The sequence below is a fragment of the Cyprinodon tularosa genome, unplaced genomic scaffold (genome assembly GCF_016077235.1).
Source record: "Cyprinodon tularosa strain WSP-4 unplaced genomic scaffold, ASM1607723v1 ctg784, whole genome shotgun sequence".
NCBI lineage: Eukaryota > Metazoa > Chordata > Actinopteri > Cyprinodontiformes > Cyprinodontidae > Cyprinodon > Cyprinodon tularosa.
In genome coordinates this window covers 37,261-175,943 of record NW_024039545.1, presented here as the reverse complement: position 1 = coordinate 175,943, position 138,683 = coordinate 37,261, and the positions used below count along the sequence as shown (strand labels likewise).

The 138,683-nt window shown below is 51.5% G+C and overlaps 9 protein-coding genes and 1 long non-coding RNA gene across 30 annotated transcripts in view; 4 read left to right on the top strand and 6 right to left on the bottom strand.

Annotated features, from left to right (window-relative positions):
• zdbf2 (zinc finger, DBF-type containing 2) overlaps window positions 1–16,234 on the bottom strand; it is a 23,753-nt gene extending 7,519 nt beyond the window's left edge. Inside the window, exons 1-13 of one of the 3 annotated variants that reach the window (XR_005279456.1) lie at window positions 15,594–16,234; window positions 14,347–14,437; window positions 14,243–14,277; window positions 14,141–14,171; window positions 13,976–14,072; window positions 13,748–13,896; window positions 11,119–11,617; window positions 10,932–11,054; window positions 10,502–10,848; window positions 2,728–2,875; window positions 2,357–2,653; window positions 406–629; window positions 203–296 (exon numbers count right to left, since the gene is read on the bottom strand). Coding sequence is in view for 2 of the 3 variants with exons in the window: in XM_038270932.1 (XP_038126860.1) it covers window positions 1,877–2,653; window positions 2,728–2,875; window positions 10,502–10,848; window positions 10,932–11,054; window positions 11,119–11,617; window positions 13,748–13,896; window positions 13,976–14,072; window positions 14,141–14,171; window positions 14,243–14,264 (2,193 nt within the window). In the remaining variant the exon portion in view is untranslated. Of the gene's footprint in view, window positions 297–405; window positions 630–1,520; window positions 2,654–2,727; window positions 2,876–10,501; window positions 10,849–10,931; window positions 11,055–11,118; window positions 11,618–13,747; window positions 13,897–13,975; window positions 14,073–14,140; window positions 14,172–14,242; window positions 14,278–14,346; window positions 14,438–15,593 lie in introns of those variants that run through there. The other 2 variants (XM_038270933.1, XM_038270932.1) reach the window with 2 other exon arrangements.
• Window positions 16,235–16,652: 418 nt separating this feature from the next.
• Window positions 16,653–19,983, bottom strand: eef1b2 (eukaryotic translation elongation factor 1 beta 2). The gene is made up of 7 exons (XM_038270935.1): window positions 19,658–19,983; window positions 17,971–18,093; window positions 17,779–17,902; window positions 17,633–17,699; window positions 17,325–17,450; window positions 16,841–16,908; window positions 16,653–16,768 (listed from the first exon to the last, which is right to left on the bottom strand). Exons 1-7 carry the CDS (start codon window positions 19,966–19,968, stop codon window positions 16,682–16,684), a joined length of 906 nt encoding a protein of 301 aa, XP_038126863.1. The 5' UTR covers window positions 19,969–19,983; the 3' UTR covers window positions 16,653–16,681.
• Window positions 19,984–20,638: 655 nt separating this feature from the next.
• arl11 (ADP-ribosylation factor-like 11) lies at window positions 20,639–29,798 on the top strand. Of its 2 annotated transcripts, none has more exons than XM_038270956.1 (5): window positions 20,639–20,840; window positions 26,610–26,675; window positions 26,765–26,880; window positions 26,958–27,135; window positions 29,575–29,798. In XM_038270956.1, exons 1-5 carry the CDS (start codon window positions 20,811–20,813, stop codon window positions 29,701–29,703), a joined length of 519 nt encoding a protein of 172 aa, XP_038126884.1. In that variant the 5' UTR covers window positions 20,639–20,810; the 3' UTR covers window positions 29,704–29,798. The 2 variants fall into 2 exon arrangements, with proteins under 2 accessions (XP_038126884.1, XP_038126883.1); XM_038270955.1 differs by having other exon boundaries at window positions 20,809–20,840; window positions 26,508–26,675.
• On the bottom strand, window positions 29,434–36,718 carry ebpl (EBP like). Of its 17 annotated transcripts, none has more exons than XM_038270945.1 (6): window positions 36,684–36,718; window positions 36,378–36,589; window positions 36,089–36,342; window positions 30,789–30,858; window positions 30,441–30,579; window positions 29,434–30,174 (listed from the first exon to the last, which is right to left on the bottom strand). In XM_038270945.1, exons 3-6 carry the CDS (start codon window positions 36,263–36,265, stop codon window positions 29,925–29,927), a joined length of 636 nt encoding a protein of 211 aa, XP_038126873.1. In that variant the 5' UTR covers window positions 36,266–36,342; window positions 36,378–36,589; window positions 36,684–36,718; the 3' UTR covers window positions 29,434–29,924. The 17 variants fall into 17 exon arrangements, with proteins under 17 accessions (XP_038126873.1, XP_038126867.1, XP_038126874.1 ...); XM_038270939.1 differs by having other exon boundaries at window positions 36,089–36,301; window positions 36,384–36,454; window positions 36,496–36,716; XM_038270946.1 differs by having other exon boundaries at window positions 36,089–36,454; window positions 36,496–36,589; window positions 36,684–36,715.
• Window positions 36,719–37,225: 507 nt separating this feature from the next.
• cavin2b (caveolae associated protein 2b) lies at window positions 37,226–50,624 on the bottom strand. The gene is made up of 6 exons (XM_038270934.1): window positions 50,056–50,624; window positions 49,006–49,146; window positions 48,488–48,589; window positions 39,075–39,335; window positions 38,843–38,995; window positions 37,226–38,747 (listed from the first exon to the last, which is right to left on the bottom strand). Exons 1-6 carry the CDS (start codon window positions 50,290–50,292, stop codon window positions 38,358–38,360), a joined length of 1,284 nt encoding a protein of 427 aa, XP_038126862.1. The 5' UTR covers window positions 50,293–50,624; the 3' UTR covers window positions 37,226–38,357.
• Window positions 50,625–52,218: 1,594 nt separating this feature from the next.
• On the top strand, window positions 52,219–64,320 carry vps16 (vacuolar protein sorting 16 homolog). 2 transcript variants are annotated; one of them, XM_038270923.1, is made up of 24 exons: window positions 52,219–52,424; window positions 52,886–52,974; window positions 53,393–53,484; window positions 53,562–53,690; window positions 55,244–55,388; window positions 55,461–55,576; window positions 55,651–55,773; window positions 55,840–55,895; window positions 55,972–56,061; window positions 57,478–57,649; window positions 57,722–57,853; window positions 57,919–58,046; window positions 58,154–58,189; window positions 59,033–59,141; window positions 59,218–59,352; window positions 59,483–59,591; window positions 59,663–59,760; window positions 61,468–61,661; window positions 61,700–61,838; window positions 61,951–62,037; window positions 62,109–62,191; window positions 63,592–63,688; window positions 63,765–63,868; window positions 63,936–64,320. In XM_038270923.1, exons 1-24 carry the CDS (start codon window positions 52,375–52,377, stop codon window positions 64,075–64,077), a joined length of 2,655 nt encoding a protein of 884 aa, XP_038126851.1. In that variant the 5' UTR covers window positions 52,219–52,374; the 3' UTR covers window positions 64,078–64,320. The 2 variants fall into 2 exon arrangements, with proteins under 2 accessions (XP_038126851.1, XP_038126852.1); XM_038270924.1 differs by having other exon boundaries at window positions 52,220–52,424; window positions 61,468–61,572; window positions 61,761–61,838.
• LOC119773791 lies at window positions 56,081–57,108 on the top strand. Its single transcript, XR_005279453.1, has 3 exons — window positions 56,081–56,458; window positions 56,640–56,704; window positions 57,091–57,108. It is a non-coding gene; the product is annotated as an uncharacterized LOC119773791 (long non-coding RNA).
• Window positions 64,321–65,472: 1,152 nt separating the features above from the next.
• Window positions 65,473–71,223, top strand: rgn (regucalcin). The gene is made up of 8 exons (XM_038270925.1): window positions 65,473–65,543; window positions 67,617–67,831; window positions 67,908–68,090; window positions 68,161–68,255; window positions 68,328–68,442; window positions 68,536–68,667; window positions 70,720–70,874; window positions 70,952–71,223. The coding sequence occupies exons 2-8, from the start codon at window positions 67,666–67,668 to the stop codon at window positions 71,000–71,002; spliced, it is 897 nt and encodes a 298-aa protein (XP_038126853.1). The 5' UTR covers window positions 65,473–65,543; window positions 67,617–67,665; the 3' UTR covers window positions 71,003–71,223.
• A 1,667-nt stretch (window positions 71,224–72,890) lies between these two features.
• On the bottom strand, window positions 72,891–89,857 carry fmnl2b (formin-like 2b). Its single transcript, XM_038270922.1, has 28 exons — window positions 89,394–89,857; window positions 87,270–87,353; window positions 85,343–85,423; window positions 85,150–85,226; window positions 84,982–85,065; window positions 84,722–84,865; window positions 84,518–84,644; window positions 84,371–84,447; window positions 84,200–84,293; window positions 84,051–84,125; window positions 83,866–83,976; window positions 83,637–83,786; window positions 83,316–83,417; window positions 83,016–83,236; window positions 82,838–82,941; window positions 82,084–82,269; window positions 81,976–81,996; window positions 80,172–80,296; window positions 79,900–80,102; window positions 79,570–79,804; window positions 79,432–79,500; window positions 79,280–79,360; window positions 78,650–78,779; window positions 78,416–78,576; window positions 78,233–78,334; window positions 78,053–78,145; window positions 73,937–74,060; window positions 72,891–73,854 (listed from the first exon to the last, which is right to left on the bottom strand). The coding sequence occupies exons 1-28, from the start codon at window positions 89,508–89,510 to the stop codon at window positions 73,766–73,768; spliced, it is 3,267 nt and encodes a 1,088-aa protein (XP_038126850.1). The 5' UTR covers window positions 89,511–89,857; the 3' UTR covers window positions 72,891–73,765.
• Window positions 89,858–97,412: 7,555 nt separating this feature from the next.
• Window positions 97,413–116,263, bottom strand: adgrg7.1 (adhesion G protein-coupled receptor G7, tandem duplicate 1). Its single transcript, XM_038270920.1, has 17 exons — window positions 116,001–116,263; window positions 108,676–110,949; window positions 107,435–107,539; window positions 107,246–107,355; window positions 107,030–107,170; window positions 106,847–106,929; window positions 106,395–106,537; window positions 104,914–105,027; window positions 104,647–104,837; window positions 104,396–104,548; window positions 102,662–102,781; window positions 102,412–102,524; window positions 101,197–101,540; window positions 101,017–101,098; window positions 100,777–100,935; window positions 99,993–100,149; window positions 97,413–97,806 (listed from the first exon to the last, which is right to left on the bottom strand). Exons 1-17 carry the CDS (start codon window positions 116,032–116,034, stop codon window positions 97,621–97,623), a joined length of 4,509 nt encoding a protein of 1,502 aa, XP_038126848.1. The 5' UTR covers window positions 116,035–116,263; the 3' UTR covers window positions 97,413–97,620.
• Window positions 116,264–138,683: the final 22,420 nt, after the last annotated feature.

Below are 138,683 nucleotides of genomic sequence, written 5' to 3'. Positions count from 1 at the left end.
TCTGGTGGAGCTCTGCACCCAGGTGAGACACTGACAGGTGAGGTCAGAGCAGGTGAGACACTGACAGGTGAGGTCAGAGCAGGTGAGACACAGGAAACAGACAGGTGAGACATGGAGGTGAGATAGAGCCAGAGATCAGTGACAGGTGAGGTCAGAACTCAGGCTTCCACCCTCTTGTACTCTTTCTGTTTAATCAGCCCACCTGGAGAGAGTCGTTGTCCTCCTTTGTGCAAAATGCTCGTTATGCCCTGTTACCACGGCGATCTACTCACCGAGGGAATAATGGGAGGAAGGTCCTAAAGGGGGAGGAGCCAGGACCGATCCAAAACAGGTGAGAGAGAGCAGAAGGTTTCCTTTAAGAATCTGTTAGAAGGTTTAAAGCTTTGTCCTCAGAGCTCCGCCCTCCTCTGATGCGTCGTCGCTATTGGCGGACTCGCCTCACCCCACCTCCTCCGATGTTCTCCATGATGCCTCAGTGCAGGCATCTCCTCCTCCTTCTTCATGCAAGTCTCTGCAGACCGATGAGGTGATGACCTGCCAGGTGAGCTCCTCTTCATCACGCGGTGTCCGATGGTGGACTGACGTGTCTCTTCCAGCAGGGGGACGCGCTGCAGGCTGAAATCAGGAACCTGCACAGAGATAAGTGGTGAGTCTGGAGACCGTCACTGCTCCGGTAAGAGGCGTCGGAGGTTCTCTGACTGGATCTGAATCTGTCCAATAGGCTGCTGGAGCAGCAGCTGGGGGCGTGGCGCCTCACCGTCCAATCAGAGCAGGCGGTTCTGGAGGACAGGTGCTCTGAGATGGAGGCTACCATGGAAACCGTGAGACAGCAAAACCACAGACTGCAGGACATGCTCACACAGGTAGGCTGCTGGCAGCTGGAGGTGAAGTGCATGATGGGAGTTGTAGTTAACAATCAGGTCTGGTGTGTCAGGCTTTGAGAAAGATGGAGGCTGAGCAACACGCTAACAACACGGAACATGCAGCTGGAGGAACCGCCACACCCTCCTCCGACTCTCTGAGCTCTGAGGAAGAGGAGAAGCTGATGAAGGAGAACTGGAGCCCAGATGAGCTTGAAACTCCATCTCCCACAATGCAACACCAACCGTCCCCGTCACCTGACGAAGCATCAGACCATCAGCCAATAGGACAACAGGGGGAGCCAGAGGGGGCGGGCCTACAAACAAACCCCTCCTGTCTGTCTGAAGGAGAGCATCATGGGATGTGTAGTCCTGAAGAGCAGCTGCAGCAGATCGTGGACAGATTGAAGATGGAGGAAAAGTGGACAGAAAAAACACCAGGTGAGACACAGGACAGGAAGAATGAGACACAGGTGGACAGACAGGTTAGAGCTGAGACAGAGGACAGAGGTCAGATGTACATCAATCTCTCAGGTCCAAACCCACCTGTTCTGTCTGTGTCCAGGTGTGGTGATGAAGGAGGAGCTAGTGGAGGCGGCGCTGCAGGTGGGCGCCTCGGTGTCTGACCTGGTGGACGCAGTGAAGACAGACTAACGGCAATCTGATTAAAAAAACTGTTTATTCAACAGGAACAAAGGTGCAAACCGTACAAACTGTGTCACCATGGCAACCACAGCCTCTGATCCAGAGGTAAAAACCGTACAAACTGTGTCACCATGGCAACCACAGCCTCTGATCCAGAGGTAAAAACCGTACAAACTGTGTCACCATGGCAACCACAGCCTCTGATCCAGAGGTAAAAACCAAACAAACTGTGTCACCATGGCAACCAGAGCCTCTGATCCAGAGGTAAAAACCGTACAAACTGTGTCACCATGGCAACCAGAGCCAAACTTGTCTCTGTTCTGCTTTAATGAGATTCTAATCCTCGCTAGATGACATCACAGTCCTTCCTGCTACCTGCCCCCCCTCTCACAGCCCCGCCCCCTCTGGCTCCTCCCCCTGCGGGGGGGAAGGAGGTCGCTGCCTGGAGAACGGAGAGGCTTCCTACTGGGAGCTGCTCGTCGGAGCCCCTCCCTCCTAGGTGGAGGGGGCGGGGTTTTAAGCTGTGTCCGTCTCTGGGACTGCGGGGGGCGTGGCCTGCCCCCCCTCTGTGACCTGCATGTAGCTGCAGACGGCGTCCTCCCCCTCCTCCTGGCAGTGTTCCTTCCACTGAGCGTCCCCAGCAGGGTAGCGTCGCTCTTAGGCCCCCCCTCTGGCCGTCTGTCCATGTTGAGGTCTGGACTCAGACTGCGGAACAGCTGGCGGACACACGGCGGCGGCGGCTGCCCTGAGGGGGCGGAGCCTCTGGGTCTGAGTGCTCTCTGGGGAGGGCTCCTTAGGATCTGGTTCGTTCCGGGCTCGTAGAACTTGACAGGAAGTCTTTTATACTTGACCTTGAAGCGCTGCAGGTCGACAGGACGGCGCCGCCTGCGGCAGCGTTTGGGGGCGGAGCCTTCAGGTGACGTGGGAACGGAGCAGGGAGGGCCGCAGAGCAGGTAGATCAGAGAGGTGCGTGGCTGAACAGGGCTGACAATGCTGGAGTAGCAAGGAGGAAGAGAATGCAACATCTGGGTCTCTGGGGTCCTCTCATTGGCTGCAGGGAGGTTTGGGGGCGGAGCCTCTGAGGACAGCTGATGGACAGTCGGGATGACCATTCGTACAGTCTGAGTGCTGTGACTAACTTTCACCACCTGAGAGAACAAACCATGGATGTTAGATAAATGCTTCTAGGAGAAGAACATAGACCCAACCTTCTTCTGCTGACCTGGCACCTGGACGCCAGCCGGAAGCCACGCCTCCTCTTCCTCACACAGGCAGAGTCATCCTCATCGCGAGCCGCCAAGGGCAGCAGGTCCACGTCTGGTTCTGCCGCCTCCGTCAGCTCCTTCTTCCTCCTGCTGCTTCGACCAAACCTGGGAGAAGGAAAACACCTGAGGTGGTTACAGGTCACCTGGTCCTAACCAATCCCCCCCGTAAGCCCGGTCCTAACGCTTCACCTGAGTTAGCCTGGTCCTAACGCTTCACCCGAGTTAGCCTGGTCCTAACGCTTCACCCGAGTTAGCCTGGTCCTAACGCTTCACCCGAGTTAGCCTGGTCCTAACGCTTCACCCGAGTTAGCCTGGTCCTAACGCATCACCCGAGTTAGCCTGGTCCTAACGCTTCACCCGAGTTAGCCTGGTCCAAACGCTTCACCCGAGTTAGCCTGGTCCTAACGCTTCACCTGAGTTAGCCTGGTCCTAACGCTTCACCCGAGTTAGCCTGGTCCTAACACTTCACCCGAGTTAGCCTGGTCCTAACGCATCACCCGAGTTAGCCTGGTCCTAACGCTTCACCCGAGTTAGCCTGGTCCAAACGCTTCACCCGAGTTAGCCTGGTCCTAACGCATCACCTGAGTTAGCCTGGTCCTAACGCTTCACCTGAGTTAGCCTGGTCCTAACGCTTCACCCGAGTTAGCCTGGTACTAACGCTTCACCCGAGTTAGCCTGGTCCTAACGCATCACCTGAGTTAGCCTGGTCCTAACGCTTCACCCGAGTTAGCATGGTCCTAACGCTTCACCCGAGTTAGCCTGGTCCTAACGCTTCACCCGAGTTAGCCTGGTCCTAACGCTTCACCTGAGTTAGCCTGGTTCTAAAGTATCACCTGAGTTAGCCTGGGCCTAACGCTTCACCCGAGTTAGCCTGGTTCTAAAGCATCACCTGAGTTAGCCTGGTTCTAAAGTATCACCTGAGTTAGCCTGGTTCTAAAGCATCACCTGAGTTAGCCTGGTTCTAAAGTATCACCTGAGTTAGCCTGGTTCTAAAGCATCACCCGAGTTAGCCTGGTTCTAAAGCATCACCTGAGTTAGCCTGGTTCTAAAGTATCACCTGAGTTAGCCTGGGCCTAAAGCATCACCTGAGTTAGCATAGTCCGAACGCATCACCCGAGTTAGCCTGGTTCTAAAGCATCACCTGAGTTAGCCTGGTTCTAAAGTATCACCTGAGTTAGCCTGGGCCTAAAGCATCACCCGAGATAGCCTGGTTCTAAAGCATCACCTGAGTTAGCCTGGTTCTAAAGTATCACCTGAGTTAGCCTGGGCCTAAAGCATCACCTGAGTTAGCATAGTCCGAACGCATCACCTGAGTTAGCCTGGTCCTAAAGCATCACCTGAGTTAGCCTGGGCCTAAAGCATCACCTGAGTTAGCATAGTCCGAACGCATCACCTGAGTTAGCCTGGTTCTAAAGCATCACCTGAGTTAGCATAGTCCGAACGCATCACCCGAGTAAGCCTGGTCCTAAAGCATCACCTGAGTTAGCCCGGTCCTAACGCATCACCTGAGTTAGCCTGGTTCTAAAGCATCACCTGAGTTAGCATAGTCCGAACGCATCACCCGAGTTAGCCTGGTCCTAAAGCATCACCTGAGTTAGCCCGGTCCTAAAGCATCACCTGAGTTAGCCTGGGCCTAAAGCATCACCTGAGTTAGCATAGTCCGAACGCATCACCCGAGTAAGCCTGGTCCTAAAGCATCACCTGAGTTAGCCTGGTCCTAACGCTTCACCTGAGTTAGCCTGGTCCTAACGCTTCACCCGAGTTAGCCTGGTCCTAACGCTTCACCCGAGTTAGCCTGGTCCTAACGCATCACCTGAGTTAGCCTGGTCCTAACGCTTCACCCAAGTTAGCCTGGTCCTAACGCTTCACCCGAGTTAGCCTGGTCCTAACGCTTCACCTGAGTTAGCATAGTCCGAACGCATCACCCGAGATAGCCTGGTTCTAAAGCATCACCTGAGTTAGCCTGGTTCTAAAGTATCACCTGAGTTAGCCTGGGCCTAAAGCATCACCCGAGTTAGCCTGGTTCTAAAGCATCACCTGAGTTAGCCTGGTTCTAAAGTATCACCTGAGTTAGCCTGGGCCTAAAGCATCACCTGAGTTAGCATAGTCCGAACGCATCACCTGAGTTAGCCTGGGCCTAAAGCATCACCTGAGTTAGCCTGGGCCTAAAGCATCACCTGAGTTAGCATAGTCCGAACGCATCACCTGAGTTAGCCTGGTTCTAAAGCATCACCTGAGTTAGCATAGTCCGAACGCATCACCCGAGTAAGCCTGGTCCTAAAGCATCACCTGAGTTAGCCCGGTCCTAACGCATCACCTGAGTTAGCCTGGTTCTAAAGCATCACCTGAGTTAGCATAGTCCGAACGCATCACCCGAGTTAGCCTGGTCCTAAAGCATCACCTGAGTTAGCCCGGTCCTAAAGCATCACCTGAGTTAGCCTGGGCCTAAAGCATCACCTGAGTTAGCATAGTCCGAACGCATCACCTGAGTTAGCCTGGTTCTAAAGCATCACCTGAGTTAGCATAGTCCGAACGCATCACGTGAGTTAGCCTGGTTCTAAAGCATCACCTGAGTTAGCATAGTCCGAACGCATCACCTGAGTTAGCCTGGTCCTAACGCTTCACCCGAGTTAGCAGGGCCCTAACGCTTCACCCGAGTTAGCCTGGTCCTAACGCATCACCTGAGTTAGCATAGTCCGAACGCTTCACCTGAGTTAGCCTGGTCCTAACGCATCACCTGAGTTAGCATAGTCCGAACGCATCACCCGAGTTAGCCTGGTCCTAAAGCATCACCTGAGTTAGCCCGGTCCTAAAGCATCACCTGAGTTAGCCTGGGCCTAAAGCATCACCTGAGTTAGCATAGTCCGAACGCATCACCCGAGTAAGCCTGGTCCTAAAGCATCACCTGAGTTAGCCCGGTCCTAACGCATCACCTGAGTTAGCCTGGTTCTAAAGCATCACCTGAGTTAGCATAGTCCGAACGCATCACCCGAGTTAGCCTGGTTCTAAAGCATCACCCGAGTTAGCATAGTCCGAACGCATCACCCGAGTTAGCCTGGTTCTAAAGCATCACCTGAGTTAGCATAGTCCGAACGCATCACCTGAGTTAGCCTGGTCCTAACGCTTCACCCGAGTTAGCCTGGTCCTAACGCTTCACCCGAGTTAGCCTGGTCCTAACGCTTCACCCGAGTTAGCCTGGTCCTAACGCTTCACCCGAGTTAGCCTGGTCCTAACGCTTCACCCGAGTTAGCCTGGTCCTAACGCATCACCCGAGTTAGCCTGGTCCTAACGCTTCACCCGAGTTAGCCTGGTCCTAACGCTTCACCCGAGTTAGCCTGGTCCTAACGCATCACCCGAGTTAGCCTGGTCCTAACGCTTCACCTGAGTTAGCCTGGTCCTAACGCTTCACCCGAGTTAGCCTGGTCCTAACGCTTCACCCGAGTTAGCCTGGTCCTAACGCTTCACCCGAGTTAGCCTGGTCCTAACGCATCACCTGAGTTAGCCTGGTCCTAACGCTTCACCCGAGTTAGCCTGGTCCTAACGCTTCACCCGAGTTAGCCTGGTCCTAACGCTTCACCCGAGTTAGCCCGGACCTAACGCTTCACCTGAGTTAGCCCGGACCTAACGCTTCACCTGAGTTAGCATAGTCCGAACGCATCACCCGAGTTAGCCTGGTTCTAAAGCATCACCTGAGTTAGCCTGGTTCTAAAGTATCACCTGAGTTAGCCTGGGCCTAAAGCATCACCCGAGTTAGCCTGGTTCTAAAGCATCACCTGAGTTAGCCTGGTTCTAAAGTATCACCTGAGTTAGCCTGGGCCTAAAGCATCACCTGAGTTAGCATAGTCCGAACGAATCACCTGAGTAAGCCTGGGCCTAAAGCATCACCTGAGTTAGCCTGGGCCTAAAGCATCACCTGAGTTAGCATAGTCCGAACGCATCACCTGAGTTAGCCTGGTTCTAAAGCATCACCTGAGTTAGCATAGTCCGAACGCATCACCCGAGTAAGCCTGGTCCTAAAGCATCACCTGAGTTAGCCCGGTCCTAACGCATCACCTGAGTTAGCCTGGTTCTAAAGCATCACCTGAGTTAGCATAGTCCGAACGCATCACCCGAGTTAGCCTGGTCCTAAAGCATCACCTGAGTTAGCCCGGTCCTAAAGCATCACCTGAGTTAGCCTGGGCCTAAAGCATCACCTGAGTTAGCATAGTCCGAACGCATCACCTGAGTTAGCCTGGTTCTAAAGCATCACCTGAGTTAGCATAGTCCGAACGCATCACCCGAGTTAGCCTGGTTCTAAAGCATCACCTGAGTTAGCATAGTCCGAACGCATCACCTGAGTTAGCCTGGTCCTAACGCTTCACCCGAGTTAGCAGGGTCCTAACGCTTCACCCGAGTTAGCCTGGTCCTAACGCATCACCTGAGTTAGCCCGGTCCTAACGCTTCACCTGAGTTAGCCTGGTCCTAATGCTTCACCCGAGTTAGCCCGGTCCTAACGCTTCACCCGAGTTAGCCTGGTCCTAACGCTTCACCCGAGTTAGCCCGGTCCTAACGCTTCACCTGAGTTAGCCTGGTCCTAATGCTTCACCCGAGTTAGCCCGGTCCTAACGCTTCACCTGAGTTAGCCCGGTCCTAACGCTTCACCCGAGTTAGCCTGGTCCTAACGCTTCACCCGAGTTAGACTGGTCCTAACGCATCACCTGAGTTAGCATAGTCCGAACGTATTACCCGAGTTAGCCTGGTTCTAAAGCATCACCCGAGTTAGCCTGGTCCTAACGCATCACCTGAGTTAGCCCGGTCCTAACGCATCACCTGAGTTAGCCCGGTCCTAACGCATCACCCGAGTTAGACTGGTCCTAACGCATCACCTGAGTTAGACTGGTCCTAACGCATCACCTGAGTTAGCATAGTCCGAACGTATTACCCGAGTTAGCCTGGTTCTAAAGCATCACCCGAGTTAGCCTGGTCCTAATGCATCACCCGAGTTAGCCCGGTCCTAACGCCTCACCCGTGTTAGCCTGGTCCTAACGCATCACCCGTGTTAGCCTGGTCCTAACGCATCACCCGGGTTAGCCTGGTCCTAACGCATCATCCGAGTTAGCCTGGTCCTAACGCATCACCCGAGTTAGCCTGGTCCTAAAGCATCACCCGAGTTAGCCTGGTCCTAAAGCATCACCCGAGTTAGCCTGGTTCTAAAGCATCACCTGAGTTAGCCCGATCCTAATGCATCACCCGAGTTAGCCTGGTCCTAAAGCATCACCTGAGTTAGCCTGGTTCTAAAGCATCACCTGAGTTAGCCCGATCCTAATGCATCACCCGAGTTAGCCTGGTCCTAAAGCATCACCTGAGTTAGCCTGGTTCTAAAGCATCACCTGAGTTAACCTAGGCCAAAAGCATCACCTGAGTTAGCCTTGGCCTAAAGCATCACCTGAGTTAGCCTTGGCCTAAAGCATCACCTGAGTTAGCCCGGTCCTAATGCATCACCCGAGTTAGCCTGGTCCTAACGCATCACCCGAGTTAGCCCGGTCCTAACACATCACCTGAGTTAGCCTAGTCCTAACCGATCATCCGAGTTTGCCTAGTCCTAACCAATCCCCCCCCCCCCCCTAGCCCGGTCCTTACGCATCACCTGAGTTAGCCTAGTCCTAACCGATCATCCGAGTTTGCCTGGTCCTAACCGATCATCCGAGTTTGCCTGGTCCTAACCGATCACCTGAGTTAGCCTAGTCCTAACCGATCACCCAAGTTAGCCTAGTCCTAACCAATCCCCCCCCTTAGCCCGGTCCTTACGCATCACCTGAGTTAGCCTAGTCCTAACCGATCATCCGAGTTTGCCTGGTCCTAACCGATCACCCAAGTTAGCCTAGTCCTAACCAATCCCCCCCCTTAGCCCGGTCCTTACGCATCACCTGAGTTAGCCTAGTCCTAACCGATCACCTGAGTTAGCCTAGTCCTAACCGATCACCCAAGTTAGCCTAGTCCTAACCAATCCCTCCCCTTAGCCCGGTCCTTACGCATCACCTGAGTTAGCCTAGTCCTAACCGATCATCCGAGTTTGCCTGGTCCTAACCGATCACCCAAGTTAGCCTAGTCCTAACCAATCCCTCCCCTTAGCCCGGTCCTTACGCATCACCTGAGTTAGCCCGGTCCTAACCGATCATCCGAGTTTGCCTGGTCCTAACTAATCCCGCCCCCTTAGCCCGGTCCTAACCAATCCCTCCCCTTAGCCCGGTCCTTACGCATCACCTGAGTTAGCCCGGTCCTAACCGATCACCCAAGTTAGCCTAGTCCTAACCAATCCCCCCCCTTAGCCCGGTCCTTACGCATCACCTGAGTTAGCCTAGTCCTAACCGATCACCTGAGTTAGCCTAGTCCTAACCGATCACCCAAGTTAGCCTAGTCCTAACCAATCCCTCCCCTTAGCCCGGTCCTTACGCATCACCTGAGTTAGCCCGGTCCTAACCGATCATCCGAGTTTGCCTGGTCCTAACTAATCCCGCCCCCTTAGCCCGGTCCTAACCAATCCCTCGCCTTAGCCCGGTCCTAACACATCACCCGAGTTAGCCTAGTCCTAACCGATAATCCGAGTTTGCCTAGTCCTAACCAATCCCTCCCCTTAGCCCGGTCCTTACGCATCACCTGAGTTAGCCCGGTCCTAACCGATCACCCAAGTTAGCCTAGTCCTAACCAATCCCCCCCCTTAGCCCGGTCCTTACGCATCACCTGAGTTAGCCTAGTCCTAACCGATCACCTGAGTTAGCCTAGTCCTAACCGATCACCCAAGTTAGCCTAGTCCTAACCAATCCCTCCCCTTAGCCCGGTCCTTACGCATCACCTGAGTTAGCCTAGTCCTAACCGATCATCCGAGTTTGCCTGGTCCTAACCGATCACCCAAGTTAGCCTAGTCCTAACCAATCCCTCCCCTTAGCCCGGTCCTTACGCATCACCTGAGTTAGCCCGGTCCTAACCGATCACCCAAGTTAGCCTAGTCCTAACCAATCCCCCCCCTTAGCCCGGTCCTTACGCATCACCTGAGTTAGCCTAGTCCTAACCGATCACCTGAGTTAGCCTAGTCCTAACCGATCACCCAAGTTAGCCTAGTCCTAACCAATCCCTCCCCTTAGCCCGGTCCTTACGCATCACCTGAGTTAGCCCGGTCCTAACCGATCATCCGAGTTTGCCTGGTCCTAACTAATCCCGCCCCCTTAGCCCGGTCCTAACCAATCCCTCGCCTTAGCCCGGTCCTAACACATCACCCGAGTTAGCCTAGTCCTAACCGATAATCCGAGTTTGCCTAGTCCTAACCAATCCCCCCCCTTAGCCCGGTCCTTACGCATCACCTGAGTTAGCCTAGTCCTAACCGATCATCCGAGTTTGCCTGGTCCTAACCGATCACCTGAGTTAGCCTAGTCCTAACCGATCACCCAAGTTACCCTAGTCCTAACCAATTCCCCCCCTTAGCCCGGTCCTTACGCATCACCTGAGTTAGCCTAGTCCTAACCGATCATCCGAGTTTGCCTGGTCCTAACCGATCACCCAAGTTAGCCTAGTCCTAACCAATCCTTCCCCTTAGCCCGGTCCTTACGCATCACCTGAGTTAGCCTAGTCCTAACCGATCACCCAAGTTAGCCTAGTCCTAACCAATCCCTCCCCTTAGCCCGGTCCTAATGCATCACCTAGTCCTGATCCAATCAATCACCTGGTCCTACATCCACAGGTGAGGGGCTGGGTTACCTGGCCAGGGACTCGCTGTCAAAGTAGCAGATGAATTTTCCACGTCTGAACTGTTGGACCAGTCTCTCCACCCTCTCCTCGTCCTCCTGTTCGATCTGGGTCCAGGTCTTTCCCCTGAAGGACTTGGGGATATGTTGTGGGACCGGGAGGACATCCTCTATAGGAATGTTCCAGAACCCCTGGTCCTGCTTGATCCCACCGCCAAGCAGAGCCGAGTCCAGCTGGCTGGAGTACAGCTGGTCCTCCAGGTCCACCTGGACGTCCATCAGACGGCCCAGGTGCCGTCCCTCAGTCCCAGCCACCTGGACGGCCGTGTCGCCGCGTTTCCCCGCCCTCTGGAAAACTCCCTGCAAAGGAATATTCAGAGTCAGGACCTGTTCAACCTGAAGCCCCGCCCCCTGATACATGAAGCTCCGCCCCCCATGCATACCTGCACCGGAGCGTCCCAGTCTTCACTCAGCGTTTCCATGGAGACAGGAAGGCTGAGAGGAAGACTGTGGTCCTCCTGCTGGTGGGGAGGAGCGCTGCAGCTGTAGCAGCACATCTGGATCACCTGAGGAGTTTCAGAGGATCAGGTGGAGATCCCAGAGCAGCGTCTCTCCATCAGCGTCACCCACCTGTTCGATGGTCTGCTCCACAGGGTCCCTGTGGACCCGCGCCTCCTCCATCTGGACCTTCTGCCAGCTCACAGCGGGGGGCCGGGCCCCTGTGGAGAACCTGGGCCCCAGAGATGGTCTGTGGAGGTCCGTGGAGGTCCCTGGCCTCTGGCTGGGCCTGGTAGAGGACGAGGACTCGCTGGGTTTCCTCCTGTTAGTCTTCCTGTGGGCCTTCCTATGGACAGGGGGTGGAGTCTGAGTCTGAGGGGGCGGGTTCTGAGCCTGAGGGGGCGGAGTCGGAGCCTGTGGGCCTCTGGGCCATGGAGGGCCAGGTTCCCTGGATGGAGAGGACAGCCTGTCCTGCTGAGCTCTGTCTCCTGATTGGCTGCCCTCCTCCCCCTCCCTGGGCGGCTGGTCAGAGGGGGGGGCGGAGCTGTCGCTGTCTGAGGAACAGACCTCATCCAGCTCCACCTTTGGCAGCAGAGGGGTGGAGACGGAGGGGAGGTCAGCGTGGGACGGCCTGATGGACACATGGAGTGAAGCAGCTTTAGCGTCTCAAATGGTTATTTTAAAGGATTCCTCAGGCTAATATATGGCGGCTAACACCATCGATGCTAGCAGCGGGGCACCGGGTCACGTTTCACTTCCCATCCAGGAAGATTTCTCAGTTCAAACGTCTGGATCCGCAGTGAGTCTTTATAGAGACGAGGCTGGTATTACATGCAGATGGAAACCGATGGGCGGGTCGTTTGGTTCCATTGTTAGCCTGTAATACCTGCAGCCTGTCTATGATTGTTAAAGGTCACATAAAGACTTAAACTCACTGCAGATCCAGACCTTTGAATTGAGAAATCTTCCTGGATGGGAAGCCAAACGTCTTCAAACCTGGGAAACCAAGTCCAGTGGATTGTTTTTAAACTTTTACGGAATGACTGAGAACCTTCATCAGCAAACCTTTAAAACAACAGAGAGCAGAAAACTTCACTGATTTAATCATTCAGACTGGCTTCTATTTAAAAACTTTTATTTAAACCAGATTAAAGGTTAAAATAAAAAAGATCCCAGCGACCAATCAGGAAAGAAAGCAAAAACACACAATAATAAATAAAATGAGAAATAAAAAATGACTCTTTGTGTATAATATAAAAAATGTGGAATGAGTGAAATTGACCTAAAATTCCAAAATCAGTGTAAATATTGTCTATAAATTAGATCAGAGGTCGTTTCCAGGCCCCCAACTGATGGCGATCGAGCGGGGCCCCTGATTATAGATATATGGTATTAAATAGTGTTCTATCAAACTGGTTCTATAGCTGCTCTATTACAGATGGAGTAATGTAACTAAAGTAATCCCTCCCTGGGATTATTAAAGTATTCCTGGTTGATGGGACAGGTGTTGTGAATGAAACGGTGCCCAGACTGAAAGAGCTCCTGTGTGTCTCTGAATGTTAATGTGGATTTAAAGACATTTAAATCCCCACCCCATGCAGTACCTCCATGGACCCACTAGGGGTCCCCCTGTTTTACATTTTAAAATGTTCTAGTTTTTATTGTAAAACATGGATGCATAAAAACCTCATTTTATTTCAGTGTTGAATTCAGTTTAAAGTAACGGATTAGAATTAAAATGTCTCCTTTACTGGTTGATTTTCTTTATTCTGGCCCTGCTGGTTTTTAACTGGTTAGCGCTGCAGTAGATCATCTAATCTCTTCCTGTTTTTCTCAGCTGGGATCAAACGGCGCCATCGGCTTCACGGCTGATTAACCTTTTAATTGGTTTCCATGGAGACGCCGACATGCAGAGTTTATAAACTCCTTCATTTTGCTGCTTTTAGGGTCTATTAATAAATGGATGCTGCTTCCTTTATAGTTTTTGTTCTTACAAATTAGCGCGTTTAGTTGGTCGTCCAAAGCGTTAGATCCACCCGCTGCCGTTTATCGCTCTGCTTTAACTGGAGGCTGTAGAGTGGGAGAAAATAATCCTGTTTGGAGGAGGAGTTTATGATGCATTCAAAGTGTGTGGGAAAGATGAAACCGATGCAGACGGTGGACATGAGGATGCGGCCCCGATGGTTCTGATGACAGAGTCGCTTTAACTAACGAACGTGGGAAACTGGAGATCCATAGAACATGTAGCATCGCCATGGCGACAAGGCGGTTAGCTCTACTGGTCATTCTGAGGGATTAAAGAGTTTAAACCACAGGTGTCAAACTGGTTCCAGAAAGGGCCGTGTGGCTGCAGGTTTTCTTTCCAACCAAACAATAGCACACCAGACTCATTCATCCCATCAAGTCATCATGTTCAGATTGGACTCCCTTGATGAGATGACTTGAGTCTGGTGTGCTATTGTTTGGTTGGAAAGAAAACCTGCAGCCACACGGCCCTTTCTGGAACCAGTTTGACGCCCCTGGTTTAAACCTTCTGAGGGTAAAAAGAGAAATAATGAAATGGAGGAAAAACCAGAGCGGACGCTGGAAATGAGTTTATTTGCCTTTGGAGGCTGAAAACGAAGCTGCATTTCAAACGGATTCTGTTTTTTAATCTTTATTATTAGACGGGTGAGTTAACTCTCTGCTCCTAGTTTATGCTGATTAAACTAGTTTCCTAGTTTAATCAGCTGATCTGAACACCTGAGCTTGCTGCGCTCACCTGCCGTCGCCGTAGCGATGGGGGTGGTGCTCCTGGACGTCCTGCAGGAAGCGCTCCAGCAGCGTCAGTCCGCTCCTGGACGAGGACCTGGGGGAGGAGCCTCTGGAGGACGTGCTGACTGCGTCCAGGTGTCTGAGGCTGGACAGGTGCTGTGAGGGACAGGTGATGATGTCATCAGTGACTGAGAGCGGCCGCTGGCTGGTAGGGGGGTGCGGCGGCGTGCTGTACCTGCTCCAGGTGGGTGTAGAGGACCCTGCAGTAACCGCAGTAACCCTGCCTGCCGGGCTCACACCTGGACGGACCGGCCTCTGGCTCCGCCCACCTCCTGCCAGACACACAGCAGCTTCACTCACCTGCAGACGGACCCCACTGACAGAGCGCAGAGACACTTACCTGTTGGGAGGCTCCGCCTTCTTCTGGTGACCTGCCATGAAGCAACCAATCACAGTCAGAGACAGAGAGCAGCTCAGAGAAAGAAAACGGTTCTGATCTCACCTTCATCAGAGGGGCGGGGCATCCTGACGGCACACCTGGAGAACACACAGCGGTTAACACGGCTCCACCCCCCACCCCCCCATCATTCAGAGGACATCACTCACCCGGAAGCAGGGCGGTCAGGGCGTCTGTCCAATCAGAGGGCTCCATGCTGTAACCAACGGTAATGAGGCGGGGCTTCCAGGGTCCATGAGCCTGGGGGGCAGAGGGCGGGTTAGCATGCTAGCAGCTCTGACCGTGATGTCAGGATCTGCTTCTCTGTTCTCCATTTTTCATTTGGATGAAATAAGAGGAGGCGGGGTTACCAATCTACTGGCTCTGGAGAGCAGAGTTCGCTGCTTTTAGATGTTGTCTCCAAAGTCTCCAGTAGCAGAAAAAAGTCTCTAGATTTGGCGCTAGGAGCTTTTTAGAAATCAAAGTGCTAGAGGGGTCTGAAAAGTGGCTAAATATAGCGACTAAAGCGCTAAGTTGGCAACACTGCTCTTTGCATGGTTTGTTTTCAAACGGTTTGCTGCTGTCTGTTTGGACCTTTCTGAACATTTTCCCTCCCTAAAACTAGTAACGATAGTAAACTATGTGTTCATTTCCTGAGAAAATAAATATATTTAAATCTTTTCTGTTTCATCATCTGTTCCTGATCTGCACAGGAAATGGGATGCTACGCTACGTCCAGGAGCTAACTTCATCAGCTTTGGATGTAAACATGAATCTATTATTTCGGAGTTTAATGTTTTCGTTTCAACTTTATAGAATGCAGATAAACAGGATTTAATCAGATTTACTGCGGTGATCGTGTCCCGTGATGACGTCACAGCAACTGTTTAATGGAGGAAATGGAATCATTTTTTACTGATGTGTATTAGTATTCTTTGGTGAGTTAAGGATAGAAATTAATAACTTTAGTATCATGATTACATTATTATTGCTGCCAGTGGCCCGTTTTTCTGACCAAATCATCACCACAGATCCTCCCTCCCAGCAGACCCACCAGTGCTCCCATCAACCCCACTAAGCTGTTCTATTCATGCTGGTTTTGCAGTTTCTACCTAAATCAGTTAAATTACAGGCTGCTGTCAAAATGTCCACAGCTGTTTGTTTATTCTCCAGTTTTATATTAAAACACTTTACAGGATTTTATTGATCTTTTAACTCTTCTATTTTTCTAAGGTCCACATCTGTGCCCAGTTTTCTATAATCCTGTTGCTGCTATAAACACCACACTATTGAGGGACAATAAAGAGATTTTCTATTCTATTGTATAGTGGAGGGGAGTGATGCTGATGGAAATCACAGCAGCAGGAGGTGAAAAGCTGCTTTTAGCAGATGAAGGCAGTATTCCTGCTGTACCCACCTGCTGACACGAAGCTTCTTAATCCGCTTTCACTGTTTACATTAGCTTCCGGTTTCAGTCGAAAGTATCTGAATTTATAGGATTTCTACATCTGGAATCAAAGTTCTGCTCTGATCTGACTGAAGAACCGGAACCCTGGATCTACCCGCTGACCAATCAGGAACCAGTTCAGTCACCCGCCTGGCTAACCAGTTAGCTTCCAGTCACTGACCGCATGAAGTTAACTAAAGCTTCCGTTCACTGATGTCCGAGAGGTTCGGTTCTGACCCGGTCCGTTTATCAACAGATGCACGAGCTGCTGACGTGTCCGATTGGTCAGTTTCCGGTTAGCCGCAGTGCTAGCCTGTTAGCCTCAGAGCTCCGCAGCAGGAAGCGGGGATCCTGGCAGCGCTCCGCTCCAACCTCCGCTGCTCCTTCGCTCCGGGTCCCTAAAGGGGGGGGTCGCTGCCTCAGACCGGCAGCAGGTTATTGATGTTCTCCCGCCGCGCGCCCCTCTGCTGCTGTTTAGTTTCCGGTCCCAGGCTTCTTCTGCTGGGGCATAGCGGAGCTCTGCTGCCACCTGCGTTCACAGCGAGAACTGCAGCCTGTATGAGAGGAGCTCCACCGCTAATGTTGCTAACTGCATGCTAACCTGCTGGGTACTAAACTGGTTCTAGAGCTGGAACCAGCTCCACAGCTAATGTTGCTAACTGCATGCTAACCTACTAGAGCTAAACTGGTTCTAAAGCTGGAACCAGCTCCACAGCTAATGTTGCTAACTGCATGCTAACCTACTAGAGCTAAACTGGTTCTAGAGCTGGAACCAGCTCCACAGCTAATGTTGCTAATTGCATGCTAACCTACTAGAGCTAAACTGGTTCTAAAGCTGGAACCAGCTCCACAGCTAATGTTGCTAACTGCATGCTAACCTACTGGTGCTCACATGGTTCTAGAACTGGAACCAGCTCCACAGCTAATGTTGCTAACTGCATGCTAACCTACAGGTGCTCACATGGCTCTAGAACTGGAACCAGCTCCACAGCTAATGTTGCTAATTCAATATGCATCAGGAATCAAGAGTCCATGTTTTTCTGTTTTCCTTTATTAAATCAGATCTTATTGAACGCCGCTACATCCATGGACTGGACGTGGTCCTCGAACGCCGTGATCTTCTCCTCCAGGATGTCTGTGCCCACCTGGAACAGAACAACAGGGTCAGACGCAGACACTAGGCCGACCAATCAGGGGACAGGATGGGGGAACGTTACCTTTTCATCTTCAACCACACAGCTGATCTGAAGCTTCTTGATGCCGTAGCCCACTGGGACCAGTTTGGCTGCAGGAGGAGAACATGGACCAATTAGAGAGGAGAACCCAGTCAGAGAGGAAGAGAGAAAACCCGGGACCCGGTCAGAGAGGAAACCCGGGACCCGGTCAGAGAGGAAACCCGGGACCCGGTCAGAGAGGAAACCCGGGACCCGGTCAGAGAGGAAACCCGGGACCCGGTCAGAGAGGAAACCCGGGACCCGGTCAGAGAGGAAACCCGGGACCCGGTCAGAGAGGAGAACCGGTTCTGTTCAGAGGAGAACCGGACCTGCAGCAGATCAGATCAAAGAGCTTCCATCAGGCTTCAGTCGAAAGATGGTGAGATACATGATCATCATTATCTGCAGGGCAGCAGCAGAGCGGTAGTAGTACCGCCGTGGTACCGTGAGGCGGTACCTCGCAGTAGTACGGCGTAGTAGTACTTACACTGTCCCCAGACCAGCCCGTCCATCTCAATGCTGCGGACGCACTCCTCTAGCTTGGCCATGTCCGTCTCGTCGTCCCAGGGCTTGACGTCCAATAGGAGCGAAGACTTGGCGATGAGGGCGGGCTCTAAGGAGACAGACAGCTCCGTTACCATGGAAACCACACCACCCAGTACCCCCCCCCCAATGGGAGGAGACTGGTCAGGTAAACAGGCGTCCATCAGGTGGTCAGCCGAAAGATGGTGATTGATGCTCATCACTCAGTCATGTGATCAGAGCGGGCGCCGTGATTGGCCGCCATGAACGTACTCTTGGCCTTCTTGGCGGCGTACTCGGCCAGGCGCTGCTCCTTCAGCTTGGCGGCCTCGGCGTCCTCCTGGGGGACACAGGAGAGTCAGACTCCACCCACCCACCCATTCAGCTGTGACCTCACTGTGACATCACAGCACCCTCACCTCCTCGTCGGAACCAAACAGGTCGATGTCGTCGTCATCGTCGTCCTTAGAGGCGGAGCCTGAGGTGGTGTCAGCCACGCCGGGGGGGCCGTACTGACCCAGAGGCTTCTTCACACCTGGGAGGCTGAGGGACAGGAAGTCAGCCGCCACACCTGAGGATGATGATGATGGTGAGGATGAAGGCTCACCCACCTGGTCTTCTGGTTCTGGTAGGACCGGATGTGGTTGTACCAGCGCAGGGCGTGGTTCAGGTCCGCAGGGGGCGCCGCCGACAGAACCTCAAAGACCGCCACATCTGCCTGGGAGGGGACGAACCTGGGGAGACGGTTACCATGGTTACTGATGGGGATCCAACTGGACCGGACCGGTGGAAGAGCGCTCAGACCCTGAGGAACCAGAACCTCCCAGATGAATCCAGACCGGCTGGTTCCGGTTCTGTTCTGGGTCCAGGACTGCTCAGACCCTGAGGAACCAGAACCACCCCCCATGGATCCAGACCAGCTGGTTCTGCAGCCTGGGTCCAGGATCGCTCAGACCCTGAGGAACCAGAACCACCCCCATGGATCCAGACCAGCTGGTTCTGCAGCCTGGGTCCAGGACCGCTCAGACCCTAAAGAACCAGAACCACCCCCATGGATCCAGACCAGCTGGTTCTGCAGTCTGGGTCCAGGATCGCTCTGACCCTAAAGAACCAGAACCACCCCCATGGATCCAGACCAGCTGGTTCTGCAGTCTGGGTCCAGGATCGCTCAGACCCTGAGGAACCAGAACCACCCCCATGGATCCAGACCAGCTGGTTCTGCAGCCTGGGTCCAGGACCGCTCAGACCCTAAAGAACCAGAACCACCCCCATGGATCCAGACCAGCTGGTTCTGCAGTCTGGGTCCAGGATCGCTCTGACCCTGAGGAACCAGAACCACCCCAATGGATCCACACCGGCTGGTTCTGGTTCTGCAGTCTGGGTCCAGGAACGCTCTGACCCTGAGGAACCAGAACCACCCCCATGGATCCAGACCAGCTGGTTCTGCAGTCTGGGTCCAGGACCGCTCAGACCCTAAAGAACCAGAACCACCCCCATGGATCCAGACCAGCTGGTTCTGCAGTCTGGGTCCAGGATCGCTCTGACCCTGAGGAACCAGAACCACCCCAATGGATCCACACCGACTGGTTCTGGGTCCAGGATCGCTCAGACCTTGAAGAACCAGAACCACCCCCCATGGATCCACACCGGCTGGTTCTGGGTCCAGGACCGCTCAGACCCTGAAGAACCAGAACCACCCCCCATGGATCCACACCGGCTGGTTCTGGGTCCAGGACCGCTCAGACCCTGAAGAACCAGAACCACCCCCCATGAATCCAGACCGGTTGTTTCTGGTTCTGCAGTCTGGGTCCAGGATCGCTCAGACCCTGAGGAACCAGAACCACCCCCCATGGATCCACACCGGCTGGTTCTGGGTCCAGGATCGCTCAGACCCTGAGGAACCAGAACCACCCCCCATGAATCCAGACCGGTTGGTTCTGGTTCTGCAGTCTGGGTCCAGCTAAAGACCCAGAAGCTCCCAGGGTTCGGACATCCGGTCCGGTCCAATAGAACCTGCTGTGAACCACAGACACGTCATCTGCGCAGCCGCAGACACGCTGCTGCCGCCATGTGACCGCGGCGCGCGCCACATTAAACTCACATTAATCCAATAAAACCTGATTTTTTTCTCATCTAAACTCTAAAGTCCAACAGAACCTGCAGGTTCCGACCGAACCGGAAGCTATTCCGGCTCCATGTTGGTCCAGTTTGTCTTCACTGACCGGGAAACCTGCAGCTAACCGTTAGCCTTTAGCTAAAGCAAGATGGCGGCGGCCTCGCGCCTTCTGATGGACTCACCCTTCGATGTAGCTGCGCTCCGACAGGAAGTCATTGAGGACCTTGAGGCCGGAGGCTGATTTCAGGTCACCGAAGCCCATGGCGGAGCCGAAGAACCGGAGAAGGAGACAGAAGGAGCCGCGGGAGAAAGAGGGAAGGAGGCGGAGGAGGGAGGAGGATTTATAGGCCTCACTGACTCCTCCTCTTCCTCCTCCTCCTGCTCTTCCTCCTCCTCCTCCTGCTCTTCCTTGAGGAGACCTGCAGGGTCTGCCTAGACTCTGGGCCCCAGACGTCATATTGGACAATGAACGACGTGCCCAGAGGGCGGCCATCTTGGATCAGACCAGCTGCAGTCAGAATCAGCAGGAGGCGCCTTAGATCTCAGAGTTAAAGATAATATTACAATATTTTTACATTTCATAACCCCTTAAAGACCAAAATAAATGTTATAATGACCTTTGACATTTATGGCATTTATTCATGTTAAAAACTATTTAAACTCTAACTGGATGAGATATATGCAAAGGTATACAGTTTGCAATTAAAAATAAAAAAGCTGTCCTGGAAATATCCCATCATGCACCTCTTCTTTCCTTTGGCTCCTTCTTCTCCTCCTTCAATAAAGTCAATCAATCAATTAAATATTAATTTCAATTAATTAAATATTAATTTCATAAACACAAAGTCTTATTTTATAAGATTATGTTTTACAAATATATATTTATTACTGATATTGTTATTCAGTAATTTAAATCATTGTTTTCTGACAAGGAGTATTATGATCTATAGAGGAAAGTTTGTTGTAATGTGATTTATAAAAGATAATAAATTCAAGATAATTCACACTTTTTTGTTAACTATGTAATTCCAGATGTGTCCAGTAGGAGTAGTTGGCTTCTACTGTATATATATGTGTGTGTGTGTGTGTGTGTGTGTGTGTGTGTGTGTGTGTGTGTGTGTGTGTGTGTGTGTGTGTGTGTGCCATTAGCTCCTGGTTTTCTTGTTCTGGGCCGGTTCCTCCAGTTGGTCTGGTGTGCCTGAGCTGCTCCTGCAGCAGGAATGCTGCCAGACCTGCTGCTGGTCACATGACCTGCTGGGAGGGCTGCTATTGGCCCAGACCAAAGGGCCTGCCACACCTGGAGGACAATCAGTCAGAACCAAACAGCAGACAGAGATGGGTCAGAGCAGCTGCAAGTCTTCTCAGGTGAGTTCCTCTGCTTCTGTTTGTTGATTGGATTCTGATGAAACTGGGTACTGATGCTGGGGAAAACCAAATTACTGGACCTGGAAGGACTGGAATCACTATATGACCTGAATCAGCTAGATGCTGTGGAACTTTAGGGGTTCTCCCTGGAAACTATGACCATGTTCCACAGTCTGCATTCAACCCGACATTAATCTGGATTCTCTGACCTCCTGACATTAATCTGGATCCACTGACCTCCTGACATTAATCTGGATCCGCTGACCTCCTGACATTAATCTGGATTCTCTGACCTCCTGACATTCATCTGGATCCGCTGACCTCCTGACATTAATCTGGATCCGCTGACCTCCTGACATTCATCTGGATCCACTGACCTCCTGACATTCATCTGGATCCGCTGACCTTCTGACATTAATCTGGATTCTCTGACCTCCTGACATTAATCTGGATTCTCTGACCTCCTGACATTCATCTGGATCCGCTGACCTCCTGACATTAATCTGGATCCGCTGACCTCCTGACATTCATCTGGATCCGCTGACCTTCTGACATTAATCTGGATTCTCTGACCTCCTGACATTCATCTGGATCCGCTGACCTCCTGACATTAATCTGGATCCGCTGACCTCCTGACATTAATCTGGATTCTCTGACCTCCTGACATTAATCTGGATCCGCTGACCTCCCGACATTAATCTGGATCCGCTGACCTCCCGACATTAATCTGGATCCGCTGACCTCCCGACATTAATCTGGATCCGCTGACCTCCCGATATTATTCTTGATCCACTGACCTCCTGACATTAATCTGGATCCGCTGACCTCCTGATATTATTCTTGATCCGCTGACCTCCTGACATTAATCTGGATCCGCTGACCTCCTGACATTAATCTGGATCCGCTGACCTCCTGACATTAATCTGGATTCTCTGACCTCCCGACATTAATCTGGATCCGCTGACCTCCTGACATTAATCTGGATCCGCTGACCTCCTGACATTAATCTGGATTCTCTGACCTCCCGACATTAATCTGGATTCTCTGACCTCCCGACATTAATCTGGATCTGCTGACCTCCTGACATTAATCTGGATCTGCTGACCTCCTGACATTAATCTGGATCCGCTGACCTCCTGATATTATTCTTGATCCACTGACCTCCCGACATTAATCTGGATCCGCTGACCTCCTGACATTAATCTGGATCTGCTGACCTCCTGACATTAATCTGGATCCGCTGACCTCCTGATATTATTCTTGATCCACTGACCTCCCGACATTAATCTGGATCCGCTGACCTCCTGACATTAATCTGGATCCACTGACCTCCTGATATTATTCTTGATCCACTGACCTCCCGACATTAATCTGGATCCGCTGACCTCCTGACATTAATCTTGATTCTCTGACCTCCTGACATTAATCTGGATCCGCTGACCTCCTGACATTAATCTGGATCCGCTGACCTCCTGATATTATTCTTGATCCACTGACCTCCCGACATTAATCTGGATCCGCTTACCTCCTGACATTAATCTGGATCCACTGACCTCCTGATATTATTCTTGATCCACTGACCTCCCGACATTAATCTGGATCCGCTGACCTCCTGACATTAATCTTGATTCTCTGACCTTCTGACATTAATCTGGATTCTCTGACCTCCTGACATTAATCTGGATCCGCTGACCTCCTGACATTAATCTTGATTCTCTGACCTCCTGACATTAATCTGGATCCGCTGACCTCCTGACATTAATCTTGATTCTCTGACCTCCCGACATTAATCTGGATCCGCTGACCTCCTGACATTAATCTTGATTCTCTGACCTCCTGACATTAATCTGCATCCGCTGACCTCCTGACATTAATCTGGATCCACTGACCTCCTGACATTAATCTGGATTCTCTGACCTCCTGACATTAATCTGGATCCGCTGACCTCCTGACATTAATCTGGATCCGCTGACCTCCTGACATTAATCTGGATCCGCTGACCTCCTGATATTATTCTTGATCCACTGACCTCCTGACATTAATCTGGATCCACTGACCTCCTGACATTAATCTGGATCCGCTGACCTCCTGACATTAATCTGGATTATCTGACCTCCCGACATTAATCTGGATCCGCTGACCTCCCGATATTATTCTTGATCCACTGACCTCCTGACATTAATCTGGATCCGCTGACCTCCTGATATTATTCTTGATCCGCTGACCTCCTGACATTAATCTGGATCCGCTGACCTCCTGACATTAATCTGGATCCGCTGACCTCCTGACATTAATCTGGATTCTCTGACCTCCCGACATTAATCTGGATCCGCTGACCTCCTGACATTAATCTGGATCCACTGACCTCCTGACATTAATCTGGATTCTCTGACCTCCCGACATTAATCTGGATTCTCTGACCTCCCGACATTAATCTGGATCCGCTGACCTCCTGACATTAATCTGGATCTGCTGACCTCCTGACATTAATCTGGATCCGCTGACCTCCTGATATTATTCTTGATCCACTGACCTCCCGACATTAATCTGGATCCGCTGACCTCCTGACATTAATCTGGATCCACTGACCTCCTGATATTATTCTTGATCCACTGACCTCCCGACATTAATCTGGATCCGCTGACCTCCTGACATTAATCTTGATTCTCTGACCTCCTGACATTAATCTGGATCCGCTGACCTCCTGACATTAATCTGGATCCGCTGACCTCCTGATATTATTCTTGATCCACTGACCTCCCGACATTAATCTGGATCCGCTTACCTCCTGACATTAATCTGGATCCACTGACCTCCTGATATTATTCTTGATCCACTGACCTCCCGACATTAATCTGGATCCGCTGACCTCCTGACATTAATCTTGATTCTCTGACCTTCTGACATTAATCTGGATTCTCTGACCTCCTGACATTAATCTGGATCCGCTGACCTCCTGACATTAATCTTGATTCTCTGACCTCCTGACATTAATCTGGATCCGCTGACCTCCTGACATTAATCTTGATTCTCTGACCTCCCGACATTAATCTGGATCCGCTGACCTCCTGACATTAATCTTGATTCTCTGACCTCCTGACATTAATCTGGATCCGCTGACCTCCTGACATTTATCTGGATCCGCTGACCCGCTGGACTGGAACCGAACCAGGTCAATCCCTTAAAATTCTGCTGAGGCTTAAGGTCAGATACACGGATGACCCAAACCAGGGCTCCTTGGTTCTATTCCAGGAGGTCTGGTCCTTGTAGACTGACCCAAACATCTGAAGGACCTCCTTAGTCTGCAGCCAGGCCTCTAGAATCCTACTGATCACCTGATTATTGGACCCAGGTGTGTTGGAGCATTGACATCTAGATCAGGGGTCTTCAATGTTTTTTTCAGGCTATGGACCCCAAACTGATGGTTAAATGGAGCGGGACCCGCTGATTATAGATATTCTATGAAATAGTGTTCTATCAAACTGGTCCTATAGTCACTCTATTACAGATGGAGTAATGTAACTAAAGTAATCCCTCCCTGGGATTATTAAAGTATTTCTGATTCCTGGTTGATGGGACAGGTGTTGTGAATGAAACGGTTCCCAGCTTGATGTGTGTCTCTGAATGTGAGCATTGATGACTGAAAGACATCTTCTGCCTCCATTTATCTGTTTACTGCAGTCTGTTGGATTCATGTTCATGTGGATTTAAAGACATTTAAATTAGTGCAGGGGGGGAATATAAAAAAAGGCTAATCAACCAAAACTTTCACCACCCCCATGCAGTACCTATGTGGATCCTCTAGGGGTCGTGGGCCCCCTGTTGAAGATCTGAACCCAATCAGAACCAGAACAGCTTCTAGCTGAGCTCAGTCCTTCATCAGCTACTAGGGTCACCTGATCACCCCTCCAGAGAAGATCCAATCAGACCGTCCTGATTGGATCAAAGGTTGCTAAGGAAACCGGCTGATTGCATCCAGATCACCTGAATGAGCACATGGTGACAGTGGAGAGGAAAAACCTTTCACCTTTGACCTAAAGCCAAGCTGGGGGTGTGGACCTCATCCCTGGTTGTAGTCTGGGGTCTGACGGTTCGAGTCGACATGACAGAACCAGAAACGTGTTCACAGAGTCACACGGTGAAGAGTAGAAGATCAGATCAGCAGCGCCTCTACAAGCCGTTCCATAGAGGGCGAACTTGGGCCGACGCCCCTTAGAACTGGTTCCACTGGAAATACTGGGAATACTGAAGGAACTTCTGCTCATGGGGGGGGGTTACTAGTCAATGTTCTCGATGCAGAAGTGAGCGATCAGAGGTTCCCACAGAGAACGAGGTCAAGAACATCACAGTCAGTTACTGCTGAGTTACAAACATCTGATGGAGAGGGAACCGCAGAACCCATGGGGGTCCAGAACAGCTGGGGCCCTCAGAGGCTATGGGCCCCAGACTGGGGCCCTCAGAGGCTTCCCTGAGACATCTACCACCAAGATGGACTCCCACGTTCTCTGTGGGATGGTACAGGGTCAGTCCTCAGGAGCAGACTATGGCTCTGTTGGAATTTATGGGCTGCATCTGAAGGCCAGATTCGAAGGTCCGCTGTATCCTCTGTAGCCTCGGTTTACCCAGGATTCATTGCCAGACCAAGCAAGCTTATATCTTTCTACCCCTTTTATAGAATAGAATAGAAAATCTCTTTATTGTCCCACAATGGGGTAATTCTGGTGTTTATAGCAGAAAAAATATATAGAAAATAGTAAAACAAATGTATCAGAATAACAAAATAGGGAAGAGTTAAAATATAAACAATAAAATACTGTAAAGTATTTTAACAATATAAAACTGGAGAATAAATAACCAATATGCAGCTATGGACATTTTTACAGTAATTTAAAAATAGCAGCAACATCAGAGATGTGCAGAATGACAGCAGCAGGTTATTTAACTGACTAAGGTTTCTATCATTACATTTGATTTGATTAGTTCCTGCTCCCGGCTGTTGGAACCTTTATTCCACTCTGGATTCTTGTTAATGTAGTCTTTGTTCACTTTATAATAAAGAAGAAATAACTAAACAAACAGTTTATTGGACCTGTTTGAATCCACGGCAAAAACTCTTCAGGTCTCCTTATTTTCCCAGACCTGAAAGGATCCAGTCCAGGTAGACCGCGTCCTTGAAAGACGCAGCCCATGAATTGGAGCCTTTGTGTGCAGGAACCTGCAGAGAACCTACAGGAGAAGCTTCTGGAAGTTTGGGGTTATTGTCTTTATCAGTGAAGGAACTAAATAAACAAACCTGGGTTCTAACTGTTCCTTCATATGTCGGACCAGCAGCTAAGTTCAGTTTTCAGCTCTGGATTAAAGAACCAACTCTTTCTTTTCTACCGCTGAGGAGAACAGGAACTAAACGGCCAAGAACCATTAAGAGCCAAGAACCATTAAGAGCTTCATGGTTTAGAACCTCAGATTCTGCCCTACCCTGTGTTCTCTCGTTGCTGCTAAATGTTTTCTACTGTAACCCAGACCAGTTGGTACTGGTTACAGCTTCAGAATCAGCACTGGTCACGGTACCAGTAATAGTCCTTTCCATGTGACTGGCCTGTTTCTGATAGGTCTCTGGCTACACCTGGTCTGGATCCCTTAGAACTGAGGTTCAGTGTCTCGGTCCAGACCCAGCTGGTAGATCACGGTTCTGACCAGGGTGAAGAACTTCAGCATCAGAACCAGAACCAACAGGCTGCTGTGTATATTAACCTGTCCTGATGTGTCCAGGTGATCGTCATGGGTCTGGACTCTGCAGGAAAGTCCACTTTGTGTGCCAAGCAGCTTACAGGACAGGTGAGTGTCCTGTTAGAACCTTCTGACCTCATCAGATCAGCTGGACCCACAGCTTCCAGGCGTTTTGATGAGACTGTTTGTCCACTCAGATAGTGAACACATCTCCCACTGTTGGCTTCAACGTGGGAAATCTTGATCTAGATAAGAAGACGTCTCTGACGGTGTGGGATGTTGGAGGACAGAAGAGCATGAGACCCAACTGGAAGTAAGTAAAGAAAACTGCCCCGAACACCTGATCTACAGACCAACTAACTGCAGAGATAACATGTGAGGCTTTTGCAGGTACTACCTGGATGATTGCAAGGCTCTGGTGTTCGTGGTGGATAGCAGTGATGCAGCGCGGATGCCAGAAGCCCACAAGGCTCTGAAGAGCATCCTCAGTGACGAGAGGCTGCGAGGTGTTCCTCTAATGGTTCTAGCTAACAAGAAGGACCTGCCCAATGCCATGAACATACGTGAGGTACGAAAAACTCAGACCACTGTTTGGGTCTTCACAGATCGAACCGAATCAATGTGTCTAGAAAAACGTCAGTCAGATGGTCATACAGAACCAACCAGATTTAACCAGATTTAACCAACCAAATGATTAACTGATCCAGCTTATGATGGAAATCAATAAAGTCTGAGAAAACCTGCGATACCTCCTACTGACGGCAGATGGAATCATTGAGCTGGAGCGATACCTCCTACCGACGGCAGAAGGAATCACTGAGCTTGAGCGATACCTCCTACTGATGGCAGGAGCGATACCTCCTACAGATGGCAGGAGGAATCACCGAGCTTGAGCGATACCTCCTACTGACGGCAGGAGGAATCACCGAGCTGGAGCGATACCTCCTACCGACGGCAGGAGGAATCACCGATCTGGAGCGATACCTCCTACCGACGGCAGAAGGAATCACTGAGCTTGAGCGATACCTCCTACTGATGGCAGGAGGAATCATCAAGCTGGAGCGATACCTCCTACCGACGGCAGAAGGAATCACCGAACTTGAGCGATACCTCCTACCGACGGCAGGAGGAATCAGCGAGCTGGAGCGATACCTCCTACTGATGGCAGGAGGAATCACCGAGTTGGAGCGATACCTCCTACTGATGGCAGGAGGAATCACCGAGCCGGAGCGATACCTCCTACCAATGGCAGGAGGAATCAGCGAGCTGGAGCGATACCTCCTACTGATGGCAGGAGGAATCACCGAGTTGGAGCGATACCTCCTACTGATGGCAGGAGGAATCACCGAGCCGGAGCGAGCCTCCTACCGATGGCAGGAGGAATCAGCGAGCTGGAGCGATACCTCCTACCGATGGCAGGAGGAATCAGCGAGCTGGAGCGATACCTCCTACTGATGGCAGGAGGAATCACCGAGCTGGAGCTATACCTCCTACCGATGGCAGGAGGAATCAGCGAGCTGGAGCGATACCTCCTACCGATGGCAGGAGGAATCAGCGAGCTGGAGCGATACCTCCTACTGATGGCAGGAGGAATCACCGAGCCGGAGCGATACCTCCTACCGATGGCAGGAGGAATCAGCGAGCTGGAGCTATACCTCCTACCGATGGCAGGAGGAATCAGCGAGCTGGAGCGATACCTCCTACTGATGGCAGGAGGAATCACCGAGTTGGAGCGATACCTCCTACTGATGGCAGGAGGAATCACCGAGCTGGAGCGATACCTCCTACCGACCGCAGGTGAAATCACCGAGCTGGAGCGATACCTCCTACCGATGGCAGGTGGAATCACCAAGCTGGAGCGATACCTCCTACTGATGGCAGGAGGAATCACCGAGCTGGAGCGATACCTCCTACCGACCGCAGGTGAAATCACCGAGCTGGAGCGATACCTCCTACCGACCGCAGGTGAAATCACCGAGCTGGAGCGATACCTCCTACTGATGGCAGGAGGAATCACCGAGCTGGAGCGATACCTCCTACCGATGGCAGGAGGAATCAGCGAGCTGGAGCGATACCTCCTACTGATGGCAGGAGGAATCACCGAGCTGGAGCTATACCTCCTACCGATGGCAGGAGGAATCAGCGAGCTGGAGCGATACCTCCTACCGATGGCAGGAGGAATCAGCGAGCTGGAGCGATACCTCCTACTGATGGCAGGAGGAATCACCGAGCCGGAGCGATACCTCCTACCGATGGCAGGAGGAATCAGCGAGCTGGAGCTATACCTCCTACCGATGGCAGGAGGAATCAGCGAGCTGGAGCGATACCTCCTACTGATGGCAGGAGGAATCACCGAGTTGGAGCGATACCTCCTACTGATGGCAGGAGGAATCACCGAGCTGGAGCGATACCTCCTACCGACCGCAGGTGAAATCACCGAGCTTGAGCGATACCTCCTACCGATGGCAGGTGGAATCACCAAGCTGGAGCGATACCTCCTACTGATGGCAGGAGGAATCACCGAGCTGGAGCGATACCTCCTACCGACCGCAGGTGAAATCACCGAGCTGGAGCGATACCTCCTACCGACCGCAGGTGAAATCACCGAGCTGGAGCGATACCTCCTACTGATGGCAGGAGGAATCACCGAGCTGGAGCGATACCTCCTACCGACCGCAGGTGAAATCACCGAGCTGGAGTGATACCTCCTACTGAATGCAGGTTAGGCTGTGGAACCACAGGAGAACCTGCTGGGGTCCAAAGCTAATCTGGTCTTTGTGGTTCTTCCCAGTTTTTAATAGAAAAATAGTAACCAGATCCGGGATGCCGGAAGAAGTCAGATAAACAGAAATGTAGACGTCACTGATTGCTTTTTGTCCTCAAAGACTGATTTTATTAATCAGATTCTGCTTTCCAAGGTTCTGTCGGACAGAGTGGAGCAGTATAACCAGTTGGACCAACGTGTTTCCTCTGCAGAACATTAACAGATGCTCCATCTTCTCCTCAGGTCTCCACCAAGTTGGACCTGCCCAACATCAAAGACAGGCTGTGGGAGATCCAGGCCTGCAGCGCCACCCAGGGACTGGGTCTGGGCCAAGCCTTCAAGGCGGTCGCCAAGATGATCAAGAGGGCCTGAGAGGAGGAGGAAGAGTTCTGGTTCTGCAGGACAGGATCCCTTGAGCCATTGGTTTTATTTATAGAGATGATGTTTAATAAAGGTTTTAGTGATGATCCAAGCGTCTGATTAGTCCATCCTGATACCGAACTACATCAGTCCGACCCGATCAGAGCCAGAAATCTCTGATCAGCTCAAACATTGGGAGCCTGAAGGTTCTGATGCGGATCACCTGCTGGTCTCTACAGTTTCTTCCTGTGGGAGGAGGTGCTGTCTCCTCTGACTCCATGCAGACCCTTTAGAACAAACCAGGATTGGACCAGCAGCAGGATCGGAACCAGCACCCAGAGTCCATTAAAAAACACCAGGTAGATCCAGAGGTAGAGCGGGTTGGAGGTGTTTAGGTGAGGACTTCCCAACAGCCAATCAGGACAGAACGTCATCCAGCCGCCGTACAGCTCGCACACGCACAGAGTGATCTGCAGGAAGTGTCTGAGAAACATTGCATTGGTCAGAACGGTTCAGAATGGGTCAATAAGGGTCAACATTCTTCAGTAGGGGTCAGTGTGGGTACAAGGGTAATTTTCGGTCAGAATGACTTAAAAAAGGGTCAATTTGACTCTGCATGGTTTGAGACTCAAGGAAGGAAAGTCTGTTCATTGACCTGCCTTCTCTCAGTAGGGTGAGAGACGGTACTATTCACCTTTAGTAGTTGGACCTGTGTTACTACAGTAGGATGCGATATTCTATAGTACTACCTGTAGTACTTGTCCTTGAGTACTGCATGTATCAGAAGTAGAGCCAGCAGGGAGCCCAGGACGACCGTCAGGATCTCCAAGGAGACGATGGTGGGGTCAGAAACTAACCAGCGACGGTCTGCTTTACCGTACTCCTTCCCTACAGGTGAGACACGTGAGACACGTAGGTTCCTAGAGCAGAGCTGAGATGATAAAGCACTGAAGTAGTATGATAGTACCACAGGGCAGCGGTACTCTGGTGTAGGGAGATAAAGTGAAGGCGTCTCTGTAATACTGAGTACAGCTCTCTGATTGGCTGTTTGCTGAATGACTGAATAAAAGCAGCACAAACATGGGTAGAAGACTCACAGAGTTCAGCCAGAGGACCTTCAGACGTCTCCACCGTCCCAACCAGAGACATGTAGACAAATGGACCCTCCTGGGGACAGAAGGCAGTCAGTCAAAATTTCCTGACCTTGGTGTCTCATGTCTGGGTCTCATTAGCAGATGTCCTCCAGATATGAAGGTCTAAACAGTTTAACTAGATCTAGTCACCGTAGAGCAGGTCAGATGTCCTTCCTCTGAACACAGTTCACCTGAAGAAAAGACTCTACCTGGGATATGGAGGTGCTGCTCCGTAACATCATTGTTGCTAAGGATGGTTCAGGCTCATGAAGACTAACAGACAGACCTTCAAAGCAGCACAGAAACTCCAAGGGAAGTTCAGCACAGCAGTCTAAAAAACATCCAAAACACGCGCCATGGACATGACTGATAGGAACAGGAGCTAGGAACAGGGGCTAGGAACAGGAGCTAGGAACAGGAGGTAGGAACAGGAGCTAGGAACAGGAACTAGGAACAGGGGCTAGGACCAGGAGCTAGGAACAGGGGCTAGGAACAGGAGCTAGGAACAGGGGCTAGGAACAGGAGCTAGGAACAGGGGCTAGGAACAGGAGCTAGGAACAGGAGCTAGGAACAGGGGCTAGGAACAGGGGCTAGGAACAGGAGCTAGTAACAGGAGCTAGGAACAGGGGCTAGGAACAGGGGCTAGGACCAGGGGCTAGGAACAGGAGCTAGGAACAGGAGCTAGGAACAGGGGCTATGAACAGGAGTTAGGAACAGGAGCTCAGAACAGGGGCTATGAACAGGAGCTAGGAACAGGAGCTAGGAACAGGAGCTAGGAACAGGGGCTAGGAACAGGAGCTAGGAACAGGGGCTAGGAACAGGAGCTAGGAACAGGAGCTAGGAACAGGAGCTAGGAACAGGAGCTAGGAACAGGAGCTAGGAACAGGAGCTAGGAACAGGGGCTAGGAACAGGGGCTAGGAACAGGAGCTAGGAACAGGGGCTAGGAACAGGGGCTAGGAACAGGGGCTAGGAACAGGAGCTAGGAACAGGAGCTAGGAACAGGAGTTAGGAACAGGAGCTAGGAACAGGGGCTATGAACAGGAGCTAGGAACAGGAGCTCAGAACAGGGGCTAGGAACAGGAGTTAGGAACAGGAGCTCGGAACAGGAGTTAGGAACAGGAGCTAGGGACATGAACTAGGAACAGGAGCTAGGAACAGGAGTTAGGAACTGGAGCTAGGGACATGAACTGGGAACAGGAGTTAGGAACAGGAGCTAGGAACAGGAGCTAGGAACAGGGGCTAGGAACAGGAGCTAGGAACAGGGGCTAGGAACAGGAGCTAGGAACAGGAGCTAGGAACAGGAGCTAGGAACAGGAGCTAGGAACAGGAGCTAGGAACAGGAGCTAGGAACAGGGGCTAGGAACAGGAGTTAGGAACAGGGGCTAGGAACAGGAGCTAGGTGCTCAGAATAGGAGCTAGGAACAGGAACTAGGAACAGGAGCTAGGAACAGGAGCTAGGAACAGGAGCTAGGAACAGGAGCTAGGAACAGGAGTTAGGAACAGGAGGTAGGAACAGGAGCTAGGAACAGGAGCTAGGAACAGGAGCTAGGACCAGGGGCTAGGAACAGGAGCTAGGAACAGGAGCTAGGAACAGGAGCTAGGAACAGGAGCTAGGAACAGGAGCTAGGAACAGGAGTTAGGAACAGGAGCTAGGAACAGGGGCTAGGAACAGGAGCTAGGAACAGGAGCTAGGAACAGGGGCTAGGAACAGGGGCTAGGAACAGGAGCTAGGAACAGGAGCTAGGAACAGGAGCTAGGAACAGGGGCTAGGAACAGGGGCTAGGAACAGGAGCTAGGAACAGGAGCTAGGAACAGGAGCTAGGAACAGGGGCTAGGAACAGGAGCTAGGAACAGGAGCTAGGAACAGGAGCTAGGAACAGGAGCTAGGAACAGGAGCTAGGAACAGGAGCTAGGAACAGGGGCTAGGAACAGGAGCTAGGAACAGGAGCTAGGAACAGGGGCTAGGAACAGGAGCTAGGAACAGGAGCTAGGAACAGGAGCTAGGAACAGGAGCTAGGAACAGGGGCTAGGAACAGGAACTAGGAACAGGAGCTAGGAACAGGAGCTAGGAACAGGAACTAGGAACAGGAGCTAGGAACAGGAGCTAGGAACAGGAGCTAGGAACAGGAGCTAGGAACAGGAGCTAGGAACAGGAGCTAGGAACAGGAGCTAGGAACAGGAGCTAGGAACAGGAACTAGGAACAGGAGCTAGGAACAGGAGCTAGGAACAGGAGCTAGGAACAGGAGCTAGGAACAGGAGCTAGGAACAGGAGCTAGGAACAGGGGCTAGGAACAGGAGCTAGGAACAGGGGCTAGGAACAGGAGTTAGGAACAGGAGCTAGGAACAGGAACTAGGAACAGGAGCTAGGAACAGGAGCTAGGAACAGGAGCTAGGAACAGGAGCTAGGAACAGGAGCTAGGAACAGGAGCTAGGAACAGGAGCTAGGAACAGGAGCTAGGAACAGGAGCTAGGAACAGGAGTTAGGAACAGGAGCTAGGAACAGGGGCTAGGAACAGGAGCTAGGAACAGGAGCTAGGAACAGGAGCTAGGAACAGGAGGTAGGAACAGGAGCTAGGAACAGGAGCTAGGAACAGGGGCTAGGAACAGGAGCTAGGAACAGGGGCTAGGAACAGGGGCTAGGAACAGGAGCTAGGAACAGGAGCTAGGAACAGGAGCTAGGAAAAGGGGCTAGGAACAGGAGCTAGGAACAGGGGCTAGGAACAGGAACTAGGAACAGGAGCTAGGAACAGGAGGTAGGAACAGAAGCTAGGAACAGGAGCTAGGAACAGGGGCTAGGAACAGGAGCTAGGAACAGGAGCTAGGAACAGGAGCTAGGAACAGGAACTAGGAACAGGAGCTAGGAACAGGAGCTAGGAACAGGGGCTAGGAACAGGAGCTAGGAACAGGAGCTAGGAACAGGAGCTAGGAACAGGAGCTAGGAACAGGAGCTAGGAACAGGGGCTAGGAACAGGAGCTAGGAACAGGGGCTAGGAACAGGGGCTAGGAACAGGAGCTAGGAACAGGGGCTAGGAACAGGAGATAGGAACAGGAGCTAGGAACAGGAGTAAGGAACAGGAGCTAGGAACAGGAACTAGGAACAGGAGCTAGGAACAGGAGCTAGGAACAGAAGCTAGGAACAGGTGGTAGGAACAGGAGCTAGGAACAGGAGCTAGGACCAGGGGCTAGGAACAGGAGCTAGGAACAGGAGCTAGGAACAGGAGCTAGGAACAGGGGCTAGGAACAGGAGCTAGGAACAGGAGCTAGGAACAGGGGCTAGGAACAGGAGCTAGGAGTAGGAGCTAGGAACAGGAGCTAAGAACAGGAGCTAGGAACAGGAGCTAGGAACAGGAGGTAGGAACAGGAGCTAGGAACAGGAGCTAGGAACAGGAGCTAGGAACAGGAGTTAGGAACAGGGGCTAGGGACAGGAACTAGGAACAGGAGTTAGGAACAGGAGTTAGGGACATGAACTCAGAACAGGAGCTAGTAACAGGAGCTAGGAACAGGAGCTAGGAACAGGAAGTACAAACAGGAGCTAGGAACAGGAGCTAGGAACAGGAGCTAGGAACAGGAGCTAGGAACAGGAGCTAGGAACAGGAGCTAGGAACAGGAGGTAGGAACAGGGGCTAGGAACAGGAGCTAGGAACAGGGGCTAGGAACAGGAGCTAGGAACAGGAGCTAGGAACAGGGGCTAGGAACAGGAGCTAGGAGTAGGAGCTAGGAACAGGAGCTAGGAACAGGAGCTAGGAACAGGAGCTAGGAACAGGAAGGTAGGAGCAGGAGCTAGGAACAGGAGCTAGGAACAGGAGCTAGGAACAGGAGCTAGGAACAGGAGCTAGGAACAGGGGCTAGGAACAGGGGCTAGGAACAGGAGCTAGGAACAGGAGCTAGGAACAGGAGCTAGGAACAGGAGCTAGGAACAGGAGCTAGGAACAGGAGCTAGGAACAGGGGCTAGGAACAGGAGCTAGGAACAGGAGCTAGGAACAGGAGCTAGGAACAGGGGCTAGGAACAGGAGCTAGGAACAGGGGCTAGGAACAGGAGCTAGGAACAGGAGCTAGGAACAGGAGGTAGGAACAGGTGCTAGGAACAGGAGCTAGGAACAGGAGCTAGGAACAGGAGCTAGGAACAGGAGCTAGGAACAGGAGCTAGGAACAGGAACTAGGAACAGGAGCTAGGAACAGGAGCTAGGAACAGGAGCTAGGAACAGGAGCTAGGAACAGGAGCTAGGAACAGGAGCTAGGAACAGGAGCTAGGAACAGGAGCTAGGAACAGGAGCTAGGAACAGGGGCTAGGAACAGGAGTAAGGAACAGGAGCTAGGAACAGGAACTAGGAACAGGAGGTAGGAACAGGAGCTAGGAACAGGGGCTAGGAACAGGAGCTAGGAACAGGAGCTAGGAACAGGAGGTAGGAACAGGAGCTAGGAACAGGAACTAGGAACAGTAGCTAGGAACAGGTGCTAGGAACAGGAGCTAGGAACAGGAGGTAGGAACAGGAGCTAGGAACCAGGAACAGGAACTAGGAACAGGAGCTAGGAACAGGAGCTAGGAACAGGAGCTAGGACCAGGGGCTAGGAGCTAGGAACAGGAGCTAGGAACAGGGGCTAGGAACAGGAGCTAGGAACAGGAATGGTAGGAACAGGAGTTAGGAACAGGAGCTAGGGACAGGAACTAGGAACAGGAGCTAGGAACAGGAGCTAGGAACAGGAACTAGGAACAGGAGCTAGGAACAGGAGCTAGGAACAGGAACTAGGAAAGGGAGCTAGGAACAGGAGCTAGGAACAGGAACTAGGAAAGGGGGCTAGGAACAGGAGCTAGGAACAGGAACTAGGAACAGGAGCTAGGAACAGGAGCTAGGAACAGGAACTAGGAACAGGAGCTAGGAACAGGAGCTAGGAACAGGGGCTAGGAACAGGAGCTAGGAACAGGAGCTAGGAACAGGAACTAGGAACAGGAGCTAGGAACAGGAGCTAGGAACAGGAGCTAGGAACAGGAGCTAGGAACAGGAGCTAGTAACAGGAACTAGGAAAGGGAGCTAGGAACAGGGGGTATGAACAGGAATTACAGGGACAGGAAGTAGAAACTACAGTTTTAAGGTATTCCAACTTAGCCAGGGATCTAAAAGAGAACCCAGGTGCAGCACAAGGGGTTAAAAGGAAGGAGTAGAAGGAGGACCCTGGCCACGGGTCAAAGGTCAGTGAGTGAAGAGGTGGAGGAAGGCCAAGTGAAAACACCACGACAGAGGGGAGAAGAACATCCTCCTACCAGCGTCAGGTGGACGATGACATCATAGAACAGCCACAGCAAGATCCATCTGTCGATGCGGGAACTCTGACCCCCGTACCTGTGAGTGAGGAGCCCAGCAGCCACCAGCTGGAGGCCACAAGCCACCAGAGACAAGATGGAGACCATGGAGAGCATGGGCGGAGCTTCAGAGTCCATTCTACCACAGACTGGGACCAGAAACAGAACCAGAACCTGACTGGACCCAGGCACCTCCGTTTGACTGGAACCAGAACCTGACTGGACACAGCCACCTCCGTCTGACTGGAACCAGAACCAGAACCTGACTGGACCCAGGCACCTCTGTCTGACTGGAAACAGAACCAGAACCTGACTGGACCCAGGCACCTCCGTTTGACTGGAACCAGAACCTGACTGGACACAGGCACCTCCGTCTGACTGGAACCAGAACCAGAACCTGACTGGACACAGGCACCTCCGTCTGACTGTAACCAGAACCAGAACCTGACTGGACCCAGGCACCTCTGTCTGACTGGAACCTGAACCAGAACCTGACTTGACCCAGGCACCTCCGTCTGACTGGAACCAGAACCAGAACCTGACTGGACCCAGGCACCTCCGTCTGTAGCAGGTTGGCCCCACTGTGCTCAGACTCTCAGTGTGGGGAGACGTTTGAGAACCCGCCTCACCTGCTCTGATTGGTTCCTCTGTCTGATGAGACCACCCCTGCTCTCCTATTGGTTGATGTGAAGACCCTCCCCCTTCCTGCCTCTCCCACGACAAAGCTGAAGGCCACAGTGAGGGAGGGATGGACCAAAGTACAAGGCCTTTAGGAACCAGTTACCTACTAGAAGGAGGATCTACAGACTGAAGACTGAGAAGCTCCTCAGAAAATCAGAACCTAGTTCTGGTTTCATGGGGTTCCTTCTGAGAAGCTCCTCAGAAAATCAGAACCTAGTTCTGGTTTCATGGGGTTCCTTCTGAGAAGCTCCTCAGAAAACCAGAACCTAGTTCTGGTTTCATGGGGTTCCTTCTGAGAAGCTCCTCAGAAAACCAGAACCTAGTTCTGGTTTCATGGGGTTCCTTCTGTGACGTTTTCTCTGACCCATTTGGTTCCAGGTGACGGAACATCTGGAGAACTGAAGACAGGAAACAATCAGCTGTAGGTGAGCTTTTATTGGTCAGGAGGTGATTGAGTAACACAGGAAACGATGCAGAGAAAGAAACAGTCTTTGGCCAGAGAAATGAACCATCTTCAGTTGGTTCCACACCAACGTTCTCCACACTGTGTGGAGAACCTCCAGGCCTTCCGTCTACATGACTGGTGCAGAGCAGAACCTCTAGGAAGGAGGTTCAGAGGCTATGGCAGAACGTTCAGGGAGAGATGGAGCTCCCTCTGGGTTCCTGATGGACATGAGGAGAACATGAGGAGAACATGAGGAGAACATGAGGAGAACATGAGGAGAACATGAGGAGAACGGTGGCGGCACCGAGGTAGGAGCAGACAGAAACCTTTGGAGTAACCTCAGCAGGAGAAGCTTTTGGAAAACTCCTGAATGGGAATGTGGAGGAACTCCTTTGGAATGTAGGAGCACCCTGGGTGGACTGCAGAGGAACTTTGGAGACCACGCAGGGTATTCCCTTCTTAGTATGCGTGAACCTGAGGATCATCAGAAGAACCCTGGAGGGAAGCTCTACAACATTATCAGGACCAATGGAACGGTCCTGGACGGGAACTTTATGGAACGAGGAGATCTGAGGAAGGAGCATCACCCTGAAGGAACCTAACCGGACTGCGGTGAAGGTGGACGAACCTGAGGAAGACCTTCAGGAAAGACATTAGAAGAAGAGACCTTCAGAGGACGTCCAACCATCAAGAAGGAGGTGGAGATCCATGGTCTGCTGGTAGAGAGGAACCTGGATGATGGTTCTCTGGTGGGAATGAAGCTGGATGATGGAAAGAAGAAGGTTTGAAGGAACCTGGGGGCTGGTTTGGTTCCCATAAGGTTCCAGATGATCCTCCAGACCTGAGACTCAACAGAAAACAAAGGAAGGTTCTGGTTTCAAAGATATGAAGTGGTGGAGGTCCTATGGACCTAAAGGAACACCTCAAGAAGTTCTTCCTGTTTGGTCTGTGGTCCAGATCTCTGAGAGGCTGGAGGTTTTATCTGAGGAGACGTTAGGAGAACTCTAGTTTAAGGAGAAAAGCAGAAGAATCTTTAGTTGTCTTCATGGTTCCTAGAAGAACCTCTGAAGGTTGGATTTGGTTTCTCCTCACCCCCCCTTTCCTTTAGGCATCCTCCTTCTTCTCCTCATCTTCTCCTCTCCCATGAGGGAGGGTGGAGGACAGAGCGTACTCCTCACTGAGTCCCTCAGAGACCACCGACACGTCTGCCTCCACCACCACTAAACCTTCCTTCACCTCCTCCCTGACCTCCTCCTCCTTCTCCACCTTCAGCTCCTCCATGTTCTCCACCACAGCCTCCTCCTGCTCCTCCCTCTTTGCCTCCTCCTCGGGGAGTCCTCCCTGATGGTCAGCAGGAGCCAGCTGGGCGTGGACCTCAGTGAAGGGGACCTCCTGCTGGGCGGAGGATGGAGGGGAGAGCTGGAGGTCCACCTCAGCAGAGAGGGACTCCCTGGTTGCTCCATCAGGAGGCTGAGAGTCTGAGCTGCTGCGAGCCTGAGGAGACACAGAAGAACATCATGTCTGGAGACCAGAGGAAGCCCTCAGAGACCAGATGGTGACCAGATGGTGACCAGAGGAGACCGCTGTACCTTCCTCATCCCAAAGGTCAGAGGAGACACCTTCAGGCTGGCCGTTCTCTGCTTGATCTTCTCACGTTGCTCAGCAGAAACTATCTTTGTCCCGATCTTGGTCATCTTCTTCTCAATGTTCTGCCTGGAGAAGGCTTTCTTCAGAGAGTCCACCTGCACAGAAGGGGAGGAGCTTACTGCCGTCTGGCCAATCAAACACCTGGACATCTGCTGGCCTCTCTGGGGCCCTGACCTTCTTCAGGCTGGACCTCTTCAGTTTATCCGCTGTGGACGTGTCCATGCTGTCCAGATCCTGAGGCCACGGCTCGTCTTCATCCATGTCGGCCTCCAGACCAACGTCCTCGTCAGAAGACAGGTCGATGGTGTGGAAGCCGCCCTCCGGTTTCACGTCGCTGACCCCAGGAGCCGACGGCTCTCCTTCCTCTGGGATCTCATCCCGAGGGAACGGAGGAGGTTCCTTCACGAAAACGGAGGTAGGGATCTCCTTCTCCTCCTGCAGCAGGAACAGGGACAGCATCAGGAGAAAGTTCTCACACGTTCTGATGCATCTACCTGCTCACTGTACGTCTGATAGGGAGGAGTTAGAGTCTGATGACCCCTGATTACCCCCTGAACACCACACCGCGCCCTGAACACCACACCGCGCCCCTGAACACCACACCATGCCCCTGAACACCACACCGCGCCCCTGAACACCACACCATGCCCAGAACACCACACCGCGCCCTGAACACCACACCGTGCCCAGAACACCACACCGCGCCCAGAACACCACACCATGCCCAGAACACCACACCACGCCCCTGAACACCACACCATGCCCCTGAACACCACACCGCGCCCCTGAACACCACACCATGCCCAGAACACCACACCGCGCCCTGAACACCACACCGTGCCCAGAACACCACACCGCGCCCAGAACACCACACCATGCCCAGAACACCACACCATGCCCAGAACACCACACCGTGCCCCTGAACACCACACCGCGCCCCTGAACACCACACCATGCCCCTGAACACCACACCGCGCCCCTGAACACCACACCATGCCCAGAACACCACACCGCGCCCAGAACACCACACCATGCCCAGAACACCACACCACGCCCCTGAACACCACACCATGCCCCTGAACACCACACCGCGCCCCTGAACACCACACCATGCCCAGAACACCACACCGCGCCCTGAACACCACACCGTGCCCAGAACACCACACCGCGCCCAGAACACCACACCATGCCCAGAACACCACACCATGCCCAGAACACCACACCGTGCCCCTGAACACCACACCGCGCCCCTGAACACCACGCCGCGCCCCTGAACACCACACCGTGCCCCTGAACACCACACCGCGCCCCTGAACACCACACCATGCCCAGAACACCACACCGTGCCCCTGAACACCACACCGTGCCCCTGAACACCACACCGCGCCCCTGAACACCACGCCGCGCCCCTGAACACCACACCGTGCCCCTGAACACCACACCGTGCCCCTGAACACCACACCGTGCCCCTGAACACCACACCGCGCCCCTGAACACCACACCATGCCCAGAACACCACACCATGCCCAGAACACCACACCACGCCCCTGAACACCACACCACGCCCAGAACACCACACCGCGCCCAGGACACCACACCACGCCCCTGAACACCACACCGTGCCCCTGAACACCACACCGCGCCCCTGAACACCACACCATGCCCAGAACACCACACCATGCCCAGAACACCACACCACGCCCCTGAACAACCACACCACGCCCAGAACACCACACCGCGCCCAGAACACCACACCACGCCCCTGAACACCACACCGCGCCCCTGAACACCACACCGCGCCCAGAACACCACACCACGCCCAGAACACCACACCGCGCCCCTGAACACCACACCGCGCCCAGAACACCACACCACGCCCAGAACACCACACCGCGCCCTGAACACCACACCACGCCCAGAACACCACACCGCGCCCAGAACACCACACCGCGCCCAGAACACCACACCACGCCCCTGAACACCACACCACGCCCAGAACACCACACCACGCCCAGAACACCACACCGCGCCCTGAACACCACACCACGCCCAGAACACCACACCGCGCCCTGAACACCACACCACGCCCAGAACACCACACCGTGCCCAGAACACCACACCGCGCCCAGAACACCACACCGCGCCCAGAACACCACACCGCGCCCAGAACACCACACCGCGCCCAGAACACCACACCACGCCCCTGAACACCACACCACGCCCAGAACACCACACCGCGCCCAGAACACCACACCGCGCCCTGAACACCACACCGTGCCCCTGAACACCACACCATGCCCAGAACACCACACCGCGCCCCTGAACACCACACCGTGCCCTGAACACCACACCGTGCCCAGAACACCACACCGTGCCCCTGAACACCACACCGCGCCCAGAACACCACACCGCGCCCAGAACACCACACCGCGCCCAGAACACCACACCACGCCCCTGAACACCACACCACGCCCTGAACACCACACCGCGCCCAGAACACCACACCGCGCCCTGAACACCACACCGTGCCCCTGAACACCACACCATGCCCAGAACACCACACCGCGCCCCTGAACACCACACCGTGCCCTGAACACCACACCGTGCCCAGAACACCACACCATGCCCCTGAACACCACACCGCGCCCAGAACACCACACCGCGCCCAGAACACCACACCGCGCCCAGAACACCACACCACGCCCCTGAACACCACACCACGCCCAGAACACCACACCGCGCCCAGAACACCACACCGCGCCCTGAACACCACACCGTGCCCCTGAACACCACACCATGCCCAGAACACCACACCGCGCCCCTGAACACCACACCGTGCCCAGAACACCACACCGCGCCCCTGAACACCACACCGCGCCCCTGAACACCACGCCGCGCCCCTGAACACCACACCGTGCCCAGAACACCACACCGCGCCCCTGAACACCACACCGCGCCCCTGAACACCACGCCGCGCCCCTGAACACCACACCGCGCCCCTGAACACCACGTCCCTGAACACCACACCGCGCCCCTGAACACCACACCGCGCCCCTGAACACCGCGCCCCTGAACACCACACCACGCCCTGAACACCACGTCCCTGAACACCACACCGCGCCCCTGAACACCACACCGCGCCCCTGAACACCACGCCCCTGAACACCACACCGCGCCCCTGAACACCACGCCCCGCCCCTGAACACCGCGCCCCTGAACACCACACCACGCCCTGAACACCACGTCCCTGAACACCACACCGCGCCCCTGAACACCACACCGCGCCCCTGAACACCACGTCCCTGAACACCACACCGCGCCCCTGAACACCACACCGCGCCCCTGAACACCGCGCCCCTGAACACCACACCACGCCCTGAACACCACGTCCCTGAACACCACACCGCGCCCCTGAACACCACGCCACGCCCCTGAACACCACACCGCGCCCCTGAACACCACGTCCCTGAACACCACACCGCGCCCCTGAACACCACACCACGCCCTGAACACCACGTCCCTGAACACCACACCGCGCCCCTGAACACCACGCCACGCCCCTGAACACCACACCGCGCCCCTGAACACCACACCGCGCCCCTGAACACCACACCGCGCCCAGAACACCACGCCCCGCCCCTGAACACCACACCGCGCCCCTGAACACCACACCGCGCCCCTGAACACCACGTCCCTGAACACCACACCGCGCCCCTGAACACCACACCACGCCCCTGAACACCACGTCCCTGAACACCACACAGCGCCCCTGAACACCACACCACGCCCCTGAACACCACGTCCCTGAACACCACACAGAGCCCCTGAACACCACACAGCGCCCCTGAACACCACACCGCGCCCCTGAACACCACGTCCCTGAACACCACACCGCGCCCCTGAACACCACACCGCGCCACTGAACACCACACCGCGCCCAGAACACCACGCCGCGCCCCTGAACACCACACTGCGCCCCTGAACACCACACCGCGCCCCTGAACACCACACAGAGCCCCTGAACACCACACCGTGCCCCTGAACACCACACCGCGCCCCAGAACACCACACCGCGCCCCTGAACACCACGTCCCTGAACACCACACCGCGCCCCTGAACACCACACCGCGCCACTGAACACCACACCGCGCCCAGAACACCACGCCGCGCCCCTGAACACCACACTGCGCCCCTGAACACCACACCGCGCCCCTGAACACCACACCGCGCCCCTGAACACCACACAGCGCCCCAGAACACCACACCGTGCCCAGAACACCACACCGTGCCCAGAACACCACACCATGCCCAGAACACCACACCACGCCCAGAACACCACACCGCGCCCAGAACACCACACCGCGCCCAGAACACCACACCACGCCCCTGAACACCACACCACGCCCAGAACACCACACCGCGCCCAGAACACCACACCGCGCCCTGAACACCACACCGTGCCCAGAACACCACACCGTGCCCAGAACACCACACCATGCCCAGAACACCACACCACGCCCAGAACACCACACCGCGCCCAGAACACCACACCGCGCCCAGAACACCACACCACGCCCCTGAACACCACACCACGCCCAGAACACCACACCGCGCCCAGAACACCACACCGCGCCCTGAACACCACACCATGCCCAGAACACCACACCGCGCCCCTGAACACCACACCGTGCCCAGAACACCACACCGCGCCCCTGAACACCACACCGCGCCCCTGAACACCACGCCGCGCCCCTGAACACCACACCGTGCCCAGAACACCACACCGCGCCCCTGAACACCACACCGCGCCCCTGAACACCACGCCGCGCCCCTGAACACCACGTCCCTGAACACCACACCGCGCCCCTGAACACCGCGCCCCTGAACACCGCGCCCCTGAACACCACACCACGCCCTGAACACCACGTCCCTGAACACCACACCGCGCCCCTGAACACCACACCGCGCCCCTGAACACCACGCCCCTGAACACCACACCGCGCCCCTGAACACCACGCCCCGCCCCTGAACACCGCGCCCCTGAACACCACACCACGCCCTGAACACCACGTCCCTGAAAACCACACCGCGCCCCTGAACACCACACCGCGCCCCTGAACACCACGTCCCTGAACACCACACCGCGCCCCTGAACACCACACCGCGCCCCTGAACACCGCGCCCCTGAACACCACACCACGCCCCTGAACACCACACCGCGCCCCTGAACACCACACCGCGCCCCTGAACACCACACCACGTCCCTGAACACCACACCGCGCCCCTGAACACCACGCCACGCCCCTGAACACCACACCGCGCCCCTGAACACCACGTCCCTGAACACCACACCGCGCCCCTGAACACCACACCACGCCCTGAACACCACGTCCCTGAACACCACACCGCGCCCCTGAACACCACACCGCGCCCCTGAACACCACGTCCCTGAACACCACACCGCGCCCCTGAACACCACACCACGCCCTGAACACCACGTCCCTGAACACCACACCGCGCCCCTGAACACCACGCCACGCCCCTGAACACCACACCGCGCCCCTGAACACCACACCGCGCCCCTGAACACCACACCGCGCCCAGAACACCACGCCCCGCCCCTGAACACCACACAGCGCCCCTGAACACCACACCACGCCCCTGAACACCACACCGCGCCCCTGAACACCACACCGCGCCCCTGAACACCACGTCCCTGAACACCACACCGCGCCCCTGAACACCACACCACGCCCCTGAACACCACGTCCCTGAACACCACACAGCGCCCCTGAACACCACACCACGCCCCTGAACACCACGTCCCTGAACACCACACAGAGCCCCTGAACACCACACAGCGCCCCTGAACACCACACCACGCCCCTGAACACCACACCGCGCCCCTGAACACCACGTCCCTGAACACCACACCGCGCCCCTGAACACCACACCGCGCCACTGAACACCACGCCGCGCCCCTGAACACCACACCGCGCCCAGAACACCACGCCGCGCCCCTGAACACCACACCGCGCCCCAGAACACCACACCGCGCCCCTGAACACCACGTCCCTGAACACCACACTGCGCCCCTGAACACCACACCGCGCCCCTGAACACCACACCGCGCCCCTGAACACCACACAGCGCCCCAGAACACCACACCACGCCCAGAACACCGCGCCCCTGAACACCACACCGCGCCCCAGAACACCACACAGCGCCCAGAACACCACACCGCGCCCCTGAACACCACACCGCGCCCCTGAACACCACACCACGCCCCTGAACACCACGTTGCGCCCCTGAACACCACGTTGCGCCCCTGAACACCACGTTGCGCCCCTGAACACCACGTTGCGCCCCTGAACACCACGTTGCGCCCCTGAACACCACGCCGCGCCCCTGAACACCACGCCACGCCCCTGAACACCACGTTGCGCCCCTGACACCACACCACGCCCCTGAACACCACATTGTGCCCCTGAACACCACACTGCGCCCCTGAACACCACATTGTGCCCCTGAACACCACACTGCGCCCCTGAACACCACATTGTGCCCCTGAACACCACACTGCGCCCCTGAACACCACACTGCGCCCCTGAACACCACACCGCGCCCCTGAACACCACACCGCGCCCCTGAACACCACACCGCGCCCCTGAACACCACATTGTGCCCCTGAACACCACACTGCGCCCCTGAACACCACACTGCGCCCCTGAACACCACATTGTGCCCCTGAACACCACACTGCGCCCCTGAACACCACACTGCGCCCCTGAACACCACACCGCGCCCCTGAACACCACACTGCGCCCCTGAACACCACACCGCGCCCCTGAACACCACACCGCGCCCCTGAACACCACACCGCGCCCCTGAACACCACACCGCGCCCCTGAACACCACACCGCGCCCCTGAACACCACACCGCGCCCCTGAACACCACACCGCGCCCCTGAACACCACACCGCGCCCCTGAACACCACACCGCGCCCCTGAACACCACACCGCGCCCCTGAACACCACACCGCGCCCCTGAACACCACACCGCGCCCCTGAACACCACACCGCGCCCCTGAACACCACACCGCGCCCCTGAACACCACACCGCGCCCCTGAACACCACACCGCGCCCCTGAACACCACACCGCGCCCCTGAACACCACACCGCGCCCCTGAACACCACACCGCGCCCCTGAACACCACACCGCGCCGCGCCCCTGAACACCACACCGCGCCCCTGAACACCACACCGCGCCCCTGAACACCACACCGCGCCCCTGAACACCACACCGCGCCCCTGAACACCACACCGCGCCCCTGAACACCACACTGTGCCCCTGAACACCACACTGCGCCCCTGAGCACCACACCGCGCCCCTGAACACCACATTGTGCCCCTGAACACCACACTGCGCCCCTGAACACCACACCGCGCCCCTGAACACCACACCGCGCCCCTGAACACCACACCGCGCCCCTGAACACCACACCGCGCCCCTGAACACCACACCGCGCCCCTGAACACCACACCGCGCCCCTGAACACCACACCGCGCCCCTGAACACCACACCGCGCCCCTGAACACCACACCGCGCCCCTGAACACCACACTGTGCCCCTGAACACCACACTGCGCCCCTGAACACCACACCGCGCCCCTGAGCACCACATTGTGCCCCTGAACACCACACTGCGCCCCTGAACACCACACTGCGCCCCTGAACACCACACTGCGCCCCTGAACACCACACCGCGCCCCTGAACACCACACCGTGCCCCTGAACACCACATTGTGCCCCTGAACACCACACTGCGCCCCTGAACACCACACCGCGCCCCTGAACACCACACTGCGCCCCTGAACACCACACTGTGCCCCTGAACACCACACTGCGCCCCTGAACACCACACTGCGCCCCTGAACACCACACTGCGCCCCTGAACACCACACTGCGCCCCTGAACACCACACTGTGCCCCTGAACACCACACCGCGCCCCTGAACACCACACTGCGCCCCTGAACACCACACCGCGCCCCTGAACACCACACTTTACCTGGATAGTTTGGAATCTATCATACCTGCAGCGTTTTGTTCATATTTCCCGCAGCCGTGAAATAATGTGGTTTTTTTTCTACCTGTTTTATACACCAGTTACCTGCAGGGATCCATCCCAGTGCAGGACAGTAAAACATGTGGAACAAACCCAGAGCTGGAAATGGTTTGGATTACTGCTCTGAGTACTCTGATGACTACAGTACTACAGCTGCCCTCACCTGTATAGATACACTTATATATATCCATCTGTATCTAGAAATATTTCTCTGCTCCTCATCAGCTCCTCTTGTTAAAACACCAGAAAAACAGGAAATGTGAATCATGAGGATAATCTGTCATGAAATACTAATGATGATGTCATCCCATGATACTTTAGACCAGGTGTAACCAATTAAAGACCAGCTAAAGAAAATCATCAACCAGTAAAGGTCCGGAGACATTTTCAATTATAATATGTTACTTTAAACACTGAAATAAAAGAGGTCTTTATGCATCCATGTTATACATTAATCTTTTTAATTAAAAAAAATAATAATAATAAAGAATTTTTCTATTTTAAAATCTAAATTGTTTTTCAAGTAGAGAACAACAATCGTTCAGTTTGGTTTATAGATAATTTCCTGATTCCCATATTTTCTCAAACCCCTGAACTGATGGGTTGTTATTTTCTTTCTTTTTTCTGTCTTAATGTTGGCAGTGGGCTTTAGGCTGCCCTGCAAGGCTTTAAACCTGGGTTTAACCGGAGACTAAGCCATTCTCAAGCACATATCAAGGAGCTCACTTTGAGCCTGGATCCAGATTTATTGTTGATTCTGTTCATGGTGGAGAATCCTGCTTCACAGCAGCAGGTTGAGCCAAACATCCTCTAAATGTTCAGGGTCATCTTTGAGCACGCCATTTCACTTTTCTTTCACCAGTTCACCGCAGTTCTTCCAGCAGTCCACACTTTCTCTGCTCTCTTTTTCTCATGGTCTTCTCCTTCTTTCCCATCGCCCGGCTTGCCACAGGTTTGCCTGCTGTGTCTAAAAGTAGCAGCAGCAGCAACCCAGACTGACAGCTCATTGGCTCATTTGGATCACGTGCAGCCTGGAGCCGGACGCTCCCCAGGGCTTTACCGTATTACCAGGAGAAGAGGAGCAAGGGAAGTTAGACACTGTCATCGTACAACATGCAGTAATTTATGTTTTAAAGCAGGTTGGGTCCGGATTAGCCAGCAGGTGAGGTCTGAGCCAAGATGGCCGCTCTGTCTGCATGTCTCTCGATGATCTATGGAAGCCTATGGAGGAACCGGTCAGCGCATGGAATATTCTGGGAGGATTCTGGGAATGTCTCTGTGCAGGACAGTCTGTCCACAGAGCTGCAGTCCATGGCTACCATGACAACCACTGTCCTTTCTGGAGATTTTCCACTTCGCTTCCTGCAGCAGCTCACATCCAAATAAGGATAAGTGGCTGAAAGCTAGCAGCCGAGCCCAGTGGGACTACAGGTGAACTACATTTCCCAGCTCAGACCTACCTGGAAGATGAGCACTTTGAAGTTGTTCCTGCTGACCAGGTGGGCGTGGTTTGCCTCCAGCCTCTTCACCTGGGCACCTTGACGCTCCATCCTCTCGCGGACCTGAGGAGAAAGGACATGAGGTCCCTGAGCACAGTCTGACAGGCGTCTAGCAGACGAGCTCAGAGGCAGGAAGGTCCCTCAGAGGCAGGTTAAAGGTTAAAGGTCATGATGGGATAAGTGGGTGGGGGAGAAAGAGAAGAGCAGTGTGTCCGGGAAAACCAAATACGCCACATGTCAAGCTAGCATGCTAGTGTCAAAGGTCAGAGGGCGCCTGTCCCTCAGCTGAAGTTTGGTCCAATGCAGCTCAGTAACAGAACCATGATCCCAAACCCCACAGCTGGTCTGAGACAGACGGCCTAGTCAAAGTTCAGACCTGCTGCTGGACCTTCAACTAGCTGAGGGGAACTATACAGAACCCCGGCTGAAAGCTCTGAACATCTGGCAGGGCTTCCAGGTGTGGTGATGCCTTCACTGACCTCCTTCATGGTCACGGACAGCTTTCGGCTCTTGTCCAGCAGCTTGCTGACCGTGTTGGAGGTGTGGCTGTGACTCTTGGACAGTCTGGTCATGTCTGCCTGGATTCCTCGGACCACGTCCTCCATCTGGACCTGGTGAACCTGAAACACAACCAGTCACCTGTCAGTAGCAGAAACAGATCAATAAAAGCTGTTTGACCCGGTTAGAGGCCTCTCTGGGTCAGTCAGAACCACTGATAGCTGATGAAGATCCAGTCTGACAGAAGGTCCACCACTTAGATCCGGTTCTAGTTGGAACCGGTTCCAGTTGGATCCGGTTCCAGTTGGATGTGGTTCCAGTTGGACCTGTTTCCAGTTGGATTGGGTTCGAGTTGGATCCGGTTCCAGTCGGATCCGGTTTCAGTTGGATCCAGTTCCAGTCGGATCCGGTTTCAGTTGGATCTGGTTTTAGTTGGATCGGGTTTAATTTGGATCTGGTTCCAGTTGGATCCGGTTTCAGTTGGATCTGGTTCCAGTTGGACCCGTTTCCTGTTGGATCCGGTTCCAGTTGGATCTGGTTCCAGTTGGACCCGTTTCCTGTTGGATGCGGTTCCAGTTGGATCTGGTTCCAGTTGGACCCGTTTCCATTTGGATGCGGTTCCTGTTGGATCTGGTTCCAGTGGGATCTGGTTCCAGTGGGATCTGGTTCCAGTTTTATTGGGTTCCAGTTGAACTCGGTACCAGTTGGACCAGGTTGCTGTGGTCTAACCCTCCTGGCGAGGGACGCCTGATTCTGCAGCACAAACAGGAAACAGTTTCCACATTCCTGAACTCGCAGCGCACCGAGGGCGTGTCAGAACCTGGAGGAACCCAGCTCCACATCTGGATCCCGTACCAGCTGATGTCATCATGTGACAGCGAAGCGAGGACAGAACTCTCTACTAAAGGACCAATGATATCTGCCACAGTTGAATAAGACCCGATTCTGGGCCCAGAGGACTGGTTCTGGGCCCAGAGGACAGATTCTACTTACAGACTCTGTTTGGACCTGGAACCGTCCCACCTGCTCACCTCCATTTTGTGCTGATTGTCCTGCACGGCGTCCAGCATGTTGACCAGCTTGTCCAGGAGGGTCAGAACCGTGATGGCGTTGACGGGACCCTGGCTCAGCTTCTCCGGGTCCAGAGCGGCTGAAGGGGAGGAGGGCGAGGCCTGGTCCTGGACCTGGATCTCCAGGTTCAGGTTCAGGTCCTGGTTCTCTGCGGGGGCCATCAGGTCCTGGTTCTGGTGGGACTCGGTGGTCACCATGTCGACGGTGTTAAAATCAGAGTTTCCTGCAGTGGAGAAAACAGCCAGACTCTGCTTCGCCTGCAGTCTGAGAGCTGCGCTCTGATTGGCTGCTCTCAGGGAAACTTTCCAGATAACTTCCCACTGTGGAAAAAGTCCACACCTTTAACCCCTTCACTGCTGTTGACTGAGGGCTCACTGTCTGACAGAGGGCAGCTCTGTTTGCCCTGCCTCACCCACAGGGAGGAACAGAACCAGAACCCTGGACCAGAACCAGAACCAGAACCAGAGCCTTCTGACAGCAACAAGCTTCACATCCAGGGTAGCTTGAAGGGTTAACCTCTCTCTCTGTCTTCAGCCTGAAGTGTCAGTGTCTCTCCACCACACCCAGGGGGAGGGGACAGTTGCCGTGGAGATGCAGCAGGAGAGAGAGCCAGTGTGAGCAGGCGTCTCTCGCTCACTGGTGTTTTTCAGATGAAGTCATCTGGAAGGAAGCCTGCAGCTCCGGCTTCCTCTCATTGTTCAGCACCAGAGTCCAGAGGAAAAACCTTCGATTTAAGGTTCCTCTGCTGCTCCCCTCACAGACCGACCCGCCAGCTGAACCAGAACCGCCCCTGGTTCTGTTAGACTGAGAGCATTGGTTCTGGGTTCTGGATTTGGTTCTGGTTCTGGGTTCTGGTTCTGGTTCTGGTTCTAGGTTCTGATTCTGGATTTGGTACTGTTTCTGGGTCTAGTTCTGGGTTCTGGTTCTGGAACGGGGTTCTGGTTCTGGGTTCTGAGTTTGGTTCTGGGTTTTGGTTCTACATTTGGTTCTGGGTTCTGGTTCTAGGTTCTGATTCTGGATTTGGTACTGGTTCTGGGTCTAGTTCTGGGTTCTGGGACGGGGTTCTGGTTCTGGGTTCTGAAACGGGGTTCTGGTTCTGGGTTTGTTTCTACATTTGGTTCTGGGTTTAGTTCTGGGTTCTGGTTCTGCTTTCTCTGGTTCTGGTTTCTAGTTTTGGGTCCTGGTTTTGGGTTGAGGTTCTGGGTTCTGAACCCAACACTGGGACACCACTATACTGAGAACACTGGGACAGCAGTATACTGGGAACACTGGGACAGCAGTATACTGGGAGTATCTGTGAATGTTTGCAGAACCAGTTATAGATCTAGAATTATTGGTAAAGGGAAGCTTTGATATAGTTATTGATATTTTAGTAAATATTGTAGATATGTTAAAATAGACACAGATGCATCAGAGAACACAGTGGATCAGGTCAGGTCAGAGAATAAGTCATTCTACTGTAGAAATAAAAGCAATAGACCTGCTGTAGCTCTTCAGCAGATAGAATATAATCACTGATCTATACTTTAATGAGATTCCAGCTCAGATTCAATCAGCAACAAAGGGCAGACATCTAAAGACCATCAGGGCCGTTAATCATAGACTCTAATACAGACGTGCCTAGGGGGCGGCCATCTTGGATCATTGTTTTTATAAGTTTATGTGAATTTTTATTTATCTTTTGTCATTAAGACTTTTTGTCAAATCGTAGTGAATGGAATATCTTTTTCATTGACTTCTTTTTAATCATTATCTATGCATATAACATTTGCTCTTTAATCCGTTAATGTGTGTGTATATATATATATATATATATATATATATATATATATATATATATATCTATATATATATATATCTATATATATATAGATATATATATCTATATATATATCTATATATATCTATATATATATATATCTATATATATATAGATATATATATCTATATATATATCTATATATATATCTATATATATATCTATATATATAGATATATATATAGATATATATATAGATATATATATATCTATATATATATCTATATATATATCTATATATATACATGTATGAGGCGCCTTCGCATTAGAGTCTGTGGCGCTAATGAGCACCGACTGCTGTTTACCAACCGAAGAAGAAGAAGAAACAGGAAGAGGAGGCGCGGCCCTCGCAGCATCAGCTGACTCCTCGGCTGTTATTATTCTAAGCTCCTGCGGTTCGGTTCGGTTCGGTTCGGGCATCCGAACCAGCAGACCCAATCCCTCCCTCCTCTTCCTCAGCATGGCCTTCATCACCGCTAACTGGAACCCGCTGGGAGACGCCTTCTACCGGTCAGTACCCGGAACCTGACACCGAACCTGGTCCTACTGAGTCATAACCAGCTGCTGGATCAGAACCAGCGGCTGGGTCAGAACCAGGTTCTACTGAGTCAGAACCAGCCGCTGGATCAGAACCAGCGGCTGGGTCAGAACCAGGTTCTACTGAGTCAGAACCAGCCGCTGGATCAGAACCAGCGGCTGGGTCAGAACCAGGTTCTACTGGGTCAGAACCAGCGGCTGGGTCAGGACCTGGTTCTACTGAGTCAGAACCAGCTGCTGGATCAGAACCAGCGGCTGGGTCAGAACCAGGTTCTACTGGGTCAGAACCAGCGGCTGGGTCAGGACCTGGTTCTATTGGGTCAGAACCAGGTTTTACTGGGTCAGAACCAGCGGCTGGTTCAGTACCAGCCGGTTCTGTTGATCAGAGTTCTGTTCTGGTAGCTGAAATGTTTGGGTCTCTGTTCTCTTTCCAGGAAGACAGAACTTTATGAGATGTTCTGGAGCCTTCGGGACGGACTGGGAGACAGCCTGGTGGCTGCAGCGCCCTATGGAGGTCCAATCGGTGGGTTCTGCTCCGGGCTCTGGTTCTGCTCCGGGTTCTGGTTCTGCTCTGCGTTCAGGTTCTGCTCTGGGTTCTGGTTCTGCTGCGGGTTCAGGTTCTGCTCCGGGTTCTGGTTCTGCTCCGGGTTCTGGTTCTGCTCCGGGTTCCTGGTCCAGGAAACATTCAGTCACCATGGCAACAGGCGGTTCCCTCCTTTGTCTGGTCCTCAGAACCTCTGGATGATTTGGACCCGTGAGACATGTCCCAGTCTGAAGGGACAGGTACCGTCCATCAGAGACGGGAGCTTTGAACCAATCAGAACCATTAGAACCAATCAGAACCTGCTGTGGATCTCAGAACTAAATAGAAGCAGAAGCCGTTACCATGGCGATGCAGCCTAACCTCTGTGTTCTGCTTCCTGGTTCTGTTGGTGTCTCAGCTCTCCTCAGAGCACCTCTCAGACGTTCCACCAGTTCCCGTCCCCAGTTGGACATCTACTCGGCCTCAGGAGTGTCCATCACCAGCTTCCCTGTGAGTAACCTTGTCCTTCTGCCAGCAGCCAATCACAGCCCTGTCCTCTGATGACATCATCTGTTTCTCTCTCGCAGTGGAAGAGCGGTCCGGTGGTCCACCTGGGTTGGTCCGTCAATGACGAGCTCCTATGTGTTCAGGAGGACGGGACAGTCCTGATATACGACCTGTTTGGGACATTCAAGAGACACTTCAGCATGGGACAGGTTGGTCCATTTAGGACGGGACAGGTGGGTCCATTTAGGACGGGACAGGTGGGTCCATTTAGGACAGGTGGGTCCATTTAGGACGGGACAGGTGGGTCCATTTAGGACAGGTGGGTCCATTTAGGACAGGTGGGTCCATTTAGGAGGGGACAGGTGGGTCCATTTAGGACGGGATGGGTGGGACCATTTAGGACAGGTGGGTCCATTTAGGACAGGTGGGTCCATTTAGGAGGGGACAGGTGGGTCCATTTAGGACGGGATGGGTGGGACCATTTAGGACAGGTGGGTCCATTTAGGACGGGACAGGTGGGTCCATTTAGGACAGCTGGGTCCATTTAGGACGGGACAGGTGGGTCCATTTAGGACAGGTGGGTCCATTTAGGACGGGACAGGTGGGTCCATTTAGGACAGGTGGGTCCATTTAGGACAGGTGGGTCCATTTAGGACAGGTGGTTCCATTTAGGACGGGATGGGTGGGTCCATTTAGGACGGGTGGGTCCATTTAGGACGGGATGGGTGGGTCCATTTAGGACGGGATGGGTGGGTCCATTTAGGACAGGTGGGTCCATTTAGGACAGGTGGGTCCATTTAGGAGGGGACGGGTGAGTCCATTTAGGACGGGTGGGTCCATTTAGGACGGGACAGGTGGGTCCATTTAGGACGGGTGGGTCCATTTAGGACGGGACAGGTGGGTCCATTTGGGAGGGGACAGGTGGGTCCATTTAGGACGGGACAGGTGGGTCCATTTAGGACGGGACAGGTGGGTACATTTAGGACGGGACAGGTGGGTCCATTTAGGATGGGATGGGTGGGTCCATTTAGGACGGGACAGGTGGGTCCATTTAGGAGGGGACAGGTGGGTCCATTTAGGACAGGTGGGTCCATTTAGGACGGGACGGGTGGGTCCATTTGGGAGGGGACAGGTGGGTCCATTTGGGAGGGGACAGGTGGGTCCATTTAGGACAGGTGGGTCCATTTAGGACAGGACAGGTGGTACCATTTAGGACAGGACAGGTGGGTCCATTTAGGACGGGACGGGTGGGTCCATTTGGGAGGGGACAGGTGGGTCCATTTGGGAGGGGACAGGTGGGTCCATTTAGGACAGGTGGGTCCATTTAGGACAGGACAGGTGGGTCCATTTAGGACAGGACAGGTAGGTCCATTTAGGACAGGTGGGTCCATTTGGGAGGGGACAGGTGGGTCCATTTAGGACAGGTGGGTCCATTTAGGACAGGTGGGTCCATTTAGGACGGGACAGGTGGGTCCATTTAGGACGGGACAGGTGGGTCCATTTGGGAGGGGACAGGTGGGTCCATTTGGGAGGGGACAGGTGGGTCCATTTAGGACAGGTGGGTCCATTTAGGACAGGACAGGTGGGTCCATTTAGGACGTCACAGGTAAGTCCATTTAGGACAGGTGGGTCCATTTAGGACGGGACAGGTGGGTCCATTTAGGACGGGACAGGTGGGTCCATTTAGGACGGGACAGGGGGGTCCAATCTGTGGGACGGGAGTGTTGCTGAACCGGTTGACGGGTGTCCTCGTGTCAAACAGGAAGTGGTCCAGAGCCAGGTCCTGGAGGCCAAGGTCTTTCACTCTCCTTATGGAACTGGCGTTGCCATAGTAACAGGCTCCTCCCGCTTCACCCTGGCGACCAACATCGAGGACCTGAAGCTCCGCAGGTTACCTGAGGTCCCAGGTGAGGACAGCTTAACATTCAGGTAGGCCTGTGTGTCCTCCAGGTGTCCTCCAGCTGTCTCTGTCCCCTCAGGTCTCCAGGGGAAGCCGTCCTGCTGGGTGGTCCTGACCCAGGACAGACAGACCAAAGTCCTGGTGTCCAGTGGAGCTGAACTCTATGTCCTGGACAACACCTCCTGCACTGCTGTGGTAGGACGGACGGACGGACGGACAGGTGAGCTACTGTCCCCCACCTGTCTGACGTCCTCCCTGTGTGTCTCCAGTACCCCCCAGGTCTCAGTCCTCAGGCTGGCAGCATCGTCCACATGGCCGTCTCCTTCAGCTATAAGTACCTGGCTCTGTTCACGGAGGCGGGACACCTGTGGACAGGCCTGTCCAACCTGCAGGTGAGCAGCAGCTCTTAGTGGGCGTGGCCTCAGCTGTGGGGGTCTGACAGGTGCTTCTGTCTGCAGGAAAGACTGAGCGAAGTGGACATCAAAAGGACAGCTCCGCCCACACAGATGGTCTGGTAGGTCCACTAGCCGACCCGTCTGGGTCCCCCTGACTGAGCTGGACCGTGTCTCAGCAGCTTCTGTCCCCTCCAGGTGCCGCAGGCCCAGGTCCCAGCAGCCCTCCGTGGTCCTGATGTGGGACAGACTCCTCCTGGTGGTGGGAGCGTGTAACGACACCATCCAGTATCCATTCCTGTGGCTCAGAGCGGATCTAGGAGCGGTTCTAGGAGCGGTTCTAGGGTAGCCTGCCGGCTCAGAGCGGTTCTAGGAGCGGTTCTAGGGTAGCCTGCCGGCTCAGAGCGGTTCTAGGAGCGGTTCTAGGGTAGCCTGCCGGCTCAGAGCGGTTCTAGGAGCGGTTCTAGGGTAGCCTGCCGTCTCAGAGCGGTTCTATGAGCGGTTCTAGGGTAGCCTGTCGGCTCAGAGCGGTTCTATGAGCGGTTCTAGGGTAGCCTGTCGGCTCAGAGCGGTTCTAGGAGCGGTTCTAGGAGCGGTCTTAGGGTAGCCTGTCGGCTCAGAGCGGTTCTAGGAGCGGTTCTAGCGTAGCCTGCCGGCTCAGAGCGGTTCTAGGAGCGGTTCTAGGGTAGCCTGCCGGCTCAGAGCGGTTCTAGGAGCGGTTCTAGGGTAGCCTGCCAGCTCAGAGCGGTTCTAGGAGCCGTTCTAGGGTAGCCTGCCGGCTCAGAGCGGTTCTAGGAGCGGTTCTAGGGTAGCCTGTCGGCTCAGAGCGGATCTAGGAGCGGTTCTAGGGTAGCCTGTTGGCTCAGAGCGGATCTAGGAGTGGTTCTAGGGTAGCCTGCCGGCTCAGAGCGGTTCTAGGAGCGGTTCTAGGGTAGCCTGCCGGCTCAGAGCGGTTCTAGGAGCGGTTCTAGGGTTGCCTGCCGGCTCAGAGCGGTTCTAGGAGCGGTTCTAGGGTAGCCTGCCGGCTCAGAGCGGTTCTAGGAGCGGTTCTAGGGTAGCCTGCCGGCTCAGAGCGGTTCTATGAGCGGTTCTAGGGTAGCCTGTCGGCTCAGAGCGGTTCTATGAGCGGTTCTAGGGTAGCCTGTCGGCTCAGAGCGGTTCTAGGAGCGGTTCTAGGGTAGCCTGCCGGCTCAGAGCGGTTCTAGGAGCGGTTCTAGGGTAGCCTGCCGGCTCAGAGCGGTTCTAGGAGCCGTTCTAGGGTAGCCTGCCGGCTCAGAGCGGTTCTAGGAGCGGTTCTAGGGTAGCCTGTCGGCTCAGAGCGGATCTAGGAGCGGTTCTAGGGTAGCCTGCCGGCTCAGAGCGGTTCTAGGAGCGGTTCTAGGGTTGCCTGGCGGCTCAGAGCGGTTCTAGGAGCCGTTCTAGGGTAGCCTGCCGGCTCAGAGCGGTTCTAGGAGCCGTTCTAGGGTTGCCTGGCGGCTCAGAGCGGTTCTAGGAGCCGTTCTAGGGTAGCCTGCCAGCTCAGAGCGGTTCTAGGAGCCGTTCTAGGGTAGCCTGCCAGCTCAGAGCGGTTCTAGGAGCCGTTCTAGGGTAGCCTGCTGGCTCAGAGCGGTTCTAGGAGCGGTTCTAGGGTAGCCTGTCGGCTCAGACCGGTTCTAGGAGCAGGTCTAGGGTCGCCTGCTGTAGTCCTCCTTAACTGTGAGCCAGGTTCCCCATGGAGGAGCGCTCGGTGTTGGTGGGGGAGCTGGACGGCGTCCGGATCATCGCTCCCTGCAGCCAGGAGCTGCTGCAGGAGGTTCCTCTGGTCTGCCAGGACATCTTCAAGATCGCCTCCATGGCTCCTGGAGCGCTGCTGCTGGAGGCCCACCGCGAGTACGAGGTAGGTAGGCCGCCTAAGGGACCGCCGGAGGGGGTCTGGACCCTCGGTTCTGATTCCCGTCTGCCTGAGCAGAAGTCCAGTCAGAAGGCGGATGAGTACCTGAGGGAGATCAAGGAGCAGGACGTCCTGGGAGACGCCGTGCGGCAGTGTGTGGAGGCAGCGGCACACGAGTACGACCCTGACACCCAGAAGGCTCTGATGAGGGTGAGAACACCAGTACCAGAACCATGGCGGCTCAGTCTGTGTGTGACGTGGCGTCTTTTCATTAGGCGGCGTCCTTCGGCAAGTGTTTTCTGACGGACTTCAGTCCGGAGCAGTTCGTGGTGACCTGCAGGGAGCTGCGGGTGCTGAACGCCGTCAGGGACAGCAGCGTGGGGATGCCGCTCACTCACACTCAGTATCCTGCAGTGGTGCATCATGGGAGCTGGGGCTCCGCCTCCCTGGGTCGGTTCATTCATGTTTCTGCTGGACTTTAGCCTGATGCTCCTTAACCTCTGACCTCAGATTCAAACAGATGACCCTACAGGTGCTGATAGACAGGTATGCCACCTGATGTCCTCCTTTACCCGTAGCGCAGCGTCCCCTAACTTAGCACCTCCTAGCTTAGCTCAGTGCCTCCTAGCTTAGCACCTCCTAGCTTAGCTCAGCACGTCCTAGCTTAGCTCAGTGCCTCCTAGCTTAGCTCAGCACCTCCTAGCTAAGCTCAGTGTCTCCTGGTTTAGTTCAGCCCCTCATACCTGAGCGTCTCCTAGCTTAGCTCAGCGCCTCCTAGCTTAGCTCAGCATCTCCTAGCTTAGCTCAGCGCCTCCTAGCTAAGCTCAGTGTCTCTTGGCTTAGTTCAGCCCCTCATACCTGAGCGCCTCCTAGCTTAGCTCAGCGTCTCCTAGCTTAGCTCAGCGCCTCCTAGCTTAGCTCAGCATCTCCTAGCTTAGCTCAGCGCCTCCTAGCTTAGCTCAGCATCTCCTAGCTAAGCTCAGTGTCTCCTGGCTTAGTTCAGCTCCTCATACCTGAGCGCCTCCTAGCTTAGCTCAGCGCCTCCTAGCTTAGCTTAGCATCTCCTAGCTTAGCTCAGCGTCTCCTAGCTTAGCTCAGCGTCTCCTAGCTTAGCTCAGCGTCTCCTAGCTTAGCTCAGCGCCTCCTAGCTTAGCTCAGCATCTCCTAGCTAAGCTCAGTGTCTCCTGGCTTAGTTCAGCTCCTCATACCTGAGCGCCTCCTAGCTTAGCTCAGCGCCTCCTAGCTTAGCTCGGCGTCCCCTAGCTTAGCTCAGCGTCTCCTAGCTTAGCTCGGCGTCCCCTAGCTTAGCTCAGCGTCCACTAGCTTAGCTCAGCGTCTCCTAGCGTCTTCTGTCCCGTGTCTCCTGTCTAAGCGTCCTCTGCTGCCCAGGTTGGTCTACCGGCAGTTCTACCCGTTGACCATGGAGGTCTGTCGCTACCTGAAGATTCCAGACTACCAGGGAGTCAGCCGAGTCCTGAAGCACTGGGCCTCCTGCAAGGTCACCTCCAGCTTCCCTCCATCTTCTCTTGATCCATGTCCTCCAGACTTTCTCACATGTCCTCCTCCTGGTCCAGGTCCAGCAAAAGGACCTGACGGACGAGGCCATCGCTCGAGCCGTCTGCTCCAAGGTGGGAGACTGTCCTGGGGTGTCCTACTCTGACATCGCAGCCAAGGCGTACGAGTGTGGCCGTCCTGAGCTGGCCATCAAGGTGGGAGTCCTGTAGGCATCTCTGCTGTGGTTCTGCTCACCTGGTGGCGCTGTAGCTCTAAAGTTCCCGGTGGTTCCTTGCCACCATCTATAGTATTTGTCTCAGCAACCCCCCCTGTGGCCCGTTTCAGCTCTTGGACTATGAGGCCCGTTCTGGAGAACAGGTTCCTCTGCTGCTGAAGATGAAGCGGAGCCAGCTGGCCCTCAGCAAGGCGGTGGAGAGCGGCGACACCGACCTGGGTGAGTTATGAGGCTCCGCCCACCTGTCCTCCAGCTAAGCTGCTGGTCTCTGACGTCTCTCTGTTGGACAGTCTACACCGTGGTGACCTACCTGAAGAACGAGATGAACCGAGGAGATTTCTTCATGACCCTGAGGAACCAGCCGGTGGCCCTCAGCCTCTACAGACAGGTGGGCTCAGCAGAACCAGAAGGTGTAGGGGGTCCTGGCTGCTAGCGGATCCCAGGGTCCTGACTGGGTCCCTTTAAGTTTAGCTGATTGGTTGTTGGACGCCATAACCCAAACAGGAAGATGGACCAGATCCCAGGTCGATCCAACAGAACGGAGCCCTGGGTCAGGCAGTCCTGGTTCTGGAGACTCCCTGCCTGTTCTGCTACATTAGCGTTACAGAGTTACAGCGCTACAGTGCTACGTTAAAGCTACAGTGTTACAGCCCTACAGTGCTACGTTAGTGTTACAGAGTTGCAACAATACAATGCTACTATTAGCATTACAGTGTTGCAGCGATACAACACTACAATAGCGTTACAGAGTTGCAGCGATACAATGCTACGTTAGCGTTACAGTGGTACAGCGATACAATGCTACATTACCGTTACAGTGTTGCAGCAATACAATGCTGCGTTCCAGTGTTACAGCTCTACAATGCTACTATTAGCATTACAGTGTTACAGAGATACAATGCTACGTTAGCGTTACAGTGTTACAGTGCTACAATGCTATGTTAGCGCTCTAGTGTTAAAGTGCTACAATGCTACATTAGCGTTACAGAGTTGCAGCGATACAATCCTACTATTAGCATTAAAGTGTTACAGCTCTACAATGCTACTATTAGCATTACAGTGTTGCAGCGATACAATGCTACGTTAGCATTACAGTGTTACAGCTCTACAATGCTACTATTAGCATTACAGTGTTGCAGAGATACAATGCTACGTTAGCGTTACAGTGATACAATGCCACGTTAGCGTTACAGTGTTACAGCGCTACAATGCTATGTTAGCGCTCTAGTGTTAAAGTGCTACAATCCTACGTTAGCATTACAGTGATACAATGCCATGTTAGCGTTACAGTGTTACAGCGCTACAATGCTATGGTAGCGCTCTAGTGTTAAAGTGCTACAGTGCTACATTAGCGTTACAGAGTTGCAGCGATACAATCCTACTATTAGCATTAAAGTGTTACAGCTTTACAATGCTACTATTAGCGTTACAGTGTTGCAGCGATACATTGCTATGTTAGCGTTACAGTGTTACAACGCAGCATTGCTATGTTAGCTTTACAGTGTTACAACGCTACATTGCTATGTTAGCTTTACAGTGTTTACAATGCTACATTGCTATGTTAGCGTTACAGAGTTGCAGCGATACAAGCTATGTTAGCGTTACAGTGTTGCAGTGATACAATGCTACGTTAGTGTTACAGTGGTACAACGCTGCATTGTTACGTTAGCATTACAGTGTTGCAGTGATACAATGCTATGTTGGCCAGTGCCATGTTAGGATTACAGTGTTACAACGCAACATTGCTATGTTTGCGTTAGAGTTGCAGTGATACATTGCTACGTTAGCATTACAGTGTTGCAGTGATACAAGCTATGTTAGCGTTACAGTGTTGCAGCGATACAATCCTACGTTAGCGTTACAGTGTTAAAACGCTACATTGCTACGTTAGCATTACAGTGTTGCAGTGATACAAGCTATGTTAGCGTTACAGTGTTGCAGCGATACAATCCTACGTTAGCGTTACAGTGTTACAACGCTACATTGCTACGTTAGCATTACAGTGTTGCAGTGATACAATGATAATGATGGTTCTGACTGGACTTTTGGAACTCCTGGTTGGTCCGGTACCAGCTGACCCACCTGTGTTGTCCAGTTCTGTAAGCTGCAGGAGCCTCAGACCCTGAAGGACCTCTACAACCAGGATGACGACCACCAGGAGCTGGGGAACTTCCATGTCTCTGCCAGCTACAGGGAGAAGGTGAGCTGCACTCGGACCCGAACTACCCAGTCCGTCCTCAAGTCCAAATACAGGAACCCTTCTGGACCTTCTAGTCCTGGAGGTCTGGTCTGGACCCAAAAAGAGACCGTCTAAAGGTTCCGGAACACTGGACCTCCAGAACCAGAAGAGTCTTCCTGACCCCTCCTGTCCCCCTGTGCCCTGAGCAGAGGCTGGAGGGCCGCTTGGCTCAGCTGCAGAGCGCCGTAGATGAGTTCAACAAGGCCAAGAATGACTTTGCTGCCAAGGTGAGGCTCTCTGCTGGATCCGGCACTTCACAGGGTTCTGTAGAACCTGCCGACCCGTCCTCAGGAGGTCCATCAGAACACGGTTCTGACCCGCTCTGCTCTGGGCTTCTAGGCCACGGAGGACGAGATGCGGCTGCTGCGTTACCAAAGGAAGCTGGATGATGAGAAGGGGGCGGGGCTTCTTGGGCTGTCCCTGCAGGTGAGTGTCGGTAACGGTGTGACCATTCAGGGAGGGGCGGGTGTTAAGGAGTGATGTCACTTCCTGTGCAGGCCACCATGGAGGCACTGATGGCGCTGGGACTGCACAAGCAGGCGGAGCAGATCTACAGAGACTTCAGGGTCCCAGACAAGAGGTCAGTCCTGTGATGTCACCAGAACCGCTTCTGGTGCTGGACGCTGAGGTCCAGTCCGTCTCTGACTGACGGGTCGGACCCAACAGAGGGCCGAGGGGGTTGGGCGATGGCGTCCTCTTCAGACAGGAAGCTGAGCTCCCGTCTGGACGTCCTCAGCAGTGACCAATCAGAGAGCTCCAATCCAGAGACGATGAAATGATCGTGGATAGATTCAATGAGATGAAAACAGAAACCATTCAGTCCTTTTTCATTTCAGCTCTTTTATTTCAAATAATGTTTTCATCTGAACAGCTGGCAGCCAATCAGAGCCAGCGGCTTCGAGCGGAGAACAAATGGCTGCTTATTTATTTTGCAGCACTTATTAGCAGCTAACAACAGCTAATAGCAGCTATTAGCAGCTAGCAGCAGCTTGCAGCAGCTATTAGTGGCTAGCAGCATCTATTAGTGGCTAGCAGCAGCTATTAGTGGCTAGCAGCAGTTATTAGGGGCTAGCAGCAGATTAGCAGCGAACAGCACTTATTAGCAGCTAACAGCAGCTAATAGCAGCTAGCAGCAGCTTGCAGCAGCTATTAGTGGCTAGCAGCAGCTATTAGTGGCTAGCAGCAGTTATTAGGGGCTAGCAGCAGATTAGCAGCGAACAGCAATTAATAGCAGCTAACAGCAGCTTGTAGCAGCTAACAGCAGCTATTAGCAGCTAGCAGCAGCTATTAGAGGCTACCCACAGCTATTAGGGGCTAACAGCAGTTATTAGCGGCTAGCAGCTGAGTAGCAGCTAACAGCAGTTAATAGCAGCTAGCAGCAGATTAGCAGCTAGCAGCAGATTAGCAGCTAGCAGCAGTTAATAGCAGTAGCAGCAGCAGTTAAAAGCAGGAACAGCAGCTATTAGCAGCTAGCAGCAGTTAATAGCAACTAGCAGCAGTTATTAGTGGCTAGCAGCAGTTATTAGTGGCTAGCAGCAGTTATTAGCAGCTAGCAGCACTTATTAGCAGCTAGCAGCAGTTATTAGTGGCTAGCAGCAGTTATTAGCAGCTAGCAGCACTTATTAGCAGCTAGCAGCACTTATTAGCAGCTAGCAGCACTTATTAGCGGCTAGCAGCACTTATTAGCGGCTAGCAGCAGTTATTAGCAGCTAGCAGCACTTATTAGCAGCTAGCAGCACTTATTAGCAGCTAGCAGCACTTATTAGCAGCTAGCAGCAGTTATTAGCGGCTAGCAGCAGTTATTAGCAGCTAGCAGCACTTATTAGCAGCTAGCAGCACTTATTAGCAGCTAGCAGCAATTATTAGCAGCCAGAAACAGTTATAAGCAAATAGCAGCAGTTATTAGCGGCTAGCAGCAATCACTAGCTGCTAGCAGATGGTAACGTTCTACTGAGCTCATCCATGGTTCCTCCCCTTCAGGTTCTGGTGGCTGAAGCTAAAGTCTCTGGCTGAGAAGGAGCAGTGGGAGGAGCTGGAGAAGTTCTCCAGGAGCAAGAAGTCTCCTATTGGTTACCTGGTAGGAACAGGCCCCACCCCCTGCCCTGTCAGGTAGAACTGCATTTCCCATGATTCCTTGATGCCTGTTTCCTCAGGCCTTTGTGGAGGTGTGCATGAAGAACAACAACAGACATGAGGCCAAGAAGTACGTCAGTAAGGTCACACCTGAGCAGAAGGTCAAAGCTCACCTGGCTGTTGGGTAAGACCACGCCCCCTGAACAATGACACGAAGCCCCGCCCACTGCTCACTCTTCTTCGTCCGTCAGGGACCTGGAGGGGGCCGCAGACGCAGCCATCGAGCGCCGCAACGACTCGGAGATGGGGGCGGTCCTGTCCAGATGCTCCGCCTCCGACCGCCTGCTGATGGACAGGTTGACCCGCGCCCGGGCCGGCGCTGCCAGGAAGTGATGTCACTGAGGAAGCTGCCTGTGGTTGGCTGAGGACTCTTCCTGTCTGAATAAAGTGGATCAGAACACGGGCTCCTGGAGCTGGCAGAGCGCCGGCCCGGTTCCCGATGTTTGGGTTTAAAGACTGGATGTTCTATAATAAAAGTTCTGTTTGTGACCCAGATTGGTTACAGCTGCGGTTCTGGTGGATTTGGGTCTATGAAAGCATGTCGGTATGAATAAATGAGCTTTTAAAGAAGGGGAAGGTTGGTGCTGATCTGGTCACTAAGCAACCAGGACGCTGGTTACCATGGTAACCATGGGTTTTAGGGAGATAAGGTCTGGACCGGCTTCCAGTCTAAACGGGTCCGTTAGTCCTGGATTGTTGTGACTCCATCAGAGCAGCTGGATACGATGTTCATCCAGGTAAACAGGAAGCCACCAGGTGAGATCCTCCCACCAACCGATGGCTGCAGGATCCCTGACCGGCGGCGGGACAGACCGCCGGCGGGACAGACTGCCGCCGTGACGCTGAATTTAGACGATACGTCCGATACGAGCCGGGGACCCTCAGCATCTGGCGTTTCTATGGTAACGTCTGAAGACTGGCGGGACCTGAGGTCAGAGGTTCTGGAGTTTCAGGCCGTCTCAGAAAGGTCTAAGTCCAGTTCTGGTCATCAGCGTCGGGGTTCTGGACCGGTTCTGGTTCCTGGGTTTCCCTCAGCTGGACTGAGGAACCCCTGGACTTGGACTAATCCATTCTGACCCAGTCCTCTGGTCGCCTGTCCTTCTGTCTCACGCTCCGTCATCCGGTCTGGTGTCACGGTCCAGTTCCCCACCGGTACCAGCAGATCAACCAGTGCTGTTGCCCCTAGCAACAGGCTCTGCCCCCTCCTCTGGTTCCGGTTCCATCCAGGCTGAGGTGAGACCGCCCTCTGCTGGTGGATGACTGACATTACAGCTGAACCAGAACCAAGAACTGTAGGTCAGGACCAGGACCCGTCTATGGACCCATGAAGCTCTACCGGAGCCGGTTCTGGTTCTGGTTCTGGTTCTGAGCTGATTTTAAACCCAGAGGACAGGAATGAACCGCCTTCAGATGCAATGAGGTTCTGTTGATGGTTCTGATCCAGTTGATCAGCACTGATACCTTCTGGACACCCAGCCCACCTGTAGTTCACTCTGGTTCCAGAACCGGTTCCTTCAGAACCAGCACGCCCTGCTGGACCACAACCAGCTTATTGGACAGAACCAGAACCTCAGCAGTACTGGAAGCTACAACCAGGTGATTTAGAAAGTTCTGATAGGTTCGGTTCTGCTGGAGGAGGAACCGAACGTGGAGGAGCAGAGACTGGATTTGGACCGGGTCCATCTGTTTACTGTCTGAGGGGCGGGGCCAAAGGGGTGGGATCGGAGGGGGCGGGGCTTCGATCAGCAGGTTCTGGAACCGAGGCGGTTCTGTCAGAAAGTCTGCAGAGACTCCAGCAGGTAGGTGGTTCCGTTTGCTTTCAGCGCTGCAGAACCGAACCGAACCCAGAGAGCTGATCAGAACCGAGCTCAGCAGGTTTAATCCGACAGGTTCTGCTCAGGTTCTGGTGGTCTGGTTCCGCTTCCAGCTGATTTCCACGCGTTCCGTCCAGATCTACCGCTCCGTGGTGCGTTCAGGTACCGCTGGGTCAGAACCCAGAATGAGCTGCTGGACACGCTGCAGGCAGAACCACAGCAGAAACTTACCAGAACCTCAGCAGAACCTCTGCTGAAACTTAGCAGAACCTCAGCAGAACATCTACTGAAACGTAGCAGAACCTCTGCTGAAACTTAGCAGAACCTCTGCTGAAACTTAGCAGAACCTCTGCTGAAACTTAGCAGAACCTCTGCTGAAACTTAGCAGAACCTCAGCAGAACATCTACTGAAACGTAGCAGAACCTCTGCTGAAACTTAGCAGAACCTCAGCAGAACATCTACTGAAACGTAGCAGAACCTCTGCTGAAACTTAGCAGAACCTCTGCAGAACATCTGCTGGACCTTAGCAGAACCTCACCAGAAGTGTTCTCTGAGTTTCTCTTAAATGGGTCCAAATGAAGGCCAACATCCGTCAGCCTTTTGCAGATCAGTTTGGCCCAGTCAGCCGGGTCAGAACCTCTTCAATCTGAGCAGAACCTCCTCCAAAGCTCAGAGGACCCGGAACACATGGAGTCAGAGATGCTTCAGCACAAGATCAGTGGAACCAGGACTGGATCAGAACCAGGACCCTGAGGAGGAGGAAGTGCTGAGTCACCGTCTGGTTAACCTTTGACCAATCAGAGCAGATAAAACTGGACCACCTATGGGCTCCGGTCCAGGACCAGATAGGAGACGCCTTCATAGAACCCAGAGGGTCCGATTGGACCACAGATCCCTCTGATCCTCATCAAGAACCCTGCTGGACATCCCTGGAAGTTCACGCAGAAACCAGCAAGATCCTGGTGACCAGAACCCAATAGAGAAATGGACGGAACCAAAGAACAGAAGAACAAGAACCAAAGGAAATCAGACTGGATCCAGAGAGGAACCCGAGAAGAACCAGAGAGGAACCCGAGAAGAATCACATAGGAACCCAAGGGGATCCAGAGAGGAACCAAGAAGAACCAGAAAGGAACCGGAGGGGAACATCAATTTTTTGTGAACATTCAGTCCAAAGTTCTGTGGTTCTGTTTCATCAGCATCTTCTGATGATAATGACTGATCATTGTCTCCCCCACTAACCTTCTCCCCCACTAACCTTCTCCCCCACTAACCTTCTCCCCCACTAACCTTCTCCCCCACTAACCTTCTCCCCCACTAACCTTCTCCCCCCACTAACTTTCTCCCCCACTAACCTTCTCCCCCACTAACCTTCTCCCCCCACTAACTTTCTCCCCCACTAACCTTCTCCCCCACTAACCTTCTCCCCCCACTAACCTTCTCCCCCACTAACCTTCTCCCCCACTAACCTTCTCCCCCACTAACCTTCTCCCCCACTAACCTTCTCCCCCACTAACCTTCTCCCCCACTAACCTTCTCCCCCACTAACCTTCTCCCCCACTAACCTTCTCCCCCACTAACCTTCTCCCCCACTAACCTTCTCCCCCACTAACCTTCTCCCCCACTAACCTTCTCCCCCCACTAACTTTCTCCCCCACTAACCTTCTCCCCCACTAACCTTCTCCCCCCACTAACTTTCTCCCCCACTAACCTTCTCCCCCACTAACCTTCTCCCCCACTAACCTTCTCCCCCACTAACCTTCTCCCCCCACTAACCTTCTCCCCCACTAACCTTCTCCCCCACTAACCTTCTCCCCCACTAACCTTCTCCCCCACTAACCTTCTCCCCCACTAACCTTCTCCCCCCACTAACCTTCTCCCCCACTAACCTTCTCCCCCCACTAACCTTCTCCCCCACTAACCTTCTCCCCCACTAACCTTCTCCCCCACTAACCTTCTCCCCCCACTAACCTTCTCCCCCCACTAACTTTCTCCCCCACTAACCTTCTCCCCCACTAACCTTCTCCTCCCTCCCTCCCCCCTGCCCCCCTCCCCAGCGTTCTCCTCTCTTCCTCCTGTTCTGTGATTGGTTCCGGCCGACAGGTGATGATGTCGTCGGTGAAGGTGGAGTCTGTGGTGAAGGAGCACGCTCTGATTGGTGAAGGGCCTGTGTGGGAGGAGTCAGATCAGACCCTGCTCTTTGTGGACATCGCCGGGCAGAAGATCCACCGCTGGAATCCGGCGACCAATCAGATCGCTTCTCTGGGGACAGGTAGACGTCTCCTGTCTCACCTGTAGGACGGTTTCTCACCTACCTGCTTCTCATCAGCCCAACTCTTGGTCCCCAGGTGACACTGTGGGATTCGCCGTCCCCCGCAGGTCGGGCGGTTATGTGGCCGGCGTTGGCCGCAGCATCGCAGCCGTTGATTGGACGTCCCAGAAGGTGACATCACTGGTGAGCGTAGAGGAGGACAAACCGGAGAACCGCCTGAACGACGGAAAGGTGGATCCATTGGGCCGCCTGCTAGCAGGTTAGCGTCTCTGTTCTCGTCTGTTTAGCCGTTTCCCATGGTTACCCGCTCACCTGGCGGTTGCTCTCAGGGACGATGAGGAAGGACGCTCAGACGGCGCAGGTGAAACCAGGAGCCTTGTACCTGGTGAACTCGGACCTGTCTGTGACCAAAGTCCTGAGCCAGGTAGGCTCACCTGTTGGTGCCTAGTCCTGATCCACCTGAACGAGTCGGGCCTCACCTGTCTCTCCCCAACAGGTGGACATCTCCAACGGGATGGACTGGAGCGACGACTTGAAGACTATGTTTTACATCGACAGCTTGGCGCTGAGCGTCGACGCCTTCGACTACGACTCCTCCACTGGACAGCTAGGTAACCATGGCAACACCTGGAGGTCCACCTGCTTGGGTACCTCCTCATTTTGCTCATGTCGTTCTTCCTACTGGTTCTGTTTGTGTTGCCTAGGTAACCGTCGGGTGGTATACCGCATGGCAGACGGGGAGGGGCTTCCTGATGGGATGACTCTTGATGCTGCCGGTCGCCTCTGGGTGGCGTGTTACGATGGAGGACGAGTCATCCACATCGACCCCGCCACCGGTCAGTGTCACTGCTTCTAAATCAGTTGGTTTGGTCAAAGGTTTGAGGATTATTAAGGACCTGTAGGACATGAAGGACCTGTAGGACATGAAGGACCTGTAGGACATGAAGGACCTGTAGGACCTGAAGGACCTGTAGGACATGAAGGACCTGTAGGACATGAAGGACCTGTAGGACATGAAGGACCTGTAGGACCTGAAGGACCTGTAGGACATGAAGGACCTGTAGGACCTGAAGGACCTGTAGGACATGAAGAATATGACGGACCTGTGGTGCATTAAGGACATGTAGGATATGAAGGAACCTAGGACATAAAGGACCTGTAGTACACAGTGGACCTCTAGGACACTAGGGACATAATGGACCTGTAGGACATGAAGGAACCGCAGGACATGAAGGAACCATAGGACATGAAGGACCTGTATAAATGAAGGACCTGCAGGCCATGAAGGACCTGCAGACCATGAAGGACCTGTATGACATGAAGGACCTGTAAGACATGAAGGACCTGTAGGACACAGTGGACCTCTAGGAAACTAGGGACATAAAGGACCTGTAGGACATGAAGGAACCATAGGAAATGAAAGACCTGTAGGACACGAAGGAACTGTAAGACATGAAGGACCTGTAGGACATGAAGGAACCATAGGAAATGAAGGACCTGTAGGACATGAAGGAACCATAGGAAATGAAGGACCTGTAGGACATGAAGGAACCATAGGAAATGAAGGACCTGTAGGACATGAAGGACCTGTAGGACTCACTAGTCACTGACGAGGTTTAAAGGAAGCATTCCTGCTGGTTTTGAGGTTTGTTTCAAAACTACTACAGATCTCTCCTGAGTCACATGTTATAGAGACAAATGTCTCCGAGTCCAGGAGAATCAGACATTGACTCGGCAGCAATCCCTCACACTCGTACGTGACTCGGGTCTGCTGAGCAGAACTGCCTGCTCCTAACCGGATGGTCTACGTTGGGATGACCAGGAGGCTGATGGAACCAGTCCACAAACTGGTTCCAGATGAACAGTGATGGGAGTAACGCCGTTACCTTGTTTTAGTAACGAGTAATCTAATTACTTTGACTGTAACTATAACGCAGTTACCATTGCAGACACCCCGTTACTGCGCATTACTCAGGTCGCACAATTAACCTTTTTTCATGATAGGACTCGTGCGCGCCTTGTCATGAGAGAGGGGAGGATGAGATTGGCTGATGTATGGTGAGATTCCGTCTGTCAGTTGGGTAGGTGGGTGTTTCTGCTGGTGGGTGTTAACGTACAGCACACACAGAGAGATGGAGAGTCAGGAGGACTCCCGCAGCAAAACAGCGTTTTCCACATGGAAATACCGGTGTTACGTAGAGCTGAGTTTCCCCATCAGATACGGTTTCCCCTGCATCGATTCACCGCGCAAGCGACAGGAAACGCACATGCTAGCTAAAGGCGCGCAACAGCCGACCTGTGCTCGCGCCACAGGGGAACGACGGAGGGCGTGAAGGATCAAATGATAGCCTGGATGGAGAAAGGGAGAAATCTGGATGGATGGATGGATGGATGGATGGATGGATGGATGGATGGGTGGATGATGGATGGATGGATGGATGGATGATGGATGGATGATGGATGGATGGATACTCTGCCTTTTCAACCTACTGTATTTTTTATTTTAAACATAATTTGATCTGATGGGTATAACCTGGAACAAAGAGCAGACCTGTGTAGGACCTGCTGCTCTAGTCCTTCAGCCTCAGGTTCTTCTCAGTCTGAACCAGAGCGGTCCTAAAGGAACATCTGAGCTTAAAGAACTTGGACTTTATGTTGAACCAGAAGCTGATGCCTCCAGCTCCTGTTTTCGAAGCGAAGCGGCTGAACTTTCACTGCTTCAAACGTCTAATCAGCAGTTTTATGGTGAGCTTTAATCCTTCAGATTAGCGTGGTGATGTCATCAGTTATCCAGTTATCATAGTGACTCAGCAGGATGGCCCCAGCTCACCCTGCCTGGTTATCTGCTCTGGTATCCAAAGTGATGATTGGCTGACCCTCCTCCCTAGGTAAACGACTGCAGACGGTCTCTCTGCCCGCCATGAAGACCACCTCCTGCTGCTTTGGGGGCCCAGACTACTCTGAGCTGTATGTGACCTCGGCCAGCCTGGGTCTGGACCAATCAGAGCTGCAGCAGCAGCCGCAGGCGGGAAACACCTTCAGGGTGAGGGCTCCGCCCACTTCCTCTATTCCTCACCTGTGGGCCGTTTGGTTACGCTAACCCTCACTGTCTGTCTGCAGGTGACTGGACTCGGGGTCAAAGGTCGAGCGTCACATTCATTCTCTGGATGATCTGCTGGAGGCGGGGCTTCTGATCTTCAAAGGGCTAATTAATGATTGATCGCCGTTAGCAGCCGATTATAACTGGACCAATCACAGGCTGCAGAGTGAAGAGCCAATCAGAGAGAGAGTGGCCTTTCATTGGTTGATCGGCTGCAGGCATTTATTACTGATTAAACTGGATGAGAAATGAGCTTCTCTGATGATGGAAATAAAGGCAAACTGAAGCATTATGGGTATTGTAGTTTCTGACTAAACAAGAACACGACACGTTTCAGAAGGGTTGGTTTTATTTTCACACCGAGTGCAAAAGAACAGCAACAGGCAACACAGACACACACAGAGCTATAGAACCTAGAAAATGTCTGTACACGTACAAAACGTTGTGCTCTGAATTTCTTTAAGAAATGGATCTAAATGATTTAAGGAAACGCTGCGGTGAAGGTAGCTGATGGATGGTGCTGCTGAAGACCTCAGGTATCCAGGCGCCGCCTGCCATCATCTGACCTGACCGACCCAGCATCACCATTAAATACTGGCTGTCATGGTAACCACAGGATTGTCTGCGTATCGCTGGACTGTAGTGGTCTGGGTACCGGTACGTTCTAATGGGGGTCTGGGTACCAGTATGTTCTGAGGGGGGTATCTGGGTACCAGTGCATTCTAACAGGGGGTCTGGATACCAGTATGTTTTAATGGGGGGGTCTGAGTAACAGTACGTTCTAATGGGAGGGTCTGGTTAATGGTACGTTCTAATTTGGGGGTCTGGGTACCAGTATGTTCTGAAGGGGGGTATCTGGTTACCAGTACGTTCAAATGGGGAGTCTGAGTACCAGTACATTCTAATGGGGGGTCTGGGTACCAGTATGTTTTAAAGGGGGGGTCTGAGTACCAGTATGTTCAAATGGGGAGTCTGAGTACCAGTACGTTCTAATGGGGGGTCTGGGTAATGGTACGTTCTAATGGGGGGTCTGGATAATGGTACGTTCTAAAGGGGGGTCCTGGTAAAGGTACGTTCTAATGGGGGGTCTGGGTAACGGTACATTCCAATGGGGGGTCTGGGTAACGGTACATTTCAATGGGGGGTCTGGGTAACGGTACGTTCTAAAGGGGGTCCTGGTAACGGTACGTTCTAATGGGGGTCCTGGTAACGGTACGTTCTAATGGGGGGTCTGGGTAAAGGTACGTTCTAATGGGGGGTCTGGGTAACGGTATGTTCTAAAGGGGGGTCCTGATAACGGTATGTTCTAATGGGGGTTCCTGGTAAAGGTACCTTCTAATGAGGGTCTGGGTAACGGTACATTCCAATGGGGGGGTCTGGGTAACGGTACATTCTAAAGGGGGTCCTGGTAACGGTACGTTCTAAAGGGGGGTCCTGATAACGGTACGTTCTAATGGGGGGTCTGGGTAACGGTACATTCTAAAGGGGGTCCTGGTAACGGTACGTTCTAAAGGGGGGTCCTGATAACGGTACGTTCTAAAGGGGGTCCTGGTAACGGTACGTTCTAATGGGGGTCCTGGTAACGGTACGTTCTAATGGGGGGTCTGGGTAAAGGTACGTTCTAATGGGGGGTCTGGGTAACGGTATGTTCTAAAGGGGGGTCCTGATAACGGTATGTTCTAAAGGGGGTTCCTGGTAAAGGTACCTTCTAATGAGGGTCTGGGTAACGGTACATTCCAATGGGGGGGTCTGGGTAACGGTACATTCTAAAGGGGGTCCTGGTAACGGTACGTTCTAAAGGGGGGTCCTGATAACGGTACGTTCTAATGGGGGGTCTGGGTACAGCACTCCCAGCGTTTCTGCTGCAGTTTGTAGCCTTTTGTGCTTCACATCTGGATAAGGATTTAACATCTGTGCTGTTAAGGGTCCAGATTAAAGGGTTTCATATTTGTGGTGGTCTGCAGCACCACCTTCAGTCTCACACCAGGAACCTTCACCACAGGGAACCTTTGGACCTTCAGACTCAGAACAACTGATCTCTGCCGAGATGTTCTGACTCTGCTGGTGTCTCAGCATTGGACTGCAGTCCATAGTTAATCTGAGGGATTAAAGTGTTTCTTCAAGGTCAGGTGCCCAGATGAGCAGAGTTGTCCTGCGGTTGGGTCACAAGGCCTGGTGACTGGACTTTGGAGGGCAGGTATCTGTTTCTAACCCTTGGAGAGTGACTGTGTGGATCCAGGGTAGTAAGGCCAGTAAATCAGGCAGAATGTAGAAGAGGACAATGAATGAATAGATGGAAACCCTGTACAAGAGGACCAAAGGAACCCAGATCAACCAGCAGGATAGTGGCGGACCTGCCGAGTCCAGAGATGATGGCTGGTTCTGGTCAGTCTGCATTGGCGAGCCTTTGTAGAACTGCGTTTTTTCCTAGTTCTGCTCAAAGATGAGACACTAACCCAGTGTCTTTGATTAGCACCATGGTTAAAGTTTCATTATGCAATGAGGCCGAAGGCAGAGGTCCACTCTGGAGATTCAGGAATGTTTGGATGGTGCCTGATGTGGTGCCAACGATGAACCAGACTCATGTCCACCTACAGGTGTCTGGCCCCCTTAGCAACCACAGCAGGTCAGACCAAGGACCAGATGCATGGCCTCAGACCTCTGGAACCCCTCAGCACTGATGATCCTGGTCTAAGCCTTGGGAACCAGAGAGCAGCAGGAGGTCTGGGTTCTCAGTCTGTGGCCGGTAAACAAAGCATGACGTGGTGGATCAGAAATGTTCAAAGTGCTAATTGGTCCCATTGCTTCAGAGTCGGCCCGGTCCGCTCTGGCTCTCAGTAGTGCTCCTCAGAGTGGGTGGGGTCACAGAAGAAGCGGGAGCTGCGTTTGGCCGACCGGGCCGTAAAAGGAACTGTCTTCAGTGCTGAAAGCCAGAAAAACAAGAGCAGCTGTGGTTACAGCCTACGGACACCTAGCGACGTGCGTCACCCCTCAGTGACTCTTACCTGTGATGATGTCCTCGATGGCGCCATCTTTGCCCTCGTACACATGGCGGCTGTCTTTGCCTTGTTTCCGTCTGAGTTCAGTGAGCAGCTCCTGCTGCTGCCGTTTGCCTTTGTGAGATGGAGACTAGAGCAGGCAGAGGGGGGGGGGGTCAGGTCATCCTCTAACCAATGAACACCAATGATCTCTGAACCTATCTGCTACAGAACGTCCGAAACCATAAACCTCAGGAAGGAAGCTCTCACTCTGGGCGAGACGCTGCTACACAGCAAGGGTCTGAACCCGTCCATCAAGGCCGGACTGGGAGCTTGACCTTAAACATGCTGATTGGCTGGTGGTACGATGGGCTGCCGCGCCAATGATTGGACGCCGTTTATCGACGCACATGAAGAGTTAAAATCGTTGGCCCAGTGGAACCAGCAGCTGAGAGATCAGGGACATTGCCTCCATCTGTCCACTGGTTCTGCTGGGAAACGGTGAGTTCTAGTTCTAGCTCGGTGAGGTTCAGGTTTGACCCGTTTACTGGAGCAGAGATAAGCTTATTCTGGAACCAGTGGAACCAGCGGTGCTTCCCTTTGAACCAGACCTGGACCTCGGGCAGCTCCATCCTCACCGAGCTGTAAACTGCTGGTTAAGTTGATGGAAGTATGATCTGACCAATCAGAGGCTAATGAACCGACCGACCAATCAGAGGCTAATGAACCGACCGACCAATCAGAGGCTAATGAACCGACCGACCAATCAGAGGCTATTAAACGACCGACCAATCAGAGGCTATGAACCGACCAATCAGAGGCTGTGAACCGACCGACCAATCAGAGGCTATGAACCGACCGACCGATCAGAGGCTATGAACCGACCAATCAGAGGCTAATGAACCAACCGACCAATCAGAGGCTATGAACCGACCAATCAGAGGCTAATGAACCAACCGACCAATCAGAGGCTATTAAACGACCGACCAATCAGAGGCTATTAAACGACCGACCAATCAGAGGCTATTAAACGACCGACCAATCAGAGGCTATGAACCGACCAATCAGAGGCTAATGAACCGACCGACCAATCAGAGGCTATTAAACGACCGACCAATCAGAGGCTATTAACCGACCAATCAGAGGCTAATGAACCAACCGACCAATCAGAGGCTATTAAATGACCGACCAATCAGAGGCTATGAACCGACCAATCAGAGGCTAATGAACCAACCGACCAATCAGAGGCTATAAACCAACCGACCAATCAGAGGCTAATGAACCGACCGACCAATCAGAGGCTAATGAACCGACCGACCAATCAGAGGCTATGAACCGACCGACCGATCAGAGGCTAATAAACCGACCGACCAATCAGAGGCTATGAACCGACCGACCAATCAGAGGCTAATGAACCGACCGACCAATCAGAGGCTAATGAACCGACCGACCAATCAGAGGCTAATTAACCGACCGACCAATCAGAGGCTAATTAACCGACCGACCAATCAGAGACTAATGAACCGACCGACCAATTAGAGGCTATGAACCGACCGACCAATCAGACGTTGTGAACCGACCAATCAGAGGCTAATTAACCGACCGACCAATCAGAGGCTAATTAACCGACCGACCAATCAGAGACTAATGAACCGACCGACCAATCAGAGGCTATGAACCGACCGACCAATCAGACGTTGTGAACCGACCAATCAGAGGCTAATGAACCGACCGACCAATCAGAGGCTAATTAACCGACCGACCAATCAGAGGCTAATTAACCGACCGACCAATCAGACGTTGTGAACCGACCAATCAGAGGCTATGAACCGACCGACCAATCAGAGGTTAATTAACCGACCGACCAATCAGAGGCTAATGAACCGACCGACCAATCAGAGGCTAATTAACCGACCGACCAATCAGAGGCTAATTAACCGACCGACCAATCAGAGGCTAATGAACCGACCGACCAATCAGAGGCTAATGAACCGACCGACCAATCAGAGGCTAATTAACCGACCGACCAATCAGAGGCTAATTAACCGACCGACCAATCAGAGGCTAATGAACCGACCGACCAATCAGAGGCTAATTAACCGACCGACCAATCAGAGGTTGTGAACCGACCAATCAGAGGCTAATGAACCGACCGACCAATCAGAGGCTAATTAACCGACCGACCAATCAGACGTTGTGAACCGACCGACCAATCAGAGGCTAATGAACCGACCGACCAATCAGAGGCTAATGAACCGACCGACCAATCAGAGGCTAATGAACCGACCGACCAATCAGAGGCTAATGAACCGACCGACCAATCAGAGGCTAATGAACCGACCGACCAATCAGAGGCTAATTAACCGACCGACCAATCAGAGGCTAATTAACCGACCGACCAATTACAGGCTAATGAACCGACCGACCAATCAGAGGCTAATGAACCGACCGACCAATCAGAGGCTAATTAACCGACCGACCAATCAGAGGCTAATTAACCGACCGACCAATCAGAGGCTAATGAACCGACCGACCAATCAGAGGCTAATTAACCGACCGACCAATCAGAGGCTAATTAACCGACCGACCAATCAGAGGCTAATTAACCGACCGACCAATCAGAGGTTGTGAACCGACCAATCAGAGGCTAATGAACCGACCGACCAATCAGAGGCTAATGAACCGACCGACCAATCAGACGTTGTGAACCGACCAATCAGAGGCTAATTAACCGACCGACCAATCAGAGGCTAATGAACCGACCGACCAATCAGACGTTGTGAACCGACCAATCAGAGGCTATGAACCGACCGACCAATCAGAGGTTAATTAACCGACCGACCAATCAGAGGCTAATGAACCGACCGACCAATCAGAGGCTAATTAACCGACCGACCAATCAGAGGCTAATTAACCGACCGACCAATCAGAGACTAATGAACCGACCGACCAATCAGAGGCTATGAACCGACCGACCAATCAGACGTTGTGAACCGACCAATCAGAGGCTAATTAACCGACCGACCAATCAGAGGCTAATGAACCGACCGACCAATCAGAGACTAATGAACCGACCGACCAATCAGACGTTGTGAACCGACCAATCAGAGGCTAATTAACCGACCGACCAATCAGAGGCTATGAACCGACCGACCAATCAGAGGCTAATTAACCGACCGACCAATCAGAGGCTAATGAACCGACCGACCAATCAGAGGCTAATTAACCGACCGACCAATCAGAGGCTAATGAACCGACCGACCAATCAGACGTTGTGAACCGACCAATCAGAGGCTAATTAACCGACCGACCAATCAGAGGCTATGAACCGACCGACCAATCAGAGGCTAATTAACCGACCGACCAATCAGAGGCTAATGAACCGACCGACCAATCAGAGGCTAATTAACCGACCGACCAATCAGAGGCTATGAACCGACCGACCAATCAGAGGTTAATTAACCGACCGACCAATCAGAGGCTAATTAACCGACCGACCAATCAAAGGCTAATGAACCAACTGACCAATCAGAGGCTAATTAACCGACCGACCAATCAGAGGCTAATTAACCGACCGACCAATCAAAGGCTAATGAACCAACTGACCAATCAGAGGCTAATTAACCGACCGACCAATCAAAGGCTAATTAACCGACCGACCAATCAGAGGCTAATGAACCAACTGACCAATCAGAGGCTAATTAACCGACCGACCAATCAGAGGCTAATGAACCAACTGACCAATCAGAGGCTAATGAACCAACTGACCAATCAGAGGCTAATGAACCAACTGACCAATCAGAGGCTAATGAACCAACTGACCAATCAGAGGCTAATGAACCAACTGACCAATCAGAGGCTAATGAACCGACCGACCAATCAGAGGCTAATGAACCGACCGACCAATCAGAGGCTGTGAACCGACCGACCAATCAGAGGTTGTGAAGCGATTAATCAGAGGCTAATGAACCGACCGACCAATCAGAGGCTAATGAACCGACCGACCAATCAGAGGCTAATGAGCCGACCGACCAATCAGAGGCTAATGAACCGACCGACCAATCAGAGGCTAATGAACCGACCGACCAATCAGAGGCTGTGAAGCGATTAATCAGAGGCTAATGAACAGATGGACCTCCTCACCTTGGTCTCCTCCTCCTGCTGCTCCTCCTGCTCCAGCTTCTCCAGGAGGATCTGCTCCTGCCGCCTTCTCTGCTCATTCTCCTCCTCCGCTGCCTGAACACAGTCCTTCTGTCAGCCTTTACCACTGGTGTAGAAATGTGGGAGGGGCTTCCGGTAAACGAGCTACATTGCACCACCTACCCTGTAGGCTTTGATGAAGCGGACGAAGATGGGGAAGAAGACGGACGGCGGCATCGTCTTGGAGCTTTCTCCGAAGAACTTAACTGCGTCTTCGAAGGCGTCCTGAAGGAAGGCGGAGCAGAAAGAAGCTTTAATTGAGCAGGCAGAGGTCCCTCCCACTGACCCCTCTGAACACCGTCCCACCTGCGCGATGCGTGCGTCCTCCTGCAGCTTGTTGAGGCGGGACTCGTTCCTGCTGATGAAGTCTTTGAGCGTGGCGTTGTGCGACACACTGAACTCCCGCCAGGTGAGCTCCATGCCGCGCTGCAGCTCCTTCACGTCGCACAGAACGTTCTCCAGACTCACTGAGACAGACCGACAGGTGAGTCAGCCGCGGCCTTTGCTCTGTGCAGAGCTCCGATTGGCTGACGGACTCACCTGCTGCTGCTTTGTCCACGTAGTGCAGCTCGTTGTAGAACAGCGTCACCACGGGGTATTTCTCTCTCGCCACGTTGGCGATGTAATGAAGCAGCGTTTGCTTCCGATCTGTTGACTTCGTGTCCAGCAGCTGGAACCAAACAGAACTCTGTCACCTTGGTGACCTCTGCACCAAACGTGAAACGGTAGCACCACCATCATGGTCACGGGCTATCCAGGGAAAATGTTTTCACTCCGCTTGTTTCACCTGCAAAGCTGAGAAAATGTCTGAGGGGGATTTTAGATGAAACATACTTATTCCCACAACAAGCAAAGTTCCTTCTCAAGGTTTGTTAAAGTGGGATTTGTTTTGACTCAAAATAAAACTGTGCCCAGATCAGAACAGTTCTGATTACCATGATGAACTGTTAAAAAAATGGCGACTGAGGGAAATCCATCGATCTCCGTTTATTTAACCACCTATTGTCTGATCCCGTTTATCTGCTGTCTGTAAACAAAGGGAACCGGTTGGATCTGGCTTTGACCCGCAGCAGCAGAACCCTCCCACCGGGTCTCCCTCTGTCCTAATGACCCTTCCTAAAGGAGGCCTGGATGTTGGCGCCGAGAACATCTTCAGAACGTCTGCGTTACCAGATCTAAACTCTGCAGCTTGAATCCGTACACGGCTCCCCTCTTACTGCTGTTCATGTAGTTCCCCAGGGCCAGGATGATCTAAGGCAGAGAAGAACAAACATCAACAACTGATCTGACGCTCCGCTGTTGGACAGCAGGACCAGACTGACCTCCAGGATCTTCTTCAGTTTCTGAGATGATTTAATTGAGACTGACGCAGCGATGATGGCATGAAGTTGCTGGAAGGAAACAGGCCGTCAGTTTGAACCCTGACCTTCGCCGTTCTGGGGTTTGGAAGCTTTCCTTACCGGAGTCAACATCTGGATGTTGTCTGAGAAGTTCCCCATGAAGGTCATGATGATCATTCGCTGACTGAGCCTCTCGATGCGGCTGAACTGCATCATGAACCGATCCTCGTCGCTCAGAGCCTCTACGGGTTTTCTGTCCCTCTCGTATTGCCGTAGGAGCTTCACCTCAGCCTCCGTTGGAATGAAGCGGGTCAGACACTCAACAAAGTCCACGGGAACCGTCCGCAGGTCAAACCTGCAGAAAGAGGTCCTTCATCAAGAGCCCTGGATCATCTGGTCGCCTCACTGGGCTGTACTGGGACCAGTAGAGGCTTTCTCTGGGTGACCTACGTGTGAATGGCGCGGCAGATGACCTCCGGGGCCTGGCCGGCCTTCCTCAGGGTGATGGCCAGGTTCTTGGCTCTGTTGGCCTCCAGCAGAGATACTTTGGATGGAGCCTTCTGCGGAAGCTTCTGTCTGGACAGGGTGAGGTCCACGGCCGGACCCTGGGCCTTGGTCTTGAACAGCTCCTCAAAGCCTTCCATGTCCAGGTCCTGGCAGACACACAGCATTTAGGAGGAAGAAGAAGACGTTCTGGTCTCAGCCGGTTTCTGCCGCCTCACCTGCAGGATGGACTCATCGTCGATGTCATTGAAGACGGTCCCGTTGATCTGACTGGGTTTCAGAGCGACCCAGTTCAGAACTGGCATCCTGAACTTGGTCTGGATCGGTTTCTTGATCTTTACGGCTGCAGACGACACAATGCAGGTGGTTAGGAAGGAAGGGAGGACCATGAATCCGCAGCTACAGGCTGCAGCTAAAAGCGTTTCTGAGAACGTCTCACGGAGGAAAGACGAGGTCTTTCAAGAAGACCAAGACTTCCTGGTTTAATCTAGATTTGTTTTAATCAAAGCTGCTCTAGTTCTGGTTCTATCAGGGCAACTGGAAAGTTGCACAGCTGTTCTACCGAATGGCAACATTCAGATGATTTGCTGGCCGTTAAAACGGGACCTTCTACATCACTTCCTGTCTGAACTCATCTAACAGGACGTCTCTTAACGCTCTGAGCTGCAGCCTGACGTCTGCCTACGGATGAATGATGGGAAGCACTGGTTCCACTGGTTCCCCTGGATCCAGGGGAAGCAGCGCTGTTCCACTGGAAGCAGTGCTGGTTCCACTGGTTCCACTGGTTCCAGGGAACAAGCGCTGCTTCCCCTGGATCCAGGGGAAACAGCGCTGGTTCCATTGGTTCCAGGGGAAACAGCACTGGTTCTACTGGTTCCAGGTGAAACACCACTGGTTCCACTGGTTCCAGGGGAAGCAGCGCTGATTCTACTGGTTCCAGGGGAACAAGCACTGGTTCCACTGGTTCCAGGTGAAACACCACTGGTTCTACTGGTTCCAGGGGAACAAGCACTGGTTCTACTGGTTCCAGGGGAAACAGCGCTGGTTCTACTGGTTCCAGGGGAAGCAGCGCTGGTTCTACTGGTTCCAGGGGAAACAGCGCTGGTTCTACTGGTTCCAGGTGAAACACCACTGGTTCCACTGGTTCCAGGGGAAGCAGCGCTGATTCTACTGGTTCCAGGGGAACAAGCACTGGTTCCACTGGTTCCAGGTGAAACACCACTGGTTCTACTGGTTCCAGGGGAACAAGCACTGGTTCCACTGGTTCCAGGTGAAACACCACTGGTTCTACTGGATCCAGGGGAAACAGCGCTGGTTCCATTGGTTCCAGGGGAACAAGCACTGGTTCCACTGGTTCCAGGTGAAACACCACTGGTTCTACTGGTTCCAGGGGAACAAGCACTGGTTCTACTGGTTCCAGGGGAAACAGCGCTGGTTCTACTGGTTCCAGGGGAACAAGCACTGGTTCTACTGGTTCCAGGGGAAACAGCGCTGGTTCTACTGGTTCCAGGGGAAGCAGCGCTGGTTCTACTGGTTCCAGGGGAAACAGCGCTGGTTCTACTGGTTCCAGGGGAAGCAGCGCTGGTTCTACTGGTTCCAGGGGAAACACCACTGGTTCCACTGGTTCCAGGGGAAGCAGCGCTGATTCTACTGGTTCCAGGGGAACAAGCACTGGTTCCACTGGTTCCAGGTGAAACACCACTGGTTCTACTGGTTCCAGGGGAACAAGCACTGGTTCTACTGATTCCAGGGGAAACAGCGCTGGTTCTACTGGTTCCAGGGGAAGCAGCGCTGATTCTACTGGTTCCAGGGGAACAAGCACTGGTTCCACTGGTTCCAGGTGAAACACCACTGGTTCTACTGGTTCCAGGGGAACAAGCACTGGTTCTACTGATTCCAGGGGAACAAGCACTGGTTCTACTGGTTCCAGGGGAAGCAGCGCTGGTTCTACTGGTTCCAGTGGTTCCAGTGGCCTGCTGATGGAGCAGACGGGATGGAGTGATAGAAAAAGAAGCGACGTACAGAACAGCTTGAGTGGACCCTCTGTCAGCAGAATGAAGAGAGAACAGTCATTAGTGTGATACATGGTTACCATGGAGACAGACCCACCCAAAAGGGGAGGAGTCATACCTGCGAGCCCCGAGTTAAAGATGACGGTGGGTGACCCCCCCGACCCTGGGAGAGGAGGGGCCACAGGTGGAGGGGGAGGAGGCAGGGGGGCAGTCGAGAGCTCACTGCTCCTACAAGGTGGAGGAGGCGGAGGGGGAGGTGGAGGAGGAGCAGGAGGAGGAGGCGCAGGATACGGCCCGTTGGACGCTGAGGACAGAGACAGAGACAATGTTTTAGAAGTTGTTCCATTTAGTTTCTCATCTAGTTCTGAAGTTAAAGTAGAAATCTTGTTTACAGACGGAACCGTTTCCTGTTTCTCCCTACGGAACCTGCTGGTCTGGTCTAGATGTTCCTCACAGCGTTCCATCTTTCTTCTTCTCCTTTGGTCCAATTCATCCCGGTTCTGTTAGTTCAGGTTCAGATCTGGTTCAGTCTGGACTCACGTTTTGGGACCTCACTCTAGGATGAACCTCGGACCAAGCGGGACCAGCCAGGCCGGACCAGAGCGTGCTGAGGTAGCCAACCATGGACCCAGCTTCTCCGTGTCCCTCCGCCTTCTGGATGACCTTCATCAGTCCATAGTCTTCCTCCCAGCAACAGCGCTTCGTGGCTCAAACGGGCCTGTCTTCATCTGGCGTCTAACCTTCCTATCTAACCTAGAGCTGTCCTGGAAAGCCGCCCTCTGTAGGTTCAGATCTCTCGGTCCCATCAGGCTGTTATTGGACCTCCGTTCCAATAAGGACAAGAGGCTCTGATTGGTGGAGGTGAAACTAACCTGTACTTGGCATCGGTGGTGGAGGAGGTGGAGGGGGGGGGACTGGCATACCTGGAGCCCCGCCCATTCCCGGCCCCATGCTGTGATAGGCCACGGTCTCAGGGCTGCAACATTAAGGAGGCCATCAGGACCATGTTGGAGTGAAAGTCTTCAGGGATTCACAGTCCGTGTCTCTTACCTGGGAGACAAGGTAGGGCAAGGCGGAGGGGAGGGGGAGGCAGAGTCTGCCACCCCCCCGTCTCCCTCTCCTCTCTGAGGCTGAGGTGCTCCAGGTCCTCCAGCCTGCTGGGCCTCCTGAGCCTGACGCTCCAGACGACTCTGCCGACGGATGGTCTGGTCCTTCTCCCGGACGATGCGCCTTAAGGTGTGAACCTGAGTGTTAGCGCTGGCGCACACTTCCTGCAAGACAGACAGGAAGCTTAAAGCTGAAGGTCACGGCGAGGATCAGTGGAAATAGAGTGGATGCAGCGGCACTGACCCGCAGCTGGTCCAGCTCTTTGTTGGTCTGCATCAGCTGCTTCTCCAGTTCTACAATCTTCACCATTGCTTCATTCTCCACGTCCAGTAGACGCTCGGACATCTGCAGACAGAAACCCAACTGAGATCCACACATGCCTTGGTTCTGGAAACCAGTGAGTGTTCCTGCTGCCCACCCAGCCCCTATTAGCATCTGCTAACTGGGGGCTGGGTGAATAAGGACCTAGAAGGTCTCCAGGCTTCTCCGGTCCCCTACATGTCAGACGGCGTTCACAAACTGAAGGGTAGAGACCCAACGGGTCCCAAACCATTGGCTCCTTACAGTAGCAAGGTTCTCCTCCAGCTCCTCGACTCTCTCCAGAGCAGCCGTCTTCGTCTCGGCGTCCTCCAGCAGTGTCCCGACATCAAACACGTTGTCCAGGTAGGCCTGGATCTGGACCTGCAGCCTGTCGCTCTCCGTATGCTTCAATCGCTGAGGAGAAGGCGACGGTTAAACCTTCAGCTGATTGGCTAAGAGCAGCTGTGAGTGGCCTGATTGGCCGGTTGATTACCTCCAAGTGTTCTTCCAGGTTGAGTTTGGTGAAGTCGTACTGCAGATGGACCCTAAAGTTCATGTCCTCCACCGAATGCACCACGATGTTGATAAACTGCATGCAGGCCACCTGCAACAGAGAGCAGAGACTTCATTTACCGGGACATGGAGAGAAGGTCACAGCAGGAAGAAGAACCCTGTTACCAGGAAGTCGATGTTGTCGTCTTCATTCTTGAAATGCTCCATCAGCTTCTCGAAGCGCATGGACTCAGTGCACACCTGCAAAGACCAGCGGTTTATTAACCGGAGGCGGTCCGGCTGAGCGTCAGGTTCTGCTCTGTTCTGGTTTCTACCGTCTTAAAGTTGTCGAAGGCAGACAGGATGATCTCATGTCCTCCTCTGACCAGACACACGGCGGCCAGCAGCTCCAGAACCAGAGCCTTGGTCCTGAGGAAGGTCAGACAATCACAGTCCGTCACGTCTTCCCCCACCTGCTGCGGGGCAGCCATGTTTGTTTCAGGTACCTGGGGTTCCTGTTGTTCAGGCTGAGGGCGATTTCATTGACGGCGTGCGGGTGTGACATCACCATGTTGAAGCCGTACTGAGGAAAAGGACGATGGTTCAGCTTTTCCTCACTGCATGAACATCTGACAATGAAGGTTGTTCTCTACCTGGTAGTTCATGATGGCCCTCAGACACATGATGCAAACATGGACATCGTCCTTCTTGCAGACCAGACGCGAGTTCTTCAGAGTTCGACGACTTGGCAGCGTGTTGGACCGAGTCACCAGAGCAGAGCTGTGGAAACAAAGCGGTCACCTGAGCTGTGGATTCACTTCCTGGAGACGCCAGTGATGGGCTTGGCTGCCTTGTACCTGATGGAGTGCCGGGCGGAGCGGGAAACCGACGAGGAGGGAGACGGCAGGCTGCAGTCACCATGGAGATCCTCTATGGAGCGGCTCCAGGGGGAGTCGATGGAACCCACCTCGCTGCCAGCGTCCGACAGCTCGCCATCAAACCTGATCAGACGAGGCGGTTTGCTAAAGTTATTCCCGTTTCAACCTTCATTCAAAATAACGACACATCTGATTACTTCAGCAGGACTCTGTAACCAAGGAAACAGGGTCCAACTCACGTGACTGCGTACTGAGCGAAGGACAGATACTCCACCAAAACATCCAGACCCCGATTCTCCTCATTCAGAAACTCTCGGACCCACCTGAGGACAGAGACAGACGACATTAAACGGCCGCAGGGATACGCTAGGTGGTCTCCATGGAGACGCAAGGTGGAGGACGGGTACCCGATGTGGTTGGTACGCAGAGAGATCTCCAGCTCTCTGAGAGTCTGCGTCGACTCCTGAACTCGTCTTCTGAACTTCTGCAGACAGAGAGAGACAGGTGAGCTTCTCAGAGGTCATTTAGGGTCACGGCAGAAGGACGGACATTTTAAAACCTCCAGTTTACAGGAATCATGCAGGAAGTGCTTCCACTCACCTTCCGTGTCACCGCCGGGTCAAGAAATCCTCTCAGCTTCTGGATGTAGGTATGAGGCGGGTTCTTCACCTGGAACCTCTCCTGCGGACGCAGAAAAGCACGGTGGGGGATGCATGCTAAGTCTGCCTTCAGCTCTTTGGAGGATTGAGGAGGCGGCAACATTAGGATCTAACAGCCAGCTAGCTAACCGCTAACAAAGCAGCAAACTGACGATGACTTGGCTGAGGCGTGATGAAGGCTTCTCCTGGAGCCCGACGCTGAGAGGTTTAGGGTTAGTCCATGCGCTTGTTTTTATCATCACAGCGGGACTGTTTCATTGGTCGACTGAAGGTTCATCACATCAGATCAACAGCTGAGGATGCTGGCGTCATGGCAACCATCAGAGGTAGTAGCCTCTCATGGAAGAGGCGGTTCCGCAAACTTTCCTGCTTACTCTAGTTTCAATGGATCTACCCTAACCCTAGCTCAAGTTACAGATGGTGGGTAGAGTAAAACTTACAGTAACTGTAACTAGTTACTACCTCTGATCAGCTAACAGCCCTGATTGACCTTCCTCTAAAGTTAATAAACATCAGCGAATAAAAAAAGGCTCCAGAGCGGCACAGAAAGGACATTTAAAGACCAACTGCCCCTCAGATGGTGGTGTGCTTAAGAAGATGACCAGGATAAGGCCTTAAAATGCTGCTTTCACTGGAAGATTACAGAAAATAACTAAATAAATGATTTAATGCTCCTCTATTCCTCAGTGCTGGATGAAGGGTTCATAAAATTCAGAATGGATCGAGCTTCATAAGGAAGGGAATCGTTTCTTCCTCATTCATTCAGCTCAGAGTAGCAGCCATTCAAAAAAATAACCACTTTCCTTGATGACCCCCAAGCTAGTCCTTGTCTGGTCCTTGGTTGGTCCTTGTCTGGACATTGTCTGGTCATTGGCTGGCCCTTGGCTTGTCCTTGGCTAGTCCTTGGCAGGCCCTTCACTCATCCTTGGCTGGTCCTTGGTTGGTCCTTGGCTAGTCCTTGGCAGGCCCTTCACATGTCCTTGGCTGGCCCTTGGCTGGGCATTGGCTGGTCCTTGGGTGGGTCCTTAGTTGGTCCTTGGCTTGTCCTTGGCTAGTCCTTGGCAGGCCCATCACTCATCCTTGGCTGGTCCTTGGTTGGTCCTTGGCTAGTCCTTGGCAGGCCCTTCACTCGTCCTTGGCTGGTCCTTGGCTAGTCCTTGGCAGGCCCTTCACTCGTCCTTGGCTGGTCCTTGGTTGGTCCTTGGCTAGTCCTTGGCAGGCCCTTCACTCGTCCTTGGCTGGCCCTTGGCTGGTCCTTGGCAGGCCCTTCACTCGTCCTTAGCAGGCCCTTCACTCGTCCTTGGCTGGCCCTTGGCTGGTCCTTGGTTGGTCCTTGGCTTGTCCTTGGCTAGTCCTTGGCAGGCCCTTCACTTGTCCTTGGCTGGTCCTTGGCAGGCCCTTCACTTGTCCTTGGCTAGTCCTTGGTTCGTCCTTGGTTGGTCCTTGCTGGTCCTTTGTTGGTTCCCTACAATTCCTTTTTAAACATCTAAAATATTCTTTCTGTCATGATTTGTGGACATTAAGATCTAAAGAGAAGCGCCATCTGCTGGTCAGACCCTGTAATTCAGTGAAAGGGTGGAGTCAGAGTTAAAACATTCACGCTCAGGAGAAGGCCAGTGGCTGGAAGTTGGAGGGGATCTGGCTGCCATGTGGCTAGCTTTGACTGTGAAGGGCCATTTTGATTGGCTGCTATCTCCACCTCACCTTCAGTGCTGCTTCACGCTTTAAATAAAAGGCCTGAGTAGAAAAGTGCTTGAGAGATTTAAAGGGTCCAAATGGACCACAGCGAGGTTCTAGGCGACTCTGCCAGCCTCAGATTTCATCTCCAGATGCTTGTTTGGTGTGAAGCAATGCCAGCAGGAACCTACCTGGTCGCAGATCAATTCCCACTTCTTCTCGTTGTCATAGGAACGCAGCAGACGCACTTTGTCTGGAGGCAGGTTCATCGAATTCTGAAAGACAGAAGGAGCTTTGATTCACTGAGCCTGAACCGATTCAACAGGACCGGAGTTCCTGGGAATCCTGGGGTCCAGAACTCCAACAGCAGAGTAGGACTTTAACAACCTCTGAGTTCAAAGAGGATTTTTGCACGATGACAAACAGGAAATTATGCATTTTATTCACTTCTCTTCTAAATCAACCAGCTGGTTCTCGGATAACTTTAAAAGCTTATAACAAAACATGCTAGCCTAGTTTTACAACGACCTGGACTACAGAGAGGAGGTGGAGCAGCTGGTGGAGCAGAGATAACAGCCTGATCCTGAAGGTGGAGAAGACCAAGGAGATCATGGTGGACTTCAGGAAGAAGCGGCCTACCACGCTCCACTGCTCATCAACAGCTCAGCTGTAGAGGTGGTCATTCATCACAGACACCCTCACCTGGACTGGAAACACCACCTCACTGGTCCAAAGGGCCCAGAAGCGCTTGGACTTCCTGCGGAGGATGAGGAGAGCCCACCTGCCCACATTACAATCTAATAGTTTTAGTTTTTCAATCTGAATCCATTTCATTCATTAAACCTGCATGATAAGGTTTCCATTGAGTCAGCCTAATGCTATATTAGAGGTGAATTACTTTCCTCAAAACACAGACGGACCTACTCACTACTGTCTTCATACTCTAGCATCAGACCGCTACGGAAACAGCCAGAACAAAAACATTTGAATCCAACATGGCTTCAGCCGAGAAGGTCAACTGGATCTTAAAAGAGATGAAAGGATGAGGGCAGAGGTTCCCTCAAACATTTTAGGATGTTTTATTCAATCTAATAATGTTTTTATCTGTTTTGCTTTGACTAACTCTAAATGTTAACCTTTTTCTCCTGCTCATGTTGGAATGTTTCTGGTTGGTTTTTGTCTTTAGTTGGTTCCCGTATTTCTGGGTTGGTTCTGTCGTGTTTGCACCACCGTTTCTCCGGCGGTCAGAGCCGTTGGTAACGAGTCGATCCAGTTCACCCGTGTCCTTTGCTCCAGCTGCCGTTCCCCAGTTGTTTTGCTCGGTCCTCTGCGTTGTGTCCCAGTTATATAAATATTAAATCTAATTCACTTGTTCATTGTTACAATACATGAAAATACAAAGCAAAGTGAACACATAAGGAAGAACCGTTCCAAAAATTTAGGAGAAATCAACTTCAATAAAAACAAAACCAAACACTAGAAAAACCGAGACCCTAAAAACGAGTCTAAAGAAAAACCTGAGAGAAAACAAACCCCATTAAATCAGCTTCTGTTCCTCAGGGATTAACTGTTAAATTGGTTTGAACTCATTTCAGATTCTTCAAGTTAAACTTTGGTTGTCAAACATAAATCTATGCTGAACTGGGATATAGTTGCACCATTTAATGGTGGTAGACTGGAAACCAGTCCACTGTTGGATGCGTCCCCATCACCATGAACAGAATAACCCAGTGTTAAAGTTTCCACTCAGAGCCGTGGCTCCGCCCAGCCCTCCATTCCGCCATGTTTTTCAGAAATTAAACTTTTCTCACTCTTCTCCATCTTCCAATCAGTGACTCGCCAAAATAAAACACTGACCGCTCCTGAACCATCTGATACCGCCATGATGCAATCCAACCGCACCCCCACCTGCGGCACCACGGACTCACACCAGGCTCCCCTTTCCTTGGTTGACCTGTTTCAACCTTTGCTGCTGAGCTGTTGCTGGGATTGCTGCAAAGTCCGGACTCGGAGCAACCAGCTGTGGTAGGAACCTAGTCCGAGTTAACCGTGTTGGATCTAGGATCGACAGAACAACGCAGGACCGGCTCGTAGAACCAGAACTGTTCTAGGAAAGTTCCTTAAGGCGACACATTGAATGAGGAACAGAACCAAACGAGTAAACCCCGACCTGTAAACACAGCCAGGGTTCTGATCTAGTTCCAGTATATCTGGAAGCTGTGTGCATTCTGTGTGCCTCAGCTCTATGTTTCTGTCACATGTGTGTTGCCATGCATGCATAATAGACCCTCATCTGTGCGGGGGGGTGCACTCACCAGAGCGATGGAGAATCTCTCCTCCAGTTCGGCCGGGTCGGGCATTGGCAGTCGGACCGGGGCGGCTCTGGACCGGATGACGGCCAGCTGGCTCTCCATGCTCTCGGCGTTCCCCATGGCGTGGACTCTGCGGGCCGGAGAGACGCAGACAGGAACACACCCACCCTGATGGGCCCTCACACACACAGCAGCAGGAACATGTGGTCGGCCATGACTGAGGGCGGATGCTGAGGCCCGCTTGGCGGTTCCGTCGGTCTGGAGTCTCTCTTCCTGTCTGGATCCTCAGATGAGGAAGACTGCAGCTCTTCCTCCCGTCTGCCTCTTTGTCTGCTGCAGGCGGCGCTGCTGCTGATGCTGCTGCTGATGCTGATCCAGATGAAGCCCGTGCTTGGATGGAGGATGGATGGAGGGTGTGTGTGTGTGTGTAACGTGTGTCGCAGATGAGCCGGTTAATCCTCCCCCCTCCTCCCCCACACCAAGAAAGAAAGAGTCGGCCTCCCCCTCTTTGTGTCTCTCTCCCTCCCAGCAGCAGTCTTTGTGGAGCTCGCTCGTCCCTCCCTGCACAGACAATGAACCTTCTGCTGCCACAGGCCCCGCCCCCTCCCCCACACAGACAGGGAGGGGGAGGGAGGGAACTGATTCTGGATCAGCTGCTGCAGCTCTCATTCATCACACGTCCATCAACCATCTCCAGAACCATGGACTGGACCAGGACGCTTCCAGAACCACGGGAGCTGGACCAGGAGGCTTCCAGAACCATGGGAGCTGGACCAGGAGGCTTCCAGAACCATGGGAGCTGGACCAGGAGGCCTTCAGAACCATGAGAGCTGGACCAGGAGGCCTTCAGAACCATGGGAGCTGGACTAGGAGGCTTCCAGAACCATGGAGCTGGACTAGGAGGCTTCCAGAACCATGGAGCTGGACCAGGAGGCCTTCAGAACCATGGGAGCTGGACCAGGAGGCCTTCAGAACCATGGGAGCTGGACCAGGAGGCCTTCAGAACCATGGGAGCTGGACTAGGAGGCTTCCAGAACCATGGAGCTGGACCAGGAGGCCTTCAGAACCATGGGAGCTGGACCAGGAGGCCTTCAGAACCATGGAGCTGGACCAGGAGGCCTTCAGAACCATGGAGCTGGACCAGGAGGCCTTCAGAACCATGGGAGCTGGACCAGGACGCTTCCAGAACCATGGGAGCTGGACCAGGAGGCCTTCAGAACCATGGGAGCTGGACCAGGACGCTTCCAGAACCATGGGAGCTGGACCAGGGGGCCTCCAGAACCGTGGGAGCTGGACCAGGAGGCCTTCAGAACCATGGGAGCTGGACCAGGAGGCTTCCAGAACCATGGGAGCTGGACCAGGGGGCCTCCAGAACCGTGGGAGCTGGACCAGGAGGCTTCCAGAACCATGGGAGCTGGACCAGGAGGCCTTCAGAACCATGAGAGCTGGACCAGGAGGCTTCCAGAACCATGGAAGCTGGACCAGGGGGCCTCCAGAACCATGAGAGCTGGACCAGGAGGCTTCCAGAACCATGGGAGCTGGACCAGGGGGCCTCCAGAACCGTGGGAGCTGGACCAGGAGGCCTTCAGAACCATGGGAGCTGGACCAGGAGGCTTCCAGAACCATGGGAGCTGGACCAGGAGGCCTTCAGAACCATGAGAGCTGGACCAGGAGGCCTTCAGAACCACGGGAGCTGGACCAGGAGGCCTTCAGAACCATGGGAGCTGGACCAGGAGGCTTCCAGAACCATGCAAACTGGACCAGGAGGCTTCCAGAACCATGGTAGCTGGACCAGGAGGCCTTCAGAACCATGAGAGCTGGACCAGGAGGCCTTCAGAACCATGCAAGATGGACTAGGAGGCTTCCCGAACCATGCAAACTGGACCAGAAGGCCTCCAGAACCATGGGAGCTGGACCAGGAGGCTTCCAGAACCATGCAAGCTGGACTAGGAGGCTTCCAGAACCATGGGAGCTGGACCAGGAGGCTTCCAGAACCATGGGAGCTGGACCAGGAGGCCTTCAGAACCATGGGAGCTGGACCAGGAGGCTTCCAGAACCATGGGAGCTGGACCAGGAGGCTTCCAGAACCATGGTAGCTGGACCAGGAGGCCTTCAGAACCATGGGAGCTGGACCAGGAGGCCTTCAGAACCATGAGAGCTGGACCAGGAGGCCTTCAGAACCATGCAAGATGGACTAGGAGGCTTCCAGAACCATGGGAGCTGGACCAGGAGGCCTTCAGAACCATGGGAGCTGGACCAGGAGGCCTTCAGAACCATGGGAGCTGGACCAGGAGGCTTCCAGAACCATGGGAGCTGAACCAGGAGGCCTTCAGAACCATGGGAGCTGGACCAGGAGGCTTCCAGAACCATGGGAGCCTGACCAGGAGGCTTCCAGAACCATGGGAGCTGGACCAGGAGGCCTTCAGAACCATGGGAGCTGGACCAGGAGGCTTCCAGAACCATGCAAACTGGACCAGGAGGCTTCCAGAACCATGGTAGCTGGACTAGGAGGCTTCCAGAACCATGGGAGCTGGACCAGGAGGCTTCCAGAACCATGGGAACTGGACCAGGAGGCCTTCAGAACCATGGGAGCTGGACCAGGAGGCTTCCAGAACCATGCAAACTGGACCAGGAGGCTTCCAGAACCATGGTAGCTGGACCAGGAGGCCTTCAGAACCATGAGAGCTGGACCAGGAGGCCTTCAGAACCATGCAAGATGGACTAGGAGGCTTCCAGAACCATGCAAGCTGGACTAGGAGGCTTCCAGAACCATGCAAACTGGACCAGAAGGCCTCCAGAACCATGGGAGCTGGACCAGGAGGCCTCCAGAACCATGGGAGCTGGACCAGGAGGCCTTCAGAACCATGGGAGCTGGACCAGGAGGCCTTCAGAACCATGGGAGCTGGACCAGGAGGCTTCCAGAACCATGGGAGCCTGACCAAGAGGCTTCCAAAAACCATGGGAGCTGGACCAGGAGGCTTCCAGAACCATGCAAGCTGGACTAGGAGGCTTCCAGAACCATGGGAGCTGGACCAGGAGGCTTCCAGAACCATGGGAGCTGGACCAGGAGGCCTTCAGAACCATGGGAGCTGGACCAGGAGGCCTTCAGAACCATGGAAGCTGGACCAGGAGGCCTTCAGAACCATGGGAGCTGGACCAGGAGGCCTTCAGAACCATGCAAACTGGACCAGGAGGCTTCCAGAACCATGGTAGCTGGACCAGGAGGCCTTCAGAACCATGGGAGCTGGACCAGGAGGCTTCCAGAACCATGCAAGCTGGACTAGGAGGCTTCCAGAACCATGCAAGCTGGACTAGGAGGCTTCCAGAACCATGCGAGCCGGACCAGGAGGCCTTCAGAACCATGGGAGCTGGACTAGGAGACCTTCAGAACCATGGGAGCTGGACCAGGAGGCTTCCAGAACCATGGGAACTGGACCAGGAGGCCTTCAGAACCATGGGAGCTGGACTAGGAGGCTTCCAGAACCATGGGAGCTGGACCAGGAGGCTTCCAGAACCATGGGAACTGGACCAGGAGGCCTTCAGAACCATGGGAGCTGGACCAGGAGGCTTCCAGAACCATGCAAACTGGACCAGGAGGCTTCCAGAACCATGGTAGCTGGACCAGGAGGCCTTCAGAACCATGCAAGCTGGACCAGGAGGCTTCCAGAACCATGGGAGCTGGACCAGGTGGCCTTCAGAACCATGAGAGCTGGACCAGGAGGCCTTCAGAACCATGCAAGATGGACTAGGAGGCTTCCAGAACCATGCAAGCTGGACTAGGAGGCTTCCAGAACCATGCAAACTGGACCAGAAGGCCTCCAGAACCATGGGAGCTGGACCAGGAGGCCTCCAGAACCATGGGAGCTGGACCAGGAGGCCTTCAGAACCATGGGAGCTGGAGCAGGAGGCCTTCAGAACCATGGGAGCTGGACCAGGAGGCCTTCAGAACCATGAGAGCTGGACCAGGAGGCCTTCAGAACCATGCAAGATGGACTAGGAGGCTTCCAGAACCATGGTAGCCTGACCAAGAGGCTTCCAAAAACCATGGGAGCTGGACCAGGAGGCTTCCAGAACCATGCAAGCTGGACTAGGAGGCTTCCAGAACCATGGGAGCTGGACCAGGAGGCTTCCAGAACCATGGTAGCTGGACCAGGAGGCCTTCAGAACCATGGGAGCTGGACCAGGAGGCCTTCAGAACCATGAGAGCTGGACCAGGAGGCCTTCAGAACCATGGGAGCCTGACCAAGAGGCTTCCAAAAACCATGGGAGCTGGACCAGGAGGCTTCCAGAACCATGCAAGCTGGACTAGGAGGCTTCCAGAACCATGGGAGCTGGACCAGGAGGCTTCCAGAACCATGGTAGCTGGACCAGGAGGCCTTCAGAACCATGGGAGCTGGACCAGGAGGCCTTCAGAACCATGAGAGCTGGACCAGGAGGCCTTCAGAACCATGCAAGATGGACTAGGAGGCTTCCAGAACCATGGGAGCTGGACCAGGAGGCCTTCAGAACCATGGGAGCTGGACCAGGAGGCCTTCAGAACCATGGGAGCTGGACCAGGAGGCTTCCAGAACCATGGGAGCTGAACCAGGAGGCCTTCAGAACCATGGGAGCTGGACCAGGAGGCTTCCAGAACCATGGGAGCCTGACCAGGAGGCTTCCAGAACCATGGGAGCTGGACCAGGAGGCCTTCAGAACCATGGGAGCTGGACCAGGAGGCTTCCAGAACCATGCAAACTGGACCAGGAGGCTTCCAGAACCATGGTAGCTGGACTAGGAGGCTTCCAGAACCATGGGAGCTGGACCAGGAGGCTTCCAGAACCATGGGAACTGGACCAGGAGGCCTTCAGAACCATGGGAGCTGGACCAGGAGGCTTCCAGAACCATGCAAACTGGACCAGGAGGCTTCCAGAACCATGGTAGCTGGACCAGGAGGCCTTCAGAACCATGAGAGCTGGACCAGGAGGCCTTCAGAACCATGCAAGATGGACTAGGAGGCTTCCAGAACCATGCAAGCTGGACTAGGAGGCTTCCAGAACCATGCAAACTGGACCAGAAGGCCTCCAGAACCATGGGAGCTGGACCAGGAGGCCTCCAGAACCATGGGAGCTGGACCAGGAGGCCTTCAGAACCATGGGAGCTGGACCAGGAGGCCTTCAGAACCATGGGAGCTGGACCAGGAGGCTTCCAGAACCATGGGAGCCTGACCAAGAGGCTTCCAAAAACCATGGGAGCTGGACCAGGAGGCTTCCAGAACCATGCAAGCTGGACTAGGAGGCTTCCAGAACCATGGGAGCTGGACCAGGAGGCTTCCAGAACCATGGGAGCTGGACCAGGAGGCCTTCAGAACCATGGGAGCTGGACCAGGAGGCCTTCAGAACCATGGAAGCTGGACCAGGAGGCTTCCAGAACCATGCAAACTGGACCAGGAGGCTTCCAGAACCATGGTAGCTGGACCAGGAGGCCTTCAGAACCATGGGAGCTGGACCAGGAGGCTTCCAGAACCATGCAAGCTGGACTAGGAGGCTTCCAGAACCATGCAAGCTGGACTAGGAGGCTTCCAGAACCATGCGAGCCGGACCAGGAGGCCTTCAGAACCATGGGAGCTGGACTAGGAGACCTTCAGAACCATGGGAGCTGGACCAGGAGGCTTCCAGAACCATGGGAACTGGACCAGGAGGCCTTCAGAACCATGGGAGCTGGGCTAGGAGGCTTCCAGAACCATGGGAGCTGGACCAGGAGGCTTCCAGAACCATGGGAACTGGACCAGGAGGCCTTCAGAACCATGGGAGCTGGACCAGGAGGCTTCCAGAACCATGGGAGCTGGACCAGGTGGCCTTCAGAACCATGAGAGCTGGACCAGGAGGCCTTCAGAACCATGCAAGCTGGACCAGGAGGCTTCCAGAACCATGGGAGCTGGACCAGGTGGCCTTCAGAACCATGAGAGCTGGACCAGGAGGCTTCCAGAACCATGCAAACTGGACCAGAAGGCCTCCAGAACCATGGGAGCTGGACCAGGAGGCCTCCAGAACCATGGGAGCTGGACCAGGAGGCCTTCAGAACCATGGGAGCTGGAGCAGGAGGCCTTCAGAACCATGGGAGCTGGAGCAGGAGGCCTTCAGAACCATGGGAGCTGAACCAGGAGGCCTTTGGAACCATGGGAGCTGGACCAGGAGGCTTCCAGAACCATGGGAGCCTGACCAAGAGGCTTCCAAAAACCATGGGAGCTGGACCAGGAGGCTTCCAGAACCATGCAAGCTGGACTAGGAGGCTTCCAGAACCATGGGAGCTGGACCAGGAGGCTTCCAGAACCATGGGAGCTGGACCAGGAGGCCTTCAGAACCATGGGAGCTGGACCAGGAGGCCTTCAGAACCATGGAAGCTGGACCAGGAGGCTTCCAGAACCATGCAAACTGGACCAGGAGGCTTCCAGAACCATGGTAGCTGGACCAGGAGGCCTTCAGAACCATGGGAGCTGGACCAGGAGGCTTCCAGAACCATGCAAGCTGGACTAGGAGGCCTTCAGAACCATGGGAGCTGGACTAGGAGGCTTCCAGAACCATGCAAGCTGGACTAGGAGGCTTCCAGAACCATGCGAGCCGGACCAGGAGGCCTTCAGAACCATGGGAGCTGGACTAGGAGACCTTCAGAACCATGGGAGCTGGACCAGGAGGCTTCCAGAACCATGCAAGCTGGACCAGGAGGCTTCCAGAACCATGCAAGCTGGACTAGGAGGCTTCCAGAACCATGCGAGCCGGACCAGGAGGCCTTCAGAACCATGCGAGCCGGACCAGGATGCCTTCAGAACCATGGGAGCTGGACCAGGAGGCTTCCAGAACCATGGGAACGGGACCAGGAGGCCTTCAGAACCATGGGAGCTGGACCAGGAGGCCTTCAGAACCATGGGAGCTGGACTAGGAGACCTTCAGAACCATGCAAGCTGGACCAGGGGGCCTTCAGAACCCATCCCACTTGGCCCAAGTCAGACCAGACCGCCTGGTTCTGGAAACAGGACCGGCTGAGCTACATGCTGTAAATCTGCTAACCGGGTCGACACAGAACCACAGCAGTAATCTGGTTCTGGATTAATCCTGAGCAGAAGAAAACCAACCGTGAGGAGGAAGGAGTTTATAGTGAGGGGAGAGCGCCCTCTGCTGGAAGGGATGAAGAACCAGCCGCTCCGTTAAAGGTCCAGTTAAACAGGACTTTATTAACACAGAGATATGACATCATCACATGACATCATCACCTAACCAAGAACATTCTCCTGAAGTCAGGAACCCAGATTTATCCAGAACCTGCTGAATCAGTCTGATTATTAAAACAACAAAACATTTAGTTACAAAAAAATCAAACATTAGTTTCTGTCAAGATTTAACCAGAAATAAAAACGATAAATGTTCATCATCCATCCATCCATCCATCCATCCATCATCCATCCATCCATCCATCCATCCATCCATCCATCCATCCATCCATCCATCCATCCATCATCCATCCATCATCATCCATCTATCCATCATCCATCCATCCATCATCCATCCATCATCATCCATCTATCCATCATCCATCCATCATCCATCCATCATTCATTCATCCATCCATCCATCCATCCATCCATCCATCCATCCATCCATCATCCATCCATCATCATCCATCTATCCATCATTCCATCATCCATCCATCATCCATCCATCATTCATTCATCCATCCATCCATCCATCCATCCATCCATCCATCCATCCATCATCCATCCATCATCATCCATCCATCCATCATTCCATCATCCATCCATCCATCCATCCATCCATCCATCCATCCATCCATCCATCATCCATCCATCATCATCCATCTATCCATCATCCATCCATCCATCATCCATCCATCATCATCCATCTATCCATCATCCATCTATCCATCATCCATCCATCATTCATTCATCCATCCATCCATTATCCATCCATCCATCCATCATCATCCATCTATCCATCATCCATCCATCCATCATCCATCCATCATCATCCATCTATCCATCATCCATCCATCATCCATCCATCCATCATCCATCCATTTGATCAGGTTCCTTTGGTTCTGACCGGGTTCTGCTTAGATCCTGCTTTAACCCAACCATCAGGTGGTTGATCTGAGGGATCTACCTGCTGTTTGTCTTCTAGCTTTTTGTTCTGCCAGAATATTCAGCCGGTTGGTTCTGATCCAACCAGAGTTCCTGGTCCTAGACCGTGGTTTCTGTGATGTCCTTGTAGGTCTCTGAGGTGCTGGTCTGTCTCCAGTTCTTCCACAGATAGTACTTGGTGGACCTGGAAGGGACGGCAGCTGAGGCGATGTAGCGAACAGATCTCACCACGGAGGCCTGAAAGCTGGGTGTCCTGGCCGTGAAGAGGATGAAGATCTGAAGGCCCTGGAGACACACGTACAGGGGGGTGGGGGGGGTCAGCATCCATGACTGAGCTGCCAACAGTCCATCCAGAAAGGAGCGGTTCTGATTCACACTGCAGCCTGAAGGGACCATAATCTGATTTTATCGCCCTTATGGGACCTGGATCTGACCTCTGACTGACAGTTTGAACAACACACATCGATTTGTTCCAATCCGACCCAGACCACTTGGTTCTGTGGTCCTGAATCTGATATGAATCTAATCCTGCGTCTGAACGGCCAGGTCGCATTCATCCGACCTGTTCGCCATTAATACTCAACAAAGGTCACTATTCTGCGTCTTTCTGCACAGAAATGGCGAGAAAAACAACAACCATGGTGGACGATCATCTATCTGTTTGTTTAACTGGAGTAAATAGTTGAATACTTTTTTTTCCACCACAGTTTGGCGTTGTCGGCAGGATTCTCCTACGACTGATGTTTTCTGAGGTCAGTGATTGTCAGAAGGAACCTCCTGGAGGAAGCAGCCTTCCAGAATCAATGCCCCGTTAGAAGGTTGAGGGAGGGAGGACTTCTGGCATCCAGGTCCCTGGAGGTCAGCAGGAGGTCAGCAGGAGGTCAGCAGGAGGTCAGCAGGAGGTCAGCAGGAGGTCAGCAGGAGGATCAAAACCAAACTTTTCTTTTTGAGACGGTGAGATGAATCTTTGTCGGCACAGTTTATATTACATTTCAAAAACAACGTTTCAAATACGAAAGATTTCTAACAGATCTAAAGATTATTAGAAATCAAATAGTGGAAGAATTAGCTCAAACAAAGTTCTCTTTTTTTCTATAAAAAATAAATAAATATAATCTATACGAGAGTTTCTCTCTAAGCACTGAAACGAAGGTTGCAGGAATCACCAGAACAGATCTAATATTACTGAGACATTGGTAATCTAGAGTGGCATCTCCCTCAGTTATCCAGGTTGTCATTGAGCTTTTGTTTCACTCATATTGAGGTTTGCTGCGTTTAGGAACTAGTTTAATCGTTAGACTTTGTAGACATGGAGGAGTCCGTTTATCGACTGATTTGACCTTTTCTCTTTGCAGTGAAACAAAAAGGGTAACTGATAATGATAAGAACTAAAAATAATAATATTATTTTTAAATTCTCAGCAAATAGTTTTAAATTTTCTTTACATATATTCAACAAATATTCCTTTTTTATTATCGATTACACAAGGATAATATCCTTTTATAATGGAAAGGATGAACTGTGGTCAGAAAATTTAGTTGATCTTAATGCATATCTTAATTTATCTTATTTACTCTATAAAAGTTTTCCCTCAGTCTGTTTCACCTTGAAGGCCGCACCGTTCTCTGCAGGATGGTGTTTGTAGAGCAGGCAGAGCTTCTTCCATAACAATCCAGATTCTTTCTTAGGTTTATTCATAACATGTTACTGTTTAACCAAAGTGTCTGTAATTAGTTTTGACTCTGACTGCTTTCCGTTATTGTACTTAAGGAGGAACGAACGCTGCTCAGATCAGAACAGGTTTGATTACCGAGCAATAAGGCCGATTGATGAACTGTTCTCTCTTTGCAAAGATATCGAAATAAAGTGCCGACAGATATTAATCCATCAATCTCCGTTTATTTAGCTGGACTAAATAGTTGAAGACGTCTTTTCCCACAACAGCATACTGGCAGGACTGGATCAGAACCAATACGGATGTTCTGGAGTCTAGACCTAAATCTGGTTAAACATCAGAAACATCTAAAAATGGCTGCAGACGTCTCACGGCCATCGTTACGGCGCTCAGACCTTCAGGTCAGAGCTGAGCAGCAGGAAGACTGGAGCTGCTGCCAAACACCTGACTGTGTAAAAGTTACTGAGATAAAGCAGGGCTGGACATCAAGACATCTTCTCTGTCTTTAAAATGAACATAGAGTAAAAATCCATCGATCTGTGTTTAACTGGACTGCATAGCTGAATGCTTTCCCCCACTACAGAAGAACACCAGAGGCTGCAGGTGTTCATACCTTGAGGAACACCATCCTTCCCTACAGAGGGGAGGTAAGACCCAACTCACACAACGTGCGGCTGTCAGGCCCAAACAGACCAAGATGGTGACCTCAGAGGCCAGGAAAACATCGCTGAAACAGGACAGTGTCAGCTACGATCTCCAACAGCAGCTCAACCTCTTCAGTCTGGTCACATCTTACCTGTGTGGCGGTGGAGAGGCAGAACAGGATGCTGAAGACCTCCCGGGCGGTTCCCGCGGTAACCAGGACAAAGTATCCCAGAGTCCAGGATAATCCCAGCAGCACGGACAGAGAGAAGCTGACCAGGATCTTCTTGGTCAGAGAGGAGCGTTTGGTGCTGACAGGTGGACAGAAACAGAGGTCAGAGGTCAGACTGGTTAGAGTCAACGTGTTGGAAACACTAGAGGTGAGAGTTTGACCTCTGGGATTTAGCTGAGCATGATGCTAATGAGGTCAGAGAACTGATCTCTTCCCGCCTTAGCTTAAAGGCTACGTCTAAAACTACGCTTTAGATTCGTCTCCGAGCAGAAAGGCAGGTGAAGCATCACCTCCCAGATCAGAAAGTTCCTTCATTATTTCACAGTAATCTGAGCGCTGCTGTTCCTCTGAGCTGTAATCTAGAAAGACGTTAAATAGATTGGCCTCACATCTCTCTGGTTTTAAAAATAACAAGCTGATAGCTGGAAAAGTTCACGGTTTCTCACCAGGAGGATCCTTAGTGTTTTAGAAATGTTAGAAAATCTAAATGTTTCTCCAGGCAGACCTTTCATCTTTATCATCATAATTATCAGAGCCGTGTTTGTAAAAAGATCAACCATCTAAATATTTCCTGCAAACATATTTATTAGCTTTAGCAGTTAGCCGCTGTGGTGTTTCAATCCTAATGTTTCTATCGAAGAACAAAAGGTTGATCTGAAATCTGCTTTCAGGTTGTGACTGTGTCCTGCAGGGGGCAGCAGGTTACCTGGTGAGCCTGGAGTCCACCCTGCAGGTGATCAGAGAGGTGAGGACCAACAGCACCGTGTTGTAGATCAGAACCAGGCCCAGAGGAAGGAGGAAAGCCCAGAACATGGGTTTCCTAAAGCTGAAGCGTTTCTCCTGATCCAGAGCAGCGAGCCAGCAGCTGCAGAACCAGAACACAGCAGATCAAACATCTGCTCAGCATCTAAAGGCCTGAGGAACCGGTTCAAACCAGACCACTCACAACTCCTCCTGTCTGTATCCCAGAGGCTGGTCCATCCTGTAGGTGGCTGCCAGTGTGATCGCCATGACAACCACTGGGACTCCTGGCCAGGAAGAACAAGCAGAACTGATTGAAGCAAAAACCTGCTCCGGCTCTCTGGTAGATGTTTGAGGTTGGTAGAATCTGATTGGACCCTCGTACCCCATCCGACGCCCACGCTGAGAGGAGTCCAGTACGGCGGCAGGCTGCGGTGCATGGAGCGGACCAGCAGAACCAGCTGGGTGCCGTACACGCTGTTCCATGAGAACGTGGCCAGAAGGAAAAGGTGCAGAAGCGCCGTCACCGCCGTGCAGGAGCCTGCATCCGGCTCTATGTGCTGGTCAGAGTCCAGGAGGAGGTTCTGCTCCTCCCTGCTGCTCTGAGGGGCGGAGTTCTGGACTCCAGACAGGAAGGTGATGATGAAGGCCAGCAGACTGAGGTAGATGCACAGCAGAGACATCTTGGAGTTCACATTGGTTTGTTGGTTCTGCGGCTTCTTTAGAAAACTGAGCAGAGAGACAGAAGAAAGTAGTGAAAACGTGCGAGGGGGAGGAGAAAGGAGGCGTGGTCATAGAAAGTGTGCTGAGCTTTTATCTTCACGCCTCCATCACTACTTTTTGGGCCTTTGGCTGCCGGTCCTGTTTGGGTCTTTATGGCTGTTTCTCTGCCACCTTTGAACATCTGCAGACGGATGATTGTTCTTCCATGAAAAACAGATCAAGGTTTCTCAGTTGGACTGAATGGAGAACATCTGGGAACATCTGGTCTGATCTGATCAGAGAACCCTCTACTAGACGTCTACTGTGTCCTTTATGTTCTGGACCAAACTGCAAACAGAACTTTTCTGGTTTCCTGTTTCTATAAAGATGGACGTCACGCCTGACAGAAGCTGCACTTCCTGCATAGCAGCTCCTGTATGTTCCATGATGTTCTCCAACATGAGAACCTCAGAGTAGCTGGAGGTAGATTTAGCTAACATTACACATGCAGACTGTGGGGGAGGATGGGTGCACTGTAGTTGGATGGAGGGGTTACCGCGGTAACGGGCCCTGAATGTAAACCCAAAGATGAAAACCCTTCAGCAGCATCTTAGCCTGCGTTTGGTTTCCTTCAATGGTGAGGAAGCCTAACTGCTGGTGATTTAGCAAAAATCCCTGAAATACACCTGGACAGGTGTAGCTGTCCACACCATAGCAGGCCATAAATGAACCAGGACCTTCATCTGGGCCTGAGGATCAGAAATCTCTCCCCCGTTAATGAGGATGGGGACAACTGGATGAGCTGTTTGGAAGAAAGAAAAGGTTGAAGCTCTCCTGGTTGGTGTTTATCCAACAGCAGGAGGAACGGTGAATGTGCAGCAGTGTCATACCGACTTACTTCACTTTGAGGTGGTGAATGATGGTAACAACCAGGCCCAGCAGGGAGAGGGACAGTCCCACGATGGAGATCACGCTCAGGGGTTCTGCATACTCATAGTCGTTTCTGTAGGACTGAAGCACATCTAGTCAGAACTCCAAAAGAAAGTTACTACGGTTCTTTAAATCCTGGATGACCACCAGCAGGCAGGGCTGGACGGACTGAATGTTCCCTTCGTACACTTTGAGTAATTATACCTACAGAGTCACACCTGAGACCCATAATCCTTAAGGATCAAAGGAGAATGACCCTTAGCAAGCAGAGACTGGAGGAACTCTAGAACCGTAGGCACTGGGCAGGAAACTGGGTCCTCATTGAGGGCCAACCACCACTGAGAAAATAGACGGCATCGATTTTTGCATTGAGCGGAGGGGGCCTTAGAACTCAAAGTGGTGCTTAATGATCTTACAGCCTTCCAGTGGCCATACCCACAGCTGGAGACTTTGAGGGTTGGGGTGCTATATCTGTCCCCCCAACTGAGAAAGCAGATCAAACCACGGCCACGCTGGCCATAACAGAGCAGAAGCTTGTGGCCCTCCTCGAAAACCCTCTGTGGAGTAGGCCAAATCGGCGGGTGGGAAAGCACACAGGAGAACCCGAGGCCAGGGATGTGCTAGCACATCCTGACCCAATGCGACCGAAGCCCCCCTCAGGGAATACCACAGAGGGCATTGAGTTAACTCCTCTATGGCAAACATATCCACCTCTGCTTGACCAAAGCGGCCCCAAATCATGTGCACCACATCGCAGTGAAGAAACCACCCCCCTGGAAATGGGCCTGGCGAGAGAGAGAGTCTGCGACCTGATTATGCACCCCGGGTAAATACATTGGACGTCCGATGGACAGATGAAGAGTGGCCCATTTTAGGAGATTCCTGACACCTTCAAGGCTCTACAGACCCGTTGCCTCCCTAATGGTTAATGTGGTATACAACAGAGGTGTTGTACAAGAAAGACCTGTCTCACCATGCTCCCAAGGCATTAAGGCACATCCACGTCATTGTGAGTGTCCGATGCATGTGCTGGATGGTGTTTAGATGAAAGCCATCTTTGAACAGGGCGGAAGAGAAGCAAACCCAGGGGCACAACACAGGTGACAGAAGTCAGTTTGCCTTGCATCTGCAGGAAGGTGATGCCAAAACTGGATCAGATGACCAGCTTGAGTATGTTGCTTACCCTGTGGACAGAGTACAACTGCATCCTGAGAAAGGTGGATGTCTGAGATGGAACAAGGCAGCCGAGTTGACCTTGAGGACCAACAAGGACATTTGGGGAAGAAGCCAGAATGTAGCCTGAGAGGCAAATTCCCAATAGGGGACGAGACGCTACCGTCACCAGATAGAAAAAGCAAAGATCATTTAACTAAAAAAAGATAACGTTTGAACCATAGCCATAGTCATATTCAAACCTCAACAATAAGGTCAGCCAAACTGGTTAAAAAATGCTGCGGCACCAGTCATAACAAAACAACAGTCACCAAGCTACAATAAAGACAGAAAACACAGTAAGAAGCAGTGAGATGGGAGGGGGTCCAAACGCTGCTGTCACCAACAACGAGGATGCAGACCTTGCAGGTCCATACAAAGATCAACCTGTTGCAGCCCTAGGAGGGAGAAATTGTCGTAGCTCCAACCAGTAGGCAACCGGACTTCCAGGAACAGGGAAACAACCAAGAATGGTCCAAAAAGCTAAACTCTAATGCCAAACATGGCAAACCGCATTCGAGAAGAGGTAAGGAATGGAGCCCTGGATGAGGCGGCATATATAGCTTCTGAGTGGTCACTCAGGGTTTTACAGGTGTGACTCTGTTGGTTTAATTACTTGAACTGCGCATGCACGAAGGTAACATTCAGCGCTTTCAGCACCGTCCTCTGGCAGTCAGTAGGGATGACATAGAACTCTGTGAAGAACTGCTGCAATCCTGGTAGTGGTGTGTGAGAATCACCCAGAGAGCTGCGAAGTTGGTTGTGTGGTTGCAGAAACATCTCAGAACATCTTCTGAAGCATTTCCCTTGGAGCAGCCTTGGGTGCTCCAGTCCTTCAGGCTGTAGTCCCAGAAGACGCAGGAGAAGTCATGCAGAGATATATTTTTTGGCAACTGAAACAGAAGCAGCCAGAAGTTTCCTCAAACCTCTGACAGATCAGACCCTAAACGCATTAGAGGTGTTGGAAACGGTCCTCCACCAGTGTTCTTACTGTTAGTCGGAAATGCATCTCCACAGACTGTGGCACCATGCTGCGCTCTGGATCCCTGACGCTAGCAGACAGCACCCTGATGCTAGCCTTCTGCCTCCTGTAGAGCTTTGATGAAAAGAAGTGGCTGTTCTGGTAGAGGACGAACCCCAGAGAGACGTCGGTCTCCTTTTGCCGCCGTTCAGCGCCCCCTGCTGGGTGTGGGGTAACAGATGTAGGGTCATCCGTTGCTGAATGGAGGTGAGATGGTCTCTGCTGCAGGAAACCCACCTGATGGGAACTGGATGTAAATCAGAGCATCGGCAATGAAACCGCTGTCCACAGTGACCTTTGACACGTTGGTGTTCAGCTGAGTCCGGTTGGCTACAAAACTGCCAGACAAGCCTGAAAGAGAAGGTTGAGAGTCAGGATGAGGGATTGCTGGGCTTGGTTGGTTCTTTGGTTCTTCCTAGGCTTCTCTACAAGGTGTCCTGAGACCGCTGCTGGATTGCTGCTGTCAGTTTCCAGAGGGCCCCGGATCCCATAATCCCAGAGCACCCCCCACAGGGCACCACGAAGGACACGGTCGAAAGCCTGATCCACAAAACACATGTGGACTGGTGTGGTCGAACTCCCACGAACCCTCGAGCACCTGATGTTCCTCCTGGATGCAAGGTTCACCATCGGCCGGATGCTCTCTCTCCAGCACCCTGGAGAAGACCTTACCGGGGAGACAGAGGAGTGTGATCCCTCTGTAATTTCAGCTCCCCCTTCAATCCCTCTTTTTGAAGAGAAGGACCACCACCCCGGTCTGCAAGTCCAGGGGTACTGTACCCGACGTCTACGCAATACTGCAGAGACATGTCAGCCAAGACAGTCCTACAACATCCAGAGACTTAAGGTAATGAGGACAAATCTCATCCACCCCCGGGGCCCTGCCACCAAGAAGCTTTCTAACTACCTCAGTGACTTCAGCCTGGCTGATGGGCTAGTCCGCCTCTAAGTCCCCATCCTCTACCTACTCCTCGGAAGATGTGAAGATGGGATTAAGGAGATCCTCAAAGTACTCGTTCCACCCCTCGACAACATCCCTAGTCAAGGTCAGCAGCTCCCCACCTGCACTGTAAACAGTGTTGGTGAAACACTGCTTCCTCCTCCTAACTCGGCGGACAGTTTGCCAGAACATTTTAAAACCTGATAAAAAATATTGGATTGTTTATTCTGGTTCTTGCAGTTTTTACCTCAAACCTTAAAAACTTTTTCTATTCACTTCCAGCCGCTACGAGCGGCAGCAGGAAATCCCCCACAGCTTCCAGCAGGGATTCCCAGCGCTGCCTCCTGGCGGGATGCTGGAGGTCTGGAGCTCCCAACAAGAACCGCAGATTATAGTGGGATTATAATCCTGATCACCTGATGAACAGAGGATGTTTGGAGGTGGACTTTCTCACTTAAAAACCTCTTCAAACTATTTTTCCAACTCATAAAGTAAATAAAGCCGAGCTGCTCTCTGGCTGGAAGCTACAGAACAGAGCAGATAAACAACCAGAGCAACTGATCCAGATCCAGAGTCCAGATTTCTGTGTTAGAGAGTTTTTGACGTCCAGATCGCGTTCAGTGTGAATGTAACATTAGAGTCACGAAGTCTGCTCCAAACTTTTCTTTATGGAAAGTCTGATTAATCCTGAATGAGTAATGAATCAACTCAATGAAACATTTGAAGCTGCATTTATCTGCTGTCAGCAGCTCTCACCATGATGCATGGACCCACTGACCTGCCAAGGTGGTGAACTGGACTCCCTGAGTGTCTGAAGCCTGGATCTGAGCCGACTGGACCACCAGGTTGGGTTGGACCACCTGGGACGTGTTGGAGGTCCGGCTGAGGTTCAGAGAGAGCTGATCCAGAGTCACTGTGAGCCTGAACATGAGACACGGGGGAAACTGAAGGTCACTGCAACCTTGGAGATCAGCTGATCGCTTCAATCTGAGGGAAATATTTGCTGTTTCTTCCATGTTTTAATAATTAAGACCTTAAAGCAACGTTCGTAGAACTGATGAAGACCAAAAACAATTTTATGAAGTTTAAAGACAGAAAATCTGTTCCTCTGCCTGCTGAAGGGGGCGCTCTACCCAGAGTCCCCTCAGAGTGGTGCTCTGGTTCTGTGGTGGTCTGAGGGTCCACCCAGACCCCCGATCCAGCAGGTCTGCACAGAGGAAAGACGTTTACCCCTGGGTTGTGTCGCTCTCCTCTTCCAGCTCCCCGGCGTTGAGCAGCTGGCTCACTGTAGCGACCGCCGCCACTCGGACCGACTGCAAACAAGAACCAGAACCAGAACCCAGCCGGGTCAGCGGCTCCATGCGGCTCCAACAATCAGAGATCTGAGGACGGACTGCATTCGCTGCAACCTACCTCAGTGGCGTTTGGGGACAGCAGCAGCTTATTGGCGATGTCAGCGGCTACTGTGACGTCTTCAGCTTTCAGAGTTTCAGGTCTGGATGTCAGGAGCTGAGCGCTGGAGGCCAGTAACTCCAAGTCTGCTGGACTGGATAGCTGGAGGACAGAAACAATCCTTTCTGAGGAATTCTGCAGCTTCTCTCATCAAACTGTCTGTGAAGCTCTTCTCACGTTTGCCTGGATGTCTTTGAGTGTCTGTTGACAGTCAATGATTAACGGTGCATCAAACTGTGGGCTTCCATCCCTGAAGGAACATCTGGTAGAAGCCTGAGGTGTTCCAGCTGGGAGGATGAGAGGACATGCTGAGGCTCTCACTGCTTCAGACCTGAGGAGTGTCTGATCTGGAGATGTTTCTCTCACCTCTGCTGGTTCCTTCAGGACAGTTTTCATGGGAAGATGCAAACCAGCCGACGGTTGTATTTGGAAATGTCAATCCCTGCAGAGTCGTCTGATTGCAGAAATTAGCTAAACGAAGACATTGAGAAGAAGAGCTGTGATTCTGATTGGACCGACTGATGACAGACATCAGAGGAGAAACTATTAGCAACCAGGAGTTCAGGAAACGTGTTGCTTTCAGTTGGAGCTGAAGCCTTTAGCTGAAAGATTAGCATTTATGAAAGATGTTACTTTAATCTTCACAGCGTTTGCTTCCAAACAGGAAGCTGGCAGCAGTTTAAACTCTGTTCTCTGAAAGTTAACGTTGTTCGTTTCAACATGTTCCATTAAAAAAAGTCTCATTGAAAACACTGAAGCTGGAAGTTCATTCAGGTTTCCTGTTTGTTAACCTGCTGATTTAAACTTCAATCTTTGCATCACTGCAGGATTTCTCCTGTTCCTGTGATCTGCACAGCGACAGTGGATATATCTCAGACCGCTGATCCTTTAAATCATCTTTTATATATTTACTATTTTTGCCTGGTTTACCCTTCCAGCAGATCGGGGTGACCTCGTTAAGAGATAATTAGACAGCAGGTTCCGCAGTGCAGCCTTTAGGAGATGAAATGATCACCAGATCTTTGTTTCTTTCAGTTATCTACAGTAAAATCTCCTTATTTTACTCATTGATTGTTTGGAAATATTCAGCCTGGAGGCTCTGCTGCTTTTAATGGTTTAGCGCAGCTGGATTTATCTGCACCGGTCTACGGAAGATAACAGCTGCTAAGCTGTGATAAAGTCAGAAAGACTACAACTTGAGGGACGCCAGTTTGAACCGCTACTCCGTCCGTCTCAGTCGTTGTGTCCTTGGGTACGATACTTTCCTGGATCTGGTGGTGCCTTTGGATGGCAGCTGTGGCTGCAGTATACCTTATCACCATCAGTGTGTCAATGGGTGACCTACTGAATGTAAAGTTCTGTGAGGTACCTGGACCTGAGAAGGTGATGTATTAATACAGGCCGATAACCCTTTTTAACCTCTCCTGGAAGGAATTAATGTTGATGAGATTGATTAGAGGCCAAGTTAGGTTTGAATTTAAAGGTGGGCTAACTGAAGGTGGGCTAATGTTAAGGCTCATACAAAGAATTGTGGTTATGATTCTGGTCAGTTGCCTGACAAAAGTACAAAATGAGACAGTATGACGTCCACAGTCAGCAGGTCTTACCTTGGGAGCATGTCTCTCCCGTCCATTCGTCAGGACAGAAGCAAATACCTCCGTCTTTCACTCCATTATTGGAACAGTTCAGTGGTGCAGCAGTTGTAGTGATGCTGGTGGACAAGGTAGTAATTGGATTAGTAGTACTAATCGTATTAGTTGATACTGTGGACCAAAGAGTAGTAATAGAGGGACTAGTATCATTAGTCGTAGGATCCGTCTGAGGTGAGGGCCAGAGAGTAGTGGTATCATTAGTAGAGGGACTAGTATTATCAGTCGTAGGATCCGTCTGAGGTGTGGGCCAGAGAGTAGTAGTATCATTAGTAGAGGGACTAGTATCATTAGTCGTAGGATCCGTCTGAGGTGTGGGCCCGAGAGTAGTAGTATCATTAGTAGAGGGACTAGTATTATCAGTCGTAGGATCCGTCTGAGGTGTGGGCCAGAGAGTAGTAGTATCATTAGTAGAGGGACTAGTATTATCAGTTGTAGGATCCGTCTGAGGTGTGGGCCCGAGAGTAGTGGTATCATTAGTAGAGGGACTAGTATCATCAGTCGTAGGATCCGTCTGAGGTGAGGGCCAGAGAGTAGTGGTATCATTAGTAGAGGGACTAGTATTATCAGTTGTAGGATCCGTCTGAGGTGAGGGCCAGAGAGTAGTAGTATCATTAGTAGAGGGACTAGTATTATCAGTCGTAGGATCCGTCTGAGGTGTGGGCCAGAGAGTAGTAGTATCATTAGTAGAGGGACTAGTATTATCAGTCGTAGGATCCGTCTGAGGTGTGGGCCAGAGAGTAGTAGTATCATTAGTAGAGGGACTAGTATTATCAGTCGTAGGATCCGTCTGAGGTGAGGGCCAGAGAGTAGTGGTATCATTAGTAGAGGGACTAGTATTATCAGTCGTAGGATCCGTCTGAGGTGTGGGCCAGAGAGTAGTAGTATCATTAGTAGAGGGACTAGTATTATCAGTCGTAGGATCCGTCTGAGGTGAGGGCCAGAGAGTAGTGGTATCATTAGTAGAGGGACTAGTATTATCAGTTGTAGGATCCGTCTGAGGTGAGGGCCAGAGAGTAGTAGTATCATTAGTAGAGGGACTAGTATTATCAGTCGTAGGATCCGTCTGAGGTGTGGGCCAGAGAGTAGTAGTATTAGTTATTGTAGTTGTTGCATCAGTCTCAGGACTAGTACTCATAACCTTTGTAGTAGAGGTAGTAGCAGTATTGATACTACTAATAGTAATGGGAGTAGTAGAAGTAATAGTAGTAACGGTAGTAATAATAGCTGGAGTAGTTGTACTAAGATGACTACTAGTAGTAGTAGTAGTATTAAAGGAAGTAGTAGTAATGGGAGTAGTAGGACTAGGAGAAGCAGGAGGAACATTAGATGTAACCCCAGTTGTAGCAGCAACATCTGGAGGATCAGTCTCAGGTATAGGAGTAGTAGCAGTAGTAGTAGCAGGAGGATTAGACGAGAATGTGGGCCAAGCAGTATTAGTACTGTGACTATTAGTAGTAGTATTAGTAGTGTGACTATTAGTAGTATTAGTGGTAGTGGGACTATTAGTAGTAGTATTAGTGGTAGTTTGGACAGTGGTTGGCAGGAAGGCTGTAACCCCAGAGGTCTGGCTGAAGGGTGTGGTTGTGGGATCATTGTCTGGGTTCCCAGTAAAAGGTGGAGTAGGTGGAGTAGATGTAGGATCCTGAGATGTAGGAACTGTCACAGCAGTAGATGTTGGCCAAGGACTCAATGGTTCAGGAGTTGGACTTGATGCTGAAGGTAAACCAGTGGTCTGACTGCCTGTGGTGTGGATGGTTTCACTGGGTGAAGCAGTTGTTGGTGTCTTCCAAGGAGAAGTTGCTTCTGGGGTTGGAGGAATTGATGCTGGGAAATCCTCAGGTGTAGTTTGTGCCGGGGTGGGTGGGGGGGCTGTATTTGTAGCTTCTTTAGTGACATGATCCGGACTTGTAGTAGTCTGGTAGTCAGTAGTAGCATCATTGTTGAAAGGGTTGCCTTGGTTTGTAGTAGAGGAGGCAGTTGTCTCAGGTGATAAGGTGGTAGATGTAGACCAGGCAGTAGGTGGTCTTGGTGTTGCTAGAGTTGGTTTCTGGCTTTCCTCAGCAGTAGGAGGGTCAGTAAGGAGGACTGAAGTCGCTGAAGAGGTTGGTTCAGTCAGAACAGGAGCGTTGAGACGAACCGCAGTGGTATTAAGGTCTGCAGGAGCCGTACAGTCCGTGGTGGTGGAAGATGCTGAGTTGACGTTTGTTACAGAAGAGGCTAAAGGAATTGCTGTAAAGAAGCACATCCATCAGCTTCACTATCACATATTCATCACATTAAGGTAAGTCAACCTGAGGGCTGACTGAGTACAACCCAGCAGACTGTAACGCTTTCTAAGATACTAAATGTTATTTTCTAAACACCCTGAATTTGAATCTATTCATCAAGAACCGTTTGTTTTAGTGATTATATGAAGCAGCTGCTTGGAAACAACAATGTTGCTCCTGGAGCAATCTAACTTTTACTTTTTTTAGTCCGTGAGGCAGACACTCTGTCTACTTTTAAGACTAGGCTTAAAACGTTCCTTTTTGATAAAGCTTATAGTTAGGGTGGCTCAGGTTATCCTGAGCTCTCTCTCTATAGTTATGCTGCTATAGGCTTAGACTTTTGGAGGACATAGGGACCCCCATTTCATCATTCTGCTTCATTCTCTCTCTGTTCTCCTATTCTGCAGAATCTGTTTGTTCAATCTCTAACCTTCTGCTCTCTCTGCTTTTCCTCAGGGTAGCTTTGCCTCGTCTGTTCCTGTTTGGCTGTGACGTCATCCAGGAAAGAAACATCAGCTGTGCTGCTTCCATCAGCACCCTTGTTTGTAGATGTTGGAGATCGGCCTGTCTTCAGGTGTGGTCCTGTTTCTCTGGCCGTGGCTGGGTGGATGTGCTCTCTTCATCCTCTGGCATGGGAGCTGCCTTGGAGCTCGTCTGCCTGGCTGCGTGTTTCCTGGACGGGGCCGCCTTTTACAGCTGCTTTTTGTATCTCTGCTTCTGTCTCCTTGAACCCCAGTCGGCCTCGGCAGATGGCCGCTCACACTGAGCCTGGTTCTGCTGGAGGTTTCTTCCTGTTAAAAGGGAGTTTTTCCTCTCCACTGTCGCTACAAGCATGCTTAGTGTGGGGGATTGTATTTGAGTCAATGAGTCAATGCAATCAACTGGTTTTCCTTAGATAGAAAACTTTGTATCAATTTGACTGTATGATCTGGTTGAACTGTAAAGTGCCTTGAGATGACATGTGTTGTGAATTTGGCGCTATATAAATAAACTGAATTGAATTGAATTGAACTTTACTGATCTCATAAATCTACAAGATAACAGCAGCCTACTATAACTGGCTTTGTTCTGATTTACCCTGAGAGCTCGCTCATAGATCCATAGGTGCTAGATACATTCCTCAGGCAGGTGGGTCCATATTGGCCTGACCTGTTGACGCTGCATCCATGATGATAATCTAAAGGGCTGTTTCTCAATCTGTGTAATTGTGCGTCATCGTGTCCTCGTGAAACGTCATCAGCCTCAGCCCTCATACTGTTCCAATTCACAAGAACAGCAGACCGAGAACAGACAAAGTCCCCAGATGCTGTTCTGGCCCCGCCCTCTTTACCCAGCATGCATCAGAGCAGACCTGTCCGTTCTCCAGACTGACAGCCGTCCAGCATGCACTGCGGCAGCAGCAGCTTCCAGGTTAGCGCTCAAAGAGCTCAGATTATTAAATTTAAAGTTCTCTTTTCTGATCCTGTTGTTCAATAAAAGCACGTTTTAAGATAATTTGAGGCGAGGATATTATACTTTAAGCTCCCCTATATGGAACATTTACTAATTTACTGGGGAATTTAAAAAAAGTTCTCATGTTGAGAAGAATGTGGCAAAACTGGGGAGTTCCGAGGGAAACGGCAGCCCCACCTGCAGCAGCCAGGGCTAACGTTAGCCCACCAGCAGCAGCCAGCAGTCAGGACTGCAGCAGCCAGGGCTAACATTAGCCCACCTGCAGCATCCAGCAGCCAGGGCTAACGTTAGCCCACCTGCAGCAGCCAGCAGCCAGGACTGCAGCAGCCAGGGCTAACATTAGCCCACCTGCAGCATCCAGCAGCCAGGACTGCAGCAGCCAGGGCTAACGTTAGCCCACCTGCAGCAGCCAGCAGCCAGGACTGCAGCAGCCAGGGCTAACATTAGCCCACCTGCAGCATCCAACAGCCAGGGCTAACGTTAGCCCACCTGCAGCATCCAGCAGCCAGGACTTCAGCAGCCAGGGCTAACATTAGCCCACCTGCAGCATCCAGCAGCCAGGGCTAACGTTAGCCCACCTGCAGCAGCCAGGGCTAACGTTAGCCCACCAGCAGCAGCCAGCAGTCAGGACTGCAGCAGCCAGGGCTAACATTAGCCCACCTGCAGCATCCAGCAGCCAGGGCTGCAGCAGCCAGGGCTAACGTTAGCCCACCTGCAGCAGCCAGCAGCCAGGACTGCAGCAGCCAGGGCTAACATTAGCCCACCTGCAGCATCCAGCAGCCAGGGCTAACGTTAGCCCACCTGCAGCAGCCAGGGCTAACGTTAGCCCACCAGCAGCAGCCAGCAGTCAGGACTGCAGCAGCCAGGGCTAACATTAGCCCACCTGCAGCATCCAGCAGCCAGGGCTAACGTTAGCCCACCTGCAGCAGCCAGGGCTAACGTTAGCCCACCAGCAGCAGCCAGCAGTCAGGACTGCAGCAGCCAGGGCTAACATTAGCCCACCTGCAGCATCCAGCAGCCAGGGCTAACGTTAGCCCACCTGCAGCAGCCAGCAGCCAGGACTGCAGCAGCCAGGGCTAACATTAGCCCACCTGCAGCATCCAGCAGCCAGGACTGCAGCAGCCAGGGCTAACGTTAGCCCACCTGCAGCAGCCAGCAGCCAGGACTGCAGCAGCCAGGGCTAACATTAGCCCACCTGCAGCATCCAACAGCCAGGGCTAACGTTAGCCCACCTGCAGCATCCAGCAGCCAGGACTTCAGCAGCCAGGGCTAACATTAGCCCACCTGCAGCATCCAGCAGCCAGGGCTAACGTTAGCCCACCTGCAGCAGCCAGCAGCCAGGACTGCAGCAGCCAGGGCTAACGTTAGCCCACCTGCAGCATCCAGCAGCCAGGACTGCAGCAGCCAGGGCTAACGTTAGCCCACCTGCAGCATCCAGCAGCCAGGACTGCAGCAGCCAGGGCTAACGTTAGCCCACCTGCAGCATCCAGCAGCCAGGACTGCAGCAGCCAGGGCTAACATTAGCCCACCTGCAGCATCCAACAGCCAGGGCTAACGTTAGCCCACCTGCAGCATCCAGCAGCCAGGACTTCAGCAGCCAGGGCTAACATTAGCCCACCTGCAGCATCCAGCAGCCAGGGCTAACGTTAGCCCACCTGCAGCAGCCAGCAGCCAGGACTGCAGCAGCCAGGGCTAACGTTAGCCCACCTGCAGCATCCAGCAGCCAGGACTGCAGCAGCCAGGGCTAACGTTAGCCCACCTGCAGCATCCAGCAGCCAGGACTGCAGCAGCCAGGGCTAACGTTAGCCCACCTGCAGCATCCAGCAGCCAGGACTGCAGCAGCCAGGGCTAACATTAGCCCACCTGCAGCATCCAACAGCCAGGGCTAACGTTAGCCCACCTGCAGCATCCAGCAGCCAGGACTGCAGCAGCCAGGGCTAACATTAGCCCGTCTGCAGCATCCAGGGCTAAAATTAGCCCGTCTGCAGCATCCAGGGCTAACGTTAGCCCGTCTGCAGCATCCAGGGCTAACATTAGCCCGTCTGCAGCATCCAGGGCTATAGTTATCCCACCTTCAGCATCCAGGGCTATAGTTATCCCACCTTCAGCATCCAGGGCTAACATTAGCCCGTCTGCAGCATCCAGGGCTAACATTAGCCCGTCTGCAGCATCCAGGGCTATAGTTATCCCACCTTCAGCATCCAGGGCTAACGTTAGCCCGTCTGCAGCATCCAGGGCTAACGTTAGCCCGTCTGCAGCATCCAGGGCTAACGTTAGCCCGTCTGCAGCATCCAGGGCTAACGTTAGCCCGTCTGCAGCATCCAGGGCTAACATTAGCCCGTCTGCAGCATCCAGGGCTAACATTAGCCCGTCTGCAGCATCCAGGGCTAACATTAGCCCGTCTGCAGCATCCAGGGCTATAGTTATCCCACCTTCAGCAGCCAGGGCTAACGTTAGCCCACCTGCAGCATCCAGCAGCCAGGACTGCAGCAGCCAGGGCTAACGTTAGCCCACCTGCAGCATCCAGCAGCCAGGGCTGCAGCAGCCAGGGCTAACATTAGCCCACCTGCAGCATCCAGCAGCCAGGGCTGCAGCAGCCAGGGCTAACATTAGCCCACCTGCAGCAGCCCTCTCTCTGCATAGCCGTGTGTGAAGCACCGCTGGCTCTGATGGAGGTTTGATTGTTTTATTCAGCAAAATGTTCATTTGATTTGTGTTTATCTGACTGTTCATTTTTATTCCCCCAGTAAATAATAAAGTCATAATCTATTATTATGTAGAGACTATTGATAACAGGAGGAGCTTTGAATGTGGTGATGTCATCAGTACGCATCTGTTCTGATTGACCCAGATTAATGCTGCGTGCTCCTGTTCTCCCAGAGTCCAGACTTTCCTGGGTTCTTAAGAACGGACTGGATGTGTTTGGAATATTTAGATTTCTCTTTTTTCATATATTAATTTATCCTATTAACATTGTGTGGCCTGGCCACTGTGTGAGAGTGTTAGTGAACAAGACACGCCTTCTTCCTCCAAAACAAAAAACAGATTCTCAAGGTTTATGCGTAGCATGTTACTGTTTAACCAAATTGTAATTTGATTTGTCTCTGACTACTTTCCATTGCTGTAGGTAGGGGGGGACCCACTCTGCCCAGGCAGAACGGGGCTGAATACAGAGCAATACGGGTTGTCTGATGAAATGTTCTCTCTTTGCAAAGATATGAAAACATCAAACATCAAATATCATGACTGAGTTAAGTCAATCGATCTCCAGTTAACTGGGGTGAATAGTTGAATACTTTTGTCCCACTACCCTTGGTGAGGACATGAGTCCATTACGTTTGTTCTGAGATAACTTCTAGTGAGAGTTTCCTGATCCTCGCTACAGCTGCTTCTCAGCCGCTTCCCAAAGTGTATTTCCTCATCTGGACACAGTGGGACCAAGAACAGTGAAAGTTTAACTGAAAGTTAAATGGTCATTTTGCTCGTTAATCAACGACTCTGACTGCTAATGGAAACAGATCATCTGCAGCAGAAACCAGAGAGGCGAGGAGGTTTTCTTACCCCACATGAGAACAATGCAGAACCAGCCTTCCATGTTGCAGATCAGACGCCTTCTGACTGTTTATGGCCCCTTTTACAATCACTGCTGTCTGAAGGTTTAAGGTGAGTGGTAGAGGAGGAAGTGTTGGTGACAAATACCCAGCTGAGCAGCCAATGAGATCATAAAACAGACCTCTCCTGGTTCAAGGTCATGGAAAACCCCTTTAAAGCCGCCAAAGGCAACATCATTATTTGGATTTGATAGATTTTTCTTTTTATACCAGTTTATCTTAACATTTTTACTACCAAAGGTGTTGCTTGCTGATAGAAAACCCAACCTGTTATGACCACATTTCTCTTCTCTCCAACCACTTCTTAATGAGTAACCTATTAACAATCTGAAAAGTTACAACGGTGATTTATGAGGACAAAATAAATCATCCATATCTGGGACCTGACCCATACCTCTGCAACCTCTTTACCGATTTAAGGGATGTAGATCGATCTGCAACATTACAGCTCTGAGCAACAATATGATCTACATACACCAAACACCTGGACAGTGTTGAGGTCAGGATGACGGATGAACCAAAACCTTCTAATCATCATCCCATTCAGAAACAGACAGGATTTTCTGTCTTGATGATCATCATTATGGTGAGAGCTGAGCTGAGACCATGGAGTCCTGGACTGGGTGGACTGGGATCAGTCTAGGACCAGGGATAAGGGAGAAGAGTCAAAGCTCAGAGTCACAGAACCTTCCTCCTGTCTCCAGAAACCTAAAGCAGCTCTTTACTCTCTCAGTTTGGTCTTAAGAATTACCCACATAGTCTTCATGTGTCTGACCTGGCCCTGGGTTTTTAAAGTCAGGGCTGCTTTTACGTCCTAGTTAAAGTATCCTGCAACATGAATCCTACAACTGAAAAACAGCTTTAATCTGAATACCTCAGGATAAATAGAACTATGGTTTCTGATTGTAGGTATAAATTACACCAGCAGAGGGCCCTCTTTCTCCTCTCTTGGTCCAAAGCACAGTCAGATGTTTCCTTCTGGGATGATTTGCCATAGAGACAGAGAAAAATTGTGTTTTACCTGAAATTGTTTAATCACCATCCAAGAGAGAAAAATGTATTTAACACTTCATTTTTTTAATTCTAAGAATTCTATGAAAGACTTCATGCAGAAGACTTTATTGGCTTTGTTCAAAATGCGCATAGTCCCAAACATTCTCATCTGCATACTTTGGTGGATGGATGGATGGATGGATGGATGGATGGATGGATGGATGGATGGATGGATGGATGATGGATGGATGATGGATGGATGGATGGATGATGTATGGATGATGGATGATGGATGGATGGATGATGGATGGATGGATGATGGATGGATGATGGATGGATGATGGATGGATGGATGGATGGATGGATGATGGATGGATGGAAGATGGATGGATGATGGATGGATGGATGGATGGATGGATGATGGATGGATGGATGGATGGATGATGGATGGATGGATGATGGATGGATGGATGGATGGATGATGGATGGATGGATGATGGATGGAAGGATGATGGATGGATTCATGGATGGGTGGATGGATGGATCATAGATGGATGGATGATGGATGGATGGATGGATGATGGATGAATGATGGATGGATGGATGGATGATGGATGATGGATGGATGGATGAAAAAGGGGGTTTGGAGGGTTTTGGGGGAAAGAAAGGGGGGGGAAAAGGGATAAGGAATTTTTAAAAATAATTTTTTTTGGGGGGGGGTTTAGGAAAAATGGTTTTGGGGGTGGGGGTTTGGTAAATAGGGGGGGGTTAAAGGGGAAACGGGTTTAATAAAAGTTTTGTAAGGAAAATATATGGTGGTTTTAAGGAAAGGGGAGCTTTGGGTAAAGGAGGTTTTTTTGGATGGAATGATGGAAGAAAAGTTATAAGGGGAAAAAAAGGGGGGGAAGGGGGATTAATTATAATAGGAAGGGGCAAAAAAGGGAATGGTGGTATGGTGGGGGGGTTTTAATAATGGTGGTTTGGGGGTGGGGATGGGGAAGGGAAAGGATGGGGATGATGGGGGGGAAGGGGTGGAGGGATGGGGTGGGGGGGAAAATTTGAGAGGGTTAAAAAAGGGATGGAGGGTGGTGGGGGAAATGGGGGAATGGATGTGGGGATGGAGGAAGGGGGGGGGATGAGGGATGGATAAGGGGGAGATGATGGATGGATGGGGGATATGGGGGGATGAGGGATGGATGGATATGATAAAAGGGGATGGAGATAGGGTTGGGAAAGGGGGAGGGTGGGGGGGGGAAAGGAGGGGTGGGGAGAAGGTGGGGGAGGGATTGGATGGAGATGGAGGGTTTTGGGGGGGTTTATGGTAAAAGGAGGATGGATAAGGGGGGAGGGATATGATGGGGAAGGAAATGAGGGGGGAAATGAATATGGTGGGGGGGAATGGAGGGGGATGGAGATGGATGTGGATGATAGGGATGGGGGGGGGTAGGGGGTGGGAGGGGGTGGTGGATGGGAAAAGGGGTGGGTGGGGGTGGATGGGGGGAAAGAGGGGATGAGGGTTTGGGATGGGGGGGAGGGGATGGATGGAGGTGTTTGGGGATGGGGGGGAAGGTTTTGGGGGAGGGAAAAAGGGGGAGGGAAAGGGGGGGGATGGTGGAGGGAAGAGGGAAATTAGTGGGTGATGGATTTGGGGGAAAAAGGGGTTTGGGGGAGGTAGGAGGGAGGGGATATGATGGGGGGGTGGAGGGATGGGGGATGGGAGGGATGATGGAAGGGATGATGGGGGAATGGATGGATTTTTGGGTTTTGGGATGGATGGGAGGGAGGGATGTGGGGGAAAAAGGGGGGGATGGATGTGGTGGATGGATGGGGTTTAAAAATGGATAAAGGGGATGAGGTTGGGGGGGGGGGGTTTGGATGGAGGGAGGTGAGGATGGGGATGGATGAGGGAAAAGGAGGGGGAGGGATGGAAAATGATGATGGTGGATGGTGGATGGATGGGATGGGGGGAAGGGTGGGGGGAGGGAGGGGGTTTGGGGAAGGATGGGGGGGATGGGGGGGGGGAATGGGGGGGGGGGTTTGGATGGGGGGGGGGGTTTTGGGGATGGGGGGTTTGGGGTGGTTTGGATGGGGGGATGATGGGGGAGGGAAAATTGGTAAAAATAGGATGGAGGAGGTGGAGGGGGTTTGGGGGGGGAAAAGGATGAGGGGGGGAAAGGGGGTTGGATGGGGGGGGGGGGGGGGGGTTTGGGGGATGGAAGGAGGGGAGGGGGGTGGGGATGGAGGATGGTTAGGTTTGGGATGGGAGGAAAGGGAGGAGGAGGGGTGTTTGATTGGGGGAAAAAGGGGTGGGGGATGGATGGGGGAGGATGGGGGGGTATGGGATGGGAATTTGTATTGGAGGGGGGTGGGGGAGGAGGGGTTTTTGGGGAGGGGGGGTTGGGGGGAAGGGTTTGGGTTGGGGAAGGGGTTTTTTTTGGGGGAAAAGGGGGGTTTTTTGGGGGGGGGGGGTTTAAAAGGTTAAGGGAAATGGGAGGGGGAGGGATAAAAGGCTTTGAGGTGGAAAAGAAAAGGGGGGGCCCCCCAAAATTTAATCAAATTTTGGGGGAAAAAAGGGGGTTTTTTTTATTTAATTTTTGGGGAAATTTTGGTATTTTTTTTTTTGGGGATTTTTAAATTTTTATTTTATTTAGGGGAATTTATTAAATTTTTTTTTTTTAAAGGAAAATTTTAAAATATATTAAAATAGGTTTTAAAAAATTTATTTTAATTTTTTAAAAAAAAGGGGGGGTTATTTTTTTGGGTTTTAAGGGGTTGGCACATTTTTTTGGGGGGAACCACCTTTGGGCTAAATTTCTTGCCTTTTTCCCCTTTTATTTTTTTCAAAATAGGGGTATTAAATATCGGCAAAATTTAGGGTTTAATTTTTTCCCCCCCTTTTTCCCTTTTTTTAAAAAAAAAAACCCCCCATATAAATCACAAATTTTTTCCCAAATTTTTTTAAAAAATTTTTGGATTATTTGGGTTATTTTTTTTATTTTTTTTTTAAAATTTTGGGCTAATTTTTTTTTTTTTTAAAAAAAAACCAATTTTTTTTTTAAAAAAAAATTTTTTTAAATTTTTAAAGATTTTCCCTTAAAAATTTACAAAAAATTTTGGGCAAAAATTTTAAAAAGGGAAACCCCTCATTTACACAAATTTTTTAAGGAATAATTAAACCGGGAAAAAATTTTTTTAAAAAAGGTTTTTTTTATTTTTATTGAAAAGGGAAATTGAAAAAAAAAAATTCTCTTTTCCACCCCAACATTTAAAATAAACCCCCTTTCCAAACTAAGGCACCCCAAATTCCCCCCAAAATTTTTAAACTTTTTTTTTAAAAAAAATTTTTTATCATTTTTAAATTTTACCCGGGGGGTTTTTTTTTTCCTTCTTTTTTTTTAAAGTGGAAATGGGAAAAAAAAATTTTTAATTTTTAATCGGGTTTTTTTAAAAAATAAAAATTTAAATTTTTTTTCCCCCCCCTTTTTTTTAATAAAAAAAATTTAAAGGGGGGCCTTTAAATAAAAAAGGGGGAATTTAATTTCATGGGAATATTTTTACTTTTTTATTAATTTAAATTTCAAAAACGTTTTCAAGTTTGGGGGAAAGGGGATAAAAAAATTTTTAAAATAAAAAAGGGGAAAATTTGGAAACTTGGGAAATTTTATTTTTTAGGAAATTTAACCCAAAAGTTTTTTTTGGGTAATTTAACCCGGGGAATTTGGAAAATAAAGATTGGGGGGAAAAAAAAAAAATTTTTTAAAAATTAATTTTGGGAAGAAAAAATAAAATTTTTTTAGGGATGTTTGGGAATTTATTTTAAAAAAATTTTTAATTTTTTTAAAAAAGGGCAAAAAATTTTTTAATTTAACCAATTCCCCAAAAAAAACTTTTTTTTTTAAAAAAAATTTTTTTTCCCATATTTTTTAAAAGGGAAATTTTTCTAATAAAAATTAATAATTTTTTTATTTAAAAAAAATTTGGGTTTTGCCCAATAAAAAATTTTTTATTTTTTTTAAAGGGAAAATTTTTTTTTTATTTATTACCGGGTTTTGCCTAAAATTCCCCAAAACTTTATCTTTTCTGTTTTTTTTTTTTCTTTTTTTTTTCCCCTTTTTTCCCCCCCAAAAAACCCAAAAAAAATTAATTTTTTTGGTTTTTTTTTTTCCCCTTTTTTAAAAAAACCCTATTTTTTTTCCCCTTTTTCTCCTTTTTATTTTTCCCTCCACTTTTTTCCCTTTCCCCCCCCTCTCCATTTGCCATTCCCCCCTTTTTTTCTTTCCCCCTTTTAAAACCCCCCCTTTGTTCTTCCCCCTTTTTCCTGCTAACCTCTCATTTTTCCTGAAAACCCCCTTCCTCCTTCCCCTTTCCCCTTCTCCCTTAACCCCTTTTTTAAAGTTTTTGTGTTTTTTTTTTGGTTTTATTGTTCCTGTTTTTTGGGTTTTTTTTTATTTTCTTAAAATCTCAAAAATTTAAATCACCTGCCGGTCACTTTGGGTCAACTTCCACAAAAAACCAAAAAAAATCCCAGGGATTCTGGCGCCCTCCAGTGGCCAAAACCTATTTGGCTGAAAGAAAGGGGGACTTTAGATCAGCAGCTTTATCTATTTAGATGATGATGATGATGAAGAAACAGCGGCTCCTCAGAGGTCCAGTTAGAGAGGACGACTCTATACTAAGAGTTTCAATAACAACTTTATTGACACCTGGACTGAAAACACAGACAATATGGCTGAATACAGCTGGAATCATATATACAGGACATAGAGTCAGGTGAAGACCTGAAACACTGAGGACTGGGTTAGAGCAGTTCCAGACAATTTCATAAACCCACCCACTTTGAAAGTCTTCACTCCCCGATGACATCATCAGCTAATGGAGACCAACAACAAATCACCAAACGGCCGAGGGATCCAGATTTATCTAGAAGCTGCTGCAGGATGTTCTTCAGAATCATTCTGCTTCTCCAGAACATCTGGGAATTTTCCTGATGAGTAAAACAACCAGGAATAAAAAACTGAACATTTAGATAAAAAAAATCTGACATTAATTTTCTGTCAAAATTTTCCATCATCCATCAATCATCCATCAATCATCCATCCATCCATCCATCCATCATCCATCCATCCATCCATCATCCATCCATCCATCCGTCCATCATCCATCCATCCATCCATCATCCATCCATCCATCATCCATCATCCATCATCCATCCATCCATCCGTCCATCATCCATCCATCCATCATCCATCATCCATCATCCATCCATCCATCCATCATCCATCATCCATCCATCCATCCATCCATCCATCATCCATCCATCCATCCGTCCATCATCCATCCATCCATCCATCATCCATCCATCCATCATCCATCATCCATCATCCATCCATCCATCCGTCCATCATCCATCCATCCATCATCCATCATCCATCATCCATCCATCCATCCATCCATCATCCATCCATCCATCCATCCATCATCCATCCATCATCCATCATCCATCCATCATCCATCCATCCATCCATCCATCATCCATCATCCATCATCCATCCATCCATCCATCCATCCATCATCCATCCATCCATCCATCATCCATCCATCATCCATCATCCATCCATCATCCATCCATCCATCCGTCCATCATCCATCCATCCATCCATCCATCATCCATCATCCATCCATCCATCATCCATCCATCCATCATCCATCATCCATCCATCCATCATCCATCATCCATCCATCCATCCGTCCATCATCCATCCATCCATCCATCCATCCATCATCCATCCATCCATCCATCATCCATCCATCATCCATCCATCATCCATCATCCATCCATCATCCATCAATCATCCATCCATCCATCATCCATCAATCATCCATCCATCCATCATCCATCCATCCATCATCCATCAATCATCCATCCATCCATCATCCATCAATCATCCATCCATCCATCATCCATCCATCCATCATCCATCCATCCATCCATCATCCATCATCCATCCATCCATCCATCCATCATCCCTCCATCCATCCATCATCCATCCATCCATCCATCCATCCATCATCCATCCATCCATCCATCATCCATCAATCATCCATCCATCCATCCATCATCCATCAATCATCCATCCATCCATCCATCCATCATCCATCCATCCATCCATCATCCATCCATCCATCCATCCATCCATCCATCCATCCATCCATCCATCCATCCATCCCTCATCCATCCATCCATCCATCCATCCATCCTCCATCATCCATCATCCATCCATCCATCCATCCATCCATCCATCCATCCATCATCCATCCATCCATCCATCATCCATCCATCCATCATCCATCCATCCATCCATCCATCCATCCATCCATCCATCCATCCATCCATCCATCCATCCATCCATCCATCCATCCATCCATCATCAAGTCGTATCGTTGTTCTTACTCTGGATCTGATGGACTACTTGTTTTTGGAGTTCGCCCCCTGCTGGCTGTTGCTGGTCCAACCAGAGCCTCTGGTCCAAATGCCGTCGTCCTGCTCAGTAAAGTCTCTGTAGGTCTTTGAGGTGCTGGTCTCTCTCTGGTTCTTATTGGAGCACTTATTGGAGATGTAGTGAACGGATCTCATCACGGAGGCCTTAAAGCTGGGTGTTCTGGCCGTGAAGAGGATGAAGATCTGAAGGCCCTGGAGATGGAGTCATGATGTTAACAACGCCTCTGTTTGTGCCTAAAGGCTTAATTGTGTCTTTTAGGGGTTGGACCTAAAGACTAAAGGTTCTGTCATGAGGAGCTTCCATTTCCCATCACCGAGCTGCTGACAGTCTATATCCAGAAAGTTTTCACTGCGTTCAAATTTTGGTTTCTGTTCCAGCTTTACTCCAAACCGTCAGATACCTCTATAGACGATGAGGAAAGGACCAGTACTGATAGAAGGCCTCTTCAACATTACACCCCCGAACTGACCGGGGGGCTACACTGCTGCCCCGGGGCTCCCAGATGCAGCGCTAACAGGCTGCTGTACAGAGGGGCCACCATCAGAGGCAATGCAAGGAAAGCGTCTAGCCCAGGGACCCAAAGACTGAAACGGACAGAACTGAAGCTCAAGCCTCCCCATGCACGACAAACTCCTACATCCTACTGCACTAAAACCCTCCAATCAGATCACTGTGGTTCACATCGGGAGCCATCAAGAAAGGTCAGAGCAGAATCTCCCTGCTTTGGACTGCAGGGGGCGCTCCTAGAGACCTTCTCTGACTCTGCTGTGGCATCAGCCATCTTCTATGGAGCTGTCTGTTGGAGCAGCGGCTCATCTGTAGCTGAGAGGAAGCGGCTGGATCAGCTGATCAGGAAGGCCAGCTCTGATTGGATGCCCTCTGGACTCAGTGCAGGAGGTGGAAACAGACGGATCCCCCCCCCCCCATGCTGGTTCAGCTGGTGCTGAACTGGAGAGCTCCTTCAGTGACAGACTGCTGCACCTTAAATGCACCAGGGAGCGTTATCACAGATCCTTCCTCCCAGCAGCTGGAAGACTCTAGAACCACCACTGTTCCCAACAACCTCAACCAGTTCTTCCATTCAGGCTGATTCTGCTCAGTTTCTACCTCAGTCAGTTAAATAACCTGCTGCTGTCACTTCTATTCTATTCTATTCTATTCTATTCTATTCTATTCTATTCTATTCTATGCTTACCTGTGTGGCGGTGGAGAGGCAGAACAGGATGCTGAAGACTCGCTGGGCGGTTCCCTTGGTAACCAGGACAAAGTATCCCAGAGTCCAGGATAATCCCAGCAGCACGGACAGAGAGAAACTGACCAGGATCTTCTTCGTCAGAGAGGAGCGTTTGGTGCTGACAGGTGGACAGAAACAGAGGTCAGAGGTCAGACATTTTGGAGCAGAACATTATGACCACCGGCTGGTGTGGTTAGAAAAATCTATTTCTGACTTAATGTTTCCAGATCAGCTGATTAAAAACTGAATGTATTCCAGTTTTTTAGACAGTGATAAATCTGCAGTCATCATGGCTCCAATATTTCTATTAATATAGAGGTAACAGTTCCTACTGGGATCAAACTTAGACTCAAGTTTTCCACCAGTGAACCAAGAGACCTTCCACAGGAAGTGAGCGGCTCCTCCAGGACAACCATCCATATAGTGAGAGGACTGTAGGGGGATGGTAGATTTCACTCAGATCTAAGTAATCTAGAGCTGGAATGCCCACCAGTTATCCAGGCCGATACCAGCGTACCGGTCTGCATATCGATTATGGACAAATTACTGGTGGATGATGGGAAAAATGAGCCATTCCACTGGGAAAACAGGCAGAGATCCAAGAGAGAAACTAGAATAAGTTTAAAGTTAAGTTTAAAGGCAGCTTTTAAATCTTGCATCAATCTAAGTGATAATAATGATATTAATCATCTTTAATTTTATAGAGCTTTCAATAAATACAAACGTTAAACCTTGATAGGAAATTAATAATTCATAATTATTAAAGTAGATGATTCAGTAATAATGAGATAAAAAGTCTTTAGTTATTAGAGAACAAATGAGAGGAAGTAACCTAAAATTAGATTAAAAGGGGAAAAGCAAAAATGGGTTTTCTATTCTATTCTATTCTATTCTATTCTATTCTATTCTATTGTATTCTATTCTATTCTATTCTATTCTATTCTATTCTTTGTTTTTCTCCAGAGAAATGTTAGAAAATCTAAATGTTTCTCCAGGCAGACCTTTCATCTTTATCATCATAATTATCAGAGCCGTGTTTGTAAAAAGATCAACCATCTAAATATTTCCTGCAAACATATTTATTAGCTTTAGCAGTTAGCCGCTGTGGTGTTTCAATCCTAATGTTTCTATCGAAGAACAAAAGGTTGATCTGAAATCTGCTTTCAGGTTGTGACTGTGTCCTGCAGGGGGCAGCAGGTTACCTGGTGAGCCTGGAGTCCACCCTGCAGGTGATCAGAGAGGTGAGGACCAACAGCACCGTGTTGTAGATCAGAACCAGGCCCAGAGGAAGGAGGAAAGCCCAGAACATGGGTTTCCTAAAGCTGAAGCGTTTCTCCTGATCCAGAGCAGCGAGCCAGCAGCTGCAGAACCAGAACACAGCAGATCAAACATCTGCTCAGCATCTAAAGGCCTGAGGAACCGGTTCAAACCAGACCACTCACAACTCCTCCTGTCTGTATCCCAGAGGCTGGTCCATCCTGTAGGTGGCTGCCAGTGTGATCGCCATGACAACCACTGGGACTCCTGGCCAGGAAGAACAAGCAGAACTGATTGAAGCAAAAACCTGCTCCGGCTCTCTGGTAGATGTTTGAGGTTGGTAGAACCTGATTGGACCCTCGTACCCCATCCGACGCCCACGCTGAGAGGAGTCCAGTACGGCGGCAGGCTGCGGTGCATGGAGCGGACCAGCAGAACCAGCTGGGTGCCGTACACGCTGTTCCATGAGAACGTGGCCAGAAGGAAAAGGTGTAGAAGCGCCGTCACCGCCGTGCAGGAGCCTGCATCCGGCTCTATGTGCTGGTCAGAGTCCAGGAGGAGGTTCTGCTCCTCCCTGCTGCTCTGAGGGGCGGAGTTCTGGACTCCAGACAGGAAGGTGATGATGAAGGCCAGCAGACTGAGGTAGATGCACAGCAGAGACATCTTGGAGTTCACTTTGGTTTGTTGGTTCTGCGACTTTAGAAAACTGAGCAGAGAGACAGAAGAAAGTAGTGAAAACGTGCGAGGGGGAGGAGAAAGGAGGCGTGGTCATAGAAAGTGTGCTGAGCTTTTATCTTCACGCCTCCATCACTACTTTTTGGGCCTTTGGCTGCCGGTCCTGTTTGGGTCTTTATGGCTGTTTCTCTGCCACCTTTGAACATCTGCAGACGGATGTCTGTTCTTCCATGTAAAACAGATCAAGGTTTCTCAGTTGGACTGGATGGAGAACATCTGGGAACATCTGGTCTGATCTGATCAGAGAACCCTCTACTAGACGTCTACTGTGTCCTTTATGTTCTGGACCAAACTGCAACAGAACTTTTCTGGTTTCCTGTTTCTATAAAGACGGACGTCACGACTGACAGAAGCTGCACTTCCTGCATAGCAGCTCCTGTTTGTTCCATGATGTTCTCCAACATGAGAACCTCAGAGTAGCTGGAGGTGGATTTAGCTAGCATTACACATGCAGACTGTGGGGGAGGATGGGTGCACTGTAGTTGGATGGAGGGGTTACCGCGGTAACAGGCCCTGCATGTTAACCCAAAGATGAAAACCCTTCAGCAGCATCTTAGCCTGCGTTTGGTTTCCTGTAATGGTGAGGAAGCCTAACTGCTGCTGATTTAGCAAAAATCCCTGAAATACACCTGGACAGGTGTAGCTGTCCACACCATAGCAGGCCATAAATGAACCAGGACCTTCATCTGGGCCTGAGGATCAGAAATCTCTCCCCCGTTAATGAGGATGGGGACAACTGGATGAGCTGTTTGGTAGAAAGAAAAGGTTGAAGCTCTCCTGGTTGGTGTTTATCCAACAGCAGGAGGAACGGTGGATGTGCAGCAGTGTCATACCGACTTACTTGACTTTGAGGTGGTGAATGATGGTAACAACCAGGCCCAGCAGGGAGAGGGACAGTCCCACGATGGAGATCACGCTCAGGGGTTCTGCATACTCATAGTCGTTTCTGTAGGACTGAAGCACATCTGGTCAGAACTCCAAAAGAAAGTTACTACGGTTCTTTAAATCCTGGATGACCACCAGCAGGCAGGGCTGGACGGACTGAATGTTCCCTTCGTGCACTTTGAGTAATTATACCTACAGAGTCACACCTGAGACCCATAATCCTTAAGGATCAAAGGAGAATGACCCTTAGCAAGCAGAGACTGGAGGAACTCTAGAACCGTAGGCACTGGGCAGGAACCTTGGTCCTCATTGAGGGCCAACCACCACTGAGAAAATAGACGGCATCGATTTTTGCATTGAGCGGAGGGGGCCTTAGAACTCAAAGTGGTGCTTAATGATCTTACAGCCTTCCAGTGGCCATACCCACAGCTGGAGACTTTGAGGGTTGGGGTGCTATATCTGTCCCCCCAACTGAGAAAGCAGATCAAACCACGGCCACGCTGGCCATAACAGAGCAGAAGCTTGTGGCCCTCCTCGAAAACCCTCTGTGGAGTAGGCCAAATCGGCGGGTGGGAAAGCACACAGGAGAACCCGAGGCCAGGGATGTGCTAGCACATCCTGACCCAATGCGACCGAATTCCTCGTCAGGGAATACCACAGAGGGCATTGAGTTAACTCCTCTATGGCAAACATATCCACCTCTGCTTGACCAAAGCGGCCCCAAATCATGTGCACCACATCGCAGTGAAGAAACCACCCCCCTGGAAATGGGCCTGGCGAGAGAGAGAGTCTGCGACCTGATTATGCACCCCGGGTAAATACATTGGACGTCCGATGGACAGATGAAGAGTGGCCCATTTTAGGAGATTCCTGACACCTTCAAGGCTCTACAGACCCGTTGCCTCCCTAATGGTTAATGTGGTATACAACAGAGGTGTTGTACAAGAAAGACCTGTCTCACCATGCTCCCAAGGCATTAAGGCACATCCACGTCATTGTGAGTGTCCGATGCATGTGCTGGATGGTGTTTAGATGAAAGCCATCTTTGAACAGGGCGGAAGAGAAGCAAACCCAGGGGCACAACACAGGTGACAGAAGTCAGTTTGCCTTGCATCTGCAGGAAGGTGATGCCAAAACTGGATCAGATGACCAGCTTGAGTATGTTGCTTACCCTGTGGACAGAGTACAACTGCATCCTGAGAAAGGTGGATGTCTGAGATGGAACAAGGCAGCCGAGTTGACTTTGAGGACCAACAAGGACATTTGGGCAAGAAGCCGGAATGTAGCCTGAGAGGCAAATTCCCAATAGGGGACGAGACGCTACCGTCACCAGATAGAAAAAGCAAAGATCATTTAACTAAAAAAAGATAACGTTTGAACCATAGCCATAGTCATATTCAAACCTCAACAATAAGGTCAGCCAAACTGGTTAAAAAATGCTGCGGCACCAGTCATAACAAAACAACAGTCACCAAGCTACAATAAAGACAGAAAACACAGTAAGAAGCAGTGAGATGGGAGGGGGTCCAAACGCTGCTGTCACCAACAACGAGGATGCAGACCTTGCAGGTCCATACAAAGATCAACCTGTTGCAGCCCTAGGAGGGAGAAATTGTCGTAGCTCCAACCAGTAGGCAACCGGACTTCCAGGAACAGGGAAACAACCAAAGAATGGTCCAAAAAGATAAACTCTAATGCCAAACAAGGCAAACCGCATTCGAGAAGAGGTAAGGAATGGAGCCCTGGATGAGGCGGCATATATAGCTTCTGAGTGGTCACTCAGGGTTTTACAGGTGTGACTCTGTTGGTTTAATTACTTGAACTGCGCATGCACGAAGGTAACATTCAGCGCTTTCAGCACCGTCCTCTGGCAGTGAGTAGGGATGACATAGAACTCTGTAAAGAACTGCTGCAATCCTGGTAGTGGTGTGTCAGAATCACCCAGAGAGCTGCGAAGTTGGTTGTGTGGTTGCAGAAACATCTCAGAACATCGTCTGAAGCGTTTCCCTTGGAGCAGCCTTGGGTGCTCCAGTCCTTCAGGCTGTAGTCCCAGAAGACGCAGGAGAAGTCATGCAGAGATGTATTTTTTGGCAACTGAAACAGAAGCAGCCAGAAGTTTCCTCAAACCTCTGACAGATCTGACCCTAAACGCATTAGAGGTGTTGGAAACGGTCCTCCACCAGTGTTCTTACTGTTGGTCGGAAATGCATCTCCACAGACTGTGGCACCATGCTGCGCTCTGGATCCCTGACGCTAGCAGACAGCACCCTGATGCTAGCCTTCTGCCTCCTGTAGAGCTTTGATGAAAAGAAGTGGCTGTTCTGGTAGAGGACGAACCCCAGAGAGACGTCGGTCTCCTTTTGCCGCCGTTCAGCGCCCCCTGCTGGGTGTGGGGTAACAGATGTAGGGTCATCCGTTGCTGAATGGAGGTGAGATGGTCTCTGCTGCAGGAAACCCACCTGATGGGAACTGGATGTAAATCAGAGCATCGGCAATGAAACCGCTGTCCACAGTGACTTTTGACACGTTGGTGTTCAGCTGAGTCCGGTTGGCTACAAAACTGCCAGACAAGCCTGAAAGAGAAGGTTGAGAGTCAGGATGAGGGATGATCTGCGTCTCCCTGGTTCGCCCTCCCTGACTGTAACTAACCATCAAAGCCCTCTGGTTCCATCTTCAGCAAACCCTATTTGTTGTTCTGATAACCTGATCCTCACTAGTTTCCCTTGGACCTCTGGTCCTGCATGTCCCTGGACCTCTGGGTTTGCTTAGCTCTCTTCTGATCTATTTGCCTGACCTGTCTTCGGATACGGAAACCCTTCGTATGTCTGATCTCCTGGCATAAACGTCCTCTGCACTAAACATTTTTTATGAAGTATGGAGAAACGGTTTATAAATACCCAAATAAATTAGAAATGTTAAAACCTGCTGATGAAAAATATTGGATTGTTTATTCTGGTTCTTGCAGTTTTTACCTCAAACCTTAAAAACTTTCTATTCACTTCCAGCCGCTATGAGCGGCAGCAGGAAATCCCCCACAGCTTCCAGCAGGGATTCCCAGTGCCGCCTCCTGGCGGGATGCTGGAGGTCTGGAGCTCCAAACAAGAACCGCAGATTATAGTGGGATTATAATCCTGATCACCTGATGAACAGAGGATGTTTGGAGGTGGACTTTCTCACTTAAAAACCTCTTCAAACTATTTTTCCAACTCATAAAGTAAATAAAGCCGAGCTGCTCTCTGGCTGGAAGCTACAGAACAGAGCAGATAAACAACCAGAGCAACTGATCCAGATCCAGAGTCCAGATTTCTGTGTTAGAGAGTTTTTGACGTCCAGATTGCGTTCAGTTTGAACGTAACATTAGAGTCACGAAGTCTGCTCCAAACTTTTCTTTATGGAAAGTCTGATTAATCCTGAATGAGTAATGAATCAACTCAATGAAACATTTCAAGCTGCATTTATCTGCTGTCAGCAGCTCTCACCATGATGCATGGACCCACTGACCTGCCAAGGTGGTGAACTGGACTCCCTGAGTGTCTGAAGCCTGGATCTGAGCCGACTGGACCACCAGGTTGGGTTGGACCACCTGGGACGTGTTGGAGGTCCGGCTGAGGTTCAGAGAGAGCTGATCCAGAGTCACTGTGAGCCTGAACAGGAGACACGGGGGAAACTGAAGGTCACTGCAACCTTGGAGATCAGCTGATCGCTTCAATCTGAGGGAAATATTTGCTGTTTCTTCCATGTTTTCATAATTAAGACCTTAAAGCAACGTTCTCTGTAGAACTGATGAAGACCAAAAACAACTTTATGAAGTTTAAAGACAGAAAATCTGTTCCTCTGCCTGCTGAAGGGGGCGCTCTACCCAGAGTCCCCTCAGAGTGGTGCTCTGGTTCTGTGGTGGTCTGAGGGTCCACCCAGACCCCCGATCCAGCAGGTCTGCACAGAGGAAAGACGTTTACCCCTGGGTTGTGTCGCTTTCCTCTTCCAGCTCCCCGGCGTTGAGCAGCTGGCTCACTGTAGCGACCGCCGCCACTCGGACCGACTGCAAACAAGAACCAGAACCAGAACCCAGCCGGGTCAGCGGCTCCATGCGGCTCCAACAATCAGAGATCTGAGGACGGACTGCAGTCGCTGCAACCTACCTCAGTGGCGTTTGGAGACAGCAGCAGCTTATTGGCGATGTCAACGGCTACTGTGACGTCTTCAGCTTTCAGAGTTTCAGGTCTGGATGTCAGGAGCTGAGCGCTGGAGGCCAGTAACTCCAAGTCTGCTGGACTGGATAGCTGGAGGACAGAAACAATCCTTTCTGAGGAATTCTGCAGCTTCTCTCATCAAACTGTCTGTGAAGCTCTTCTCACGTTTGCCTGGATGTCTTTGAGTGTCTGTTGACAGTCAATGATTAACGGTGCATCAAACTGTGGGCTTCCATCCCTGAAGGAACATCTGGTAGAAGCCTGAGGTGTTCCAGCTGGGAGGATGAGAGGACATGCTGAGGCTCTCACTGCTTCAGACCTGAGGAGTTTCTGATCTGGAGATGTTTCTCTCACCTCTGCTGGTTCCTTCAGGACAGTTTTCATGGGAAGATGCAAACCAGCCAACGGTTGTTGCTGGAAATGTCCATTTCTCCAGGAGAGTCGCCTCACTGCAGAAATTAGCTAAACGAAGACATTGAGAAGAAGAGCTGTGATTCTGATTGGACCGACTGATTCCCTCGGTTAAACCTGCTCCCGCTTTCTCATCAGTCCAACAATAAATCTTTTAGCCGTTCCCTGTAGTGTCTGGTTGTATTTGTGTCCACAGTCTGAACAGACAGTCCGTTACAGAGTCCTGCATCGGGTCCGTTACAGAGCCCTGCGGCGGGTCCGTTACAGAGTCCTGCATCGGGTCTGTTACAGAGTCCTGCATCGGGTCTGTTACAGAGCCCTGCGGCGGGTCCGTTACAGAGCCCTGCGGCGGGTCCGTTACAGAGTCCTGCATCGGGTCTGTTACAGAGTCCTGCGGCGGGTCCGTTACAGAGCCCTGCGGCGGGTCCGTTACAGAGCCCTGCATCGGGTCCGTTACAGAGCCCTGCATCGGGTCCGTTACAGAGCCCTGCAGCGGGTCAGTCACAGAGCCCTGCATCTGGTCCGTTACAGAGCCCTGCAGCATGTCCGTTACAGAGCCCTGCATCGGGTCCGTTACAGAGCCCTGCAGCGGGTCAGTTACAGAGCCCTGCATCGGGTCCGTTACAGAGTCCTGCGGCGGGTCCATTACAGAGTCCTGCGGCATGTCCATTACAGAGCCCTGCATCGGGTCCGTTACAGAGCCCTGCAGCGGGTCAGTTACAGAGCCCTGCAGCGGGTCAGTTACAGAGCCCTGCATCGGGTCCGTTACAGAGCCCTGCATCGGGTCCGTTACAGAGTCCTGCGGCGGGTCCGTTACAGAGCCCTGCAGCGGGTCAGTTACAGAGCCCTGCAGCGGGTCAGTTACAGAGCCCTGCAGCGGGTCAGTTACAGAGCCCTGCATCGGGTCCGTTACTGAGTCCTGCGGCGGGTCCATTACAGAGTCCTGCGGCATGTCCATTACAGAGTCCTGCAGCGGGTCCGTTACAGAGCCCTGCAGCGGGTCAGTTACAGAGCCCTGCATCGGGTCCGTTACAGAGTCCTGCGGCGGGTCCGTTACAGAGCCCTGCATCGGGTCCGTTACAGAGTCCTGCTGCGGGTCCGTTACAGAGCCCTGCATCGGGTCCGTTACAGAGCCCTGCATCGGGTCCGTTACAGAGCCCTGCAGCATGTCCGTTACAGAGCCCTGCATCGGGTCCGTTACAGAGCCCTGCATCGGGTCCGTTACAGAGTCCTGCGGCGGGTCCGTTACAGAGCCCTGCATCGGGTCCGTTACAGAGCCCTGCATCGGGACTTGAAAAGGGGATGTTTAGACTTAAGTTTGTTATAAAGTCTTATCTTTAGTTTCTTATCAGCTGCCCGTTTTCATCACCTGAGGTCTTCAGCTCATATTAAGTTAATGAATAAATCATTCGCCAAACGTCCTGGAATTGAACTGCTTTCTGCTCCTTTATCTCATGTCCATCTTTGAAAGGACGTCTTCTTATTTTCTCTAATCATTTCAAAGGGAAACGAAGGCTGTCCTCTGGCCTGGACAATGTTTCTCTTCCTCGCAGACCCTGGGTAAGTGCCTTAAGAGGGTCAGTATGCAGAAGTACGCATTACTGTGACTTTGACTTTTTATTGGCACTTATGTCGTAAATATTCCTCCTCCATCTGTCTGATCTTTTTACAGATTTTAGCGATTTGTTGAGGAGAAATGGTGTCAGCCATTTCCATGCATGATGCGTATCATCTATTTTTTTTCTTTTCTTTTTGTCCATAGTAATTAATGCAAGTACAAAAAATGTAAATTTTTTAATTTAGCACCTCCTATTTTGAATCTTTAAAGATCAGGCCCCATGTGTCAAAACTTTTTTGAGACATTTTTTAAACACCTATCTGCATTTCTACCATTTTTTACCCAAGCAGGTGTGAACTAAACGAAGCCACTTCTCAACTGGATTCAGAGGTTCATTCAAAGGACTGTAGTATAGTTCAGGGCCGTGTTGCTGAAGATGTTTGTCTGATTCTACATCATTGTATTGGGAAATCAGTAACTTGCTATTTTCACACAACCAAGACAAAATGAGACATTATGACGTCCACAGTCAGCAGGTCTTACCTTCTGAGCATGTCTCTCCCGTCCATTCATCAGGACAGACGCAAATATTTCCTACATTCTCTCCTCCATTGGAACAGTTCAGTGGTGCAGCGCTTGTAGTAGTAGTAATGGGTGTAGCAGTAGTAGGAGTATTAGTACTGGGACTAGTAGTAGGAGTATTAATAGTAGTAGGAGTATTAGTACTGGGACTAGTAGTAGTAGTAGGAGTATTATTAGTAGTAGGAGTATTAGTACTGGGACTAGTAGTAGTAGTAGGAGTATTAATAGTAGTAGGAGTATTAGTACTGGGACTAGTAGTAGTAGTAGGAGTATTAGTACTGGGACTAGTAGTAGTAGTAGGAGTATTAATAGTAGTAGGGGTATCAGTAGTGGGATTAGTAGTAGTAGTAGGAGTATCAGTAGTGGGATTAGTAGTAGTAGTAGGAGTATTAATAGTAGTAGGAGTATTAGTAGTGGGACTAGTAGTAGTAGTAGGAGTATTAATAGTAGTAGGAGTATTAGTAGTGGGACTAGTAGTAGTAGTAGGAGTATTAATAGTAGTAGGAGTATTAGTACTGGGACTAGTAGTAGTAGTAGGAGTATTAGTAGTGGGACTAGTAGTAGTAGTAGGAGTATTAATAGTAGTAGGAGTATCAGTAGTGGGATTAGTAGTAGTAGTAGGAGTATTAATAGTAGTAGGAGTATTAGTACTGGGACTAGTAGTAGTAGTAGGAGTATTAGTAGTGGGACTAGTAGTAGTATTAGGAGTATTAATAGTAGTAGGAGTATCAGTAGTGGGATTAGTAGTAGTAGTAGGAGTATTAGTAGTGGGACTAGTAGTAGTAGTAGGAGTATTAATAGTAGTAGGAGTATTAGTAGTGGGACTAGTAGTAGTAGTAGGAGTATTAATAGTAGTAGGAGTATCAGTAGTGGGATTAGTAGTAGTAGTAGGAGTATTAGTAGTGGGACTAGTAGTAGTAGTATTAATAGTAGTAGGAGTATTAGTAGTGGGACTAGTAGTAGTAGTAGGAGTATTAATAGTAGTAGGAGTATCAGTAGTGGGATTAGTAGTAGTAGTAGGAGTATTAGTAGTGGGACTAGTAGTAGTAGTAGGAGTATTAATAGTAGTAGGAGTATTAGTAGTGGGACTAGTAGTAGTAGTAGGAGTATTAATAGTAGTAGGAGTATCAGTAGTGGGATTAGTAGTAGTAGTAGGAGTATTAGTAGTGGGACTAGTAGTAGTAGTAGGAGTATTAATAGTAGTAGGAGTATTAGTACTGGGACTAGTAGTAGTAGTAGGAGTATTAATAGTAGTAGGAGTATTAGTACTGGGACTAGTAGTAGTAGTAGGAGTATTAATAGTATTAGGAGTATTAGTAGTGGGATTAGTAGTAGTAGTAGGAGTATAAGTAGTGGGACTAGTAGTAGTAGTAGGAGTATTAATAGTAGTAGGAGTATCAGTAGTGGGATTAGTAGTAGTAATAGGAGTATTAGTAGTGGGACTAGTAGTAGTAGTAGGAGTATTAATAGTAGTAGGAGTATTAGTAGTGGGACTAGTAGTAGTAGTAGGAGTATTAATAGTAGTAGGAGTATCAGTAGTGGGATTAGTAGTAGTAGTAGGAGTATTAGTAGTGGGACTAGTAGTAGTAGTAGGAGTATTAATAGTATTAGGAGTATTAGTAGTGGGACTACTAGTAGTAGTAGGAGTATTAATAGTAGTAGGAGTATCAGTAGTGGGATAAGTAGTAGTAGTAGGAGTATTAGTACTGGGACTGGTAGTAGTAGTAGGAGTATTAATAGTTATAGGAGTATCAGAAGTGGGATTAGTAGTAGTAGTAGGAGTAGTAGTGTGACTAGTAGTAGTATTAGTGGTGTGACTAGTAGTAGGAGTATTAGTAGTGGGACTAGTAGTAGTAGTAGTATTAAAGGAAGTAGTAGTAATGGGAGTAGTAGGACTAGGAGAAGCAGGAGGAACATTAGATGTAACCCCAGTTGTAGCAGCAACATCTGGAGGATCAGTCTCAGGTATAGGAGTAGTAGCAGTAGTAGTAGCAGGAGGATTAGACGAGAATGTGGGCCAAGCAGTATTAGTACTGTGACTATTAGTAGTAGTATTAGTAGTGTGACTATTAGTAGTATTAGTGGTAGTGGGACTATTAGTAGTAGTATTAGTGGTAGTTTGGACAGTGGTTGGCAGGAAGGCTGTAACCCCAGAGGTCTGGCTGAAGGGTGTGGTTGTGGGATCATTGTCTGGGTTCCCAGTAAAAGGTGGAGTAGGTGGAGTAGATGTAGGATCCTGAGATGTAGGAACTGTCACAGCAGTAGATGTTGGCCAAGGACTCAATGGTTCAGGAGTTGGACTTGATGCTGAAGGTAAACCAGTGGTCTGGCTGCCTGTGGTGTGGATGGTTTCACTGGGTGAAGCAGTTGTTGGTGTCTTCCAAGGAGAAGTTGCTTCTGGGTTTGGAGGAATAGATGCTGGGAAATCCTCAGGTGTAGTTTGTGCCGGGGTGGGTGGGGGGGCTGTATTTGTAGCTTCTTTAGTGACATGATCCGGACTTGTAGTAGTCTGGTAGTTAGTAGTAGCATCATTGTTGAAAGGGTTGCCTTGGTTTGTAGTAGAGGAGGCAGTTGTCTCAGGTGATAAGGTGGTAGATGTAGACCAGGCAGTAGGTGGTCTTGGTGTTGCTAGAGTTGGTTTCTGGCTTTCCTCAGCAGTAGGAGGGTCAGTAAGGAGGACTGAAGTCGCTGAAGAGGTTGGTTCAGTCAGAACAGGAGCGTTGAGACGAACCGCAGTGGTATTAAGGTCTGCAGGAGCCGTACAGTCCGTGGTGGTGGAAGATGCTGAGTTGACGTTTGTTACAGAAGAGGCTAAAGGAATTGCTGTAAAGAAGCACATCCATCAGCTTCACTGTCACATATTCATCACATTAAGGTAAGTCAACCTGAGGGCTGACTGAGTACAACCCAGCAGACTGTAACGCTTTCTAAGATACTAAATGTTATTTTCTAAACACCCTGAATTTGAATCTATTCATCAAGAACCGTTTGTTTTAGTGATTATATGAAGCAGCTGCTTGGAAACAACAATGTTGCTCCTGGAGCAATCTAACTTTACTGATCTCATAAATCTACAAGATAACAGCAGCCTACTATAACTGGCTTTGTTCTGATTTACCCTGAGAGCTCGCTCAATTCCTGGTGGCATAGATCCAACAAGGTACTAAATAGATTCCTCCACGTGTCATATGAGAATCTCCACTTCTACCAATCTAAGCATGTTTTCCTTACAGCTCCCTCGTCTCCTCAAGCTTTCTGCACCTAAAGCCAAGAAGCCCGACCAGCTCCTTTCCTGTCGTCTCAGAATCAGGACCTTCTAATCACCCCCCTGTGATACAGACTGAACTCCAGAGCTAATTCTACCACAAATCACCATTTCCAGGGTCCCTGATGGGAAACTGTCGTAAAATCTCAGCGTTAATATGTGACAGAAAGAACAAAGCGAAACGATAAGAGACGGTTATAAACATTTAAAAGCCATAAATGGTCCGATCCAACCAGCAGACTAAATATCGCCCAGTAAGTCTGATAAACCTGCTTTATTTAATGTTATCTAACATGGTTAGATGACTTTAACGAGGCGCCCATTCTGATAGATCTGATTCCCTAGATCTACAATCTTTACAGCAAAGGAAAGCTGGGTGAGCGTCCACTTTTTAAGATTCACTGAAGTGTGAAAATCTATTTGACTCTTTTAAGTATTCACCTCTTCAAGTAAAGAACATGTTCTAGAATTTCTCCAGGTCTTTTTCTGACTTGTCTCTCGATTGATGAGGACACTTGTCTCCGTCCCTCCCTGTCTTTCCTGATAGATTCTGTGTCTTGTCTTCTGCTGGAGCCTCTCTTCTCATATCTTCCCTAAACCTATAAATCATGGATCCGGGTCAGCTGGTCTACGGAAGTCAGGGTAAGGGGGAAACCTTCTGTCCAGACGGTACGTTTTGCTCCGGATACACAATAGAGTCCTGGCAGAAGTGTAAGATTGTGAGCCTGCTGATGATGTCTCTCCAGGATGTAGAAGGTTCATACATATTTGGATTTCTACCGTTTGAGTTGGCGGATAGTTGGCCAATCCTGAAATTGGGGGCCATTGGGGGCTGCTTTGGCCATTGTCAGGATGTATGAGGGGATCTGCATGGCTATCAACAGTCAGACTGAGATGTTCAGGGAGCAGAACCGTGTAAACCAGATGTGATCCTTGCAGGATCGCAGGCTGGCTACAGTTTCTGGACTCTGAGGTGAAATGGTATAATCTTGGAGAAAGTTGCAAGCTTTTATCTTGGACCAT

Bases quoted from the DNA above. Each gene is read 5' to 3' on its own strand.
- eef1b2 (XM_038270935.1), bottom strand. From the start codon at position 19,968: ATGGCCGCCCTCTGGGCACGTCGTTCATTGTCCAATATGACGTCTGGG. The intron at 18,094-19,657 runs GTGAGTCCATCA...CCGTCTCCCCAG, and splicing joins GAGCGCAGCTACATCGAAGG to GTTCGTCCCCTCCCAGGCAG. The intron at 17,700-17,778 runs GTGAGGGTGCTG...TGTGTCCCCCAG, and splicing joins TGTTTGGTTCCGACGAGGAG to GAGGACGCCGAGGCCGCCAA.
- arl11 (XM_038270956.1), top strand. From the start codon at position 20,811: ATGGGTCAGAGCAGCTGCAAGTCTTCTCAG. The intron at 26,676-26,764 runs GTGAGTGTCCTG...TTGTCCACTCAG, and splicing joins CCAAGCAGCTTACAGGACAG to ATAGTGAACACATCTCCCAC. The intron at 26,881-26,957 runs GTAAGTAAAGAA...AGGCTTTTGCAG, and splicing joins AGCATGAGACCCAACTGGAA to GTACTACCTGGATGATTGCA.
- ebpl (XM_038270945.1), bottom strand. From the start codon at position 36,265: ATGGACTCTGAAGCTCCGCCCATGCTCTCCATGGTCTCCATCTTGTCT. The intron at 30,580-30,788 runs GTGAGTCTTCTA...TCTCACCTGTAG, and splicing joins AGGTCCTCTGGCTGAACTCT to GGAAGGAGTACGGTAAAGCA. The intron at 30,175-30,440 runs GTAGTACTATAG...AATGTTTCTCAG, and splicing joins CTCAAGGACAAGTACTACAG to ACACTTCCTGCAGATCACTC.
- cavin2b (XM_038270934.1), bottom strand. From the start codon at position 50,292: ATGGTGACCACCGAGTCCCACCAGAACCAGGACCTGATGGCCCCCGCA. The intron at 48,590-49,005 runs GTCAGTGAAGGC...CTTTCTCCTCAG, and splicing joins TGTCCGTGACCATGAAGGAG to GTCCGCGAGAGGATGGAGCG. The intron at 38,748-38,842 runs GTACAGCGGTCT...GTGTCTCCTCAG, and splicing joins TGACCTTTGGGATGAGGAAG to GCTCGCAGCAGCTCAGACTC.
- vps16 (XM_038270923.1), top strand. From the start codon at position 52,375: ATGGCCTTCATCACCGCTAACTGGAACCCGCTGGGAGACGCCTTCTAC. The intron at 59,592-59,662 runs GTGAGTTATGAG...TCTGTTGGACAG, and splicing joins GAGCGGCGACACCGACCTGG to TCTACACCGTGGTGACCTAC. The intron at 63,689-63,764 runs GTAGGAACAGGC...CTGTTTCCTCAG, and splicing joins AGTCTCCTATTGGTTACCTG to GCCTTTGTGGAGGTGTGCAT.
- rgn (XM_038270925.1), top strand. From the start codon at position 67,666: ATGATGTCGTCGGTGAAGGTGGAGTCTGTGGTGAAGGAGCACGCTCTG. The intron at 68,256-68,327 runs GTAGGCTCACCT...TCTCCCCAACAG, and splicing joins TGACCAAAGTCCTGAGCCAG to GTGGACATCTCCAACGGGAT. The intron at 68,668-70,719 runs GTCAGTGTCACT...CCTCCTCCCTAG, and splicing joins CCACATCGACCCCGCCACCG to GTAAACGACTGCAGACGGTC.
- fmnl2b (XM_038270922.1), bottom strand. From the start codon at position 89,510: ATGGGGAACGCCGAGAGCATGGAGAGCCAGCTGGCCGTCATCCGGTCC. The intron at 83,237-83,315 runs GTCAGTGCCGCT...TCTGTCTTGCAG, and splicing joins AAGAGCTGGACCAGCTGCGG to GAAGTGTGCGCCAGCGCTAA. The intron at 81,997-82,083 runs GTATGACTCCTC...TTCTGCTGACAG, and splicing joins CTTTAACTCGGGGCTCGCAG to AGGGTCCACTCAAGCTGTTC.
- adgrg7.1 (XM_038270920.1), bottom strand. From the start codon at position 116,034: ATGGAAGGCTGGTTCTGCATTGTTCTCATGTGGG. The intron at 104,838-104,913 runs GTGGGTTTCCTG...CCCCACACCCAG, and splicing joins TTACATCCAGTTCCCATCAG to CAGGGGGCGCTGAACGGCGG. The intron at 101,099-101,196 runs GTACGAGGGTCC...CTTCCTGGCCAG, and splicing joins CAGCGTGGGCGTCGGATGGG to GAGTCCCAGTGGTTGTCATG.